The sequence below is a fragment of the Lethenteron reissneri genome, chromosome 8, assembly GCF_015708825.2.
Source record: "Lethenteron reissneri isolate LAM-NWPU_2019-01 chromosome 8, ASM1570882v1, whole genome shotgun sequence".
NCBI classification, from domain to species: domain Eukaryota; kingdom Metazoa; phylum Chordata; class Hyperoartia; order Petromyzontiformes; family Petromyzontidae; genus Lethenteron; species Lethenteron reissneri.
Genome location: NC_083786.1, coordinates 11,237,736 through 11,381,914, shown reverse-complemented (window position 1 = coordinate 11,381,914; position 144,179 = coordinate 11,237,736). Strand labels below are relative to the sequence as shown.

The 144,179-nt window shown below is 47.2% G+C and overlaps 2 protein-coding genes across 4 annotated transcripts; one reads left to right on the top strand and one right to left on the bottom strand.

The window, feature by feature from the left end:
* Positions 1 to 658: 658 nt before the first annotated feature.
* On the bottom strand, positions 659 to 13,109 carry FKBP2 (FKBP prolyl isomerase 2). The gene is made up of 6 exons (XM_061580068.1): positions 12,985 to 13,109; positions 9,384 to 9,570; positions 8,267 to 8,379; positions 4,654 to 4,700; positions 3,891 to 3,926; positions 659 to 1,905 (listed from the first exon to the last, which is right to left on the bottom strand). The coding sequence occupies exons 2-6, from the start codon at positions 9,555 to 9,557 to the stop codon at positions 1,844 to 1,846; spliced, it is 432 nt and encodes a 143-aa protein (XP_061436052.1). The 5' UTR covers positions 9,558 to 9,570; positions 12,985 to 13,109; the 3' UTR covers positions 659 to 1,843.
* A 69,426-nt stretch (positions 13,110 to 82,535) lies between these two features.
* SMOC1 (SPARC related modular calcium binding 1) lies at positions 82,536 to 137,181 on the top strand. 3 transcript variants are annotated; one of them, XM_061580042.1, is made up of 13 exons: positions 82,539 to 83,291; positions 90,264 to 90,429; positions 92,199 to 92,296; positions 93,926 to 94,043; positions 95,687 to 95,731; positions 96,229 to 96,318; positions 98,503 to 98,589; positions 103,608 to 103,800; positions 106,980 to 107,059; positions 124,881 to 124,977; positions 129,495 to 129,742; positions 131,164 to 131,217; positions 136,642 to 137,181. In XM_061580042.1, exons 1-13 carry the CDS (start codon positions 83,175 to 83,177, stop codon positions 136,653 to 136,655), a joined length of 1,407 nt encoding a protein of 468 aa, XP_061436026.1. In that variant the 5' UTR covers positions 82,539 to 83,174; the 3' UTR covers positions 136,656 to 137,181. The 3 variants fall into 3 exon arrangements, with proteins under 3 accessions (XP_061436041.1, XP_061436026.1, XP_061436033.1); XM_061580049.1 differs by having other exon boundaries at positions 82,549 to 83,291; positions 96,262 to 96,318; XM_061580057.1 differs by lacking the exon at positions 131,164 to 131,217 and having other exon boundaries at positions 82,536 to 83,291.
* Positions 137,182 to 144,179: the final 6,998 nt, after the last annotated feature.

The following is a 144,179-nucleotide window of genomic DNA, read 5'->3' as shown; positions in this document are numbered from 1 at the left end:
TTGACACTCAATGGCGAATTCACAGCCAAGCCATGCAAGCCCACCCAAAAAAAAGGAACCCCACTGCAATTATTTCCTAACGATTACGCAGCGCTGATGGGAGCGAAAGGGTTCACGCGGGTTAACCAAACAGTTTGTGTCGGGATTTGGAGCGAATTGTCGAGCTTAGCAGTTGAGTTAACGGGAGCACGGCCACCCCGTTCCCAGCCGAGATGCACCCCACGACAATCGTACAGACCAACCCCCCCCCCCCCCCCCACGTTGTACAACGACCCTAACCAAACACAAGCATGGGTACCCCATTGGGTGCCCACAGGTCCCACCCCATCCCCCACCCCTCCACACACGAGGTCTCCGTGGAAGTCTTGAGACACGGCGGGGAGGCTGCTTAAGCTTGCCCCGACACGGCTGGGTGAGCATGGGAACGCGGCCGGAGATGCTTTGTTGCGACGTGACCCCGTGCCGCCTCATGCAGCGTTCTCTGCAGCGCGCGTACGGAGTGATCAAATATAGCAATATCAAAACCGTTTAGCGTTATTTGTAAACGCACGGCTTGCTTCAGTTTTTGGCGTTTGCACGGAAATATCGGCGAGACCTGTTGGATCCGCGCAGGTAACGCACTGAGAAAATGGGGCCAGGCAGGCAACCACACAAATGGTTGAAATTATAAACATTTATTATGAAATTCTCGTAAAAAAATCACGTTTACTGGGCCCGGAATACTATCGTTGTCATGGGTAATAGTTAACGCGTTTCTTGAATTGAGGAAGGTGAGACAATGAGAGGGAATTATACATCGCAGGACAGCGATATATGGCGATTTGGGGAGGCCTTCATCCAAAAGATTGATCATGGCGATACACACGTGGTTTAAAAAACTAAATCCACAGCCTTTATCCTTTTACTGTACCATCATACACCGGATGTCGAGTCAAATGCTTAAGTGATAGGCTTGCCAATAACCGGCTATGTAAAATACTGCTGCTGCACCTCCAATGCGTAATGCATGGGGGACACACGTTCATCGGAAGCATACGTTCATTTAACGATGCCTTTTTTTTGCACTGTAAAACATACTATCGAAGGGAGTTTTGGGATATGTAATAACGCAATACCCGCTGACCTCGAGGCTTTTGTAAAGGTCACTTTTTAAAAACTACACATCAGGCGCATGATGTGCTCACTCGAGCATCTCGTGGGAGTTGAGTTGACACGGCACACTCAACCATGGGCTAATGTTGCGTAATCTTCCGCTGCAAGAAAGCACGAGGTGCATACGACGGACAAGCCACAAGGTGTTTTCTGTAAATCCTTTTTTTTGTGTTGCCCTTTTAACCAGCGATGCAAATGAAACCGTAAACTCGCTGGCGCTACTGCCCATCAATTGTTCAATTTTCCGTGCAACGCACAGAACTGGGAGCTTTTAGCCGTTAATTTTTTTTGGATTAAATACAAGCGGGGGGATGTTGGCAAGGTAAATAAGATGATGATGTTGTGCTGGCAGGGACATGAAGAAACCATAAAAAGGGTAATTTACAATGTTCACTGGGGCAAAAGACCATTCACGGGCCAAATTGGAGATTAAATTCAATACTCCACATTTGTTTAATATTAGAACATGTGCACGGACAACAAACGAAAATATAGCACGACAGTAAATCTGAATGGGTAGACTTATAAAGTTTTGGAATAAATCAGTATACATTACTGTACTAAACAAAACAGCAATGCGTAAAATTTTCCATGAAAAATGATCAAGGAAGCGGAAACGATTTTTTTTGTAGTAGAATTTATTAATGCATTTGCAATTTGTAGGAATGATTTCTGTTTTGTTCGCGCTGGATTACAGCTCCGCTCGACGCTCCACTTGTAAAAGCTCCACTTCAAACACCAAGGTAGCTCCACCTGAACGAGAAAGAGCATAAAAATACAACGCTCACATTCCCGGCTACCGTCACTTAAAATGCATCGCTACAACAGAAATATAAGCACGACAATACTTTGCATACAACGCGCAGCAGCACTTGTTACGGGCGAGTGGAATAAGTTTCACAAATATAGTAATAATAGCGGCCTAGCCTAGAGTTGTAATGAACATAAACCCCCAAAACATCCATTGATTGTTACTTAATTTGGAAACGCAAGTTTGTTCAAATGTTACTGTTTTCATTTTTCAGTACAGTACACCCTCGGTTTAAAGGACCACCATTCAACGGATCACGGATTTAATGGACAAGATTTTGCTGAATCCGAGTTTTGTCTGAAGATCAAACGACTTTCCGGTAATAAGGAAATCAGTCCCGTCAATATTCGCTTCTTCCCCTTAATGGGTAGACAGTATTTATTACACTACACGTGTTTTTTGTGTTTAAAAGAAGTCAAAATAGAAAAGTGGAAAATTCGTTGTACAGTTAATTTACGGCACTTTGGTCTTTAAAATATTTTACAGTACAGTATTGTATACGTAACATCACGACAAAGGTGAAAAGTGATTGCTTGACGCTTGGACAGTTTTAACAGAACGGGTTGGTATGGTGTTACAGCAGTCTTTACATGTACCCTCCACTCAAATAATGTATGCAAAGTTATAATTTATTTAAGAAGATAAAACACACTGAAATATACAAGTATTATTACACTATTATTATCACTGTAAACATTCATGAAAAACATTACAATACTGTATCAGGAAGTAGTTTGCATGTGGTAGGGTGTGATTTAGTGCTCAAAATACGTAATTTGGCCATTAACGGGCAATCGGATTCTATGGACACCCCTTCCCCCCTATTAGTCCGCGAAACCGAGGGCTAATTCTACTCACAATATACAGGATTGAGATAAATGTACATTTGCTAATACCAACATGCAAATTCTTACAACGTGTAGTTCTTTTGTTCCTACACACGACAGTCGTCGGAATAAAACGATGCTTGCCGTTACAACGTAATACTTCATTGTGTACACGTTCGCTTCACTCGGAACACTGTCAGCCCATACGCAGTGAATGAAACGCACGCACGCTCTGCGTCTGGTACGAGCGGGCCACACGGCAGGGCAAGCGGCGGGCACAGCGTGGCGGATTAATACACCCCCAGTGCACCGGGCAAATCTGTCGCGCAAGCAGGCCCCCCCCACCCGCCCCCCATGTCAACCCTGAAAAAGAGCGAGGATTATACGAGACCCGTGGATAATGAGGCAATGTATAATTGCGTCCCTACTGTACCGTCCGAAAAGGAAATAGGTCTGAAAATGAGCTTCATGCTCTGTAGGTACACTCAGTAGTTAAAAAAACCCAATAACCGACAGCTTCAGACCCAAATGTGCACATGTTTCCGAAGCGAACAATTCAACACGAGGAGAAATATGGTGCGAGCTGGATTTCTTTTGATTCCCCATTGTTCGAAGGATTAAGTCTCTGTGTGGGGGCAGGACCATGTCATGCTGCTGGGTTTTCTGTTGTTGTTAAATGTGGCACCGTGTAGTAATTTCAAATTGGGTTAGCCCTAGGATGATTCAATTGGTACACACAGATACATGAACAAACGTGTTGACTGCACTGAGGTAACGACATGAATCTCACATAATGGAAGTTATACACCGTCAACGACTTTCGCCACCCACATCACCCGGTCAGAAATGTCAGACTTAAAACACCTAAGAGGAGTAATTTTGAAACACCGGGGTTTTAAATGCTACCAATATGTGAATACGGTATCATAAATGAATTGAGAGGAACACCTTAATTGAAAATCTATGCTATTGCTGCATAGTAAACTTATTCGTTCAATATATGAACACAGATACAGGCCAGGGAATTCAAACGACTGTAAATCGAACATTTATTTTCCTTAAGTTTATAAAACATCACAAATGCATAAATCATGACTCACCAGGAATTTTTGGCGGTGCTCCTCGATCCCCGTAGCCTTCGAGAAAAAGAAATCACACGGAATAAACGTTCAAAATTCCACCCGTTTAAAAAAATCCATTTCCATTACATACAATCAGAAAATCTGGACTTCTTAAAACTATAAAAGTGATTTTCCTTGGAACATCAGTGGCTTTAAATTTGAGGGCGCATTAAAAAAGACACGCACAAAGTTAAGAAGAAAGAAAAAAAAACCCCAAACCTGCTATCTTCCTATTGCCGTTTACAAAGCTGGCTGACAAAATTGATAAAGTTCAAAGGGATCTAAAAAAAAGGAAGAAGAAGACGCTATCAGGCCATCTGAAGATTGTGGTAATTTGGAAGCGGAGGTGGGGGGGGCTAGGGGGCCCCGAGCCGTCTAATCATGCCGCAGACAAGACGAGGCCTCTTTGTCCCCCACTGCGAGAGGACATGGTCTGGCGGGCGCCCAGACGCGAACGCGTCCGTCAGTGGGCGGAAACAACGCGAGACAGCGGGCCGTTAGGCACGCAGACGCCGGGGACGCGACAGACGCAAGTCCTCGCAACGCCGGCCAATCGGCGAGTGCCCCCGCTCTTCAGCGGTGCCACATCCGACAAGAGGCCTCTCAAAATCTTGGGTGCTATTACGCTAAATTACGGCCGCTTTTCGATCGTTTCGGGAACCGCTCGTATGTCAGCCCTGTCCATCCTGCGATATGCGGTGAGCTTAAGGGGTTTGGGAGGGGGGGGGTGAAAAAACTTTACCAAGTTCAGGCGGGATGACCAGCTTCCTCTTCTCGCCTTCACACATTCTGCACGATGACAAAAACATTTTTGTGATGAAATAAAGTTCGGTTTAAATCATCAACGTACACAACCAGTGAACTCGTTCATGCCACACAGGCACACTTGTGCCGCATTACAGCTGGAGAGACATCGGTTGGGATTCAGGCGCCAGTTATTTTCTGCTCCAAGAGAGACCGAGCGACGAGAAAGGACTTTCACCGAGCCGAGACTAAACGTTCAAGAGTTTAATTATGTGGAGGCAAAAGCGTGAATCAGTGTCAAGGACTGAAGCCTGAAAAAAAACTTGAGTGATAAGTGGACAGAGCAAACACTACCGTGGGTGTACAGGGCATGTCAATCACGTGTGCCTACCCTTTGTCCAAACCACCTTGCATTCACTGGGTTTGAGCACACACCTCACCACCACATTCATGTTGTAAGTGTCCCCAAAGGTAAATCTTGCGGATGATAATAGGAATGCGTTGCCTGTGCTGTTTGCGTTAACGTAGATTTGACAATACATTGTGGCTTTCCATTGTGAATAAAATTAAAACACATACAAGCTTTACAGGTGGTTCCATAATAGTGCAGCATGTGCCACCAAGAGAGATAAAAAGGTCTTCTAAAAGAGAAACCCGGTCAACAGTAAGTAAACATCTCGATGTTTGTTGTACGTGTGACATATCTCAGGAATGGCAGGTGCAAGTCGAAGAAAAGAGGGTGAAAAAAAACCGCTTGCAAAGTGAAGCTCAAGTAATCACCACCTGCCACGCAGAGGGTTATGAAGAACCATTAGCATTAACTAACAGAGGGGATGGCGGGTTAGGGATTTTGGAAAACAGTTTCAAAATTAAATTTCAGTCAGAAGGAAAAACACGATACAAGAAATACATCTCCGTTTTTATCATTCATTGTGACAATTCACTGGGGACATTCCAACAATTGTACCTGCTACCAAACAGAAGTCATTACTTCAGTGGTGGTGCATTATGATTAGTTACATGAGTGTAGTATTATTTATGCTAACTATAGCTTCGGCAGCAAATTATTGTGTTCTGACAAGCAAATGTTTCCAAAGTACAATTACAATTTGCCAACAAAGGTGCTCTGCAAACAAAAAGGCAAAAAAGAGAGATGAAACAACGAGAGGGACGGTAAGTCGACGTTGCTTGTGAACTGAAATTAGTTTATACTTTTGTGTTTATGTCATTATACAACGATTTGTTATACCTGGCTTTGACCCAAAAATAATGCAGGCAGCTGAATCAACACCTTTCAGACATCGGGGACGTGGCACACTCTCACATCTATAAAACAATGTGCCCGAGCTGCGGCAGGATATGCTACATACCCTGAAGCTAAATACCTGCCCTGTGAACAGACTCACTATTCGCAGACATGTTTCTTTCCAACGCGAAATGACGTGGACATGGCGGCAGCCTGTCTGATGAATGTGTAAGCCGATACGTGGGCAGGGCAGTGTCGAAACGTACCACTCACTATACAAGGCAAGATCGGGCTCATTACGTTTGTGTGCGTGTGTGTGTTTTTCTTCCTGTTAATGCAGCTACTAATTAAAATGGTTATTAAGGAGCACAGTTATCTGTGTGGGCCCACGAAGAAGAAGGGATGAATGTATACCATGAAGACTGATGGGCTTTCATCAGGGGCTGTGTTTGATGGATGTGTGTAAACAACAATGCTGTGTTCTCTAATAACGTGTGCCCTATACACGGAAGCCACGGACAATCCACATCCGAGCTACCCATTGTGCTGCATCAACGGCCACTGCTATAGGCCTCGCTACTGGCTGCTATGGAAACTGTCATGCCGTTTTCTGGAGCAAGATACAATTGGTGGGACTCTATATATGAGCACCACGCCACCATACACACCATAATTACAATGCTTAAAAATTATCTGGATTACATGTTTTTTTTACTTTCATTACAAACCTTTCCTTTATAATTATCAGGTATACTCTTTTAACCACTCCAATGACAAGTCACAACTACTTCCAATACTATTATAAATCAATATATTTTGTTCAGAACTCAATAGCAATCATAATCTGTAATAGTTGAATAATAACATTCCAAAAAAAAAACATAAAATATCATACTAAATAACAAAAATAAGTATAATATATTAATTTTGCTCATAATCATCTCTTTATTTCATCAATTTGGTCCCTGTCCCCCTTCAATAACTCATCTATATACATACTCTCGTGTTATACAGATATGTCCTTCCAACAGTTATTTCTTGGTGTGAATTTGGATTTTTTTTTTGGACAATGAAAAGCAACTTACCAATATTCACTCATTGGAAACGTGGACTCTGACAGAGAACATGCAACCAAAGGTGAAGAATACCGAAATAAACGTGGCGAGGTGCACTTACAAAGACCAAAAGAGGAATGCGTGTATGAGAGAATACACGAGATCTTAGGGCACACCTTGTGATTGTAAAAAACATAATACGTGGGCTTGAGCAGGACACATCATTAAAACTATAACTAATCGACGAGACTGGCGATAGAGTGCCAGCCAGATGGAAGAACAACAAGCGCTATTTGCCACTAAGTGACGGTGACATCAACGCAGCTCTTGTGGTAGGCGATGTGCAATTTAAGGCCACACAAAGTGACGAACGCCCACTGGCACGTCACCAGACAGAACCAGGTGCCATGGGTTGACAAAGATGACTGGCAGATGCACCACCCTTGCCCCATAATCTGCCAACTTGCTGTGCTTTAGCCACCCGGCTGGCTCTCCACTGTTGTTGTCGTTCTCTGAGTGAGCAGCAATCACAAGATCGTCAGCATAGGGAGCCATTCCTCGACCATACCCAGGCATCGATCAGCCTCTCATTATATCTGTACGTAGATGTATTTATGTTCAACCGCTTGTGCACCGTACGTAGCCAAACGTACTAATTGGAGATGCAGTTGGAGATTCCGAAATGAGGGGACGAACCCCATAGGACAACCACCATTGAGCTGGAGTGTGGTGTTGTAGGGCCATAAGGGGTGGTGACGATGTGGGAGGCTTCATCCAGCAGTGGAAAGTGAATGGTTCATGATGACGAAAACATTTCCACGACAGTGTTACTTTTTCACCGACGCTAGAGGTTAAAGCATGCTTACCTTTGCAATTCAACCTGCGGTCTATTCAAGTATGAATCAGAAACGTTATTAAGTGTGCCATTTACTAATTTGCATAGAAATAAAAAAGTCAACAACGGTCACCAAAGGCCAGCAAGTGCTAGCATATTGAAAAAACTTTGGAGAATTACCTCCAAATAATATTCCTCCCCGAAAGTTGACCGAGCTCAGTACGGTGGTCATTGCTGTCAAGTATACAGGCAACGCCACTGCACTGGCGCCCAAAGGCCAGAGGGGCCCAGGCACCGGGCTACAAGGGTAGAAATTAAACAGTGGGCCCCATTCTTCATTCTTTGCACCAGGGCCCATCTTGACCACGCTATGCTACTGTGGTCAGGTTAAAGGCTGTGACAATACCGGTCAAATTAATTAAACAGAAGTGGGATTGTGCCAGTGAAGGGTTGCGAGCAAAGCAAACGTACGTACCCAAGCAGACCCTGGTCCCAGCCTTTGATGACCTGGCCGGTGCCCAGAGTGAAGATGAAGGGCTGGTTGCGTGGGATGCTGCTATCAAACTCCGTCCCATCCTCCAACGTACCCTGCAAGAAGTACAATGCATGTACACATTTTTATCATTCTGTTTTTAACTATAATTGATTGAGAACAATGCCAAATCAATAATTGTACACAGTCAAAAACAAGCAATAATATGGTCAAAACAGTTTATGATTTTTTTTACATGTTAAGGCTAATGGAAGTGAAAAAAAATTATTGGGTCTGCATACTATACATTGTAAGAGACAGAATAACAAATGTTATTTGGCAGGCGTTCTATTTGCTCCCCTATTGCTTCCAGGTCCATGCTTATAACACTTGCATGATTATTTATATGGGTAATGTGTAATTACCAAGCCACCATTTGGCTCAATTAACAAACAGCTTAAATTTAGGATATGCAGCCATTTTTTAGTGTGCTCTGCATGACTGTTTTCCCCATTATGTACATATTCAGTATTTGGTGGAATTGTTTTTTTTAAATATCAACATTCGTCGTTGTTGATATTGGCCCTTATTTTCAATTCGTTTTTTTTGCAGTCCGTGTAATTCATGCCCCAAAGGATCCATAAATTTTTCTTCCATGTCGTTGTTAAAGATGCATTGCAAGCAGCCAACACTTGGGAGCAACACACACCTTGTGGCATGCGTAGATGCCTCGTGACGGACACATGGAAAGCACTTTTCAGACTAAAGTTATGGTACAGTGGAAGTGCGGTGCGTTATCGTAAAAGTTCAAACCAAGACTTTATTGAGATATCTGCCATGTGGACATTTGCCATGTGGACACATTCACAAGTCAGAATGGGAAATAAAATCAGGCGTTAGCAAGGCAATACCATGGAATGTAAGCACATATAAAGGATTTTAATCAATCCACTGCTGAATGAGGGCCACAAATGCATTAAAAAAACAATTATCACCTAAAAAGTAAGCGTTTTGGAAAACAAGATAACATAAAAATCTGGTTTGTCCAGTTGGCAGAATGCAAGCGAATGAAGTTTTTGTTGTTGTTGTCTCAAACCACTTTTCCCCAATGTTCACGCACGGTGTAATGCATGTGGAGGGTGTCGCCCTTGCGTGACTTGATGGGACAGCTGTCTGCGCGTTTCTTCACTCCGATCTGGAGCTTCTTTTTGCCCTCGGTGGCCCATGCGCTGCCCTGGAGGAGGCAGAGCAGGATGCACGCCAGGCCGGCACCCAGCAAGGCTCCCGATCTCATGGTGTCAGCACAGCTGTTCGGCACGCACACAAAGGAACGGTCCAAATGGGCAATGCTATAAGATTAGCACGGTTGGCTATGTACGGTGCGAAAGAAGTTCAACATACGTACATACAGTGTGGGTCTACTGCCCAAACTCTGATGGGAGAATTTGCTATCACCCTCTTTATAAACAAATGTGAGCAGCAACCTATCCGACCATTGGGGAATACACGAGGCTCACATATTCGGAAATGTATCCATTATTAGTAATTCTGGTCACTGCCCAAGAGGTATGTCTCCTCGATATTTCTCTACTTATTCTTTGGTATGGATTCCTGCAGTCACGAAAGCTTCAAATCAAGATTTCTCTACTTGTATATGCAATTTGTCAAAACAATGACAGACGTCTAATAATACTAAGAGTGATTTATCCAGTAAAACAAATACCAAGTGTCAAAGTTTTTTAACCGGGTAACTGGACATTATTTTGCACCCTTGTTCACATTTATTGGGTATTTTTGTGCCCAGATATGGATTTTGAGAGAAACATGAGGTCCGGATTAATAGTATTAATAGTAGGAAGTTTTCTTGAAAGTAAAATAAACTATGAGGTTGGTAGAAATACACAAAACTAGTCCTCAATAAATTATAGCATACTTTCCAATATAGTATTTTAATGTCATTTTTTATTAGTGAAAAACCTATGATATTTTCCTTTAATTTGTCATGTAAAAATATTGATGGTCACCTATATTCCACGAAATTGTACCTGTGTACACACGCACGGATGCATATAAGCGGATGCTTACACATGCATGAATACACACGCACAAAAATACAGAAAAGTGGAATTTTCTTAAATGTTAGTAAAAGTATTTGCACTTTTAAAACATGGAGCTAAATTTTGGACATACAGACCAGGTTACATTTCAACTTACCTTTCAATGCTTTTTAACAAAAATCATTTCTAAAATATTTTGTTTACAATATTCTACTGAAAGCTAAATTAAATACCCTATTTCTATTTTAGAAAAAGTAATATTTTCTCAATGTGACGAATACCTAATTTTGTAACCTTACAAGTGTTAATAGATCCATTCACTGAATCTTACCCGAATGTAAATTTCATGCCAGCCAAAGAATATTGTTTATTACGTTAATTTGACTTGCAGTTAAAGAAGAACAAAATGTACATTATTCAAATTATTAAATGGCAGTAGCATACACAAGTCACTAAACGCCATCATGAAGCCATCTGAGTGTTTTGCAGCCTAAACTAATAAAATATGTTGCATGTAATTATCAATCACACCCATTAAAAAAAGAACAATCTTTCGATCAGCACATAAACCAAGTCAGTCTAAAAATGTAATGAACAACAAAACCCTCAAGGCACAGAGCGAAGGTCTGAGCAAAGGCTGTTAGTGGCTGAACATTTCACGTAATAACGTCCACATGTACATGCACAACCCTGTTGTCAATCGGCTGCTGGATGAAGTCCTACCAACTACACCTTGTGGGGATTATTTGACCATACTTCACCAAGCTGGTCAATGCAGGTTGATCATGACGGCAAGGGGACACTATACAATATATACAGCGTACGTGTATAACTTGGATAATAAAGGTTTTTGGGTAAGATCACGTAAGTATAAATGTGTCGTAACCCTCCACCACCCGACACAGCCAGTAAGGTTTGTCACGTAAACAACGCGCCAATTAGTTACTACCTACGACACATTTATACTGGCGCGATCTAACACAAAAACCTTTATTATTAATAATATCGGTCGCGAAAGCTTACGTGTTAAAATCTATAACTTGGTTGATGAAGACGGCAGGAAGTGATAGCTTTCCTCTATAGATGCTCCTGCCCACCACAATTGCCTCGCAGCAGCCTATAACACCTGTTATAATTAACGCATGTTTAGCCTATATCCAAATAAAATGGAATGTGCCAAATCTCAGCATATCCCAGAGAATAATCAGGTTCAAACCTGGACAGTGCTTGGATGGGAGGGCACCATGCTAAAAAACACGCAGGGGTCACAAGGCACTACCACGGACTCGCCGCACTGACCAGCGTTATAACCCCACGACCCACCCCCACACTCACCCAGTGTTATAACCCCACCACCCCCCCCACACTCACCCAGAGTTATAACCCCACGACCCCCCCCCACACTCACCCAGTGTAATAACCCCCACCCCCCCACACTCACCCAGAGTTATAACCCCCACCCCCCCACACTCACCCAGAGTTATAACCCCACGACCCCCCCCCCCACACTCACCCAGAGTTATAACCCCACGACCCCCCCCCCCACACTCACCCAGTGTAATAACCCCCACCCCCCCACACTCACCCAGCGTAATAACCCCCACGACCCCCCCCCCCACACTCACCCAGAGTTATAACCCCACGACCCCCCCCCCCCCACTAACCCAGTGTAATAACCCCCACGACCCCCCCCCACACTCACCCAGCGTTATAACTCCACCCCCCCACACTCACCCAGTGTTATAACCCCACGACCCCCCCCCCACACTCACCCAGTGTAATAACTCCACCCCCCCACACTCACCCAGTGTAATAACCCCCACGACCCCCCCCCCACACTCACCCAGAGTTATAACCCCCACGACCCCCCCCCCCACACTCACCCAGTGTAATAACTCCCACGACCCCCCCCACACTCACCCAGCGTAATAACCCCCACGACCCCCCCCACACTCACCCAGTGTAATAACCCCACGACCCGCACGGTCGAGGGGGCTGGCAAGGCTGCTGCAGAGTACCACAACAACAACAGCAGCAGCAGCTGTTGTTGTTGTTGTTCTTGTTGTGTCAATGTACAACAACATGACACACAGAGCCGCGTCACTGCCAAAGCTCACGCTGGGCGTTTGCCTATCCGCTTTCGTGGCAATCGTTTAGTAGAGGAAATTCCACATTCCAATGGTAGTAGCAGGTCCATCCACAACGCAACGACCACAACTCTTGACTTCTCAACAAAGTGGTACCTACTTTATCGACCCTGCCAGCGACAGACAGTGGGCTAAATGTAAAACAATGCGATAATCTCTCAACGTCAGTCACGATCCACTGCTGGATGAATGCGTGCCTTAAGCCGTTCGCACCTCTCACGACCTTGCGATGCGACAATCCACAGGGAACCAGGACTCACAAAACAAGTTAATTGTAGCGTTGATACAAGACAGTATTATCTATAATAAATAATATCACTATACCACTCTAGCAGTGTTAACATCATTGCCGCAACGCATCCTTGCTTAGGCCTCCATTCATTTCAACGCAGCGCGGCAACAGCCACCGCTTAGAACTCACACAAGGCACGTCGACGCACACTTGACGACATTTGCACTCACGTTATTATTACATTTTTGTTGTTAAATACGATTTTAATTAGACAAAAGTACACACTTCAGAGACGTGGAAGCCGCCTCGCGAAGGCCTCAGTCGAGTGGACGAGGAATTCCGTGCCGCGCTGGGCGATCGTGATTGGCTCCTGGCGCGGTCACGTGACGCGCCTGCTGGGGGCGTTCGCGAACTCCACGCCGCCGCCGGTGACGGCCACGTGACGGCCACGTGCAACCGGTCCTCCGCTAGATCGACTCGGCCTCGAATTAGTTGTTTACCAATCGCTACGGGGGGATACAAAGGCGGCCGGGCGTGGTGTTGTTTGGCCACCCTGTTGCCTTCGTAGGCGCTGCTACTGGCTAACGGCACTTGCCCCCGGCGGTCTGTCAACAGGAGCAGCAGAAAGCAACGCCTGTCACTCACAGCACTCAACAGCTGCTGCTGCTGGCTCTGTTATATTCCGATGGGTAACTTATTAAAGCGTAGAATTCACATGCCAATTTAAAAATATTTTTTTTATATTCTTCACGATGCATGCTCCAACTCCTATTATCCCCTCTGTCTCCCTGGTTTCTCTATTTCAGTGCTATGAATAAGAGTATTTACCCGAAACGTCGCCTATTTTTTCAATATATTTTCATTTTTAAGGTCACAGTGTTATTGACAAATGTGTTGAAAATGTATGTTATTTGTGCATTTGCACCACTGCCTACGCATTGTGATAAAATCATTTACAATCGCGTGGAGAATTTCCATACAAAACTCGTTACACGCTTCGCAAGCCCGATGATTGCTAAACGCGCGCCACGTAACAAGGACTGCATTTGAATCCTGCTTCATGTATGACACACACGTAAATACAAACCGCACGATTTCTGCCTAGATATGAATCAACTCTACATCATCTAGGGCTATTGTTTACCAATCATCAGGTGCATGCAGCGTGTGACAACAATGTCGTTAGGTAAGTATGCAACGTCTCCTTTACATATCCGTCTCTTCATATTAAAAATAAAATAAGTTCTGACCCAATCCATCGGTCACACGGCCTTATTATTTTTAATATGAAGAGACGGATATGTAAGGAAACGTTGCATACTTACCTAACGATATTGTTGTCACACGCTGCATGCACCTGATGATTGGTAAACAATAACCATATATGATGTAGCCATGACGAGGGTGCTGAACATTGCAAGCAGCAATCGAAAACATCCCTTAAACTGTATATTTATGTTAAACTTATGTTGCACCATACGTAGCCAACCATACTAATCAGAGGTGCGGGGGCAGGACAAGCAATGGCTTTGTTGTGCGGCGTCTTCAAGTGTGCTCCCATTTAGATGCTGTATAAATCCACATTTTTGGATTGCATTTTATATGGGTATTTGCAAATACAGTACTGTACTGTTATCGTTAGCCAAAGGTCATCTCTGTGTCTTGTATTATAGGCTGCAGCTGCAATATAAAGTGAACATTGTCAGGATTCGCAGCTTTGACCCAAAGGGCAAGACTCGTTGGAAAATGTGACAAAAAGGCATTCCGTCCTGACGGGCCGAGATTTATCACAGGACAAAGTTCCTCGTTCGAAAGCTATGATTTATGTTCGCATTTTTTTTTCTCTCTCTTGCAAATCTCCCACAAGTGGAGACTGAAAGCAGCAGAGCACTTTCCTGAGTGAAATCACTGCACTACACAGTCGCAATCAGCTGAGTAATAGAGTTTCCATAAGATATTCGTCCTACATAACGCTCGGTGTGCAGAATGCACGTGGTCTTTGTGCGGCAGCGTATGCACCATATATCACAATGGCAATTATTATGTAAGGCCACTAGCATTGGAGCTGTAATGTGAAGGCACATTATTCCGTGTGACAGATGTCAAAATAAGCCACACACATATTCAGGCCAATGTGCATGATTCACAGAGGGTATTCTCTACTTGATTGTATAATTGTATGTATATATGTAGTCTGAGGCATGCATGCCTATGCGGGATGGAGCGGTGGTGCGATGGTTAGTGCACTGCGCTATATACCCCAGGCACTGGAGTTTGATTTCTGGCTACCGCTGTCAGTGGTAACTGAACTGGTCTCGGGCCAATTCTTCACTATCTGGCACGTACCAGCGTGGTGAAGCACGGTCTCACACCCCTATAACCAATATGGCATGGAGGGGCCTTCATTGCCATGTACCGTACGTCTGTGTTACCAGTGAGTAAATGAAATCTATCTGCGGACCACACTTATTGCTGTATTGCCACATCCTGGCACTTTTCACCTATAGCACCTGCTATGCACTTATAGCCACCCTTCTAACCAATAACCAATCATTACTTTTCTTCGCTACTGAGATTGAATAGGATCGGGTACATTCAGGATATTTGGTCGTAGTTTCAAAGGGCTCTCACTTGCTTTATGAGTAAATAGTATGTCCATCACATGACGTGCGCATGGCATGTGTCCCGATTTATTTTTTATATTTCTTATCGTATTTTGTTTAATTTAGTTTCGTCATTTTCGTGACCCAAGTCACTCTTGCGAAAGATGACGATCCAGGTCATTTGAGTTCTCACCAGGTTAAACGACACGAACTGAATTTCGATTTAAAGCTTTCGTGACTGCAGGGATTCATCTTCTTGGTTCTTTCGGTAAAGTCACGTAGAATGGAAATAATAAAAGAATAAAAATAAACAATAGAATAAAATAATTATTTTATTATGTAAAATAAAACATAATAAAAAAATTATTATTTTGTAATGCTTTATTTGTATTATTTTATTATTTCCCTTTTACGTGACTTTACCGAAAGAACCAAGAAGATGACACGAACTGACTTTAAGCATCAGAATAGATCTATTTTTGCAGACCAGTGACTCACTGCCTATTTACTTTGCTTTTCTCTCCTCAAGAGTCTCCTTTAATCGTTAAAAAAACAAAACTGCACAGACTGCCGCAATTCACTCATCCCTCAATAATGACCTCAGCGGCTGTCAATAATTATTGATGACAAAGGTCGCGTACAATGCTCCATATTGTGTCCCATGCGGTTGAACCTTATACTGGACAGGGCTTGACAGGCATTGCAATGACATTACTAGCACAGCATCAATAAATTAACGGCGAGATTAAATGGCCGAAGGGAATTACCCCGATTAGGTGTTAGTTCAGTACAGAGACGCGAAAGAAGCTGCACGCTACCACAATCGCAGACCATTAACACCGTGGATTCTGGAAATCGGCTAGAGAGATACATAACTTTATCCATGCGTGTGTAACGACATCCCTCGCCCCGCGAGCAATTCAATGAATTGGATTTGTGGCCGTGATTCGATTGGAAAATCCATTTCTTGTTGTTTAATCTGTATGGTCTCATATGTATGGCCTGTTTCCTACATTCTGTTGTTTTTGTGTCTTGTTCGCTCCTTTATCCTAAAGGTAACAGCATATACTGGATTTACATACGATGTGAATAATCTATTCTTACACGCACAATTAAATACGTGGACTAGCAATCGCTTAAACGTTGGTGTGAATCTATGGAGGCTTCCCCATGCTCTTCGGTGATGGTAGTAGTTCTACAATACCCTCGCTCCGCTGGCCAGTGCAGCTTGGTGAATGGGGTGGTGACTGGGAATCGAACTCACGGCGCTAGGTGCGCTAACCACTGCACCACCGCTCCACCACAAATGTTCCATAAGCGTTGTTATACATATAATTTCCTCCGACCCATTTACTGGCAAAAGTAGGACACCTTCATTGCAAACGTGATCATGTCCTTGGAGGCGGCGGGGGGGGGGGGGGGAATCCCTTCACCCAAGGGCTATATGCTGATTACCTACATGATGGGTAATTGTGAATACTTACAGCTATATATTAGGAATGCTTAACGCTTGATTATTAATGGCGCAATCAGCCGCATAGTAGCCCAAAACAGGTACAAGCGAAGTCGTCACCTGTGCCGTGATTGCCATTACAATTTTTGCACTATGGTGGGTCACTCCCTGTTATTTTATGTTTGTGATGTCTCCTCTATTTCATACAATTATGATCAATATCGACATGTGATATCTCAACTTATGACCTATATTAACGTTTTCAAATAGATCTTAATTTTTTTCTTTGTGAACTTTTTTTTTATAGTTTTGTATACAGTTTAGTCTATGCATAAATTGAAAACACCACTGCTTACCTGTGCAGGTTACATCACGCCTATGCAGATATACATTGTTTAAAAATAAGAATTTAATTAAAAACAAACAAATTCTATAACTGGTAGGAAAAGTGAGTGGGCTTGGGTAGGATACATCATGTATGTACGTATGTTGAACTTATTTCGCACCATACTTATCCAACCATGCTAATCAGAGGTGCGGTGGGACAACAAACTAAACACAAAAAGTAGTTCTATAGAAATGGTGTTTCAATCTAGATTGCAAAGTGCATGGCTCCCAGTGGCTTCCAAATATCGGATGGAAGAGCATTCCAGACAGCCACAGAAATGCATCTGAAAGCGTGCGATGCGGTGACCGTCTTTCTTCGATGGCCAGCCCAAAAAAATGACGTGGTCATTCTCAAGGTGGCAAGCTATTCGTGATTGTTAAATGATTTAAAGTGGCTAGGAGATAGCAACAACAGAGTGATGCAATTTTTTAATCTATCTGTCATTCTTGAATCTACCTTCCTGAATATCTCATTGATGTGTGCATTACGGACCCTGTACTCGTTCTCTGGAATGTCGATGTTTTTCGGTATTTTATTTCCGTTCCTAGTTGCTATGCTCACACACCAACAATCTCTGCCGTGTGAAATTGCCGGTGAAAGGTGACCCGTGGGTGAGACTGGTGATGGACTAGCAATTAAGGGAGAAAACTCGCCCACGAGGATGACCACTCCCGAGATGAAGCATTGAGATCAGCTGATGTGCAGGAGTGACGTGGGTTATGGCATCGCAAAGTCACGAGGTCTTCATCCAGGAGTGGCTAGCCAGGAGATAATGATGATGATGATGATGATTATCACGACGAATCGTTAAAAGTGAGGTAATCCAAAACGCTGAACTCTCTAACCTTCATGAACCTTGCTTTGGCTTTGCTTTCATTACCCATGGGGTAATTTCACGTCAAACTCATTGTTTGCTAAAGAAAGGGATTTTCATTTGTGCCCGAGAGCTAAACACCGGGTCGCCTCACACCTCCTCAATCCAAGCACTCCCAACTCACCCCGACCACCCCCATCATCGCCTAATCCCCGGTACCTCCTCTTTGTACTCACCTCCTCACCTCCCCTACTCCTCACCTCCAAATCTCCTGAACCCCCCCCCCCTCCCGCTTATTAATTTGGAATAATGGAGAGCTCTGTAGTTTGACGAGAATGACAAGAGGTCGTTTTACCTTTATTACGGAGATGTTTGTGGTCGCATGCTCCTTGAGGCTAGGTTTACCGTAGCATTTGCAGTAAGTATGCAGTAAACCTTGTCAACCACCCACGTCTCTGTCTCTCTCTCTTCTCTTTTCACTGCCTTTTGCAAAATACCCGAATTTTTTTTTTGGTCAACTTTTGACAACGACTCCTGAAAATGTCAACACATTCACCCTTCGGCTGTTGTGATCCCTTTTGTTGTAGCAGTGATGATTTATTGACCAAATTAATGGCACACGTTGACCAGTGGGTGTAGGGCATACGTTATGTGTGGTACGTTATTGCTGCTTGCAACGGCATACAACTTGCACAGACAGAACATTTTTTTTATGAAGCTTACAAAGTACCAGGGAGTGGGGCGGGTAGCACAGTGGATTGCTCACTCGGTTTATGGGATATTAACCCCATAAACCGAGTTTGATTGCCGACCATAAGTACCATAGGTGTCAGTTCCTCTCACTACTATGAGATCTCTTTTATCGGTGGCAAAATATAGTAGTAGGTTTTTACCCTTTTAAACTGGTACAAAACTGACACCTTTATTCAAGCAAACATGATTCCTCTCACTAGTGTCACGGATAATGCTGTAATGCGATTTCTGGATACATTTCCGTTGTACATAGTTACAGTTTTTATTGGCCATGTTTATGAAAACATAAATGTCGGTGCTGTTATTCCTTGCAACCCCTCGCGAAGTCTCCACCTACCCGCGTAACGTGCTCGCAACCGTCGTATCAGCCGTTTGGGCCGGGTGGCCATCGAAAAAGAACTTCTCAACCCAATGGTCCCCACCAGAAATAAACTGCCTGAACCGACTGACTGACTGAACTTCAGTGTCGAGCGGCGCTTGAACCTGACCCTTGGTGCCCACATTCACCAGCTGACACTGACCAATGTAGAAGAATGTTCCCTTGTTATTCGCGAGGGATACATTCTGGAGATGCTCGTAAATTGAAAATGTCACGGATAATATTGGCCGACGAAAACCTTTCTATTTGCTTTATAAATCACCTTAACTAAATATGTAAATAATCTATCTAATACGTGAAAATTATCATAATAACACATCTATTTATCTCATTACTTTATCTCGCATCACTTTTTTTCTCATCACTTTATCTTATCACTTTTCTCTCTCTATCTCTCGATGCAGTTGTGGAGAGTTACAGATGCGATTCGCGGATAGCCACAATCGCGGATATCAAGTTCGTGAATAACGAGGGAATACTGTCAAGTATGATCACCCCTCCCCCTTCCCCAGAGGACTGGCACGGTGTGCATTGAATCAGAATCTTTATTTAGGCTCAAGGAGGAATCCGATGAGCTATGAAGCTCTTTTTCACATGTCCAGTATCACAGATGTCCAGCAAAGGCCTTCATTCAGCAGTGACTGCGACAAAGGGCAGCTGTAGATTATAATTACACACGCCAAACACGCACATAAGCACCGAACTGTAAATCTTGATGCTTATGCAGATAGAAGTATGCATATTGTGCGTGCTAACTCCACCTGCGCGGAACTTGTATTTGGCTGAAGCTCAATGTTATGTTCCAGAGAATGGGTTATTGTGATTGAAGACAACAGCAGCTGGTGTAACATATGTGATCTACAATTATGACCAACAATTACCCAACAGACTGACCATTGCGGAGATGTTTGTGGAAGCTTAACAAACCATGAGTTATTAGTACACTACGCTCTTGGTCAAAATGTTATCAAAAGCCAAGTCATTTTGAAAAAATTGAAATATACACGGTATATATATACAATGGTATAAAACATTAATTTCAAACAACCCACAGAAGCATGTGAAAGGTTATCGGCCTTTTGCGCATTAAGCAGAAACCATCAGCAGTTCCTGAAGAGGTGCATTGTGGTCTCCTTGTCTTCGGTCACCATGAAAGTAAATTTAAACTAAATATTTTCCTGTTATGATGAGTTTTTCTCAAGATTTACATTAGTGACTACGAACATTCCACGTATGAGTTAAAAGGGATTATCAATTCATGTTTCGGAACACTTGTAACAATTTAAATGACAAACTATTTTCTAGGAATATTTTTTTCCCATCACACACGTCAGTACATTAACGATAACATAAATCTATCAGCATGGCTAAAACTATGTAAATGTCGAGATATGTGGATTAATGGAACTTTTACTGTGTGAGTAACCATGAATTTTAAGACGTACATGGATTATAAAGTAAATATGGATGTCCTTAGTCTACTGCCCATACGTATTTGAGATAACGTGCTTGAAACATCTTGGCTACAAAGTCTATACTCCATCATGTCTAAGGGTTACACACCTGGCAGTTTAATGCATAGCCTAGAGTGCATGTGACAATGATGCATATTTGACTTGACACGGTCTTTAAAAGACTCAAGCCGATACTGATGAAAACCTGAAATGCGTAAAAAAAATATTTGGGAAAATACCAAGGGCAATGGGAAACAAAAAAAAACAGTTAAAACAAAGTTAAATGTTAAACACAACATGTACTATCATGACGAGTGAGTGTGTAAAGCGGTTACTAATTTTCAGTACTTTGTCAATCTCATGCTGTATAAAGGACTCCCGCTATCGTATCGGGCCTGTCACGCCAGTCTGTCTGGGGGTTGTGTGACCATATTTCACCACTCTGGTAGTGCTGGTTCATGAGGGGGGTGGGGGGGGGGGAGCTAAGACCGGTTGAGATAACGGACTGATATTAGTCGAACGCTGTTCTGCCGGATTGAGAGTGTCGTGTGCGAACCACTGCACTGATATACATAAATATGATACATTTGTTAAATGGGAAAACAAGCAGATAGTTGTCACGAATATAGGCCCATTGGGTTGTTGGTGTTGTTTTTAAAAAGGCTGCGGCCTCAACTATTTATGCCCGGAGGGTTTTGATTGTTTTTTCTCATAGGGCAGGGTCAGCCTGAAGTTCTCCACTGCGTGAAGTCTCGTAACGCACTGAGTGCATAAATGATCCCCCATCGTCAAATGATCCCTCATCGTCAGTTCAGAAGTCATTCGTCTCCTCAGGAGGGTTGACATGAAAGCCAGTATGACGAGAAAAAGAGAGAGAAGGGGGGTGGGGGTGAAAGCTCGCTATTGGTTACTACTATGCTCATTGAAACGTTAGAGACACCATACTCTTTGATCTTTCGGTAAAGTCACGTAGGTCGAAAAAAATAATAGATCACGACGTTTCGATCGCAACGCAAGCAATCGTCATCAGGCCTGATGACGATTGCGATCGAAACATCGTGATCGATTTTTGTTTTTCTACCGACGTGACTTTACCGAAAGAACCAAAGGATACGGATTCCTGCAGTCACGAAAGCTTCAAATCAAGATTGTTAGAGACACCAACAAGCACAGGCACTTGGTGAACGTAAATAAATCAACAACTGGTGTGTCTTGAATTGGAAAATGTGCCCACTTTCCTCAAATATGTTACGCGTGGGAAGCAGAACAGAAATGATTCGAGAAATTCCCCGCATACGAGGGGATATGACTAATCCGGCACAAATAAGTATGGAACTTGCATTGTGTGCTATAATTATACAATATATATAGTATGTGGCAACACCTTGTTCATCTTCAGGTGGGTGTCGTGCTGATTTATGGACCTGTGGTACCAAGTCTGGCACAGACGTCTGTGTATGTGTGTGCGTTTTTGAGAGAAACGTCATCTTAATTTACCCTAATCTCGCCCATTGACCTTTTACCTCTTTTTCAGATGCGACCTAGCCACGCGTGATTGCTCATTGAAGTAACGAATATTATCAAACTCTACTTGGGAATGTACAGGATCAGCCAAACAATGTAAACGCACGTTTCTAAATGCGGAGGAGGGCCAAACCGGAGGAAGCCGCAGAAAAGCCCACGTGACTTCCACGGGGAATGGAGAACACGCGGGCGGACTGCGAAATGTACCACAGGCATCGCCAAGGTCCGAGATCGAACTCATCGCGTCCTCCTGAATAGCAGGCGAGCGAGAAAACACCACGTTGTGTAACACACATCGGCACTGAAGAGACAAAGGCGGTCGAGCGTGGGTTTTGACCCAACCACCGCTACCACCACCTCGATCGTGCTCCAAGGGGCCTGACATTGACACGTGCTCGGTATCAGAACGATCGCGTCCCAACAGACTGTGAAGGTTTCACGGGTGGTCGCGAGTGGTCTTTGTCCTATTGTATAGGACAATAGGGTACACTGTATGTAAGTACGCGTGTTGTTTTACTCCGGTCAAGGTGTCCTGTACCAGCTCGCTCTTTTTGCCAGACCCGTAATTTTTAAGGTGACGTTGGCACTTAAACGTGTCAACGCCCCTGAGCAACGCCTAAGGCTTCGGAGTCAGGAGTTTAGGCATCGCGACAGACGACCCTGATTTATAGCGAACTCAAGACACATTGGGGTAAGTTATGAGCCCGCACCGCCCAGCCGAGCTTTGCCAATGCATCGGGTTACTTTGCCCGTGTAGGTCTCAGGTGCATAAATAATAATTATAATGTTCTGGCCTGCCCAAACAGTTTCTTCTTCTCGGCACGGAGACGATGTAAGGTACAGCGGGGTTTTCATTCATGAAGGTATTTCATATCAGAACTCCGCTCTGTTTCCACATGGAGGTAAACATATATGTGTATTTCCATCGGTCTACGATAATGGCTTTCATGACCAATATCCATCCAGCAGCATTTTGTTTGAGCATGCAAGTAATTGTCGTGCCACGGTGGCGAGGTGTTTACTCCCTCGCCAGGTATACAGGAGGTCGTGGGTTCGATCCCGACCCTGACGCCTGTATATGTGGAGTTTGCATATTCTCCCCGTATTCGCGAGGATTTTTGTGCGGGTCCTCCGGGTTTTCCCTCCGCATTTAGAAACATTCGCTCAGAGTATTTGGCTGTTATAAACGTCCACGTGATAAGCCACTTCGTTAAGCTATCATTTGTGGCCAGGTCGCTTCTGAAAACTAACTACAGTATATAGCTCAGTGGGCCTTACCAGGTAGAACAAAAGACTGTGTTTTCACCTTTTGGGTCTCATCGGGAGATCGCGTGAATATAAATGTGTCTTCTCGGTTTTTTCGGTAAAGTCACGTAGAAGGGAAGTAATAAAATAATAAAAATAAAACATAATAAAATAATTCTCACGACGTTTCGGCTACAACGCAAGCAGCCGTCTTCAGGTTTCGGCTACAACGCAAGCCGCCGTCTTCAGGTGAAGACGGCTGCTTGTGTTGTAGCCGAAACGTCGTGAGAATTATTTCATTATGTTTTATTTTTATTATTTTATTACTTCCCTTCTACGTGACTTTACCGAAAAAACCAAGAATATGAATCCCTGCAGTCACGAAAGCTTTAAATCGAAATATAAATGTGTCGTTATATTTACGCGTTCTAAACCCGAAAAAAAACCCCTACATTATGGATGATATTGGGCGCGAAAGCCTATCACGTGTTAAACTCATCGGGAGAGTTCACGCTTGGTAAACACATGTTGCCGAGTTGCAAGTTGTTGTCAACTTGTTGTAAGTTCACGGGACGCCGAACCCCACCCCATCGACGAAATGTTAAACCAATCGAATCTCGGCTTTGATCGAGAGGGGCGGTGTCGTTCGGCCCCTAATTTAAATTGTGTCCTGAACTTCAATTGCATAAACAGTACAGTCCATAGTTAGTGTATGTATTAGGTCAGTAAAACGTTCAGCACCCCCTCAATTCGACGAATTGCTTCTGTATTGGACAGACATTCGATTATTATTATATTACATCGTAGCGCGTTATATCGCCCCTAGCGGTTGCATGAGTCACGCGAGCTAATTTTCTTCGCGATTGTAAGAATCAACTTGAATTGACGATTCGATGCATCGGCACACCTCAAATAAGCAGGTACTGCGCCTGTGTGTGTCTGGTTGTAATTCGACAAACAGGAACAACTCTTGACACGGACTATCACCGGAGAGACGCATGCGGCTGAACCCCAGGCTCCTCCCAGCCCCCTTTCATGAGCCGTGCTCGCCTTTAATAGGCGCTTGCCAACAACGCTTTGCTCTCGGAAATCTATGAGGTCTTAACGATGGGGATCGTTGTCTTCTCCTCGTATTGGGCGTTCGAGTCAATAGGCCACCTTTTGTAAAACCGGGTAAGAGGTCAATGCGATGCAATTGCCCTTTGAGAGAGAGAGACACACACACGGACAAAGATCCCCCGTATAGCCTCAACAGACTCTCGGGGCAAATGCACACACGCATATATATACACACACACGCGCGCACATTATGCACGTACCTTTAATATAATAGATTTGAAAAACATTCCATTCAACGCGCGGATTTAAAGATAGAAACAAAAGGAACGTGTGTGACTTAAGGGGCCAGAGAAACGAGATGCCACCGTGCAGGATCTGGGTTCGATACCGGGTTGAAGACACCACGCAAACGTGATTGAAGCCGGATTGCCAAGTGGAGCGAGCTGATGGTCCCGGTCCAGTCACGGTGAATGAGCGCAATAATAAGCGTATCGTTAAAATGTGGGACTTAACTTAAAACCCAAAATGTGGGTTTGATTTGAAATAAAAAGAGGACCATTTTTTGCTGGAGGTGTAAAGTGATGTGTGACCAGAGTCAATAAAGAGGGCAATTATTAAAGTTATATTATGTCACCTGGCGTCATTCTCTCGTTCCCTGAGATTGCATCGATATAGCTGCAAGGTTCCGATTAGATTTTGTTTATTATTATTAATATTGCCAATGGCACAAGTCGAATGTGCCAAAAATCCAGGATTATCCCAATAGTTGTAACAGACTTTTAGCGTCAGTGCTGTTAGCGAGCAGCATATATATGTCGGCCGGCACGGCCCACGTGGTGTTGGGTGGATAGCACCACGCCCGACCGCCTTTGTCTCCCTAGTGGCGATGTTCACACATCGCACCAGGTACTCATTTGAGGCTGAGTGGACCGAGGGGAGGCCCAGGATCGGTTCAGTTAATCGTCACCGGTGTTGGCTGTGGTCGCGTCGCCTGGTTCGTAGCGCAGCGCGCTAACTGTTGCGCCACTGCTCCCCACATGCGGTATACGTGCCCAAAGACAAAGATTCCCTGTATAGCCTCAACTTTCGTGGGCAAGTGCTCGTAGAGAGTACCTATGAAGGCCGGAACTTGGCTCCGGGAGTGGGGGTGCAAACAACAGCAGACATTTGAAAAAGAGGGATAATGTTCAAATTATCCAGGATAACCATATTTGGTATTAAACAAATCAAGTGGCGATGCTGTTGCGTTGGCAGTGGTGCAAGAGCGCAAACGACAATAACAACAACAACAAAAACAACACAGCCGTTAATAAACACTGTCCTTTTAAAAAGAAAGTGTATCAAACTCGACGTTTCGGACTATGCTATTTCGTCTTAGCACTTACATAGAGGCCAGGGACGTGATGTTCTCGTGTTCGCTATTTTGTATATGTACTGTGACAGCTCTCATATATATGTACAATATCGTGTTACTACAGTTCGCTTGACTACTGCTGGACTATTCATACAAAAAAAACGAAATCCCCCCGTATCGACGTGCAGAGCGTTGGGGTGTAGTTAAGTGCTGCTCGCGAACACCTATAATGGAAGGCCCGCGTGGCGCAACGGGCCACACACAGACAACTTGATAGTGCGCTGTGAGTGACAGGCGCGCGCGCGCGCACACACACACGCACGCGCGCGTACACACATCGGGAAATTTCATTCCACACACACAAAAAAAAACATGTCCCCATTCGTCTGGGACCCAGTGGACCTGAACACCCCTCTCTGGCTGCTTTGGGAAATCAACACTGGGGTTCGCCCTCTGTTCACTGTGGATGCGGAATGCACGCGTGCGCTCCCCACTCTACGCGAGACTGTGTCGCTTATCCCGGGCATCACCGAATGACGATGCAGTAATGCAATCGCTATCGTGAGCCACGATTGATCCACTGCTGGATGAACGCCTCCCAAAGCCTTCGCCACCTCTCGCGATCCTGCGATGCTCAACGATCCACCAAGCACCCGAACGCGAACCGACTCCATCGTTCCATGCAATTGGGCTTCCTCTCGGACGCGTTCCACTCCTTGGCTTCAGCTCCGTACTCACGCTTGACCATTGCGCAATCATCACTCCCCATGGCGACCGTCTCCTGCCCAAGGCCACGCTGACTATTCTTGATGGTGGATGATGCCATTCACCTGCGTGTGCTCTCCGATGCGTGCGCCTTTTTGCCGTCTAACTGTAATTACGCGCGCGCATCTCGCTCTGTGCTTCAGCGCAATAATCGACTTCAATTCGGCAATGAGCTTTGCTCTCAGCTGATTGCAATCAAGCGGCCGAGGCGACAGGCGCACAGTCTGCCTCATAGGCAGTGCCATGGGCACTTTGAGCGTTCAAAATAACCCAATCACACGCACTTGCAGCTGCTGATGATGATGATAATGAGAATGCGCATTTTTACCGGCAATTGGAGTCGATGGCAAGAGGAATATTTTAAAATATATATTTGGGCACTTTGAAAATGTGCAAAAGGGATGGCAGTGATTTATAAATCTGGGTGTTTGATTGATTGCAAAACGTTAGATTTGTGTCGTGCCCAGCGTGCAGGAGTCATCACCTTTATCATCAGCCGTGATCAATCCACTGCTGATGAAGGTCTAGGAGCTGTCTACTGTTGAAGCTAAGCCCTGCTGGTATACACTGTATGTATACAATATACATGTATATCTTGCTTGCAGTGACGGTGAAACTTTAATAACTGTTCGTGGTATATGCAGTACTCGAAAACGTAGCAGCATGCTTTGGATTATTTACAAACTGCGTCTCTGTGTTGCCGACTTCGCTTTATCGTAGAGTAGTGGCGACCATTTAGATGGCTTTGCAATCACACAACTTGCGTCATTGCGAATTAAAATATAATCCAATACCCAAACGAGGATCCGAGTGAACACGGCTTTACGATGTGTGCATGGGGTGCTTAAGTACCCCGCTGCGTGCAACAACAGCCTATACATATACACCGCGCATCGCTTCGCGTCCCAGTATGTATGTATGACGAACTTCTTTCGCACCGCACGTTTTCCAACCGTGCTCATCGGATGTGCGGGTGGAAGGACATCGATCTAAACACAAACAGCAGTTCTAAAGAAGTGCGTTTGCAATCTCGGTTTGAAAGTGCACAGCTCCCACCAGTGGCTTCCTCTAACATCGGCAGACAAGAGCGTTCCAGACGGCCGCAGAAGCGCATCTGAAAGCGCCGCGCGATGCAAGTGACCGCCGCCTTCGTTTCGACGGACAGCCAAAACGCGCCGCTGCCGCTCCTGCTGCTGTTGTGTGCGAGGGTGACGGGAATTAAGCGCCCGAGTCTCCACCAACACCGCGATCCACAACCAGGCTCAGCCACCCTGGAGATGGAGTTGTCAAGCTTCGGAGACGACCGGGCGCTGTGTGTTGCGGGCGACTCGGCCTCGGTGCGAGCGGGCGCTGTGTGTTGCGGGCGACTCGGCCTCAGTGCGAGCGGGCGCTGTGTGTTGCGGGCGACTCGGCCTTGGTGCGACCGGGCGCTGTGTGTTGCGGGCGACTCGGCCTTGGTGCGACCGGGCGCTGTGTGTTGCGGGCGACTCGGCCTTGGTGCGACCGGGCGCTGTGTGTTGTGCCGCAGCGGCGGCGGACAGATGGATGTCAGCGGTGTTGTGTCTTTGTCGCTCCGCGCTCACGGGGCTCTCGGGAACCCAAAGGGCAACACTCGGAGTGTGGTCACCGCGTGCCGACACAGATCGCATGTCGGCCCAGGAATGCTGCAGGAAACGAGTCGGAGGTGGGGGGCGGTGGGGAAGGTGGTGGGTGGGTGGGGGGCGATAGAAGGGATGGAGGGGGTGGTGGGTGGACGATGCCAGCCAGCCAGCCAACCCGAGCTACTGCAAGTAACACAGTTGGGGTCAGCCCAAGGCTACGCACGCACACAGTGCGTAGCGCTATATCGTTATAGGCTGCGGGGCTACAGATATAGGCATTACAACAATGCAAAGCCTGTTAACTCTGCAGATGTATACAAGGCGATGGCTCCCGGGTAATGAGCGACGCACGCGAGGTGTAGATTACGCGACGTGTGCGGCGCGTGCGTCATTCATTAATTCGTTTCTTCTAAGGTAAGAGCCCATAAGGAGGGCCTCATCCATCAGTGGATAGAGCATAGCTGCTGACGATGACGGGCCCGGCGAGATACCTTCATCCAGCACTGCATAATGAGCGATGTCAGTGGGGAGGCCTTCATGCAGCAGTGGACAGATCAAGGCTGCTGGTGCTACTGCTGCTGATGATGATGGCGATGTCCATTTGAGACCAGAAGTCTTTATTTTTATTTATCAAAGGTGACCTGGCTGTGAAAGTAAATACTTTGTGTTAACGGCAAAAGTTCTCGTGTAGAAACATAGAATATTAACCATCGTAACAACAATTGCAGCAGCAAACATTCACTTGTGCGACAAATTCACAGCCAAAATTCAAGAAAACTCTTGATTTGTGTTGATGATAGATATGAGGCTACAGGCTACGTGTAAAATGGAGTCCGCGTGTCGCATATTTTATACCCTGCAGTATATGCCTACAGCATATACAATGTAGGCATATACAGTATATATACTGTCGTTGTGAGAAGAAATCCGTGGTGTGCCGTGGTTCACGCACTGGGCTGTGAACCCGCCGGCGAACAGAGTTCGATTAGCGATCACGGCTAACATCAGTGGCGAGTCAACGAGTTGTTTAAATGAAGAGAAACTCTTCACGCTGAGCAGTGCGTGTTAGTCTGTTCAGTTGACGAGTGGTGTGAATGAGTCTGTTCCGACCCTCCCAATATCTCGACAACTCGCACTGACCAGGGTGGTGAAGTATAGTCAAACAATCACAACAACTCACAAAGCGTGGGGTGGGTGGCCTTCAAACAGCGGTGGCTGATAAATGGACTGCACCATTACATTGTTTAGTTTGAAAATAGATATGAATTAAACTATTGGGCGTATGTATAAACGCGACACGCTGCACTTATATTATACACTGGTTATTTGGTGATACTATATGTTAAGAGTTAGGAGCGTTGCCCGAAACGTTGCCTTTAAACTATTTTTCATTTAAAGGTCGCAGTGTTATTGGCACACGTGTTGAGTTTTTACGGGACAGTACACAATAGACACGTGTAAATAGTTGACATGCATGTGTGTTCCATGCACGTGTGTTCCATGCACGTGTGTTCCATGCACGTGTGCTCCAGGTTTGCAAGTCTGTCCACGAGAACACGAATCTATTACGGAACATGCAATTGTAACGACGGCAATTTCTGCATCAAGTGTCTCCTTTCATATAGACACTTATAACGACGTAGAGCATCGTGTAGACGAAGGGTATATTCTAAACACGCATGCAATCAGACACGCCACGGGGTGGATCGGCAGGGCGGTGGTGCAGGGGTTAACGCGCTGCGCTTTGGACCCTGCTACCTGAGTTCGATTCCCGCCCGCGACTAACATCAGTTGAGAGTTAAATATATGAACCGTTCCTGCCCCCCCCCCCCAACGCTCACCTGCCCCCCCCCCCCACTACACCAGCTTGCACTAAGCAATATGGTGAAGTATGAAAAAAAAAAATTATCCACGGGGAAGATCGACACGATGTGCGGGTGGGATGCCTTCATGCGGCAGTGAACTAAGAGGGCTATACGTGAATAACCGGGCAACAACACGGGATCACGTGTCAGCAATGTGTGGAGGGATGCCTTCATCCAGCAGTGGACCAAGGGTGGGCTGCTATACATCAATAAACGGGCCACAGCACGGGACACACGTCCCAGCAATGTCTGCACTCTGCCCGCACAAAAGACGTCTCGACCGCTCGCACACCGGAGTTTTACAAAAGTGGCGAGTGTAGCGCTCCAGGTTAGATTAAAACACCAAGCGAACTGCCCCGTGTTTATTTGTCTTTGCCCGATCATTAGGCTGCTCGCCGTGCCCCGAGGGGGAACCCGCTCGGATTGTGTTTTCTTTTGCGCTCCGCAATGCCGCCCTGCCCGCAGTGTTACCCCTTTGACCGCCGCCTCGCTGCTTGAACTTCGCGTTGCGCACTCTGCGCCTGCCCAGAGCGCGATGTAACTCATCGCCGTCGTCTCATCATTCGCATCGTCGGCAAAGAGTTTAAAGGGTATGCCCGAGAAAGGCAATAAATACGCCGACAGTCTGCCTCGTTCACGTGTGTCGCATTTGTCCCTGCAGGTAAGTAGCACAAATAATAACAATAAAACAAGTACGTATCTCATCAGCCACAAGGCCTTTCTTTCTGAGACCGCATCATCCCAGTGGCATCGGTTCAACAAACGCGCACGTCGCCTCGCGCGTTATACATTTGACAGCACAAGTTGGGAGTGAGTCTTATAATCCGGTGGGAGTGCGAGACTACGTCTGTAATGCTTTGTAATGCGGGCGCGGGCGACCTCCCGGATGTGACGTCACGGAGAGGTGGAGTTAGGTGACGTGGGAGGAAAGGTTAAGGTTCTTAAGGGAGGAGACCGGAAGAGGAAGGCAGAACGAGTGGGACTGGACCAGAGTAAGGCCACGTGGGCAAAGCCAAGGGGTGGCAGCGGCGGCCAGCGGTGGCCAGCTAAGGGAGCAGCCAGCGGAGCTGCGAGAGAAGACAGCGGTGGGGCGGCTGGAAAGAAGGCGGACGAGGAGCTGCGGGGAACACAGCCGGCGAGGCTGTGTGTGAGGGAGAGGCTACGAGAGCGACGAGAGGAGAGAGAGGCTGAGAGAACGACGAGGGGAGAAACTGCAGGAGAGCAGTATCAGTGTCAGTATAGAGTCTTATAGAAGGACAGCCGTGCGGGTTAAGAGAGAAGAACCGAATAAAGGACACCAAGCCAGACATCGTGGTCGAGTCCTTTATTACATTGGTGTCGGAAGTGCAACGGCATGTCGAAACAAGTGAGAAAGAAAAATGTTCCAGCGCCGGCATCGGCTTCTTCGTCGGAAGACGAAGACTTCCCTCCAAACATGGATCCTGCCAGGGTGGTGGAGGAGAGCCCTGCTGAAACGAGTGCGGGGACGGGAGTGGAAGATGTAGCCACAGTGTCAGGGCCGCCGACACCATCAGACGCTGATCGGCGATGGCTGCAGGTGGCTGAGCAACTGGAGACTCTCAAGGACGCCCTGGGCCAATTGTGTCATCTCGTCACCCCAAGCACGGCGACGGAGAGAGCGGAGAGTGCTCCACAGGCCGCCACGGGTTCTTCACTCCCGGCGCCATGGGCCACGCGGCAGGAGGCCGCCATCTTGCGCGTGCCGCGGCGGGAATCCGCCATCTTGACCACGCCGCGATTCGACGCCATTTTGAATTTGCCTCCGGAGGAACCATCGGCGGAGGGCGGAGTGAAGCGAAGTCGGAGTCGCCATCTCACCACGGTCAAGGAATTCGCCATTGGGGGCGACTGGAGCGCTTTCGCCTGCAGATTTTTAGCGGCGGTCCGTTCTGCGAGATGGACCGATGCTGAGGCCTTGGAAGTGTTGCCGACTCTTCTGGACGACGAATCTGTTCGTTTTTTTCGCTCCATTAAGGCCGAGAAGAAGAGGACATTATATGGAGTTTTTCAAGAAATGGCCGACGCCTACGAGCCACCTGACGACGCGCATCGGCGATTCGCTCAACGACAACGAGCGCCCGAGGAGTCGCCTGTGGCGTACAGGGGTGCAGTGCTTGATTTGGCTATGGCCGCGTATCCAGATACAACACCTGACCTGCTCGAGCCTCTCATCTTGGGCAAGATGCTCGAGCTGTCGCGGGATCTTGGGATTCCCATGCCGGTGTGCGGGCATGAGAAGCTCACCTCCCGGGCGGCGGCGAAATGTCTGGATGCACAATTCAACCTACGACGATGGAAACAGGTCACGGCGTGGACAGGGGGGCCCGACGCGGAGGGTGGCGCTCTGGGTTGGGACCCTACGAAGTCGGTATACGTGCCGGATGAGCGGGGCCCTCAGGAGCTGACGGCCGCCTCGGTGCCATGGTCAGGCCGCGGTGGACCGGCCTCTCGTGCTGCACCGCCGATACGCGGGCGGCGCGATGCAAGGCCTGCGCTTCGGCGCAACGACGCCGATTGCTTCCGCTGCGGACGGAAGGGCCACTACGCGAAGGACTGCTGGGCCCGCATCCCGGGTCCGCCACAACAGGAGGCCTCATTACCGGCCAAGCCGCCCAAGGATCCACCGAAACAGGCAAGTCGGCACGCACCAGACACCCGGCAAGGCTTTACACCTCACCCATCACCTTCGTTGTGCGGTCATAGTGTTGTTGTTAAAGAGGGACCTTCGACGGGGCCTTGTCGCTCTGTGACGCAGTGGCGCAAATTGGCACGGAGGGTTGTTGCGGCCGCTACGGGTTCGTCCACCGTGCCGGGGTCTATACAAGGGGTGGACGTGCGCATTTTGGTCGATTCCGGGGCGTCCGCGACTATTATTTCGGATGTCATTTTTCATCTGTTAGGCATCCCACCCGGGGCCGTGCGTCCGGTTTACGGGTCGTGCGTCGCTGCGAACGGGGGTAGTATGGGCATCGTGGGCCAGGTGGACGCTAAAATATCTATTGGGGATGTGTCGGCCTCGGGCGTTGTGTTGATTTCAAGATCCTTGGCAGTTCCCTGTTTATTGGGCACTGATTTTCTGGCTAAGATGCCTATTTTGATCAAAATTAATGAGAATTGTATTGAACTGCCGGGTGGCCGTCAAATTTCGTTTCTGCCGTCGCCCTGGGGGCGACCTGCTTCGGCCGTACAAGTGCAGGCGCTATCCGTGGCATCTGTTGATATTCCACCTGGTTCACAGATGCTTATTCCCCTGCGGTATCGGAAGCCCCTGCCTGGTCGGCTGGGAGCGGTTGGGATCTTGTTGTCACCTTCAGCCTCGATAACGGCCGGATCGGCGCTGGTCGGAGCGCAGACCATCGTCCGGCCAGATCAATTACCGTTTTTGCAGGTGCTCAATGCGGGTACGGAAAATGTCTGTGTCCCAGCCGGCACGGTTGTGGCACATGCCACCACGGCATTTACGACTCACGATTGTTCGCATAGCCAGGGAGTGGTTGCTGGTGTTTCCGAGCCTGTGGCTTCGGATGACCGCTGGATTGCTAGCTTATGTGACGGAAATTCTTCCCTGTCTGTGGATCAACGGGGTGCGCTTCATAAATTGTTATTGACGTATTCCGATGTGTTCAGCTCCAATGATTTGGATTTGGGACGCACCTCATTGCTTCACCATCACATTGCTACAGGCGACGCTGCCCCTATTCGGTTGAATTCGCACCGAATGAGTCCGGCCGAGCGAGAACACGTTCGGGGGGCAGTGGAGGATATGTTGGCTGCGGATATTATATCGCCGTCGAACAGCCCATGGGGCGCGCCTGTGGTTTTGGTTAAGAAAAAGGATGGCAAATTGCGATTCTGTGTTGACTTTCGAAAATTGAATAAGATATCGGTGGCAGATGCGTATCCCCTGCCGCGTATGGACGACTCCCTCGACGCATTGTCGGGGGCTAAGTATTTCTCTACACTGGACCTCTCTTCGGGATTTTGGCAGCTTCCCCTTGACGAGCCCTCACGGGAGAAGACCGCATTCCGTACGCCGCAGGGGTTGTTTCAATTTAACTGCCTTCCGATGGGGCTGAATGCGGCCCCTGCCACATTTCAAAGGCTCATGGAACTCGTTTTGACGGGGTTGCAGTGGGAGACATGTCTCATATATTTGGACGATATCATCGTCTTCAGCCGCACATTTGATGAACATTTAAGGCGGCTGGAGACGGTGTTCGCGAGGATGCGCTCCGCGAACTTGAAATTTAAACCAAAGAAATGTCACCTACTGCAACGGTCCGTCCGTTATTTGGGGCACATCGTGAGTGCTGAGGGGGTGTCTACGGACCCGGAAAAAACGGCGTGCGTCCGAGATTGGCCGACTCCGGTCACCGTGGGGGATGTACGTCGCTTTCTGGGATTTGCCTCGTATTATCGAAGATTTGTACCGAATTTTGCGACCATCGCGAGGCCCTTGCACCTCCTTACGGGTAAGGGACGTAAGTTTGCGTGGGGACCGCCGGAAGAGGCGGCCTTTCAGAGTCTGCGTAATCTGTTGGCTACCGCCCCAACATTGGATTATCCGGATTTCAATCAACCGTTCATTCTTGATACGGATGCGAGCGACACAGGTATTGGCGCGGTGTTGTCTCAGTCTAAAGGGGGCGTAGAGCGCGTCGTTGCGTATGGTAGCCGGGTCCTGTCGCCCGCGGAAACACGCTACTGTGTCACTCGCAGGGAACTCTTAGCCGTCGTTTTTTTCCTACGTCAGTTTCGACCGTACCTGTACGGCCGTTCCTTTATCGTACGTACGGATCATGCGGCCTTGCAATATGCCCTTAAAATGGATCAACCTTCCGGCCAGCTGTCGCGTTGGTTGGACACGCTGCAAGAATTTTCATTTCAAATTCACCATCGTAAAGGGGTGCGCCATGCGAACGCAGACGCACTTTCTAGGTTGCCGCAGCGCTCCCCTTGCAAATGTGCGTCGGGGACGCAGAGATGTGCGCCCAGCCTACCCCCCCCTCAGCCGGTGGTATTGGCTGTGGAGAAGTCGGATGCTACCGTGGAACCGGGGCCGACTGATGGGGTTTTGAATCTGCCACGGTCTGTTTGGATAAGGGAGCAAATGATGGATGAGTCGTTAGTGTCCTTGCGGAAGCGATCCAAAGTGGAGGTTGGGGGTCCGGTTACGGAGGGTGCGCCGGAAACCGCGGTCCGAGATGGTCTGCTTATGTGGAGGGAAAGTCTCCAGGAACACTGGCGTCTAGTGGTGCCTGCGTCCCTCCGATACGAGTTGATTAGAACTCTCCATTGTGACACGCTATTACATCTGGGTGTGCAGAAGACCTTGTTGACGTTGCAACGTCATTATTTTTGGCACGGCATGTCGACGGATGTCGTGGGGCACGTCCGCGCGTGCCCTGACTGTGCCCGGCGTAAGCCTCCTAAACATCCTTATGTGCCACCCTTACAGTCAATTCGGGTGTCTCGGGTCAATGAATTGGTGGCACTGGACATTTTGGGACCTTTCCCACCTTCGGCGAGGGGTAATAAATATTTGCTGGTCGGGGTTGAGTACCTCTCCCGTTGGCCGATGGCCTGGCCGTTGCCCGATCAATCGGCCGCGGCCATTACCGACGCCTTTTTGTTCGGATATGTTATGGACAAGGGTGCGCCGGAGAGACTCCTTACGGATCAGGGCCGAAATTTTTCTTCGAAATTATTGGCGGAAGTATGCGCGGGCCTAGGGACTAAGAAGGTCCGGACATCCCCATACCATCCGCAAACGGATGGTATGGTTGAGCGGCTAAACCGGACATTGTCTGCCATGCTGTGCCACACGGTGAGTGAGCAACAATCGGATTGGGACCTGCACATCCCGGGGGTGCTTTCGGCGTACAGGATGACTCCTCATGCGGCTACGGGTTATTCGCCATTTTACCTTATGTATGGTCGGGAAAACGTGCCGCCAATGGATGTGCAGATGGGAACCGGTGTGAGGGGACCTTGTAAACCGCTTCCTGACTACATTCGTGACACTGTTCGCCGGGTCTCGGAGGCGCGGGAGAGTGCCCGTGTGGCTACGGCCAAAGCTCAGGCCCGAAATGAGAGGTACGCACGGCGTTCCAAAGGGGAGTGCCCCTGGAAGGTTGGGGACCTGGCCTGGCTCCATTGCCCGCAGGTGCGGCCGGGTACCTCTCCCAAATTTCACAAACCTTGGCGAGGGCCTGTCCGCCTCATTGAGGTTCCTAATCCTCAGTCGGCGCGTGTTCAAATTGGTTCTCGCCGCTGGTTTGTTCACACGTCGCGCTTGAAACCGTATGTTGCTCCCCTACATGATGCATCATCTCCCAATGTTGCCTTGCCGGGGTCTGTTGCTGCCGACTCTCCCCCGCCTGCGTCCATTGATCTTGCTAGAGCGCCTGTCGTACCTGTTCCAGGCAGGCCGGCCTTGACGCCGGAGGGGACGAGGCGCTCTGCTCGGAGGGTGCCTGCCAGATCTGCGGGTCCTTCGAGCCCTGCAGCCCTTCCGACCCCGCTGCAGACGCATCCGCGGGACAAGCCCAAGACTGATCCTTCAAGGACACGGGACGTTGGTGGACTTCCAACAGCGACAGGGGGATTTCACCCTGTCGCTCCTCAAACTCAATCACGTTCCCGTTCCGCGGATGGGCCGCCGACCGTCCGGGACGGGCCGGCGACCCGCACACGCTCTAAATCCCTTGTGTTTCGTTGATTGTTATGTTGTATTGTTCTTACTGTGTATTTATTGCCTGCTTCTGCTACGTTATTGATTGTTGAGTTGTGTTGATTGTTCTTACTGTTATATTGCATGCTTGGTGTCCTTTGGTGTGTTACGCTCGGGTTCGCCCGCATTACTGTTGGTGTTGTTCAGCCGAGGTCGGCTGGGTTTTTCTCCACGGGGGAGGGTGGTGTAATGCGGGCGCGGGCGACCTCCCGGATGTGACGTCACGGAGAGGTGGAGTTAGGTGACGTGGGAGGAAAGGTTAAGGTTCTTAAGGGAGGAGACCGGAAGAGGAAGGCAGAACGAGTGGGACTGGACCAGAGTAAGGCCACGTGGGCAAAGCCAAGGGGTGGCAGCGGCGGCCAGCGGTGGCCAGCTAAGGGAGCAGCCAGCGGAGCTGCGAGAGAAGACAGCGGTGGGGCGGCTGGAGAGAAGGCGGACGAGGAGCTGCGGGGAACACAGCCGGCGAGGCTGTGTGTGAGGGAGAGGCTACGAGAGCGACGAGAGGAGAGAGAGGCTGAGAGAACGACGAGGGGAGAAACTGCAGGAGAGCAGTATCAGTGTCAGTATAGAGTCTTATAGAAGGACAGCCGTGCGGGTTAAGAGAGAAGAACCGAATAAAGGACACCAAGCCAGACATCGTGGTCGAGTCCTTTATTACAGCTTAATGACATCGTGGATGCAGTTTTGGAGTTGCCCATTATTTCCCCCCAGCGGTCTCTTAGTCCGGAGAATGCGGCGATTGTTTCGCGAGCTTGGGCGTGAATGTTTTTTCGTTGCTTTGCGGCCTTGAGCCGCAACTCTGCAGCTCTATGTTCTGCCATTTCGTGCCCGGTTAAACAATCGATGTCACGACGGCTATGTCCGTCAGCCAATGCTCCGTGTGGGGGACCGGTGGCGCAGTGGTTAGCGCGCCATGCCGTGAACACGACCGAGTGATACCTAAACCGACCCGGTGCCCCCTCTTACTCACCTCCTCATCAACTCGCACTGGTCCAGCGTGGTGAAGTATGGTGCAACACCCCCCCCCCCCACCTCCTCATTATCGACACGGCGTGGATCAACAAAGGGTTGCCTATGGTGGTAGTATGCTGCGATAACATCGACCGTAAAATTAATTCTATACTTTAAATATATATTCTTAACAAAAACGTATTGACACTAGTTTCTAATGTTGTATGCAGTATATAAAAATTACTGGCAAATTAAGTTATACTTACACGACTTTGTATACACACAGACAGCATATATGTAATTGTTTTGAATGATGCACATACATGTAACATGTTTAATCGTAAGCATGGGCTTGCTACACACACGTGGCTGTGTGCACCGCATCTCATATATAATGTTGACGTACATGGTCCATACTGGACATATACGCACGATTCGTTAAACGAAGGTTTAACTGCAAATAAATGGCACAAAATATTTTAAATAATTTGCATGCCTTTGTCAATCACCTAACTACACCACGAAATCCTCTCCACGCCTCTGTCGGTCAGTGGGGAGTTGTTTGACCATACTTCACCACGCTGATCAATGCGGAACATATACACTGTAAACACATGACAATGATCATTTTCACGAATACCATGAGACTATGGAACTCTTGATTAAAAAAAATAAGATGATGAAAAAAATTAAAGGCAAGAATGCAAGAGGTAGCAAAATGTCCAAACACCAAAGAGGAGACACCCATAACAAAGCATCAAGTCTGCATGGACCACACATGCGGTAAAACATCCAAACAAAACGTGCTTGAATAACAAATGCGTAGTTCTTGAAACGGATTGACCTACACCATGATACGTGTTACACTCGATGCATATATATTTTTAAAATCAACCGTTGACTGTGTACGTATGACCGATTGGGCAATTGGAAATAATGTGAACATATACTACGACTGTACAAATTTCGATTTAAAGCTTTCGTGACTGCAGGGATTCATCTTCTTGGTTCTTTCGGTAAAGTCACGTAGAAGGGAAATAATAAGAAAAACGTGACTTAAATTTTTATTAAAGTCACGTAGAAGGGAAATAATAAAAAGAAACATTTTCATTATTTTATTATTTCCCTTCTACGTGACTTTATAAATGTATTTTTATTATTTTATTATTTCCCTTCTACGTGACTTTACTGAAAGAACCAAGAAGATACGACTGTACAGTACACGTCTATATGGGCCCGATTCACGCAGCGGTTGAAGAATGTCTCCTCTTCGTCATTTCTCCGGAGGAATACAATGCCACGGCCACGGGGCGATGCTGCGTTATTTGGCCGTGGCGTCAGAGGCGTGTGATTCCGGCCCTGTATACAAACCATCGACGAACACGTGTCTTCTTTTTTAATCCTTTATTAAATCCTTTATATTAAGTTCGCTTGCTTGCTTGCGTGCTTGCTTGCTTGCTTACGACCGTGCAAACCTTTTGGTCGTTTTTTAACCCACTTCCCGTGATCCAATCGAGCTGACATTTTGCACACAGACTCGTTGTGCGAGACAATTAATGTTCGTGAAGAAAAAATAAAAAAAATTTACACTGTTTAGGGAAAACTAATTAAATATTTAATTACCAATTGTTTAATACTGCAGACAATCATCTGACCCATAGATGGCAGCCATCTCAAGCCAGAGGACGAGAGGACTCTAGCCGCCACGCATATAAAGGATTTATAGTGAAAAACTTTGTTTTTACGGGTTAATTTTTTCCGATGCTCAGACCCGGACAGCTTCGACTTGAAATTGAGCCCCTGTGCAACTGTGGTCCAGTCCTTGTTTTACTCCACTGCTGGATGAGTGCGTTGCTAGCCTTACCATGCGCACCGTGTGTATCGTGCGGGGTGGGGGGTGTGTTTAAGTGACCATACTTCACCACCATATACGTCGTCTACAATACCTCCAATATAATATGTAATAGACGGTCCATAACACTGGCTGTGTTGAAAGTACGACATCTCCGTGTGTGAAACAGCAGGTGAAAGACGGACAATCGTATTCACCGGTCTATCAGGGGCAGCCCGTCCCTGTATTTCAAATATAAAGTCGGGGGTGCGTTTAATAATCCGGTACGCGTGTGTGACAAAATATGTGTACATGTTTGTACGTGGAACTTCTTTCGCACCGTACGTAATCAACCGTGATAATCGGAGCTGCGAATATGTATATCGGGTAACGATATGCAGTATGTGCATATGCGATAACTCCTTTGACACCAAGCAAACATTTGCGGCGCGTCTTACTTTCCGGCGCGTCTCGCAATCCAGAGAATACGGTATTAATTGTTATTGGATTGTGCGTTACGTAACCCAATAGTTTAGCCCGAGGTATACAGAAATACGGTAATGCGCCGCATGCTTGAACCTGCCTCTTCGCTGCACACGTGGTTCAGGAAAGCCGACACGTGGCACTTGGCAGTGCTTGTCCTTCCCCCGCACTTCCGATTAGCACGCTTGGCTTGGTAGGGTGCGAAATAAGTTCAACGTACAACACATGGCAGTACATTAAACGAATGTCACTTCGCATTAAATTCAACATTGAACGCCAACCACCCATGCCTCCTCCGCCTCCTGCGATGTATATATGTACACAGCTACGCATGTGGGATGGGCCAAAGATGAGAGAATATTGAAACGTGTACACAATATACTCATTACGCTACATTTACACCGAACCCCTCCTACCCCCCCCCATCCCCCACAATGCAGCCAACAGTTTAATATCTTCACAAGCTTGGGCAGGCCTTCTTCATCCAGTAGTGGATTGATCATGGCTACATGTCAAGACATTATTTGTATTATTATTATTATACGATTTTGTCATCTGAATAATGACTAAAGGCAAATCTGCACTCGATGTAATTAATGTCAATGCATTTTTATACCAAATACAGTTCATTTTTTATTCTGGGACAATTTGTGGAATGAATAAACTCTAACGCGACCATTATGTAAAACAATATACTCTTTTTATTTTAAAAAAAATACCAAAATAATTGTAACTCTATCCATCTGTTCATAAAATTATCATGTACAACAACAATCTCTGAAGAGAATGTCATTTTTCTTTTACAATATTTTCTACAATTATAGATGTCCTCCAACATAGTCAAATGCTACCCATCATGTTGTAGAGCGGTGTACGGAAGTCAAGTCAAAGTGATGTTTGCTCGAATGGTAATTGAGGCAGTCCGAATCGCTCGTTTACAGACCCTGCGTCTTTGGTCATAAATCCTCAATTCCCATCGTAGAGCCGAGCCTCTCTTTAGCGCCACCACGTCGATCTTCCCCAACAAAGCGGTGCCCACTTTACCGACCACCGCGAGGATGATGGGCTGAGTCAACTCCCCACATGGGAGTTTAACTGTTGTGAACTGTCATGTGCTGTTTGATGTTCGTTGTGCGCGGTTGCAATGTCGTGTCTCTCAGTCGGTGTGAGCCCGCCGAGGTCGCGATGGGGTTTTTTGTGAATCCCCGTTTGCTCCATGCCCCGGGACCCGTTCCCGTTCCGTTCAAATGTGCAACGACGCCTGCTTTATTGAGGGCGATTTTGGCACGTAAAATAAAGATTGACTGATTGATACAGTTACCCTTTGTACAAACTAACTCCGGGGAATTGATTCAAGAGGCCAGACGAGCGATCTGATGCCATGGCGTGTGCCTATAATGAAAAGAAAGCGTGGATCGACGGCGAATAATGCAGAGCACATTGCAAAGGATAATCATTATTGTGCATTACACACATTTGCAGTCTAGCTTAGAGCGGTATATCGCAAAGGCTTTACACCATGGGCCTCCCCAAACCTTTGGTTTTAAGAGAAGCCCCGAAACGGTCCGACAACAACAGCGGTCGAACGATACGGGCTGATCCATTTCTAGATGCTCCATTAAATCAACGGCGATAAATTACATGCGGCGAAAATAAATATTTTATTTTTTTATTTCAAAGCCTCTTACTCGTCTCTCGTGATAAACGTTGCAACGCTCTCCTCCGTGAGGCCCGCATGCTGGAGTTGTCGCGTTCACAATGTTGAGGAGAGGGTCAATTGACATCGGTAGGGTATCTATAACTGGATCGCATTCTCTCGATATTGGATGCAACTTTCGTCACCGGGTGACCGTGTTCGAAGCGCACGGCGGCACGTGACAAGATCGATAAACATCCCACACACGGGTCCACGTGACCATTCACTCATTTACCAATAGCGCATGTACCTGCAATACAAAGACACATAACCACCCCCCCCCCATATAGTCTTAACAGACTGTTGGGGCAAGTGCTGTTAGCGAGCACCTATGAAGGCCGGCACAGCACGCGAGGGGGTGGGCGGCCAGCACCACGCCCGGCCGCCTTTGTCTCCCCAGTGGTGATGTTTACACACCGCACCAGTTACTCGTTTGAGGTTCAGATAATCGTCGCTGGTGTTGACCGTGAACGGGAATCAACCTCGGGCCCGCCGGGTTCACAGCGCAGCGCGTTAACCGCTGCAACACCGTTGCCCCACATACAGAGCATTGTACACAATTACGTGCCACACATCACAGTGCAAGAGACGCTGAGTCTACAGCTTCGCGCACGTGCGGGCTATGAACTCGAGAAAGAGAGAGAGAGAGCGAGAGGCGATCTGCTGACCGCTCCAGAAGGAAATGAATTAAGTGCCGCCCTGTGGTCTTGCTAAAAACATATACAAACGTCACTTACCGTGTCTCCGTGACCCCGGGGTTACCTGTGTCCCGAACATGAACCCTGGCTTTTTCACCGCGACGCACGACGTGAAAATGAATTTAATTAAGAATAATCCATCGCGTGCGCGCACGTGTGCGTCTTGACGTGTGCGTCTTCACGTGTGTGTCTTCACGTGTGTGTCTTCACGTGTGTGTCTTCACGTGTGTGTCTTGACGTGTGCGTCTTGACGTGTGTGTCTTCACGTGCGTGTCTTCACGTGTGTGTCTTCACGTGTGTGTCTTGACGTGTGCGTCTTGAAGTGTGCGTCTTCACGTGTGTGTCTTGACGTGTGTGTCTTGACGTGTGTGTCTTCACGTGCGTGTCTTCACGTGTGTGTCTTCACGTGTGTGTCTTGACGTGTGTGTCTTGACGTGTGTGTCTTCACGTGTGTGTCTTCACGTGCGTGTCTTCACGTGTGTGTCTTCACGTGCGTGTCTTCACGTGTGTGTCTTCACGTGTGTGTCTTTACGTGTGCGTCTTCACGTGTGTGTCTTCACGTGTGTGTCTTGACGTGTGTGTCTTCACGTGTGTGTCTTCACGTGTGCGTCTTGACGTGTGTGTCTTGACGTGTGTGTCTTCACGTGCGTGTCTTCACGTGTGTGTCTTCACGTGTGTGTCTTTACGTGTGCGTCTTCACGTGTGTGTCTTCACGTGTGTGTCTTGACGTGTGTGTCTTCACGTGTGTGTCTTCACGTGTGTGTCTTGACGTGTGTCTTGACGTGTGTCTTCACGTGTGTGTCTTCACGTGTGTGTCTTCACGTGTGTGTCTTGACGTGTGTCTTCACGTGTGTCTTCACGTGTGTGTCTTCACGTGTGTGTCTTCACGCGTGTGTCTTGACGTGTGTGTCTTGTCGTGTGCGTCTTCACGTGTGTGTCTTCACGTGTGTGTCTTCACGTGTGTGTCTTCACGTGTGCGTCTTCACGTGTGTGTCTTGTCGTGTGTGTCTTGACGTGTGTGTCTTCACGTGTGCGTCTTCACGTGTGTGTCTTCACGTGTGTGTCTTCACGTGTGTCTTCACGTGTGTGTCTTCACGTGTGTGTCTTCACGTGTGTGTCTTCACGTGTATCTTCACGTGTGTGTCTTCACGTGTGTGTCTTGTCGTGTGTGTCTTGACGTGTGTGTCTTCACGTGTGTGTCTTCACGTGTGTGTCTTCACGTGTGTGTCTTCACGCGTGTGTCGTCACGTGTATCTTCACGTGTGTGTCTTCACGTGTGTCTTCACGTGTGTGTCTTCACGTGTGTGTCTTCACGCGTGTGTCGTCACGTGTATCTTCACGTGTGTGTCTTGACGTGTGCGTCTTGACGTGTGTGTCTTCACGTGTGCGTCTTGACGTGTGTGTCTTCACGTGTGAGTGGTGGTGTAGCGGTTAGCGCGCTGCGCTATGAACTCGGCGACACGGGTTCGATTCCCGCTCACGGCCAATACCAGTGACGATTATCTGAACCGGTCCCGGGCCTCCCCTAGGTCGACTCAGCCTTAAATGAGTACCTCGTGCGATGTGCAAACATCGCGACTAGGGAGAGAAAGGCGGTCGGGCGTGGTGCTGGCCACCCACTCCCTCGTGTACCGTTCTGGCCTTCATAGGTGCTCGCTAACAGCACTTGCCCCTACAGTCTGTTAAGGCTATACGGGGGATCTTTTTGTCTTCACGTGTGTGTCTTCACGTGTGTGTCTTCACGTGTGCGTCTTCACGTGTGCGTCTTCACGTGTGTGTCGGCTGGATTGTGTGAGGAGCTCACAAATCCTTGAAAGATCTGGGCAAAGTCCCATCAGTGAGCTCCTCCGGCAGGCAAGGCTGCGTTGGCTGGGTCATGTAGCCCGCATGCCCAGCCACCGCATGCCTAAACAGCTTTTGTTCGGCCGGATCGAGGGGGCTAGACGGGCGCGGCACGGGCTGGAGAAGAGATGGAGTGATGTGGTACAGGAGGACGTGGAGCTGAGTGGACTTGCCGATGACTGGTACCAGCGGTGTCAAGATCGGCCTCAGTGGAGGAGGCTCGTGAAGGACGCTACTGGGCAGTTGGAGGCAGTCGCCCTCCAACAACAACGGAGGGCGGAGGAGCGACGCTCACAACAACGAGCGGAGCGCCGGGTGGCTAAAGCACAGCAAGTTGGCACAGTAGGGGGCACAGGTGGTGCATCAGCCAGTCATCTCGGTCATCTCGGTCAGTCGACCCGTGGCACCTGGGTCTGCCCCGTGACCTCCTGCCAGCGGGCTTTCGACACTTCACGTGGCCTCAAGGTGCACTTGGCCTGGCACAAGCATCGTGGTGACGTCACCGCCACTTAGTGGCGAATGGCGGTTGTTGTTGTTGTCGTCACGTGTGTCTTCACGTGTGTGTCTTGAAGTGTGTGTCGTCACGTGTGTCGTCACGTGAGGCGTGTGAGCCTGGCCCAAGCCTCTCCTAGGTCCACTCAGCCTTAACTCAGTCAGGAATATATACGGCTGGGTGGACAGAGGCGGCGGCGGATAGGGGGGTGGGCGCATTTAATGAACTCGTCCATTATTTCAGCTGCCGCGCCGAGGGATCGAATCGAATCGGCGACTCCTCTGCCCTTGCAGGTCCAGTGAGCTAGAAGCAGGACCCAATGGCAGCAGCTCCGTCCTCCAATAAGCCGCTCACGTGTCTGCACGCCCCCGCCCGCCACACCACACACATTGCGTGTTGCCGCTAACACAGCATGTATAAGTCAATATACAACCGATCTTGTACTTCTTGTATAACAGCATTAACATCAAAATGGCTCGGCTCTTCGCTATATTTAGGGCACGGCACTGTACAGCGAAAGGAGTTGTGAGGGCAGGCAACGCCGAGTCGGTGAATCTCGGTGGGGAGACGCGCACAATGGGGAGCTACAGGCGGTGGAACAATCATTATCATTAACAATCATTAACAATCATTAACAGAGTTGCACGCAACGCGTTGAAAGTGAGAGAGGGTTGGCAAGGCGAGTCGCTCGGTACACTTCGCTGCACGAGGCCGGAGCAGTCGCGATGTTTTCTGGAAAATTCAAAAGGCAACGTTGAATCGGGGGGGGGGGGGGGGGGGGGGAGAAGCCGAAATCGTCGAGACATCCCATTGGCATTGGCACGTAAGCACGGTACAATATGCAATCGTGACTTCATGGAAATAATAACCAGGGTCTTCTTGGTTCTTTCGGTAAAGTCATGTAGAATGGAAATAATAAAATAATAAAAATTTCAATTAAACATAATAAATTATTTTATAATAAAATATTTTATAATAAAAATAAAACATAAAATATTTTATTATGTTTTATTTGTATTTTTATTATATTATTATTTCCATTCTACGTGACTTTACCGAAAGAACCAAGAAGATGAATCCCTGCAGTCACGAAAGATTTAAATCGAATAATAACCAGAGTGTTCAGCCCTTGATTAGAAAACGACTTCGTGTCCATCGTGGGGGTTTGTTCGACCACAATTGGCCACGCGGTCGCTCGTGGCTTGACCACCGTGCGCTCTCATTGTCACCATGGGGGTCTTCTCGTCATTACACTTTGCGCGCGGAGTGGTAGAGTATTTGGAGGTATATTTCGATTTAAAGCTTTACTATATTATATTATTTTATTTTATTATGTTTTATTTTTATTATTTTATTACTTCCCTTCTACGTGACTTTACCGAAAGAACTAAGAAGATATTTGGAGGTAATTACTCAGTCCGAGTTCGCAGACGAAGCACAATGTTCAACAACAATACGGCACGCGTATTGTACACAACCAGCGAGAGTGGTCAACATCGAAAATCCTCGACTGTGGTTGAGACTGCTCTCGTGTGCGTCCGGTTAACGTGAGCTATTCTGACACTCTCTGATGATTATGTTTTGAACTTAGTTTAAAATTGATAAACAATTGATGCATTTATGATTGTGAGAAAAGTGAGAGGAACACGCGGATTCGGGAACAATGGCAGGTTAAATTCGTCATTCAGAACTGTAAATTAAAGTGAGAATGGGCAGGGCAAGCCAAGGATAAAAGTGATGACGGCCGACGGACGAGACTGGGATGGAATGGCAGCTCGGGTAGGGAACACGCCCAAGACGGTGGCTGCTGCTGAGATGCAGCAATGAGCGGAGTTCTTGTGCAGAAGTGAGTTTGGATGGTGAGCGATGTTGCGGAACGACGTAAGATTGGCATTCACAAGATGGAACGCGTCTGAGAGGACGTCCACCACCACAGGTATTGAGATCATCGGATTGGCGACGCCTTCACTGCTGCTACTCCTGGTGATGATGATGATGACAACAATGTATACAGAGACAAATATTCCCCGTATAGCCTTAACAAACTGTTGGGGCAAGTGCTGTTAGCGGGCACCTTTGAAGGCCGACACGGCACACGAAGCGGTGGGAGGACAGCACCACGCTCGGACGCTTTTTCCAAACCACACCAGGTACTGGATTGAGGCTAAATCGACCTAGCAAAGACCCAGGTCCGGTTCAGATAATCGTTACTGGTGTTGGCCGTTATTGGGGATTCGAACTCGGGTTGCCGGGTTCGTAGCGCAGTGCGCTAACCACTGCACTACCGCTCCCCACTACGACGATGCTGACAACACACATATCCTAACACACACACAAACTCTTCACCTCCACACGGCCCCGCCGTGCCAGGTGCTAGGTGGATTGTTGAATCGCGAGGATGGCAACATCTTGGGGGGTGAGGGGTGGAGAATGCCTTCATCATCCAGCATTGGATTGATCATGGCTGATGATGCGGGGGAGGAGTGGGGGGGGCAATAGCCAAGGCTGAGAAAACAAACACTCAGGGGCAGGGGATTATTTTGCGTGCGCTCCGCGCTCGGCTCTGTGCCGCGTGATTATGTGAGCGACAGAAGCGAGCCTAGGGGGGCGGGGGTGGTTAAAGCACTCACTCGCACACGGCTGGCCTCTCTCTCTCGCTTTTGTTACCCCCCCCACCACCTCTCTCTCGTGCTCTCTGTGCCTTAAGATAAACGAACACATGTAATCAGTTGCAGCTTTCTGCGGTGGCATTATAAGCCACCTGTCTAGTGGATTTTCTTTTTTATTCTACCGGTGAAAAGACGACGTCGGATAATATTAATGGAGTTCATCAAAGAAATTAAATAAAAACTAAACGGTGAAATGTTCACGGTGATATACGTGGAATTCGGCTCGTGGCATTTCAGATGTTTTGCCAGTGTGTTTTTTGAAAGTTACTTATTGAGTGCACGATGTCACCGTTCCCTCCTCCAGGCGGTGTTGTGTTTTTTGTGCCGCAGACTACAACCTTGAAAGGCGATTTAAAGCGAATTGGTTATGCTGCTGCTGTTGCCACGGTGGAAATAATTCTCAAGCACAGTTAACAAACAAAACAACCTCAACACATTATGCAACAATGCTGACTTGAAAGCAGAAACAAAATATAATTAGCCGACGTTTCATTGATGTGCTATGAAGAAGGGTCACTACCCGAAACGTCACCTGTGTAATATATATTTTAATGTTTCAGTGTTATTTACGAATGTGTCGAGTGTTTTTTCGCGTTGTGAACGAAAATCTATTCCATGACGTGGCCGAGTGGCTCAGTGATAAGAACGCAGGGCCGGCACGTCCAGGACCCTGGGTTCGAATCTGGGTTACAGGTTCCCGTGATTGAACGCGGTTCTCAACCCTGTCACCAGTGACTGCACAAAAATACACATCACATACAAACTAGTTATTTGTACCAAACTTGGAAAGTACCGGGACTCCTCTACTTACGAACGAGTTAGGTTCCAGAGGTTTGTTCGTAAGTCCAACTTTACTGCTGTCGATTCCAAACATGTTGTACGGCATGTGCATTAAATACGGGGAATATATTAAAAAGTTGCATAATCTCCTGTAGATGTAGACGCCACTGGTTCTTCGCGTTCTGCAGATGTAGATGCCACTGGTTCTTCACGTTCTACAGATGTAGATGCCACTGGTTCTTCACGTTCTGCAGATGTAGATGCCACTGGTTCTTCACGTTCTGTAGATGTAGATGCCACTGGTTCTTCACGTTCTGCAGATGTAGATGCCACTGGTTCTTCACGTTCTGCAGATGTAGATGCCACTGGTTCTTCACGTTCTGCAGATGTAGATGCCACTGGTTCTTCACGTTCTGTAGATGTAGATGCCACTGGTTCTTCACGTTCTGTAGATGTAGATGCCACTGGTTCTTCACGTTCTGCAGATGTAGATGCCACTGGTTCTTCACGTTCTGTAGATGTAGATGCCACTGGTTCTTCACGTTCTGCAGATGTAGATGCCACTGGTTCTTCACGTTCTACAGATGTAGATGCCACTGGTTCTTCACGTTCTGCAGATGTAGATGCCACTGGTTCTTCACGTTCTACAGATGTAGATGCCACTGGTTCTTCACGTTCTGTAGATGCCACTGGTTCTTCACGTTCTACAGATGTAGATGCCACTGGTTCTTCACGTTCTGTAGATGCCACTGGTTCTTCACGTTCTGTAGATGTAGATGCCACCACCGCCATCTATTGCGCGGCGGTTGAACTTACGACTCTCGGTCCGAACAGGCAATTGGACATACGCACCAGGTTTGTTCGTATCTCTGAAAGCTAGTAAGTCGAATGTTCGTAAGTAGAGCAGTCCCTGTATAGCAACTCTGGGAATGAAATGATGATTATTCTTGGTTCTTTCGGTAAAGTCACGTAGAAGGGATATGAATCCCTCCAGTCACGAAAGCTTTAAATCGAAATGAAATGATTGGTAAGAATGTGCACCCCCTAGACCCCCGCCCCCGTTTCTCCATCTCCAAGTGATCCTCCAACTATCAAATTACATAATTATATATAATAAATAAAAGACACATTGAGATTGGTTGTGTTTTAATTGATGAATCGCGTATTTTTTTGTATGTTAACGTAATAAATAACGCGAATTTATATAGCGTCTAAATACCTATGCACCTCAAGCCACTATACCGGGAAGCGTATACCCTCCTGGTTTCCCTCGCTCTATGCGGATTCGCTTTGGGCGATTTCGCGCACATGCGGCTACCAAATTTTTTAAACCAAAATTAACAATATGCGGGTTTAATTCACTCAAATACGGCTATGCGATCGGACGTGGGACAACATTGCATGTGTACTGTGTGTGAAGTGTGTGTGTACTGTGTGTGTGCTATGTGTGTGTGCTGTGTGTGTACTGTGTGTGTGTGCTGTGTGTGTGTACTGTGTGTGTACTGTGTGTGCACTGTGTGCTGTGTGTGTACTGTGTGTGTGTGTGTGTGTGTGTGTGTACTGTGTGTGTACTGTATGCGCTGCTTGGCAGGCATCTGTCTCTTCGTGTGTTTCGCTTTGCACGTGTGTATGTACCATGTTGAACTTCTTTCGCGCCGTACGTAGCGAACCGTGCAAATAGCGTCTATCGCATTAAGCGAGAGAAACCTGTACACACATATGCATCACACTCTGACCGCATAAATATAAAAAAATAAACATCGACACCAACTACATCAAAGCAAAAAGTCACAGCACCGCGGCTCTGGAATGATCTTCTGAAGACGGCCAGCCGAGGTCTGTAGTTATCGCCAGCCTCGTGCGAAAGCGAGGCACGCGATGAACTACGCAGCACCCTACACGTGTGTTCGATATTCATACGTACACGGTATATAAGTGACAAAAGAGCTAAAATACAGCGTGCAGTATACATTGACACTTACCGTATTCTGTGGATTATAAGACGCATTGTTCCTTGTATCGTGAAGCACAAGTAGCGGGTGTCTCTTGTAACCTGGTTGGTCGGTGTGTGTGTGAGTGAGAGACCAGTTTTATATCACTTTATTAGCACCGGGCAAAGAGTTTGGTCGAGTTCTACTTCACAGGAGAGTCCTATATTGTCGAGCACACGCTAATTAATCATAATGTCGTCTATTTACCGAAGCAAGCCTCAGCAGTGTCAATATTTTTGTTTTTAAGGAGGGTCTTGAAATTGCGATGGTTGGCCAGCTCCAATAACAGCGACTGCCACTGCTGTCTGCTGACTGAATGGCCCCTGGCAAAATAGCTATGAGGCTCAATGGGCTTTACTCGGCAAATCAACTTGTGAACTTCTGAAATTTGGCTTCATGTGGTGAGGAAGCCGGAGAATTCGGAGGAAATCCACCAAGCATACGAGGGGAAAGGCTTCAAATGGCGGTGCAGACTGGCTCGCGAACCTGCTTGCTGTACTGCCATCTCATCGCTACCACATCACCGCCAAAGCTTCCTGCTACGTCGTGTCCCCAAGAAGTCTGCCGTTCAAGGAATTCAGTAAATGAGTAAACAATTATGCTTAGCTTCCTAAGTTACATTTATCATGACAGTTGAGAATAACGTTTGTATTATGATTTAGGCGACAGCATCACATTGTAAATTATCCCAATGAAATGATGCAGCGTCTTTCCTTCTACATTTTTTAACTTTTATGTCTGTAAAAATAATGTTAAATTCAATTAATCAACATGTCATTAGCCTGTATGCATACCAACTACGATGATCATTTGTCCGTCTCGAATTTCCTGGCTGGCTGCGGGCTTTTGCCACCGAACCGAGCTGTGCAGCTGACTAAAATTGATTTTCTGTGTAACAAACAAACAGCGAATTCAATTGAAAGGGCGAAATAATCTGGGAAGACGTAATAACAATAATTATAGTGACAGCGAATAGGTGGGAGCAACGAATACAAAAGACTGACAATGTTCGTTTAAAATAGCTTTAACTTTCTAATGTGTGCTCCAATGTATGTAATTATATCACCAGAACATTGTTTAAATCCTTTTAAAATATGGAAAAGAAACCCCACAATGCACATTATTTTGCCATTTTATTATTACATTGAAAAGTATATTACTTTCAGTGCTTTGAGTACAGGAGGATTGTGAGAATGGCATGAGAATGACAGCCGTCTCTTATTTCCCGTTGCAGAGGAGCGGGCTCGAGTTCTAAACACAGCAATACCCCGGATTACGTCGGGGATGCGTTCCTGAAAGGTGCGGGGACGAATATCGAAACGACATCAATCAGAGTGATGTACAGGGTAGTAGTAGTAGTGGTGTTGGTGGTGTTGGTGGTGTTGGTGTTGGTTGTGGTGGTGGTGGTGTTGGTGGTGGTGTTGGTGGTGGTGTTGGTGTTGTTGTTGGTGGTGGTGTTGGTGGTGTTGTTGGTGGTGGTGGTGTTGATGGTGGTGGTGTTGGTGGTGGTGGTGTTGGTGTTGGTGGTGGTGTTGGTGGTATTGTTGTTGGTGTTGGTGGTGGTGTGGTGGTATTGTTGGTGGTATTGTTGGTGGTGGTGGTGTTGATGGTGGTGGTTTTGGTGGTGGTGTTGGTGGAATTGTTGGTGGTGTTGTTGGTGGTGTTGGTGGTGGTGATGTTGGAGGCGAAGGCTGAGAGGCGACGGATTAGAGAAAGGGCGGACGATGCTGTCAGCGACGTGAGTGTGGGGGGTTGAGGCGACGCACTTCGGGTCGCGGTGTTAATAAAGTGACGACGTATTGGCGAAACGACGTAACATGGGGGAGACGTCAATCGAGGTATAACACGTAGGCTTTCGCGACTAATATAATCGATAATATAGGTTTTTTTGGGGGTTGGATCGCGTAAATATAAATGCGTCGTTAAACCCGCCACCACCCGATGCAGCTAATTAGTAAGATTTGTCGCGTAAACAGAACGTGTCAATTCGTGACTAGTACAGCAACGCCTGGTGTGTTGCAGAGCAAATCCGCAACATTTACAATCTAAAAGTAAAACCTACATCATGAAATCGAGGTATGATTGTCGAACTAAGCACTGCCCCCCGACGCCAGCGAGACGGAGCGATGGGCTCGCGTCCCTGTGCCCCCCCCCCACCAATAAACTTCGCCGATGGAGTGCACCCAGTTCTTGAATAAAAGAGTCAAAACAAGACAAACTGTAGCCAAGTTTCATACGTGACGTGTTCAATAGCACCGAATATACTGCGTTGATTTCTTTTTTCTAACCATCATCGTACTAGACGTCCTCCATCAAAGTGTTCGAGTTTCAACTTTGACAATCGTGCACCGGTGTCGACCCCGTGAATTATATTAACAGTAAAAACGTACCTTGTTAATGACACACAAACGACAAACATCTCCCGTGTAATCAAACAAGAACAAACGTTTGCGGCGAGGGGCGTCAGCGAGCCACCCTATGAACGCGCCGCCTTTCGTCTCCGCGGTGCTAATGCCGGAGCCAACACGTAGCAGAGCATACCCATTTAGGGCTGAGTCGACCTAGGGGCCAGGCTCACGTACGACTTGTCATCGGTTGTTCGCCGTGACCGTGGTATCGAACTCAGGTGGCCGGGGTTAGTAGCGCAATGCGATCACCGCTTCGCCGCACGAACGCGCCAAGACGTCGCCTCCCCGTGCAGCCTCGAACAGGCGACTGGGGACAAATTTCTGTTGGTGGGCCAGGACCACGCTCGGTCGCCTTTGTCTTGCCGCACCAGGTACTGATTTAAGGCTGAGTCGACCTAAGATATAGTTTGTGTGTGTGAACCGACGAACCGGGCAGCGGTGGCGGAGAGGTTAACGCGCTGCGCTACGAACCCGGCGACCCGGGTTCGACTCCCGCTCACGGCCAACAGCGGTAACGATTATCTGAACCGGTTCTGGGCCTTCCCTTAGGTCGACTCAGCCTCAAATGAGTACCCGGTGCGGTGTGCAAACATCGCCACTGGGGAGACAAAGGCGGCCGGGCGTGGTGTTGGCACCCACCCCCTTGCGTGCCGTACCGACCTTCATAGGTACTACTCGATAACAGCACTTGCCCCAACAGTCTGTTTTCGGCTATATGGGGGATCTTTGTCTTTGAGACCACGAACTGCCCAAATCGCATATTTCACAATAGGCCGATGCAGGAGCTATTCTCTTGAATCGGAGCCATCGCCGTGAGCTCAGGAGCTGATTTGGCAAAGACCACCCCCGAGACGAGCAGGCGACGGCGCGCTCATTCGGGTTCACCCCGTGGAAGGAGTTTGCGGGGTGCGTGGCAGCGGCGCCGTTAGCGCTACGCTGCGCTACGAGCCCGGCGACCCGGGTTCGACTCCCGCTCACGGCCAACGCCGCTGACGATTGTCTGAACCGGTCCTGGGCCTTCACCTAGGTCGACTCAGCCTCAAATGAGTACCTGCTGCGGTGTGTAGACATCGCCTCTCGGGAGACAACGACGATCGGACGTGGTGCTGGCCACCCACCCCCTCGTGTGCCGTGCCGGCCTTCATAGGTGCTACTCGCTAACAGCACTTGTCCCAACAGTCCGTTAAGGCTATACGGGGGGCGGGGGGGGATCTTTGTCTTTGTTTGTGCACGCGTGTTAAGTAATTAAAGTTCATTTTTTAAAACCACAGCCCTCCAGCGCTTACCGCAAGTCACGAAAAGACGCGTCATACATCGTATGTGCATGCAAAGTGCATTTTTTAACTACTACTACGACAAAAATCTGGCTGTCGCCTAATGAAGCTAGTTTAAATTACCGGTTAAACGTCGCACTCAGATTATACATGTTGTGGATTTGCTCTCCAACACACGGGTGTGCTGTACTCGTGACGAATTGGCACGTGCTGTTTACGTGACAAATATTACTAATTGGCTGTGTCGGGTGGTGGCGGGTTTAACGACACATTTATATTTACGCGATCCAACCCCCCCCCCCCCCCCCAAAACAAAAATCTATATTAAGGTACTACTACGTTCGTATGCATGCATATATGTGCGACCCTTTGTCAACGATCCACTGCTGGCCGCATCGGTCAGCACACGCCTCTTAAGAGCTGCGAGGTGCTCCAGAAGTGGCGGTGCAGTGATGGGATTTATCTGTGCGGAGCCCTCAGTGCTACCAAGGCCCTCCCACGTGGCAGCCATGAGGGTTATTTGACTGACCACGCTTCAGCACGCTGATCATTGTCGGGGGGTGAGGGGAGAGGGCGGATGAACCGGTTGCGATACCGCTTGCCGCTTACGTTAGTCGTGCAGAGCCGTCCATCGGGTACGGGAGATCTGGGCACCCGACCGCCCCGGGCCCCGCGCTTTTGGGGGGGGGATGCCCACAGAGTGGGATTTGCCCCGAGTCCCGCCCCCCCCATAGACGGCCCTATAGTCGTGCGCTGGAATCTAATTAAATCCATCCGTGTTCACAGCGGAGTGCGCTAACCACTGCGCCCCCGCTCCGTAGTCACGGCTCCGCCTCTGGCTCGGTATCCAACGCGACTCAGCTCGGGATCGAGCCCTTACTCGGTGGCTCTCAGAGATCGCGCGAGTGAGCCGCTCAGCAGCAGCTTGGCTCGAAGCTCGGCTCGTCGGAATCCTGTGCGTGGCCGGGACCATGTACGTACGTACGTACTTGTTGAACTTCTTCTGCATCGTACGTAGCCAACCGTGCCCATCGCTGGTGCCGGGGTGAGGACAACGAACCATTCGATAATTAACTCACGACACTTGAGGCCTTGATCACCATTAGCCACATTAGCCTCAACGTAAAAACAAGTGATTTACTGCTCAAATGAACATTCATATGGTTGTTCATCTCCCGTTTAGTGCCCTGAGTCAGCGGTGGAAATTTCTCATTAACATGGCGGGGGCGAGTATCTCAATTGGACTACCACTGCTGATATATTGTATCGAGCCCGAACTCGCAACCTTCCTGTCACGAGCCGTCCGCTCAAGCACTGAGAATCCACACTGGATAGAGGACATGTAACACGTCGCTCAGAAACGGCTGTGATATCCCTCGATAACGAAACTATTTCATTTCTTCCAGCTAAGGCCCAATTCGCTATATTGCTATTTTTCAGAAGCGACTTGGCTCTCACAAGCGATAGCTCAACGAAGTGGCTTATCGCGTGGACCTTTATAGCAGCCATGCAAAGGAAACTTCAAATATACAGCAGCAGGCGTCAGGGAGGGATCGAACCCACGACCTCCTGTATACCAGGCGAGGCGGTTAACATCTCGCGTCCGTGGTGCCCCTGAACGGGAGTCAAACTCAGTTCGCCGGGTTAATGTTGCGCAGTACATCAGCTGCTGGGCCACGGCTGCTCATTCATACGTACAAAGATCCCCGTTTCGCCATACTGACTGACGGGACAAACGTTGTTAGCGAGTACCTATGAAGGTCACACACATTCACACAAAGATACAGACAAAGAACTCCCATATAGCCGTTGACAGACTGTTGGGACACGTGAAGTGGGTGGCCAGCACCACGCCCGGTCGCATTTGTCTCACCAGTGGTAATCATGTTTAAACACCGCAGCGGGCATTCAGGTAAGGCTGAGTCGACTTAGGGGAGGCACACAGGACTGGTTCAAGATATTCGTCAGCGACGTTAGCCGTGAGCGGGAATGGAACTTGAGTAGCCGGATTCCGTGATCAGTGCGCTTGCCACTACACGGGACCCCTTCCCACACGAAAAATACACACACACATAGGCCACACACACACACATAGGCCACACACACACACAGGCCACACACACACAGGAGCACTTCCGAGAAGAGAGAAAAAAAAACCCAGTTCACGTTGAGTTCATATCTCTCGCAATAATCTCGCGTCATGTATCGACACGTTTTAATCAGACGAGGGTTATGGTTCCACGCGAATGCACAACGTCAAAGGCAGAGCTACCGCGGACAGCAGAGCGAGTGGTTTGACACGTTCAAGTGACGCGTGCCCTCCGTGTCACGTGCCGAGGCGTGCAGGCAACAACCCAGTGTCCCGTGTTATATAATTGCTGCGTCCTCCTGTGAAGTCACCTGTCGAAATAGATTGGCTCAATGGGGCCCGTGTCTATCCACAACATCGTAGCATCAGACCAGTCCCGAGCTCAACATCTCATCCTAATTTACAATTGCAAGGTCGCACTCAATACGGCGCATTAACATGAACATTTCCGGAGCATTACATGTACTCACATTTTAAATACGATTAGGAATTGGAACACTGGATAACTTAGCGAAGGTTCATCTTCTTGGTTCTTTCGGTAAAGTCACGTAGAAGGGAAATAATTAAATAATAAAATAAAACACAACAACATACAATTCTCACGACGTTTCGGCCACAACGCAAGCAGCTGTCATCAGGTGAAGAACAGGTCTGTCGGAAAGACAGCGTCTGAAATTTAGCGAAGGTTGTATGCGGCTTTATTAATGAACACAATTGTTATTGTGTTGGTAACAGCGGTAGCAAGTCGCAGCAGAACTTGTCCTGGTCCTCCCCTAGGTCGCCTTGAACAAGAACCCGTTGCGGTGTGTTGGCCTAAGCACAACACCTCTGTGCAAACCGCCTGCATCGAAGGGACCGGGATTTCAATGACTGTGTGGTTGAGAAGCTGAACAGTTGCCTGAAGAAGCTCCCTGCTGACGCGAAACGTCGGGCAGCGTGCCTTCACAACACGCGGTACTAGTGCCGGATTAAGCTAGTGCAGGGCCTGTAGCATATGTTATAAAAGGGCCCTAAATAAGAAAAATCATAAATGTTAAAACACATTTTTTTACTTGCACAGTAAAGTTATTGCAGTTTTGTATTTGCTATACAGCCAGATAATAAGACAAAATCGCTAACCTTAAACACCCAGTCGTTCATAAAAGTTGAAGGCAGTATAGTACTATAGGCATATAGCAAGTGCAGAATCATTGAACCAGAATTGATAGCTTGAAAGCATTTAGCGCGGGGCCCTAGAAAGTCTGGGGCCCGCGGCATATGTAGCTATGTGTGTAACTACATGTAGCTACTTGTGTAATGACTTGTGCTACCAGGATTATCCGGCAGTTCGTGAGCGCCACGGTCCATTGGCACCCCCTAGAGGAGCTTGTAACGAAATTCATAGCCGATGGTCGTTCCACACGCAGGCGCAACCTCGTTACGTCCCCGCAGGTGAGGGGCGATGGAGGAGGACGCGTGGCGGTGCGGGTGATGTCCGCGCCCTTCTGCGCTGTGATGTATCATCAATCTACGACCAGTGGATTCTCAACCTTTGCTTTGGCTAAAACTGTCACACCCACCTTGCCTCACCCAACAAGGGCATCTGAGAAATACATGTAAGAATGATTAACATCGATATTGTATTCTAGATTTGAAGCTTTCGTGACTGCAAGGATTCATACTCTTAGTTCTTTCGGTAAAGTCACGTAAGAAAAAAATGAAATTAAAATTAATAAAAAATATAAAATAATAAAAATCACGACGTTTCGGAGGCAACACAAGTCTCCGTCATCAGGTGGGACCGTCACAGCCAGATTTGATACAGAAAATCACCTGATGACGGAGACTTGTGTTGCCTCCGAAACGTCGTGATTTTTATTATTTTATTTTTTCTTAATTTTAATTTCATTTTTTACCTAGGTGACTTTACCGAAAGAACTAAGAGTATCGATATTGTAACCCAATTGTCAATTTTGTGAGGTTTATCCTTACTGGCTAAGTATTTTTTACGTGAATAAACACAACATCAAGGGACGCCCTGCGTGCACGACGAGATTTGTTGTCGCTCGCTGGTTACTCTGGGAAACCCACATTGTTTACGACCAATGAGTCCAGAAAGGTCTTTTATATCGTTATACATTAATATGTGGACTAAAATGTAAAAATAGTTATTGTGTGTTGGCAGATTCACACGTGAGTATTCACCAATGACTGTCACGCATGATATAATGTCTCGTTTATAAATCACCTCGCGTACCCCCCTGGGACATGGCCACGTACCCCCAGGGGTCTGCATACCCACCCCGGTGGAGAACCACTGGTGTAGTGTATAGTGTAGTGTATAGTGTAGTGTATAGTGTAGTGTGTAGTGTAGTGTATAGTGTAGTGTACCCCCAGGGGTCAGCATATCCACCCCGGTTGAGAACCACTGGTGTAGTGTATAGTGTAGTGTATAGTGTAGTGTATAGTGTAGTGTATAGTGTAGTGTATAGTGTAGTGGAGTGTGTAGTGTAGTGTATAGTGTAGTGTATAGTGTAGTGTATAGTGTAGTGTGTAGTGTAGTGTAGTGTAGTGTATAGTGTAGTGTATAGTGTAGTGTATAGTGTAGTGTGTAGTGTATATTGTAGTGTATAGTGTAGTGTACCCCAAGGGGTCTGCGTACCCACCCCGGTTGAGAACCACTGGTGTAGTGTTTAGTGTAGTGTATAGTGTAGTGTATAGTGTAATGTGTAGTGTAGTGTGTAGTGTATAGTCTAGTGTATAGTGTAGTGTATAGTGTAGTATGTATGTTGAGAACCACTACCTAACACCATGACCAAGTTACTCAGAATGAGCCCGATCGCGTCGGATCTCGTGAAGCTAAGCAGAACTTGAGCCTGGTTCGAGCGAGGATGGGCGACACACCGTGTGTGTGTGTGCACACCGTGTGTGTGTGTGCACACCGTGTGTGTGTGTGTGCACACCGTGTGTGTGTGTGTGCACACCGTGTGTGTGTGTGTGCACACCGTGTGTGTGTGTGCACACCGTGTGTGTGTGTGTGCGCACCGCGTGTGTGTGCGTGCACACACACGCGTCGCCAGCAGAGGACAGTGCAACAAAGCACACTGTACTATGCGCCGAGCCGCATTGACCATCGCGGTGAAGTATGGTCGAATAAAAACAACGACCCCCACCACAACGTGGAGGAGCGCTCATGCAGCAGTGGATTGACAAAAAATTAACCCGTAAAAACAAAGTTTTTCACTATAAATCCTTTATATGCGTGGCGGCTAAAGTCCTCTCGTCCTCTGGCTTGAGATGGCTGCCACCTATGGGTCAGATGATTGCCTGCCACCATTAAGCAATTGGTAATTAAATATATTTTTTTCCTAAAAAATGTAAAAATTTTGGAAAAAAAATTTCAGGAAAATAAATTGTCACGCACAACGAGTCTGTGTGCAAAATGTCAGCTCGATTGGATCACGGAAAGTGGGTTAAAAAAACGACCGAAAAATTTGCACGGTCGTAAGCTGCGCAAGCAAGCAAGTGAACTTAATATAAAGGATTTAAAAATGTACACTACGTCTGTAAATATATAAAGTGACTCATACGTGTGAGTCTCCATTATATCCTTTACAAAGTACTAGTTGACAACATCACAAATTTACTCCGAATTATTTTGTTCCCTTCAACACTTGAACATCTATCAACCGAGTAAAGTTGGCAGAAAATATTTGGAATGGAAAGGTAGAACTTTAGCTTCGGAACGATTTTTTTCCATTAATCATGAATGCGCAACTTTATTTTCAAATTGGAACTGTCAGCTTGTAAGCCAGGAGCCAGAAACAATAGAAACACAGACTGCCGTCTCAGCAATGCTGAGACAACATGCCTAGAACACAAATGGCATTGCCAAAGGCTGTTTTTTTTTCACAAGATGAAGATACCATAACTGCTACATTTCATGTACACGCATCTCCCCTGTGTCAATGAGCTATCAATCACCCACTTCTTTCGCCACTCCGCATGGGCCAGCATGGTGAATTATGGTTAAAAAACCCGACAAAATACCGTTACAACACGAGGAGGTATTTTCCAAAGTGCTATATATGATATTATTATGACCAGGATATAACCAATTTGTAGCAGGAACCATCATCATGCATCGGCTATCCACTGCTGGGTGAATGAAGATCTCACCATGATAGCGCCAGCCCTCATGCTCCTGCGATCGCTACAATCCATACCCGTGAGCGAACCTGACCTAATCGTATCAATCATAAGTTGACGATTTCAAATTCCAGCGCATGGCTTGGCTCGGCCACGTCATCCCGCTTGAGGTCAATCACACGAGCAACCCCCATAGCGACCAATCGCAATTTAGCGGTCGGGCAACAGCGCTTGTGGTGGTTTGGGGGACATCTCGTCCTCACCATAGGAACGTGGAATTTAATTTGGGCTCCTGGCTCAGGGCCCATCGATTGAGGCCGAGCGCGGTGCGGTGATTGCGTAAATCACGGCGACGTTTAGCCGAACGCCCTGGCCGCAAATGGCGCCTCGTGCGTCCGTGACTCGTGCGGAGTCATCCGCGCGGAGTGAAAGAGACCCCCCCCCCCCCCTCTTGGCGTTGCTCGTCAACACGTCTTGTGCACGGCTCGTAGGCATTTTGGCCCTTTCGCGGATGTGCAGCACAGCTAGAAAACATTGTGCAAATCTCACCCGGGGACAATTTACGGTGAGATCATCATCATCATCGTCATATTTGAACGTATCCGCTCTTTTCGCATAATCGTCTATTATACTTTAGTCTCCGGCGAGTTGGACATGCGGCGTTGTGCCGTATACAGTATCTACGTTGGACTTCTTTCGCACCGCACGTGACAAACCGTGCCAATGGGAGGTGCTGTGCGTGGGCACGTTGGAAACGTTTCTCAGAGAGAGAGAGAGAGAAATGAAGTCGGCTTGCGCGAGACCTTCATCCAGCAGTGGATCGATCAGAGCCGCGATGGGAACCGAAGCATTAGGCGGTTAGGTTGAGAAGATCAGGTGTTCATCTTCTTGGTTCTTTCGGTAAAGTCACGTAGAAGGGAAATAATAAAATTATAAAAATAAAACATAATAAAATAATTCTCACGACGTTTCGGCCACAACGCAAGCAGCCGTCCTCAGGTGAAGAACAGGTCTGTCAAAATGAAGACGGCTGCTTGCGTTGTGGCTGAGACGCCGTGAGAATTATTTTATTATGTTTTATTTTTATTATTTTATTGTTTCCATTCTACGTGACTTTACCGAAAGAACCAAGAAGATGAATCCCTGCAGTCACGAAAGCTTTAAATCGAAAGATCCGGTGTGAGAACACCGATTAGGAAAGCGATGGCATCACCGTCGCGCACGCACACTGCGCTGGATGTGTGCGGGCTGTCCGCGTTGTCACGGCGGATATATGCGACGTTCGGTTACTAGAGGGCGACGTTGTTGAGCCTCGGCTTTGCAGGACGGTAAGTGAACGTTGCAGGGATGAGGCTCGCAACAAGGTCGGTCGAATGAATAACTTCAGCGGTGCGACGACGACATCGCATTCATAAATGAAACTAATTTATTTTGTAGGCAGGTAAAGCGCACTTGAGCAATGGGCTCTTTTTCAAGGGCGACCTGGCCACAGATTATAGCTAATCGAAGTGGCTTATATCATCATATGCGGGAATTTATAGTAACAGCTAAATCATCTAAACGCGTGTTGTTTCCCAATGTGAAGGAGGGCAAAAAACACGGAGGAGCCGGAGAAAAAAAAATCCACGCGACCACCACGGGAAGGAGAGAAACGACGCGGACTCCCAAATACACAAACAGGCATCGTCAGGGTCCGGGATCGAACCCACGAGTTTGTTCCTGCGTACCAGGCGAGGCAGTTGAGATGTCGCCCCGTGAGAAGACGAGCCGGCCCACATGTGTATGAGCTCCCCCCCCCGCTTTCCTCCCTCCACAAACTCGCTACCCACCGTGCATCTTGCCACCCACGTGACGCCGGAGGGACCCACCGCGAATAAAATTGGCCCGACTCCATGATTTCTTTCTCAAGAATGTACGATTAGCGTTGAAATTATGGCAGTTTAATTAACGCATCGCATGCTATATTATTCCCGTTCACTCCTGCCAGCCTAATATTGCTTTGGCAGGCTGCCTTCTTGTCAATAACCCTAAACCTAGCAAGTATTAAAGTTCCGGCTCCCATTCAATGGCCGCCTGATCGAGTGGCCATTACGTCGCAAGAAGTTTTTTTTATGATTATTAATATCTGGTTTCTTGAGCTTTGCATCATTTCTTGGCTAGGCGAGAGGAAAATTCCAACAGTTTGAATATATTGCTGAGAAACTCTAGCAGAATAGAAAGTAATGAGAGTTACTTATTTTCCCAGTGGCTCCTTTTCCAGGATAGTCCTGCATTGGGATGTTTGGTCAACATCGATGACATTGTTTGGTTCTTAGCTTTGGGAGGACAACCGAAGGACTTGGAGGAAACACATGCAGAACGGGGAACATACTTCAGGAATGGAACTCGCGCCCTTTTTGCTGTCCGATGGGGGCAACACCTTGCCTTTAAAAATGATTAACTGCAGTCCTTCGTCAGTCCACTACTGCATGCAGGATTTTAAAAAATATATATTTTCGTGGTGATATCGACAGTAGGTTCTTATCCTAGCGGTGCCTAGGCCAGACATACGCACCAATTGTGAGTACTACAACCGGAGATGAACCTGGGTTGCTGAGATTAAAACTGAAAAGTAAACTACCAGGTAAGGCCTACTGAGATATGCAGCTTTATTTTAGGCACAAATGACAGCTCAACGAAGTGGTTTATAACGTGGAAATGTCGAGCCGCCAAATACTCTGAACCCGACTGTACGCACGTTAACTGTTGTGCTACTGCGGCTCCCGCAAATCAGTTCGGATTTATCTTCTTGGTTCTTTCGGCAAAGTCACGTAGAAGGGAAGTAATAACATAATAAAAATAAACATAATAAGATAATTCTCACGACGTTTCGGCCACAACGCAACGTCGTGATAATTGTATTTTATTATGTTTTATTTTTCTTATTTTATTATTTCCCTTCTTCGTGACTTTACCGAAAGAACCAAGAAGATGAATCCCTGCAGTCACGAAAGCTTTAAATCGAAATTCAGTTCGGATTTCTACACATCCTGAAATCACATCTGTAAACGATAATAAACCCATCTTCATCATAACAGACAAATAGTATTTATGGGATCCTTTTCGTCGGTATCAAAGTAATGAAAAAACAAAAGACTTTACCCTTTCCGGCAATAACACAGGAGGTGTTAAAGATGTTTAGGCTGGAAAACCATAAGCTTCAAACAACATACTCAGACACGTGTATTAAACCACTCATAATGTGTGCATTATACCAAAGCCGTCAGCAACAGTCCCCGAATAGCTGTATTGTGGTGCTAATTTGTTTGTTTGATGGAGACCTAAGATAATAAAACCACAATGCACGTCTTCAGCAACTGCTATTGATTTTTTACATAATACACAAATGTTTGTTTTTATATATCCACTCCTGTATTAGAGTATATCTCCACGCAGTGTAAACAATAACAAAGGCTTGTTTGCACATATTGCTCTCCCCGTGGTCGCGTGGATTTCTCCCCGGGTCCTCCGGTTTTTCCCTCCATATGCGTTCAGACTATTTGGCTGCTATGAAATTCGGCGTTGTGATAAGCCACTTCGCTGAGCTTTCATTCGTGATTGCCAGGCCGCTTCTGAAAAAGAGCTGTATAGCAGCTCAGTGCAGGGGCCTTACCTGGTTAAATAAAAATATAGTTTAGTTAGTGGACATCAGTGGCAAGGCATATCAGAACCGTTTCTGAGCTACGTGTGACACATGTACTCTGGTCCAGTGGGGCGTCTCAGCGATAGTTTATAGTGTTTCGTGTACTTCACTATGTTGGGCAGCGTGGGCTTGGTGCTCGCTCATAGCACTTGCCCCAACAGTCTGCTAAGGCTATAGAGGAGATCTTTGTCTTTGGTGAAGGAAGGTGCTCAAGATGGGTCCAGTAACGACTCGCCAGTGACGACAAAACCGATGCTGCAAATCGAACTCTGGTAGTGGAGTTCATCGTACAGCGCACGCACCACTCACCACCATTGCACCCCGACAGAGAAATGCAGCGACTTCTGTTCAGCACAAGAGAAGTCTAGTAACAGCGTGCACGCTGCTGATGATAGGCTTGTGTGTTTTTTTATTACATGTGCTGTGTTACTGTAATATTTAAGAATACGTGTTGGCGAGGTTGTGAAATAAATGCTCCCGCTGCTTCTGCACAACCTCTTGAGAAGTGGCTGCATGTTAACGCGATGTAATTCCACGCTGCGTTGCATGGGAGACGTGGTGCTACGCTACGCAAGCGAAAACGCACTTGAGTTGTGGACCGTTATTATACATTCTCAGTATTTTTCTCGGTAATTTAATCCCAGTATTTCTGGTCTTGTCATCATCATCATAATAATTAACATCATCATCATAACTCAGCCGTATTTGGATAAGGGCCTCCCCATGTGGTATTCTCGCATCAAAAATTAATAATACAAACCACAACAGTGAACACTTGGAAATTACACCAGCAATGTGAGAAATCAACCTGACACAAGCATTTACACTTTTGAATTGACATGCGGAGCGAAACCAGACGTATTCCAACTTTCAACAAACTGACTTCAGCCAAGTTCATGTGCATTTTGGAAGCATTTCTTAGACAGTGAGTTTAATGTGGTCATGCTGAACCCGGCGACCTGAGTTCGATTCCAGGCCATGATTAACGTTGGTGGCGAGCTATATCTGAGCCAATAATAATGATCAGAGCCCATAACTCCCAGCTATGTTTATCATCTGACACACGGTACAGCAATTCGTTTCTACAACACAACGCGAAACATACGTAGGAACGAGTGGCATTGGTCCCAACATGTGCAGGCGGTGCAACTGCAACAGGAGGGGAGGAAATAGACAAGGGACTGCTATTTCATGTCTGGTACCAGGGTTCATGCTATGCCACTGGTTGGGGAAAAATGACTTCATGGCAAGATGCAAGGTCGTCCGTTGGGGATGCGGGGCTCGGGCAGATCCAGCAGTGGAACTGCTGAACCAGCGAGAGAGCTGTTACAACAAGAGGTTATTTATGTTTTTTTTCCACCTGAGGACGAGCGCTTGTGTTGTGATCGAAACGTCGTCATATGTTATTTTTTGTTTTATTTTATTTATTTTTCTACCTACGTGACTTTACGAAAAAACCAAAGAGTATGGATTCCTGCAGTCACGAAAGCTTCAAATCAAGATTCAATCACCTGTTGCAGGAAAAAGTCAGTGTATTATGAAAAATCAGTGGGCTGTTTATAGATGGATCAACGTGCATTTTGAACTTTCCCTGGCATTCATCTTCTTGGTTCTTTCGGTAAAGTCACGTAGAAGGGAAATAATAAAATAATAAAAATAAAACATAATAAAATAATGCTCACGACGTTTCGGCCACAACGCAAGCAGCCATCATGTTCTTCACCTGAGGACGGCTGCTTGCGTTGTGGCGGAAACGTCGTGAGAATTATTTTATTATGTTTTATTTTTATTATTTTATTATTTCCCTTCTACGTGACTTTACCGAAAGAACCAAGAACATGAATCCCTGCAGTCACGAAAGCTTTAAATCGAAGTTTCCCTGGCATCTTTCACACATCGTTGTTCACTGGGCCGTTATGTTTGTTTAACTTGTTCCAATAAAGATAAAGAAATTGTAACATGCACAGCAAATTGCACGTAATCTTGATGCTTTGACCTCAAAGCATTGCCCTCTCCAGACTTGCCATCTCACGCGGCACAATCTCACTAAGAGCACAACGCCAAATTAGCTGCCTCAATGCAACCGTAATGGCTTGGAGACACTCTGGAATATTAAATACCCGCGTGACTTTTTTGTGGACTTAAACTCTGGGTGAGAGCACATTCGTGTACACATTGACTTGAATTCTAATCCAACACTTTCTCTCGACCAATGAGAAACCCCGTCACAACAGGGAAGTGCGTGCAGGCTGGATGGAAGTACAATGATGCGGCCACACTTTCAGTTCTTGTCTGAGCTGGTGGCCTCGACAAGGCTGAGAGCAAAATCTCCTACGCATTTCACAAGTAGTACTAATCGCATATCTGCATTTCCCATAAATATGCTAAATTCCTCTTGATATGCAAATTATTTTGTCAAGGCGCCCTTCCCCACTCCATCCCAGCTTAAATAGTCGCTCCAAGCCTGGAGTGTGTCATTCAGACTCTGTCTTCTCGACAGACCTGTTCTTCACCTGAGGACGGCTGCTTGCGTTGTGGCCGAAACGTCGTGAGAATTATTTTATTATGTTTTATTTTTATTATTTTATTATTTCCATTCTACGTGACTTTACCGAAAGAACCAAGAAGATGAATCCCTGCAGTCACGAAAGCTTTAAATCGAAATTTAAGGCTGAGAGCATTTGTACGTGCAAAGTGATGGTCATGTGACATCCGTGCAATGTACGATGAGAGTCATACCTCCCTTGCTGTGTCTGTGACCACACTGATTCTGTGCTGTTAAATATTAGCCTGCGAAGCTGTGTGGAGGAAAGTACGCGAGGATCTGACAAAGTCAGGGGTTGATGCCAGGTTTGAGTCTGAGCTCAGGTGCTCGACTTCTTTCGCGCCGTACGTAGCCAACCTTGCTCATCGGAGGTGCGCGGGAAGGACAACGAACTTAACACAAAAAGCAGTTCTAAGGAAATTAGTTTGCACATCTAGATTTACAAGTACACCGTTCCAGTGACTTCCTAATATCGGAAGGAAGAACGTTCCAGACGGCCACAGAAGTGCATCTGAAAGCTCGCGATGCAGTGACCGTCTCTGTTCGATGGTTAGCCAAAAGCCGCTGCTGTGAGAATGACCGGAGGTCACGTGATGGTTTCTGCTCCTTGACGAGATCAGCGAGGTAAAACAGCTGTCCGCTCAGCAGCAATAATGGGTACAGCGCAGTCGATCGGCAGGTAGTGTGTGGTGGGGTAAAGCGTGGGCACTCCCACCCCTCCCAGACGCCTGGCCTGCGTGAAAGAGAAGGCCAAGTTACCTCGAGAAGGGCTCTCTAGAGCTTCCTCGAGTTGAGGCCTTTCTGCCTGCAGTGGTGTGAACAAGACACGTCAGCGCTGCACCTTTGCCTTTTTACAACATAATAAAATATCGACACAGTAGTGGGCTGACATGTTGGGTAATAACCCTTCGGAACAATATTGGAGAGGCAAAAAATATTGACTGTCTCATCGACTCATTGTAGTTGGGAAAAGAGCGAATTTTTAAATGACATTTTCCAAGTGAACAGTTTTGAATGTCAAAAACGGATTTGGTATTACAAGGACGATTATCCCGAGTGCAATTTTTGTTTCTAATTGTTACATTATTGCTCGTTTTGTTAATGCCAATAACAACGGGGTCGAGAGAGTCATAATCCTGGCTGGTGTGAGCAGCTGATGGGACCGCCAGGGACCACTGCTTTGGACAACTTCGAGTTTGTATTTCCCTGGAGTTTCTCTGTTGTGTTTAAGTGTTTACTGTCGTTCTTCCTCGTCCAACATGATAATACTAATAACTATTATTTATATAATACAGTAATAAGTCAGTGCAGGATTGGTGAGATAATCTTACACAGGACGGTTCAGATGTCAACATGCCACTGATGTGAGTCAAACTCACTGGAGTATGATGGAAGATACATACCAGTCAGCTACTTTGGTGAGAGATGTTTTGTATCTTTGTTTCATAGGATGCGTTAAGTGTTGTTCTAATGCCTTGGAGCAACACGCATATTACCAACAGGATAAATTCAACACATTAACAGGCGATCAGTGTTCCACTGCTCCAGATTTTCTAGTAAAGTTTATTGTTTTTGTTTTAATGATACATTTGTCAAAGGATAACGCTAATAAAACGGCCTCACTGAATATGAAGCAATTTTTTTTTTATAAAACACATCCCGACCAGAATACGATATTGTACCAGACATGTATCCCTCGTACTCATTCCACATGCTGTTGTTTTTGGGAAAACATATTTGGCACGCCACGTCACATCCTATGAAGAGTTGTTTTATAATCCTGTTCATAGGGTTATAGGGAATACACAGTACGGTAATATAAGAGTTATTATTATAATTCGGCGTATAACTCTGGTGGGGTTGCACTACGCTGATAATCCAAATACCAAAGCAGCAATAGACACATTCCTGAAAAATATCGAGTGACAATATAATCCTATTTATTACATAACATGCTCCTGTGCATATTCACTGCAATTCCATATTTTGTCCTGATTACATATAAGTCCCATTTTTACTTCACGTTTACGTCCATAAGAACACGATTATTATATAACAGGGTGGGAGAGGTCCTGTCGAAGATAAATAATTTAGATAATTTGTCATCTGTATTTCGCTTCTTCCCTATAGAGAATATTGTTCCAATATTCTTCGAACATTATTAAGGAACAATATAATTTGCCAAGGCAATCATCGGGTCTTTTATCAGGAGGGTTCCTGCATTGAGGTGTTTTTGGCCAATTTCATTCGTGGAGTGTTTTTTGACTTCGTGTAGACGGAAAGCGGTGTCCATGGAGAAAGCCCACGCAATACGAGGGGATGGCACGACACCACTGCCGCCCCGTGGTCTAATTGCGTCTCCACGCCTTCTACCATCTGACATTGTCACCCATTACGAGCACTAACCAGGCTAAGACTCGGACGAATTCGCGGTGATTTGGACCGTAACAACCAATAGGGGAGTCACTGGGACGAAAGCTTTCTTGGGAACGTGGCTTCGAGCCTAAAATCATCGTGGATTATGTATCGCCCCCCTCTCCCTCCAACGCGTGTTTGTCTTCGGATTTATTTAATCAACATTACGGAAACCCACCGGTAACTTTCCGGGCAAAAGGAGTTTGCATATTTACAAATTAAGAAATGCGTAAAATTATATTTTTACGCATTGGATATTGTGACAACGCTTTTTGGCAACAATTTGACGAATGCGCCCGGTTTTCCATCGGGTAAAAGTCCCTAAAAGGGTAAACACAGTTTAGTTTTTTTTCACATTTTGTTAATATTTACGCGAGTTCTAGCGTACGGACAGAGCGAATGTAAATAAATGGCTTCAAACCCCTTAGTTACGGGGGAAGCATTCAAATCGCGGAAATTCGCGTGGAACGCATCTCCACGCACACAATGACCACACCGTGGCGCCCCACTGCCAATAAACCACGACCATACCCTGCACAGACAGACGAACCGCCTCGGCAGCGTCGAGTTGTATGAGACCGTGCGTGGGTATGGTGAGGATCGCTCCTCCTGCCTTCCAAATCTCTCAAAGCTCTCAAACCGCAGGCCGTGTGCTCAGCAGGGCCGGATTAGGGTCCTTTTCGGCCCTAGGCACGTCTGTTTCGTCGGCATTAGGTGATACCGCTCTCCAGTCGGTAGTGAGGCTTCCCCGTGTTTACTACCGCCGCTGTCACTCGCTTGGTTCACGTGGTGCTTCGTCAAGCCGCTGGACAGATGTCGTTACTGATACGTTCATTCTTACATTTATTTGTATCGCAGCCCATTTAGTTTTCGTGGGCGCTAGGCATAGTATATCCCAATAGGCACAGTGCCCACTGGGTAATACGGCCCTGGTGTTCAGTGTTGCCAACGAAACAATGAGTCGCCAACTCTTGGATTATGTATGTGTGAACTTCTTTCGCACCGTACGCAGTCAAACGTGCTAATCGGAAGTGCGACAACAGACTAGACACAGAGAGCGGTTCTAAAAAATGAGTTTTCAAACTCGAATATAAAAAAAATTCATAGCTCCAGTGGATTCGTAAATGTCGGAAGGAAGAGAGCGTTCCAGACGGTCGCAGAAGCGCATCTGAAAGCGCGCGATGCAGTGGACGTCTTCCGTTCTATGGCTGAGCCAAACAGGGCTGCTGCAAGGATGACCGGCGTGAGCTGAGTGTATGGTAGAACCACGTGATTCAGGCGTTCGTCACGGCATACATGTCCAATACAGCCAACACTGTCAGCATTCAATAAATACGCACATACACAACAGCAGGCGTTATTGGCCACGAAATGCTAAAGTGAGATGACGTCAGCACAGCGATTGTGCCACGCTAAGTGCACTTTGGGGCCACGTAAAGTAAAGACAAAGATCCCCGCCCACTCATATAGCCTTCACATACTTGGGGCAAGTGCTGTTAGCGAGCACCGCTGAAGGCCGGCTATGTACACAAGGGTGGCCAACGCAACGTCCGGCCGCTTTTGTCTCCCCAGTGGCGATGTTTATTCACCGCCCCAGGTACTAATTTGAGGCCGAGTCGACCTAGGGGAGGCCCTGGACCGGTTCAAGTAATAGTCGCGGGTGAAACGGGACTGCAACTCCGCTAACCGCTGCGCCACCGCTCCAAACGTGCAACTCACGCAACGTGTGGCCTGTAATTCATCTCAAAGCACACCGCTAAGTGCGCGATCATTAAAGAGTACAACTTAGCATTAAGAATTCATTAAAAATATAATTGCCAGCTCTTTCGCTCCGTGGCATTCCATCGCTGGATGAAAGCCTCCCTGTGGCGTGTCGGTCACGGGGTTTTTTTTTTTAACCATACTTCCCCTTGCTAAGGAACCACACAATTACATGTATATTCCAATTGCATCGCACACGCGTGTAGGCCAATGCTACTTGGGAGACGTGGAGCCACGCGACTAGGAAGGTGAACACGAATGACTGAATCGCCAAAAACAAGTGGGTCGAGATGGTCTACGCGCACAGAGATGTATCATCCTTACAGTCTCTTTGGTTCTTGCGGTAAAGTCACGTCGGACGCTTGTTGTCGCGCTCGAAACGTCGTGATTTATTTTATTTCTAACTACGTGACTTTACCGAAAGAACCAAAGAGATGGGTTCCTGCAGTCACGAAAGCTTCAAATCAAGATGAAATCATCCTTACAGCGTTTTCACAAAGCTCATTAAGCTTGTCAGCATCATTGAGGGGTAGCACAGAGAGAGGAAGAACGGGGCAACATCCACGGCCTGCACCAGCCCACACGAGCCATGCCGTCTCTCTGGTAACTCTGAGCGATGTTCACCCACGTGTTCAGCTCACAGCTGCAGATAAAGACAAAGATCCCCCGTATAGCGTTTGCAGACTGTCGGGGCAAGGGCTGTTAGCAAGCGCCGATGAAGGCCGGCACGGCACACGAAGGGATGGGTGGCCAGTACCACGCACGACCGACTTTGTCTCCCCAGTGGCGATGTTTACACAACGAAATATGTGTTCATTTGAGGCTGAGTCGACTTAGGAAAGGCCCAGGACCGGTTCAGATAATCGTCACGGGTGAGCGGGATTCAAACTCGTGTCGCCGCTAGCTGCACCTATCCTGGCACACACGACTTCATTACCATCCGGGCAACATAAGGCGAGAAAAATGTGGAGTGCCACACTAATTTCAAGAGCCAGGGCTTCGTTCTGTTCCCACTGAAGTCACGAGCACCGCACAATAGACACACACAGACACACGCGGCGCACGTGTGCAGAGGCACGATGCGAAATCAAAGGCAACGAATGAGGCAGCATCAACGCGCGCGGTGCCACGCGGTTTAGACTGTGGGAGCCACTCCTGTGGGACCACGTCACACCACCGTCACCTCAAAGGGGTTTAAAGCGTAACCGGCTCGCACCATGGGGTCTCCCCCACCCCCCCACAGCGGCTGTAATCCGCCGCTGAGAGTCGGTAGCGACGCCATGTGTTGTGTACGTCGTGGTGTGGGTCGACAACGACGCCACGTGTTGTGTACGTCGCGTCGTGGGTCGACAACGACGCCACGTGTTGTGTACATCGTGTCGTGGGTCGACAACGACGCCACGTGTTGTGTACGTTGTGTCGAGCCCCCCCTCCCCTCTGCTCATATGGGCCGCACGGAGAGCGCCGTTTGAACTGCGCCGTGGTCCGATAGCGCCTCTGTGAATGCGGTCGTTTGTTTGAGTTCTCTTGGGTCCAGGCTGGGCCAGCGCTGCGCAAGGGCATAGCACGACCACTTTCCACTCAGCCAACCGGAGAGAAAACAGAGTATTGACGTATCGCTAGCACAACAACAACAGCAACTTACAATGTAAAGCGTACATTACAAATATACGATTAAGTAGGCTTGCAATTTAGATTTGTGATTAAATTAATTGTATTTTATACATACGTGAGTTTACCTAAAGAACCAAAGAATAGGCTTGCAATAATATTGTTTTAAACTTAGAATATTGTCGTGGTCTACTTGTAACCCGGAGCCTACTGAATGACCAAACAACTTGGGTGCATGAGTGGTTGTCCTCCTCGTTCCCAGCGATTCTTAGCAGCAGCAGCACCACCATGCTCCTCCTTCTTTGGTTCACCGTTCATCACCCCAGCCCAGGGGTTCGGCAACCTGCGGCCACGTAGCCACGTGCGACGGCTCTTTGATGACCGCTCCTTGACGTTGTTTATGAAGGACGACCGCCGTCTTGCTATTCACCACGTGCATTGCGGCTCCTCTTGAAATTATTGAGGTTTTTATTTTTTTTAATACAGAATTCGTAATGAAAAAAAATGGATCTTCTTGTTGCTTAGGTTTCCGATCCCCTGCCCCAGCTGGTGCGATGCTTTGGTTGGTGAATCCAGAGCAGGTTGGGACTCGCAGCCGTGGTTTGTGCGTGACAGTCACGAGGGGTTGATTGGCCATACTTCACCACGCTGGTCAGTGCGACTTGAAAGGGTTTTAAGGGAATATTTTTTTAAAGTCATGCTTCTCGCTGACTACCTGCCTGGTATGGGTGCCTTCCAATGATTTACATCCCACTCGATATTTTCCGGAACGCTGTGAGGCTGGCTTGGGGTAAAATGTGTTTTTGGCATAAGGCACTACCACCAGAGTACATTGTACGCCTATCCACAATAACCATGTATTATTTTACCCTGCATTTTCACGCACCATCGCAGCAAAATTTAGCGAGATGGATGTGGCTGGGTGCCAAAAATAAATTCCTGGAACAGCGTTCGGTGGCTGTTACGACTGAAATTAATCACCGCTGCCCGCAATCAATTGATATCCGTCCTCTCTCCATCTCCCATCAAAGAGCAATACTGCATCGCAGGAGATGGGCGACAATACCTTGTTTTTGAATCTGTGAATAAAGCTGTCGAGCGATGTCCCTTTCCAATGACCTCTGTATGGTGTAAACTCAGGAGCCGTATGAAGGCAGCAGTGGGATGGTCAGGAAGGTGATCATAGCCGGCCTGACACTGATCCGTTGGCCCGATAAGGTCTTGCCAAAGCGCCCTGCGGTCTATAGTGTACGTTGCAGACATATGACTACAATCACTACACATCGTGGGTAAAATACGATTGAAAGAATACGTTGAACTGAAGTGTAGGCTCGGGGAGGCCTTCATCCAGCAGTGGGTTGATCATGGCTGATGATGATGATGATAGTGTCTCTATCTACATGACTCTATTGCACAATAATTCTACGTGCTCTCGTGTGGTAGCTCTAATGATTCGTCCAGCTCGCGAAATTCAGGATTGCGATTTGTCTCACGAATCGATTCTATTTTCAATTATTGGTGTGAATATGTAGCGGCCTTTAGTGCATAGATGGTTTCACGTAAGCCAATTTATCTAACGTATACATATCTAAATACAATATTACAGATACGGTTAGATACTTTTCTTTTTGAATGTGACCTTAACATATCAATCAGCGATTCTATGCATCATAACACCACCACGTGTTCTGGTTACCAGCGGTAAGTGACACGTGAAGCGGTCTCAGACTCTCTACCTCCATCAATTGGCACTTACCAGCGCGGCGAAGTCTGATCACACAGCCTCCGTGACAGACATGGCGTGAGTCGACCTCCATCAAAAAGTTGATTGACCGAGGGCTGGAAAATATTATTATAATATTATTATTATTATCAGTAGGCGATTGTTTTGTGGAAAAGTTGAATGATTCGCCTGTCTCTGGTCTACCGTGAGTTTCAGGCGAGTAGAAGACTGACTCTTGGCTCTCCGCTCCGGAGAAAATATTTTTCTTCATCACCGAATCCAGCCGAATTGAACGTGAATCAAATTGTGTTGCATTTTTGGAAGCCAAACTCAGCAACTCGACGCAAGTGTATATTTATTTAGCAAAATGTCATGACGCGTGCCTTAATGTGATCTGCACAAGTGCGTGTGTGCTGTGTTTAGATCTCTGTAAAAGACAAATATAAAGACAAAGATCCCCCGTATAGCCTTAACAGACTGTAGGGGCAAGTGCTGTTGGCGAGCACCTATGAAGGCCAGAACGATACACGAGGGGGTGGGTGGCCAGCATCACGCCCGACCGCCTTTGGCTCCCTAGTGGCGATGTTTACACACCGAACCAGGTACTCATTTGAGGCTGAGTCGACGTAGGGGAGGCCCGGGACCGGTTCAGATAATAGTCACTGGTGTTGGCTGTGAGCGGGTATCTAACCCATATTGCCGGGTTCATAGCGCAGCGCGCTAACCGCTACACTATCGCTCTATATACACATACACACAGACGCACGTACAAAAACAGACAAAGCTGCCCCGTATGGAGGCTCGCGCGCTGTTGTTGGGGCAAGTGCTGCTTGCAACAGCTGTGAAGGAAGTACTGTGATGGCACACAACGGGGTGGTGCGACTAGCACCCACACCCGCCCCGCCCCCCCCAGTGGTAATGTTTACACAACCACACCAGGTACTAATTTATGACTGAGGTTACCTAGGAGGATATCCAGGACCGTTTCAGATAATCACCACTGCAAGTTGGCCATGTGGTAACCAGTATGTGACCGCTCCGCACGTTAGTATATTTATTTAAACACACACACAGCAGAGTAATTCGATTATGGGTGTTAAATTTACTCCCAGGGGAAAACGCAAAAAACACAAAGTGCAATAAATTATTCAACGATTCGGTTGACAAGCCTTCATCAGAAGTCGCCTGCAGTTATTAATGCTAACGCATGCCGGGCCACTGCAGCCTCGCCTCTTCTCATGCGTTTAAACGGAGCCGCGGTTGTTTAAATATATATATAGACTGGATATAAATAAATCATGCACGACCCGAGATATTGACACTGGACGTTGCGGGTAAACGTTGAATAAGTCATGGCCCTTTGATGATCCTCGAGTGTGGGATTGCAGGCGTCGTGGCTTAAAGAGTGCAGAGTGCATTTAAATACCCTCGCAGTCAGCGACTCGGGCAGATGTCGGGGTCTAACGGGCATTCTTGGGCGATCGCTCAAATGTTTGGTGTTCATTTTTTTTATCTGTTGGGGTATGTTTTTTTTTTTTACGGATCAGGATTAATAATTTTGCACCGCGCAACACGTTTTGTAGCAATTGTGCGAGAAGGTATGTGGGGCACCCACCGCTTGAACGATGAGCGAACTCACCGCAGCTCAAACGTCGTGTCCTTATCCGCACAATTTGCGTGGATACACAGGTAATTATTTGAAGCGGCGAAAAATGAATGTTATCATCCGTGGTTATTTGGTGTTTGATCACGCAAGAAAGGATAGATGTGCGCAGAAAAAAAGACCATGTGCATTACATTATTTACTTACATTGCCTCCTGTCGCGTGGATCAGAAACGTACACATTGACAAAGACAGTGTGGAACAAAAGCGGGGAAAGTGTCCAAAGAAGCATGCGAGGAGACGTGCACGCTTTAAACACATTCCTGCGGAGGGAGCTGGTAGGAACGTTGGGTTGCTCGGTCAATGGCCAGGGTCAACGGCGGCGTGGTGTATTCCGCAAATATGGCCGAATGTGAGGACGGGCACAAGCCGGCGTGAGTAGGTTAAACGTTGAGTTTTATAAGGGCACCACGGGGTGACCAGCCTCTCCCCACTCAGCCCCACCCTCCCCCACACAGCCCCTTCCCACCCTCCCCTCCCCACCCAGCCCCTCCCCACCCTCCCCTCCCCACTCAGCCCCTCCACACCCTCCCCTCTCCACCGAGCCCCACCCCTCCCAATTTTGGATGCACGACGGACGGACGGACACAATAATCCCCTGTGGGCTGGTGGAACCAGGTGGTTTCTACCAGTGTTATTATTACTACACCGAGTCGCGCATCGACACACACGTGGATCGGAGAGACAGCTGCAAGTTAGAGGCATCACCGTTGACTGTTTTTTTATATTAAATATTTTTGGCTCAGGTATTTAAGAATGTTCTAAGGTTTATAAATGGACCCCATGGACGTGTTGTATTCGTCTTTCTTGTCTCTGAGCTTATAGCTTATAGCTCAGATGCTCCAGTGCTGAGATTGGGCCCTAATGAATACAACCATTAAGTATGGGAGGGTGGGTTCGTGATCCTTCCACTGTGGTTTTTTTCTGGCTGCTATATTGAAAGTCCGTAACAAAATGTTCCGTTCTCGAGTCAGTCCCACTTCTCTTAGGCCCCACAGGGTAGTTTTTATGCTTATTTTTACAGATGTATTGTTAACATCAATACATACCCCCATTGTATGTTCATAGAAACTCAGCAATAGTCGGACATGACCAGAACACATGTTCGTAATCGGGTGGTGCAGAGATGAGGCTGCACCAAACTTGGCCCTCCTCTGATTGGTCACGTGGGCCCCGTGCAGAAATTTCAATTGGGATACATACTCTTTGGTTCTTTCGGTAACGTAACGTAGGTATAAAATAAAATAAATCACGACGTTTCGGGCGCAACACAAGTGCCCGTTATCAGACGGACGCTTGTGACTTTACCGAAAGAACCAAAGAGTATGGATTCCTGCAGTCACGAAAGCTTCAAATCAAGTTTGAATTGAGATAGTTCTCAGGGGGAGGGATCTGCCCCCTTGGGAGGTGGAATTTCAAATCTGGGTCCATGTCTTGTTGGGGATCGGCCGATTCGCTATTTGATTCCATCGCGCTCGGGTCTGAGTTCGTCCGCCGTTAACTCCCAGAGAGCAGAAGCCGGTGGGCCTTAGTTTGTACATCTCCTTCATCTGATTTGAGCCATTTTATTTCTACAGGATGGGGGGGGGGGCATCAGATCTCTTCCTCTGGCTCTGGTGATCACACCCCGAATCTGGAGGTGTTTCTCAAACGGAGAATAATCACCATCGACCGTTAAGAAGAGCACAGTGGGACTGGGCAGGGCTTGTCTCTCGAATGGAGGAGGAGGGGGATGACCACGTGGTCGAGACTGACGCATGAGAAGCAGCCACGGGAAGGAGTTGGCGCGCCTGAAAAGGCCACCGACTGACGAAATCGTGCAACGAAACCAGCCCTCGTGGCGAAAGCTCGACAGATTGTTGCATCGAGTGACCACGATGTCCTTCATCCAGCAGTGGATAGATCAAGACCGCTGCTGATGATGATGATGACCCGATATTCTATTTCAGTCGAGCAAAATCAAATAGTGATTTGATTTTCTCCACCCCCCCTCTGATTGCGCACACACGGATCTTGTGTTTCAGCGCATGCGTGGCGAGCGTAGTTGGAGGTGTTATGACCCCTATACGAGTGGCATCATTACACGTGCGCGCACACTGGCAGGCATATCGTGTTTGTAAACGGAGGTCTTTGTGCAGCGCTAACGCGTGGCTTCGGTTACATGGGCGAACGTGACTCTGACAAAGGCCGCTTTCAAAATCGGCAACTTTAATTAACCGATCAACGCGTTTTATTGAGAACGCCGATGAAAAGCAGAGAGGGCAGTGCAGTAAGAAAAATGCCGAATTGCTGTGATGTACTTTATATGCTCCCACCGCCACCGCTCCTTGCATTCACCTTTCCTTGACGATACCAGCGTGGTGAAGTATGGTCAAATAACCACGTGCGTGCTATCGGGGTGCAGCCGTGTGGACCAGCGAGTTAACACAACGCTGGCTGCACTATGGACCGGGCCATCCTGAGTTCAACTCCCGAACGCGTCCACAGTCAATGGCGAACGAAATCTCAACCGGTCTGGGTCTAGCTTGCACCAATACCAGACGAACCGGGGTGGTGAAGTATGGTTAGATAACCCTCGCGACTCGCAAAGTGTTGGTAGGCCCTCGCCCGACACGGGATTCATAAGTGGCTGCTCGTGTACGTAAACAAAAACATCCCAACTGTTTTGGAACGGGATGCATAATCCATTTCACATTTTACAAAGTAGCGTAACGACGTGACAGTACAGGCCTCTGTCCATCCACTGCTGGATGAAGGGCTCCCCACGCCGTATCGGCCACGGGGTTTGCTTTAGCCACGCTTCGCCACGCCGTTCCGTGCGCGTTAGGCAAAGGGGAGGGGAGAGTCACGCGGCCGGTTCAGATTTCACTCGTCACTGATGCCAGCTGTGTTCGGGACGTTGAACTCCGCTCGCCGGGTTCATATAGTGCGAGGCGCTAACCACTGCGCCACCGCTACAAGCGATTTCATCAGCCGCAGCGCAATAAATACATACAGCTAAACTAATCTATATATTTAAAATGTAGGAGGAAGACCCACTGAGCTATGTAGCTCTTTATTCAGAAGCGACCTGGTCACAGATGATAGCTCAACGAAGTGGCTTATCACGTGCAAATGTACATCAGCCAAATACTCGGAACCGCGTGTTTCTAACTGCGGAGGAAAACAAACACGGAGGATGGACCCGGAGAAAAGTCCACGCGACGAGGTAGGAGAGAGAGACACAGACGCAGACTCCAAACATACAAAACAGGCGTCAGGGTCGGGATCAAACCCACGACCTTCTGTAAACATCTGGTCACCGTGGCACAAGTAGGTGACGCGTGCAGACGCCCAGCACGGAACGCGTGCTACGCGGAGCGCGATTGTGCACTGCTCTGGGGACGCGTTGGCCGCAATTGACTTTTGAAAACGCATTCGCAAGGAGTCCGCCCCCGTATTCTCGTTTATTTTGATTAACAACAACAACATTGAGGAGCCCTTTACAAAGTGAAAAAAAAATCAAGATGTATGATCTTGTTCCCCCCGAATCCATTAATGCCGCACCTTTAGCACTAATTAATCGATCGTTATTAATCATGGTCTGACACAAAAGACAAAGACAACGATCCCCCGTGTAGCCTTCATAGGTTCTCGCTAAGTGCTTTTAGCCAGAACCTATGAAGGTCGGCACTGCACACGAGGGGGTCGGTTTCCAGCACCACGCCCGGCCGCCTTTGTCTCCCCAGTGGCGATGTTTACACATCGCACTAGGCAACTCATTTGCGGCTGAGTCGAACTATGGAATGCCCAGGACCGGTTCAGATAATCGTCACTGGTGTTGGTGGCCGTGAGCGGGAATCCAACTCAGGTCGCCGGATTCATAGCACAGTGTAGCGCTAACCGCGACACTAGCGGTGTTACACACACACACATACGCACAGCATACAGGCGGACACGCGTTCGCGAGACGTAAGGTCATTCTGTCTCACTGCGCAAGCTCGAGTAAACTCACACCGCTACAACATTACTCGCTGCTCGCAATACGATGCAGCGACGAGGTAAAGGCGCGGCCCTGCAAGTTGCCTGCTCACGCCACTGCTGGCGGTACAACAAAAGGGCCTCAACGAGAGGGGGCGCTAGAATGCCCACCGAGAGGGCACGTTGGCCTCCTCTTCAACGCCGTCTCGAGGTGGGAGTAACCCACCCAGCAACGGTGTTGGCCCAGCGACGCGAGTTGTCGTGGGTCGCCGACGTCGACCTGGTCGCAAATCGAGACGGAGCCATGAAATAAATCGGGCACTTGGCAAAAAAACGAAAAAAAAAACGTTGGGCACGCGAGAAGCCCGTGGGGGAAAGCAGCGCGCGAACACAGTGCAACGTTACATGGAACAAACAAAATAACACAAAGTTTATCGTGTAGCCTACACGGGTTGTTGGGGCAAGTGATGTTTGTGAGTAGCACCTATGAAGGCCGGCACGGCACACGAGGGGGTGGGTGACCAACGCCACGCCCGGCCGCCTTTGTCTGCCCAGTGATCATGTTGACACACCACACCAGGCACTCATTTTGAGGCTGAGTCGACCTAGGGGAGGCCCAAGACTGGTTAAAAAAATCGCCACTGGTGTTGGCCATCAGCGGGAATTCGCCACTAAGTGGCGGTGACGTCACCACGACGCTTGTGCCAGGCCATGTGCACCTTGAAGCCACGTGAAGTGTCGAACGCCCGCTGGCAGGAGGTCACGGGGCAGACCCACACTGACACACACACTGACACACACACACACTGACACACACAGACACACACACACAGACACACACACACTGACACACACACCGACACACACACACACACTGACACACTGACACATACCCAGACACACACACTGACACACACACACACTAACACACACACTTACACACACGCACAATGACACACATACACACACATACACACACACATACAAAGTTGACTGCGGCGTGCCTGTAATACGAGCAAACATCGGGGGGGGGGGCGATGTAAGTTATTAAAAAAAGAGCCGCGTAAAAAAAAAAACCCAGATCGATAAATTCACGTCTGCGAAGCGTAACGAGCCCTGGTCATTTTTTTTTCTTCTTCCCACCCGTGCCCGGGGAGACTGTCTGGCAGTGTGTGTGTGTGCTGTGTGTGTATATATCCAGCTTGTGGCTGGTGTATAAGAGGCCAGTTGTTACAATACGAGTGTGTATATTATCGCGTGTGTGTGTATGTAGCAGGAGCGAGCGCTGCGTGTCTGCTGAGCTCCCAGCCACGCGAGTCGGTTCTGCTCCATCACCTCCTCCTCCTCCCCAAAACGGCACACAAATCCCCATGCACTCGACGTGTGCAGCCAGCCAAGCCAGCCAAGCAAGACGGGGGGGGGGAGGGGGCTTTCAATCCAGCTGTGGATCGAGCAAGGTCTGACACATATGCGTGTCGCTCTCGACGGATTATAAGACGCTCCGGAAAGTAACACGCGCCCCACGCAGCCGCTTTGCCCGGTGTCAATAAAAGTCCAACAGTGTGTGAACAAAGACAAAGGTCTCCCGTATAGCCTAAATAAAATGTTGGGGCAAGTGTTGTTAGCGAGCAACTACGAAGGCCACTGCGGTACACGAGGAAGCGGGTGGCCTTTGTCTCGCTAGTGGCGATGCTTAGACACCAGGTGCTCAATTGAGGCTGAGTCGACCTAGGGGAGGCACATGACAGGTTCAAACATTCGCCACTGTTATTGGTCGTGAGCGGGAATCGAACTCAACTCGTCGCCTTCGTAACGCAGTGCGCTACTCATTGCGCACACCGCTCCCCACAAAACTTCGAATGCCACACACACGCACGCAGCGGATTATAAGACGCGCCACCAAACGTTTCATTTAAAATAGCTAGCGGGTGATAAAATGTGCGTCTGATAATGGTGACAATGCTGTGTGTATATAAATATATTCCCTTCATCCAGAAGTGGGTTGACCAAGGCTGATTGATATGATGATGAGGCTATTGTTTGCCTGCATTTAGCAGTTGACACGGTGGTAGAGTGGTTGCGAGTTGCTGTACTGGGGGCCCGACATCGTCGCGGTTTGATTTCCCTTGGGAACGAGGAGTGATTCCATGAGACTGAATCAGAGAGACGCAAACGTGGCCATTCAAGCTTGAACCCCCAAATTCCTCCTTAAACGGCATGCACACACACACACACACCGCTTAAACCCCTTGCACGGTGGAGTTCTGAGCGGGGCAGTGGTTTAGCATTGTACAACCTGGCGTCCTGAGTTTGGATTGCAGGCCACGGCTACCATCAGTGGCGGGTGATATCCTGGGCACAACCTCGCACCCACCTCCCGCCCCCTTCACGAATCCGCAATGACCAGCGCGGGGAAGTATGGTCAAACAGCCCGTGTAAGAGTAACCTGTATCCAGTGGTGGATTGACAACGGTTTGTACTTAATGTGGATATGACATTGTCAAGAGAGCGAGTACGATCACCAAGTTAGCACTCACACCCTTCACTCTGCAATCGCTACCCGAGTGGAGGGTGTCCAACTCCTCTGTCTAAGTCGTTCGATGTCCTTCTGCGCGTTACAGGAGAGGAGAGAGGGGAGGGCGAGGAGCGAAGGGACACAGGAGGGAGAGTAGAGAGAGGAGAGTTACAGAGCTGAGGAGAGAGAGAGTCAGAGAGGAGAGCAAGGAGGGAGAGTAGACAAGGTGGAGGAAGAAGATCGAGAGCGATCAGGGAGAGTACAGGGAGAGAGATGAGAGAAAGAGAGACAGACTTTTGGCTTTTAAACAACTTTTATTGCCGCCAGCAGCAACAACACTGGAGGCGATTTCAATATGAAATACACAAAGTCACCAGCAAACAAATGAAAATTAACGCTACAAATTGACGCGCTGTGACGCTAAAAGCACCACGCACAGAGATACAGAGAGGAGAGGAGTGAGAGTGCAGAGATTTAGAGTGAGAGGGGAGTGGAGAGAAGAGAAACGGGAGAGTATGAAGAGGAGGGAGGGAGCAGAACGAGGAGAGTGGGGAGAGTAGAGAGAGAGAGAAGGGAGAGCAAAGTCAGCGAAGGGAGAGGAGCAAGACAGAGGAAGAGGTTGAGGGAGAGAGAAGAGAGAGAGAGGAAAACAGAGAAACAAAGGGGGTAGCCCCTGGAGCCAACCAAGGACGGGGGGCGAGGCGAATGCGTAGCTCTGGGGCGACAGCGCCTCTTAAAAGCCGGGCGCCTTTTGCGGTGTTTAGCAAAAGAATCTCTCTCACCCACAGCCTCCCTCCGCTCCTTGCTCAGCGGTGACTGCGTCCACAAGTTACGCGCGCACGCATGCGCACGCACGCGCGCGCGCGGACACACGAGGAGGCGCAACACGCGCACATCGATACGCGCGCGTTGTTGATCACTCCGTACGAAGCCAGAGTCGACTTGCGTAACGCAGCGTGTTCGTTTTTTTGTTTTGTTCGTTTTGTTAATTCGTTCACTTCGTTTTCGAATTAATTCGGGTGGCGCTTTTGACGTCGGGCGTCTCGCACTCGCGTCACGGCAAACAGCGGTTGGATTTTCTCTATCAGCAGTCCGAGCTAGGCCACCTCACCTACCCACCCGAGCGTCACCGGCCGTGTGGTTCCAAGTTTTTTTTTTGTTTCTTGAAAGTTATACACAAGCAGGCAATTGCAGGGCTGCGCCTGAACCTCGTCTTGCACGTGAACAAGGTCCCCCCCCCACCTACCCCACCGCTGATGACGATGGCGACGATGGGCTCTGCAGCTGTGCACCTCCTCCCGCTGCTCCTGATGCTGCTGCTCCTGCTGCTGCCCATTGTGATGTGCAGCGCGCACCGTCAAGTGGGACTCCGGGTAAGAGTTTTGATCTTCACTTTCCGCTGACTCGACATTGCCACGTGCCAGGCTTATAGCCCGATAGCCACATTAATTGTCGTCGTCACCATCAACCTCGGTCAATCCACTGCTGGATCAAGCCCCCACTCCCCCAAGCCACCACGTTGCGATGGTTCACAATACCTGCAGCTAACGCTCTCGCAAGAGCGGATTTTCATCGCTCCATCTCTTTGCGGTGGCCGATCTCTTCGGACGCTTTCTGTCTACCTTGGCTGCCTCTCCGTTATTCGCCTTGGCGGATAGTGCACCATCGCATTTTGGGTTTGAGCGAAGTCTGCCGTACGAGTCCACACCACCTACGGCTGCGCATTTGTCCACAAACGTAGACCCTCTCTGTTACTGTGCCCGATAAGTTTAATTTATAAAACAATGACGAAATGTTAATGAACGTGTCTACTCAGCAGAATCGGGACGATCGTGTGACAGTCCGAGGACAATTCGACCGGTTGGTTGACTTTAGCCCGATGCGATGACGCGTGCGTGTACGAGCGCACGAAGCAAACCACCTTCACGGATGACGCGAAACTTATTTCGCCACTCTGGCGTCCAATCTATTCGTACTTAACCCTGCTGTACTTAGTCGTGATCGCGACTGCGCGGCATTGCAATGTTTGGGGGTAGGCTGTTCCTACAGGACAGCACCATATATTATTATAAAGTGGTGTTTTAGGCCCACGATGGATTGTTTGCATGGTGGGAAAGCGAGCGACGCCGATGGCTTTGAAGGAGGCCCTCATCCAGCAGTGGAATGATCATGGCTGATGAAGATGATCGTGCATGCAATCTGTTTCCCAATAGGTTACGTACGAACCGTCAATGTGACACGTTCATCGCGCTCTAAGCGAGTTCTTTTATTGCCTGTGCGGCTTCACAAAACAAATGAATAAACTCCCAAATGTGAACCCAAGACTGGAGTCATGATCACATAATCGTGGGTGAGTGTTGGCTCCAGCATCAGAAACGCTGAGTCGGTACAGTTGAGAGTTCAAATCCCGGTTTTGTGGGATCCGCGCGCGATTCGGGTTTCCAAGTGTAGCGAGTTGATGATGACTCACACGGTTTTTGTCGCTTACTTTAGCAAAATATCAGCTGCGAGATTTAAAAGATTAAAAACACCCCCCCCCCCATCACATTCGACTCCCATGCGACGACCATTTTCTCGAGCAGAAAACTCGGCAAATTCGCCAATAACACTGTGGCCTTTAAAGGAAGCGTAAATCGGTGATATTTCGTGCGATGGCCCTCCTTCACAGAACATAAATCCATGTGCCATTGCCCAAAAAGTCACTTATTATATTTCCTTTTAAGGACACAGTGCTGGTCATGAATGCGTGCCAATGCAGTATAACCAAATACTAGTTTGTTTTTTTTTTAAGTCAGAGTGTCTTAGAAAGTGTCCTGCTAGTGTGGCTATGCGGTTGTGTGACATCTCTCCAACCTCGGGTAAAGTGCTGCTCCTGGGTGTACTTTCATGTCGTGAAGTAGCCCTCGACATGTAAACGTGACAATTTTTTTTATCTATCAATCAGGAAAAAGGGATGACGACCGCTTGTGTTGCGATCGAAACGTCGTAGTTTTTTGTTCTTTCCTTTGAACCAATCTACGTGACTTTACCGAAAGACCCAAAAGAAAATGTATACAGTACCGTGACGTGGCAAGCCATTTCGAGGGTGCTGATGATGCTGCATATGTACAAAACGTTATATTTAACAGCTAATAAACAGGAATCTCAGCATTTCATTGCATCTCGAGATGACATGAACCCTTCTTGTGCCTACAGTTGTGGTGTACAGGCCTGCAATGTGTACTGTATTCAGGCCATACCGCGTAATGTTTGACATGATATTTAACTTCGCGTGCTGGAAACTTCTTCAAGCACTTACGGAACTGAAGGCTGTGCAAACATTCGCCAGCAAAGCTCTCCCATTTTCGGCGTGTACCGTTTTTTTTTTGATCGGCTCCGCGTGCAAGCAAGAGCTTCTGTAGTTACTGAGCTCCCTGAAGAAGCTCCCAGAGCGAAACGTCGGACGCCGTGCCGAACAATGCGCTGTCCAACCCGAAACCAACATTATATAGAGTTCAGTGATGGAACAGGAGCGCCCAAAGAGTCGAGATTGGGACGTACTTTTTTTCTTCAAACATTTTATTTGGGGGGCTGCGCCGTTCCCTCTCGTGGCTCCCATCGAGGTCGTCGCTGGCGCGTCTCTCTTTTGCTGTCAACGCGTCGCGGAGGGAGACTCGGACGCAGAGGATAGAGCCCCCCCCCACCACCCCACCCGGCTATGAATTGCCCTCCTGCTTGGCTCCTAATCCCTATCGTTGGAAATCCGCCTCTTACGGGGTCATTTCCACCGGAGCGGTTTTTGCGTGCAGCGGAATTATCAGCCCGTTGCATCGAACCACTCTGCCACACTTAGATCTCCTTCCACGCTGTAAGCCGATTAACATGACGCATGCATTACAAAGTCTCTCTCTCTCTCTCGCCGTCTTTTAGCTGTTGTTGCAGTAACGTAAACAACAGTTTATGGCATTGTGGCTCAGAGCAGGCACTCTTGATCAAATTATATCCAAAGTGAACGCTGCCTTGGGTTGCATTTCCCACCGCTTAGATGGTGCTCTATAGGATGTTTCTCTTACAAATTACGGATTTTTTTCAGTGTTGTGCTTTTAGTTGAAAGCATAGATAATGTTACAAATACATAGACTTATTGTTGAAAATGTTCATAATCCCCTTGTATTGGAAGGCATAAACAGTTGGAGTTGAATGTGTGCACCCTATGAATATAGGTGTCATCGCAAACACAAAATGAATATGATGTTGATCAATTACTTAATTTCGCTTTGAGACTTTCATTCATCAGTGTCGATATAATCCAGTGAGTGGTCGTTCTTCATCCAGGGCAATGTCGTTTGGATTTACATACCACCTTAATGCAATTGCTTCTCAGTGGGCCATGCATTAACGGGAAAATACGTGAATAAATCAAAGATTTACACCATCATTTCTGGATGATAAGACGTCCCTTCTGTGTCTGTGTGTGACCAGGTTTGCATGCCATAATTGAAACCGGGCTCAAGTATGGATTGCGTCTTACTTTTCAGAGCATCTTGTACTCTGGATAATATGGTATACACTATACTCTTTGGCTCTTTCGGATAAATTCACGTAGGTGAAAAAAAAAATACGAATACAAATAAAAAATAGAAATAACTAAATTAAATCACGACGTTTCGGAAGCAACACCACCTGACGAAGGAAGCTTGTGTTGCTTCCGAAACGTCGTGATTTAATGTAGTTATTTCTATATTTTATCTGTATTCTTATTTGTATTCCTTCACCTACGTGACTTTACCGAAAGAACCAAAGAGTATGGATCCATGCAGTCACGAAAACTTCAAATCTAGAATGGTATACACTGTATATATATTAGTGAAGACCAGTTTTGACACGTTGCATCTCACCAGCAGGTGTGGCTTGGTAAACATAGAGTGAGTGATAGGTTGCAGATGTTAATGGTAAGACCACGTTCAGCACACCAAAGGCAGTGTTGCATATAAAAAAAACACAGGCTTGATGATAGTCGTGGTGGCAGTGATTATGATGTAATGGTATTTATTATACGATGTGCTGAGACGGACTTACATCTGCAACCCGTTTGGAAGTAGACCACAGGCGTCCTAATGTATTTGAATCGTAAATTGATCCGAGCTTACGTTACGGAGCAACTCGATGGTTATTCTTTTATTTGCGTTAATGGTACGCAAAAGCGTGCCCACCGGCGATTCGCACAAGGTCGTGGGGGCCCAAGCATAGGCACGGAAAACGACAAAAAAAACCCTTTTGATCACCTGAGAGAGATTTCACTGGTCACCCAGAGAGCCATGCTGGACCTAACATCTTTTCGTCTTCGACCACATCACAAGCAATGCTCTACATGTGCATTTGCTCAAATTACATATAATTTCCAATATACCCCCATTTGCAACGTCCTTTTCGTTGTTTCATAACATAGACCGAAGATTGCCCTCGTATGGGCGACGCCGACGTAAGCCACGCATGACGCCCGCGCTGAAATGCGGAGTCACGTGGTAGCATGACCCACAGAGTCAATGCCATGAATTCTTTGGCAAACTTTCACTTGGGAAAGTTTAGTGGGTCGTGTTCGGATGTAGAACGGCTCACACAAAGGCCGCGTTCTGTTCCGTGCATCTCGCGCGAGGCACACACCGCTCCCCGCGAGTGGCGTAGCGATCGAGTGTGCAGGCGGTGAGACTGCACCGGGGCACACAGGCTGGAGGGGGACCAGGCCCCGAGCTAGAAAGAAGGGAGGGGCGAGGGGGGGGGGGGATTGGTCAGGCGGCACCCAGCTCCTTATCAACCGTGCTATGCCATGGAGGTCTTAATGTGAGGATGAATATATGTATGTTGAACTTCTTTTGCACCGTACGTAGCCAACCGTGCTAATCGGAGATGCGGTGGGGGGAGGACAACAATCTGAACACAAAAAGCAGTTCTAAAGAAATTAGTTTTTAATCTAGATTTCAAAGTACATGGCTCCCAGTGTCTTCCTAATATCGGACGGCAGAGCGTTCCAGACGGCCACAGAAGCGCATCTGAAAGCGTGCGATGCGGTAACCGTCTTTGTTCGATGGCCAGCCCAAAAAAATCACGCGGTCCTTCTCAAGGTGGCAAGCTATTCGTGATTGTTAAAGAAAAAAATGGATGTCTTCTTGAATCTATCTGTAATCATTGAATCTACCTTCTTGATTTCTCAATGATGTGTGTCTTACGGACCCTGTACGCGTTCTCTGGAATTTCGTTGTTTTTTATATTTTGTTTCCGTTTTTGCTGCTGCTGTGCTCACACACCGCAGATCTCTACCGCGTAACATTGTCGGGATTTGGCTTAACGGGTCTATCATCCGTGTAACAAATCAAATAAACTCGACACTCAAACTGTGCACACAGAACTTCGAGTGGTACTCCTGTTGCAAATGAGGATTTTTTTCCCCTTCTGGGCACTCTGTTTTCCTCCCACGTGCCAAACACTCAGCGATGAAATGGGATCAACATCCAAAATACAGAATCCTGCTGATACTAGACTTCTGAACGCCCGAAAGTTTTTCTTGAAAATTAGAATAATTATATCATTCCCAGCCCTTTGTCACATACCCTGCTGGATTAAGGACATCCGCACGGACTTTAGGTGACGGGAGCTGTCTGACCATACTTCACCGCGCTGGTTAGCGAAGGCTGTTGCAAGGACCAGGAGCCCAGCGTAGACTCAGAAATTACTTGGCACTCGTGTTAGCCATGGCCAGGAATCGAGCTCAGGTTATCAAGTTCATAATGCGGCGCAATAACCACTATGGCCACCACTCATGGAAAAATGCAGGACATGATAGTTTTATTATTATGCCGTTTAAATTATGCTATGTCGTAAATCTGGATCATAGAAACGCGTTTCATGACTTGACACAGCGTGTACTTTATAAGTTCAGCACTGCGTATCCATTGCAAAACATTGCTTTGCACATGAGTCATTTCCAAATTAATGTTAAAGGCTTTGGCTTAGCCACTTCATGCTTTTAGGTTTCAAATCTATCCCATATCAGCTATATCATTGCCAAGAAATGTAATATATTGCAACGAAGGAATGCGTTTAAGAGCGCAGACTGTCACACACTTGAAAATGCAGTGAATGATTAAACATGTTAAACATATTTGACATCTGCCAGAAAATTATGTTTAGTTACAGACCTTGGCAAAGATATGAAAGGCATACACGTGTATGTCTGGCATTCATTGCTTGTGCCTTTGCAATCCGTTCAACTTTGGCATTTTCTAACATACACCTGGTGTGCATTGTGTGCATGTGTATATATAAACTGTTGGATTATCAAATATAAGGTTTTACTAAGTCTCCGTAGAGTCCTGGCAAGCAGCGAGTGAGAGCATTGGGCGTTTTTGTTTCTGTCCCCCATGCCAATGTCATGTATTTACACACCCGTGTGTCCAATGGGGGAGTGGTGGCGCAGTAGTTAGCGCGCCACACAAGGAACTGGGCGACTAGAGTTCGATTCCCGCTCACGGCCAACACCGGCGACGATTATCTGAACCGGTCATGGGCCTCCCACTCGGTCAACCCAGTCCCTGGTGTGGTGTGTAAACATGTTGGCCACCCACCCACTTGCCCCAACAGTCTGTTAAAGGCTATACGGGGGATCTTTGTCTTTGTTTTGACCAATGTAGCAGTAGCTTTTGAACTATGGTGCCAGGGACCAGAATTTTGTGTCGCGCATGGACATCAAGAAGAACCAAAACGGAAGTGTAGCACTCCAAAGAGATTGGGGAAGAAGCTCGGCCACATCATCATAGAACGAGAGAAACTCAAGTATATTGGACACACAGCTGCAGGTGTGATGGGGGAAAGCTTGGTGAAGCTGTCAATGTTTGGTTAAGTGCAAGGAAACTGAATTAGCGGCACACAGCTTCCACGGCCGTCTGGAACGCTTTTCCTTCCGATATTAGGAAGCCAATGGAGCTATGCACTTTTAAATCTAGATTGAAAAGTCATTTCTTTAAAACGGGTTTTTTGTGTTTAGTTTGTTGTCCTTCCCCCCACACCTCCGATTATCATGACTAGCTACGTACGGTGCGAAAGAAGTTCAACATACACACACATACAGCGCCCAAGTCGGAAGCCGAGGCAGTAACCGGATTGAGGGCATCGCAATGTGATATCAAAGCACAACATCGTAGAGGGCGAAAGCAGCGAAACCATCATCACCATCATCATTGGTGTCGCCACGAATACTCAGCAACAGAACGATACAGGGGGACATGCTGGCACCTCCTCACCATCACCGCCGCCTGTAACATCCCCCGCCGCGCCTCGCCCCCTCCCCTCTGCCCCCCCCCCCCTCCTAGTTCCTGATCGACGACCGCGAGAGCAAGTGCAGTGCGCCGTGCGTGGGAGCGCTGCCCAAGCCGCTGTGCGCCTCCAACGGGCGCACGTACGAGTCGCGCTGCGAGTTCCAGAGGGCCAAGTGCAAGGAGCCGCAGCTGGAGGTGACGAGAAGGGGTCGCTGCCCCGGTGAGCAGAGGGGATGGGTGGGCGGGTGGACGTCGTTAATCCTCGGGGTGGAATTTCGAAACGCGGCTACGCGTACGCGTATGGGTGGATAACGTGTGCAAAAAGTTTCGATTTGGAGCTTTCGTGACTGCAGGGATTCATCTTCTTGGTTCTTTCGGTAAAGTCACGTAGAAGGGAAATATTAAAATAATAAAAAAATATACATAATTAAATAATTCTCACGACGTTTCGGCCACAACGCAAGCAGCCGTCCTCAGTTGAAGAACACGTCTGTCGAGAAGACAGACCTGTTTTTTTGTCTTCTCGACAGACCTGTTCTACACCTGAGGCCGGCTGCTTGCGTTGTGGCCGAAACGTCGTGAGAATTATTTTATTATGTTTAATTTTTTATTATTTTATTATTTCCATTCTACGTGACTTTACCGAAAGAACCAAGGTGTACAAAAAGGTTTAAAGGTACTGCCCGGCAGTTGGCGTCTCACGCCGCTGGTGGTAGAAGGCCTTGCACGAGAGGGAGCTTGCCGAGGTCTGCTCTTCTAGGATGGCCAAACGCCTTGGAGAAAGGTGGGGAAGTCCCCCAGGGTGAACAGATTGTCGAACCCAGCAAGCTGAGTTGATTCTTGGCCACGGTTCATGTCAGTGGTAAGCGATAGCTGAACTCATCCTGGAGTAGTCTCCTTCACCAATCTGCACCGACCAGCCGTGGTGGAGTTATGGTCAGGCAACCCACATGGGCCAACACCTTCCAGCAGTAGACTAACAAGGGACAGTCAGTCTATTGTGATATCTTGATTTGAAGCTTTCGTAACTGCAGGAATCCATACTCTTTGGTTCTTTATTTTATACCTACGTGACTTTACCGAAAGAACCAAAGAGTATCTATTGTGATAATTGTGAAAATGAAATATGCAACACTGATTTTTACATGTAAATGACCAACAAAATGTCTTTACTGTATTTCCACATCGAAGAAACACATTTTAGTCCATTGGTGCATAGGCTAAGAAAGTTCTGCTGGACAGCATTGTCCCAGAAGACCCATAAATGAAGGGAGGGGAACAATCATGATATTTTTAACGTGGTGAGATTCACTTTTAATTTGTTAATCATTTATTTGTTACACACAATACTGCACGACAGCTCACATGGACTTTACACGTTTACATGCAATGTACATCAGTACGCTGAATCTAGCCCAGCTATTAATCTGGCCCACCTATGAATCTAACCCATCGATTAATCTAACCTATCGATTGATCTAACCCACCTATGAACCTAGCCCACCGATGAATCTAGCATAACTATGAATTTAGCCAACCTATGAAGCTCGCCCACCGTATGAATTTAGCCCACCTATGAATCCAGCTCACCTAAAGCCAGCTACACATCACGGCTATTCACAGCATTGTTGGAGGTTGTAGCGCGTGCTGCACTCGGCACAACATCTGACGTTTCGCTCCACGTGCTGAGAGCTTCGTTGGGTTCCAGAGCAAAAGGTCAGACACCGCACTGAATGGCACGCGGCACAACCCCGAAAGAGAGCAATACAGCACATACGCGAAAGCCTCCACCGCTGTACGAATCGCTGATATCGAAACAACAGCGGTAGTTGTGCTAAAAATTGTGCTTGTGGCAACACGTACGAGGGAGGGAGGCAGGGGCATTCCTTCTATTCCTCACCCCCACTAAGCCTCTCAAGGGATGGCTGTACGGATGATTTTAATTCCTCGTGTCGACCCTCATGCGCACGTTCTCCCTTTGCTGAATAGAAATGTCCAGTTGCCAGCAAGATCGTGCCAGGGCGCAGGAACGGCAAGACAAGAACAGTTTCATCCCGGAATGCAAGGAAGACGGAACATACGCAGAGGTTAGCGGTGCCGAGTTGCGGCCACTGATGTTGCCGTCGCGTTTGGCAGCGCGAGCTCTTGTCACCACGTTATCCACTCCCAGCCGCGTAGTGGCCGGGCAGCTCGGGGATTTGCTGTGATGTGGCCGTGTTTGCGAGTGCAGCGAGGTGATGGTCTCACTTGGCCTGGCCACCAACGACCGCAGCGAAATTAAATACTCACATTCGGTTTTCGCTCAACTTGGTTAAATTCTAGTTTTCCGACCGGAGATTTTGGTTAGATTGACATGTGACTAATTGTCAGGGCATCTGGAAGTGTGGGTGAAGAGGCCCTGTTGATTTGAGGAGCAAGTCTGCGACACTGTCTCACTCGGGGTGGTGCACTGATAGTCTGCGGCGTTCCAAATGCATTCATCTGTTGACTGAACACGGATAAGACACTTGCAATACAATTGGTAAAATATAGTTAATTCCAGTTTGTTTATACTGTACCACTTACAAACACCGGCATATCGCACTCTTCCAAAGCGATGGTGCTTTGTTAATCGTGACTGTTGTTAACTCACACGATAAATACATTGTTGTGAGGCTCTTTCACTTCACATGAGAAAAATTCATTCTATTTTTATTAGCCAAGGGAGGGGAACGATTAGATCAGCCGTGGTGCAGGAGCTACGTAGATTGCTGCTTCACAGGACCCTGAGAGATGGTCGCGGTTGAGAGAGGCCTTCATTCAGCAATGGAGTGATTAAGACTTATGACCGTATCCCTTCAGGACCAAGGTTTTCAAGTTGCATTTTGTTTCATCACGCAGAGTATTGACCATTTTTTTTTTGTTTTTTTACTTGGATTGCCTTACCTATGGCCATATCACCCGAAAGGCTTCTGATCTCATCAGATATCGCAAGCTAAGCAGGCCTGAGACTGGCTCGGGCTCCGATGGGTGCCCACCATGGGCTATGCGGTGGACAGGAAAGCGGTGTGCAGCAAAATCCAATGTTGTACTGTTATCTATATGCGTCCAAGTCTATGTTCCCTACCTTCACTTTACCACACTGACCAGTTTGGTGAGGTAGAGTCAAGTAACCCGTACCACGTGCATAGTGTAAGTGGAGGCCATCATCCAGCAGCGGATTGACTTTATACATGTCCATGCATGTACTTGCCTTACTCACCCCCAGAATGTCGCTGGTGTCAACTAGACGAGTACCACTTTGTGGGGAAGTCAAGGGTAGTTGTACTATGGAGCCCTGCCAAAGCAATGTTTGTATACTGAACTTCTCTCGCACCGTACGTAGCCAACTGCGCTAATGGGAGGTGCGCGGGAACGACAACAAACTTGACACAAAGAGCAGTTCTAAAGAAATACGTTTTCAATCTTGATTATGTAAACGTGCGTAGCTCCAGTGGCATCCTAATATCGGAAGGAAGAGCGTTCCAGACGTCCGCGGATGCGCATCTGCAAGCGCCGTGCGATGCGGCGGCCGTCTTTGTTCGAATGTAGAACATCAAACAGTGGGCTCAGGGCCACCAGTGGACATGAAGTCCCACCTCACTGTCCACAAGATCGTGGAGGCGCGACCATCGGCTCCGACGTTGACTCTCCTGCCTGCGTCGACGTTTGTCTGGCCCTTGCCGCGCGGCGCGCAGGTGCAGTGTCACAGCTCGACGGGCTACTGCTGGTGCGTCACGTCCGAGGGGAGGCCCATCAGTGGCACCTCTGTGCGCAACACCCTCCCGAAGTGCACAGGTGTTGAGCGGAATCGGGGTGAGTGGTTTTGCGCCCGTCGGGAATCACCGAGCGTACACATCGGGCAAGACATTGGCGCTGTCCTCTTGGCACGGTGGGGGTTTTTACGCGGTACAGCGCCTCGTGTCCAGCAACGAAGTTAGAGCCATGGCGGCAGGGGTTACGGATATTCTGGAGAGGGCAAGGGAGTGGAGACTTTGGTCACGTGTAGAGAAGAGGCAAAGAGGTTGTAATGAGAAAGGGCCGTGGGGAAGCCACCTGTGCAGGGCGGAAGGAGCAGAGGGAGACCGACGTTGATCTTGGACGATGTGAGGACCGTGGAAGGGATGTGACGAGAGAAGAGGCACAGGGTAGAAGGACTGTGGAGGGAGAAAATTCGAGCAGCACATTGAGTAATGAGACTTCCATCTTAGAATAAGACGAAAGTCTATGGGGTCTGTATATGTAAGCCTATTGATCGTGTAAGTGTATACGAGTCTGGGTCTGAAATGTAAGCCTATGGATTTGTGTGTAAGGACAGCAGATGTCAAATTAAATCGGCACAGAGTAGAAGTGCAAACGAGAAAAGAAATCCGAGGAGTAGGCCCCAATGAAAAGAGACAAATTCCTTCAGAGTCCGGTACCCGGCAAGTAGGAGTCGTGGATCGTGCTGAAGTCATGGTGTGTGGGATTCTCACCACCTGTAGGGCTTTGAGGGGTGGGGGGAGGGAGGTCAGCAGAAGGAAGGAAACCAATCTGACCTCCGACCTATCCGTGCCAATTTGATTGTAAACCAGAACAGGCTCGTCGAGTCTCAGGACTCTTATTCAGGACGGTCCCGCATTTGGGATGTTTGGCCAATTTCATTCCCGGTCACTGGAGAAACACAACCACGTGGTTCGAAGGGGGCGAGATAAACCACTGCCATGATCAAGGTCGCAGTCCGCACTCCTCAACCACCTGTTGTAGCCCCTCGAATGTGCAGGATTTCTCTGGGCAATGGCAGTTCGCTTGTACACTGAAACATTCCTCAATCGGCAAATTGGACCAAAATCTACACCCCCCCCCCACCGCCTAACATCAAAAAAACAGACCCGCGTAAAAAAATAGAAAATCATTAAGTCAAAGATTGCTGTTGTTCCGTTTTGACGGGTCACACAAAATCACGAACACAAAAACCTCAGTGCAATTATAATCCCAGCCGCAGCCACGCATGCTGTTTGTTGCGCTCAGTATATCATGACGTGAGTGTCTGCGCTCGGAGATAATTGACTGCCATGGGAACGTGGCTGTCTGGTTCGTGGCGTCGTGAAAATGTTTCTCGCGCGTCGAATTAACGCGCCCCACGTGGCCGAGAAAGCCATAATGTGCTTTGTGATAAAAGTCACACCGGCCTCGTTTGACAAAGCAGCCGTGAGGGTTTATGCTTTATTTTGAATAATGTGTACACTTTAAAGGTGATATATTCCGTTGGAAAGTGCACACAAAAAAATCACTACGGGGACATTTTGTACGAATTCCCAAGCAGCTATTTATTTTTAAATGGTGACTCAAGACACTTGCCTTTTCCGTGGAAACATTTATTTTTAAAGGTGAATCATAGCTAATTAAATGCAAAGCACAACGAGAAAAAAAATGTTTTTTCGGCTAACGGAGTGGAGTTCAAATCCCTTTCCCCGCAGGCTCTCAGGCTCGATCAACCGCTCATGAAAAACCTGGCAAAGAAGGTGAGAAATTATTACATTTTCTTTTAACCATTATCATCATCATCATCATTCTGTTTATCATTTATAAACCAATGTGGGTTGCTGGCTATTCACTTTCAAAAAATCGAAATTGATACATTACATTGAAATATGCTCGCCTGTGCTTTAAGCTCGTGCACGGGGCAGACTGCAAATGCGTGATATACAATATCCTTTGCCTTTGGCAGAAAAGATAATTGATCAATTATAGTCGTAATTTATTACCTAAATAAGCAACATCTTGGTGCAGCTTTGCTGCGTGCATGCGGCGGATGCTTTACGCGCACACACGCAGTCGCACACACGCGCGCACACACGCACTCGCACGCACGCAGTCGCACGCACGCGCACAACACTTGAATTTTGCTTATTTATCAGCGGTGATTTGGCAGCTGTGTTCAAACACACTCATGCAAAGCGTAACGTTTAGATCTGTCCTCTGTTCTAAGGGTAGACACCGTTTACCCCTATAATGGCAGATTCTTTTCGCTTCTTTGTCCTTCTCCACCCAGAAGACGGATCAAGGCCGACTCCGACCTCTGAGTCCCAGCTACCCTTAGAGGAAGAAGGTAGGCCCATCGGCACGACGATCCTATTCGCGCACACCTCGTTCGAACCGGGGCCCCCTTTTGTCCATGCTTTTCAATGGTTGATATTCGCATGTGCGCGGTGTGTGTCTGTTCGGGTGGTTCAGCCACATGGACAACTGGGAGGTTGCAAGTTCAAATCTTGGGTGGGGTGTTGAGATTGCGTCATAATCCCTGCACGGTCGATGAAATGATTGGTTGACCTATGGGTAGACTCGCCAAAGCCATAGGAATGTGGAATTTCCACGGCTGGCTCAGGCCAATCATCACGAGGTAACACGGCCTCCATGCTTATTGAGCAGGAAATCACTTTGACTTTTCTTTTTTATAGAGAAGCGTGGAGTGGCAGCGTAGTGGTTCGCTTATTGTGCCAGGAACCTCTTATATTATACCCATGTGTGCAATGATGCGCGCATGAATGTAAGTATGGATACGTAAGGGGGGAGTGGAAGTGCAGCGGTGAGCACACTCTCCCATGAACCCGGTGACCTGAGTTTGATTCCAGGCCACGGTTCACATCAGTGGTGAGTGATATCTGAACTGGTCCCGGCCCTCACCCTTCAACAACCCACACTGACCGGCGTGGTGAAGTATGTTCCAAATATGTTCCAACAATGAAACAAAATAACGCACTAGAATCTGGATATGAGCACATCCCTGGAGAGCGAGGCCAGCTGTGCTTATAACAGCAGCAGGGTGCTTGTATCAGAAGTTGTTCTTTGCGTTCCCCCCCCCGTCCCTCTGCACCAGGATAGCGTAAGCATATGTTGCTTATATCAGAACTGTGCTTCCGTGCGGTTTGCTACCGTCGCCAAGCTTCTGCTGGAGCTGTGGTCAACGTGATCACAGTGGGAGCGAAGGCAGCCGAGCTTGGTGCTGTGATAGCCTCAGTAGGCTCTCATCACAGCACCAGTCCCCAACAGTGCCATGCACGGCTAATGGGGGAGCTTTGTCTTTGTCATTTTGTATTGTTTTTGTAATGTAAACCAATGCGGGTTTTTTTTTGTGTGTAAACCATTGTTTTTTACAGCCTTGAGCGGTAAGAAGTATGAACTGAAAGAAATGTGCCAACGCTTATCTGGACCCAGCTTGCGTGCTTCTTAAACAAAAAATAGCGCTTTTGTTCCTTGAAGGCTTTTATGGCATTTTATTGTCATAGCGTTTTTAGCCAATTGCTGAACCCTTTCCCGTTCCGAGGCGTCTGCGAATTGCAGAGGGGGGGGGAGTGGGGGTCCCGTTCACCGCTCAATCTCGAAACGTGCGAGCAAGCGGTCCAGTGGTAATTTTATTTGGAGAGGCGCAGAGCCTTTTTAAACCAATTGTTGCTCACCGCAGAGAAGTGTGGCGACACGACCACCGCACTCCATGGTAGCTGGCGCCAAACTGTGTCACACGCCCTCCTGCATGGCCTTTGATCCAACGTGATGGAATGGGAAAGGGTTAATGTTGTAATGTTGTTAATTGTTCTTCTTTAAGCACTATTTTTGCCCACACCTCTGACGCGTTCTATTCCGCTGTTTCCCGTTCTGCCGCACGGATCGCTTCAGCGTTGTTGTTTTGCTCTGTGCTGATGGCACCACAGATCTCCACTGCAAGCTAGCTGGGTAACTGGCTGAATGATAATTTCCGTGTAACAAGTAAACATAAATTGATCGATTGATGAAATTACTTCGTTATGTTATTGAATACATATATTTTTTTATATACTGATCAAGAGCAAAATTGATGAAATTAAACATAACTTCATTCAACGAGGGTTTCAAATGTAGGTTTGGCTGCCACTCGTGATCTGCGCGTGGTCTTCCGGGTTCAGCCGCACGTTGAGCATTTCTTCTGTCGAGCCTTCTCGCCACGCACGACCGCGGGCGTCTTGAGTTACGAAAGCTTGAGCGGGGACATTCTGAACGTGAACGGGAGAGCACACTTCACTTCAAACGGCGTTACGTGCTAAGCAATCCTCGTTCCAAGAAGTGCACTGCATGGAAGTTGACATTTTCCAAGGCAATGCAAGTGAAGTTGACTCTGAATATGAAAGATTTAAATTGCAGTTATTCGTTAAGAAAATACGAATCCATCTCATGCGACACTGCTCTCTAATTAATTGCGTGCGTTTTCTTTTCCCCGAATGACTGTGTTGCCTTTGGACGCGACCTGCCGGGCAATCAGAGACCATTAGCGGTCCCACCATTTGGCGAAATCATCTCCAGAGAGGACGGGAAATGAAGCCGAACGGCACAGCGCACAGGAGCCCAGGTATGACCTTCTTTGAACTTCTTTCGCACTGCACATAGCCAACCGGTGCTAATCGGATGTGCGTGGGATGGACAACAAACTAAACACAAAAGTATGTTTTTTTGTTTAGGCGGAGGTTGGTTCCGGCTAACGGGAATTTCTCACTTGTCAAACCTATGCAGCAGCAGCTTCCGTTAATATCTTATATATAGAGGATCGCAGAACTCGGGCAATTGTTGGTGTGCGGCTTACCGCCTGGCTGCTGCCCTGGCCGCTTGTCTGTGGTTCCTCGCGCCTCTGATGTTGTTTTCTCTCTCGTTGAGAGTGAGTGAACACCGCGCACATTTTTACAAGTTGAAATTATTATTATAAGTATCCAAACACATGCCGATGTAGTTAAACCTCTCATAGCTGGACTCGACTTCGACAGCCTTGGTCTTACATGTATTTAGATCACTCTTTCCCAACCTGTGGTACGTGAAACTGTTGCAGAGAGAGAACTCACATTTTTGTAACTTTTTACTAAGCACAATTTTTTTAACTGCCCATTGCACAAACATAACTTGTATATTTTTGGGGGCTTTTGAAATAACATTTAAAAATGCTTTCAGAGCAATTTTAGTTCCGTAAAATATGCTTTTGGTGTATGGCTGTCCACACACTTTTTTTCCTCGTAAAGTTTGACAGTGGTCATCAGGTTGTGAAAAGCAGTGAACCTCTGGGATTGAGACAATTCACGTCCAAACACGAGCGAGAGAGAGAGGTCAGCACGAGAAGGAGAGCGTGAAACTGACGCAACGGGGTGAACGCGTGCTGTTGGGAAGCATCCGGTCCATGTGCTCTGCTTGTTGCAACCTGCTGACCCTCTCACCTTTGTGAACATTCATTTGTCTGAAAAGAAACAGAAATATTTCATTTATATATTATGAAAAGAATAGCGTTTCATTTAAATAAATACAGCGTGCTTCAAATAAGTGGGACTATCGGTTTTTATTGGAAAAAGAACTGATAATACACTGTAACATGATAACAAATGTATGTTAATAGCTTAAAAAAGTCAAATAGTCTCTCCACTTGTTCGCCATCATTTTCAACACACTCCTGGAATCTTCTCTACGTGGCCTACAAAGCCCCGAGGCACATTTCGCGTGGTATTGTTGCAAATTCTCAGAAGTGTTGACATCTTTTTCGAAGCACCCTGTATATTTGACTCTTCTAAACAAACAATTTTGGCGGCCCAAACGAGATATTTTTTAACTCTCCGCCTGTGCATGCAATTTACGGACCGTTGTCAGAGGGAAGTTGATGCACCCTGCCTGCGTGTGAGTTTCATCGTTGAAACGTGTGCACTCTGTACCGCAGCACGTGCCTTTAAAATTCAGAGCAACTCCATTAAACCCATAGCCACTGTGAACGTGTTTATGGCGAACGTATCCCTTCATATTCACCCACCACCTGAACTAGTCACACCACACACAGCTGAATTCTGCCACTGTGACAATTAGCCGCTTTAAAATGTTTAATTAGTTGCCATGTCGAGAGTGTTTAATAACTGCAACAGTAATACTATATGTACATACGTATGTTGAGCTTCTTTCGCACCGTACGTAGCCATGTGTGCCAAGCCTCTGGTGGACGAGGGTCTCCCCAACACCGCGTTAGTGACGGGGGTTCTGTGACCATACTTCACCATGCTGGTCAGTGCTGATCGGTGAAGGAGGGGCCTCTTTAAATATCGCTGGCCACCGATGTTGGCCATGGCCAGGGATTGAGCTCAGGTCCACCGGGTTAGGCAGCAGCAGTGCACAAACAGCTGCACCACCGCTACCCCGGTATTGATTCAGGTTAAAAACAGGTGTGATAAATCACTCACTTGGAATGATCAAAGATATTATTTTGACCTCAAATACAGACGCGGCGTTTCTTTGGAAGTAGATTGGGCTAAATGCAGTCTTGGCAAACTGAGAGGTTCATTCCATAGCCTGCGTGCACTTGTGATGGTTTGTTTAACTCATGCACGCTTCGAAGTAGTTTTTTTTATGCGTGCAGGTAATTTAGAAGGGCTGCCTGTGTGTGTGTGGCATCTGACATCGTGATATTTCCTACGAATCTAAACGATTCGCCGCTTATGTGTTTTTTTTTCTTCACCCGAATTACTTTCTTGAATTGTCCTACGTATACACATTCTTTTGAAGACATCAAACTGCTTGGCTGACTCTGTCGAATTTGGTGCGACCCACATAAAGCGAGAAAGTATTCGCTCCGTGGCAAGGCAGCCTCATATATATATTTATTTTCCCCCTTCTTCAAGAATAAAAATCAAGCTCAAGCACAAAAGGATAAAATAAACCGAGACGGGGCAAAACTGCACGGCTTTTCCTCGCTGGAGGATAGGAGGCAGACATAAATACCCTCAAGACTTTCCACCGTTTAAGAGGGATCAAAGCTAAAGGGGAATTTATCAAGTGCCTTTCCATTCACGAGGGATTGGACACTGATTTAGAACAAAGGAAGAATGCTCAGCTTGTTATTTTTTCGTAAACAAAAACACAATTGGAGTGCGTCCGTGAGTTAGTTATGCCTAGAGGAGAAGCACCACCACCACCACCTCCTCCCTCCAAGCGGTGCTCTCTCCAAAAGGGTTCATGACTCGTCGCGGAACCGATCGTCGCCAAGTGAAGAGCTCAATTTGAACGGGTCGGAAATAAGAAAAATGCATCTCTCGCGAAGAGGTTCCATTGTTTTAGATTTGAAGCTTTCGTGACTGCAAGGGTTCATACTCTTAGGTTTTTTCGGTAAAGTCACGTCGGTAAAAATAATAATAATGAAAAAATAAAATAATAATAAATGAAAATAACTAAATTAAATCACGACGTTTCGGAAGCAACACAAGCCTCCATCATCAGGTGTAACTGCGGCTTCCATTGTGCGCTGTGAGCCACGGATTTGCCGTCACACCGCTCGCATGTCACACGCACGTATCAATACAAATAAAAACTCGCCGTTACATTCGCACATATCAACATCTATTTCTGTGCGGCTTTCACTTTCTCCACGTTTGCAGAAAAAAACCCCATAAAAACTCCCCTCTTACATCTCGTAATAGAAATAACAATTTGAAAATGACCGTGCTGAAGATAATTTCATTTTTCCCAGCACTGAAATGGTTCTTTTTAAGCCCGTGAAAGTGCCTGTAAAGTCGCCCCCCCCCCTCCTTCCTCCCCTGCTGTTACGGTTATTGCGAGCATAATGGGCAGTGATCCATACTCTGGTATAAACGATTAATCTTTATCAGACCCACCAAGCGAGGACCTTGCTCTCTCCCGAGGTCAACCTGGCCCAAAATAGAGACCACGCTCCGACCGTTGAGGGGTCAACTTAAGCCGAGTGTGTGGGGGTGAGCGAGCGTACCCAGCACACCACATCCAGTACACCCCTCTCTCACAGGCCCAAACAGCAGCATTGAAGTTTCAACACGTATCTTGAATAGAGTGAGGTTATTGTTATTAATATTATGAGAGCTTGGGAAATGAAGTGATGGAAGGGAATTTGATGCTTTCACAAATTAACCACAATAGCTCGCAGATCTCGCCAAAGAACATAAACCATCATCCTCGCAACAGCCGCTTTTGGCTGGCCATCGAACAAGACGGTCACCGACCACATCGCGCACTTTCAGATGCGCTTCTGCGGCCGTCTGGAACGCTCTTCCTTCTGATATTCGGAAGCCACTGGAGCTATGAACTCTTAAATAACCTCAATTGAAAACTGATTTCTTTGGAACTGCTTTGTGTGTGTAGTTTGTTGTCCTTCCTATGTACATCCGATTAGCGTGGCTGGCTACGTACGGTGCGAAATAAGTTCAACATGCAGACACACATACATGTTGAGCAGTGTGACTTGCGGGAGGGCGGTCAACGCAGCATAGATGGGACGACACATTCAGTGTCGTAAGCCTACGGTAGTTATATGGCTGTGGCTACGTGTCACGTGCTGTCTACTCCAATCGAGCAGCGACTCAGAAAATATTCACTTCAAGATTATGCTCCTGAATACTGTTGCTGTTGTTGCTGTTAAATATCGAGGCAAGGAAATAGTTGGCATCGTCATAGATGCGAGTCAGCCCAAATAACTTATCGATGGTAGATAGGACTCAAGAACGGTGATTGAGCCCCCAATCTTGACGTGACCACGGGAAATCCGAGCGATTTGCATTCGCACCGCGCGTGCGTTCGCCACCTGCTACGAAGGTTTGCGGTCCAAGACCCCAGAGCAGCCCTGGTTATTACTGTGGAAGTGTTAGCTATCGTCACACACCGCCTGTACCACAGTGGACACTAAATACCCAATAGCATTTGACGAATCACGAGTAGGCTGTGTGTGTGCCGCAGCCGTCATCAAAATTCGCCAAATTTTAAAAATTACGAAAAGATTTGCTTGATTGGAACAAATCACAGAGCAGCACCGCCCTCCTAATGGCAGACTAATGCTCACTTGCAGGCCGGTGACGCACCACTTAGGGCCACACAGGGACAGCTGTGAGCAGAAGGAAGGGTTCCCTAGGCTCAAACAAATGTTAAGCAAAACTACGATGAGATGTACTCCTGTGAGGTGTTCTGAGATGCTGGAGCATTTAACCCTTTCCTGTTCTGAGACGTCTGCAAGTTGCAGGGTGGGCTTCTATGTTCACCGCTGAATCTCAGGAACGTGCAAGCGTCTCAGCGTTAATTTTGTATTTTAGAGAGGTGTAGCACCGTTGTTTTTAAAGACATTGTACTCACCACAGAGAACCGTGGCGACACGACCACATTCTATGATAGCTGACGCCAAAATATGCCACGCACGCTCCCTGCATGGCCTTGCGGTAGCCTCGGTACCGATGAAGTTATTTTATTTTAGTTTTTCTTCCGGTTTCGTTTTGAAGATGTACACGTACGTCATCGGAACGGGAAAAGGTTAAGCAAGCGCCCTTATACATGCAGACGCGAACAACCCTTATCAGGTGACAAACGCTCTCGGCTGCCCCTTTGCGCACGCAGACAAGAACCCGTCGTGCGATCAGGAGAGGCAGATCGCCACGGAGGAGGTGCGCAAGAACCCGCGGGAGGGCATCTTCGTGCCCGAGTGTGCGGCCGGCGGAGTCTACAGGGCCGTGCAGTGCCACCAGTCGACGGGCTACTGCTGGTGCGTGTACGTGGACACGGGGAGGCCCATTCCCGGAACGTCCGCACGGTGAGAATTACCATGGCCACGCCATCAACTCCGTTGTGGTGACCGTCACCGTCGTCGTGACCGGTATCTTGCGTTGGATTTGAATGGCTGGCACATTGCCCTGCGGAACCCGAGGTCGCGGTGGTTTCCAAATGGGGATTCATTCGATCCGCGAGTGAATCGGTGATGACGCAAGTGAGACCGTTCGACGGCGAATAGCTTCGCTAAACTCTGAACAGACGTTGTTGAATTCGTGAGCTCTTGCATAAAGTGGAGCTGCGGCACATAGCGCGACAAACTCAGTGACCCCGCGGTTCGGATCCTAACCATGGCTCACGTGAGTGGCGAGGAATGAACTGGAGCAGTCCTTGGGCACAACCCTAAAGCAATTACCACTCAGCAGAGTGGTGAAGTACGGTCAAACAGCCCACATGTTCAACATGTAGCCTTCATACAGCGGTGGATTGGTGGAGTACTGGGAAATGTAATGTTTTTACTTTCATATTACCATCAACAGCAGTATCACTGCCATTGCCATTCGCATTACAATAATTGTCTTTACCATTATTATTACCATCATCATCAATAACCTTAACACACAACCGGATTTGTATCGTACATGCAATAAAGGCCTACGCATACAATTTAGAAGCTGTATAGTACACAGTCCAACCAACACAGTTAAGCCCATTGTTACATTTTTTTTAAACAAAAACTCGCGTGACGACAGACTTGTTTGCTAAAGTGTCCTTAGAAGCATGTACTGTACAGTGGCATGCTGCATAGCTATTGATATTTTACACAAATGACTTTTTTTGAAAGTTAACCAAAACCTTTTGTGTGGTAAGAACTGGCACTCGTTCACCGTGTCCCCTATTTATCTGTGAACCCATTCGGACTCTTCCTTTAGACTGGAGGAGTCCAATGAGCTACGCAGCTATTACATGAGCGTGCTGTGATCCGCATGCCGTAATTGATCCATGCAAACATGTGTTATCCGTAAGTCAGTGACGATACTTGTTTTGGCCGATGCGCGGATAAGAGAAGTGGTCCATTAATGACAAAAGATCAACCTTGGTATAGAGCCTTGACTTAGCTGAGTCAACCATTTAATGATTTCCCGAAAGCACGAATTTCATCCTGTTATCTGAACCCGCATATGGTTAAGAGGAGTGACCTGGAGGTGAAACAAAACTCATCCTATTATCTGTATTTATCGCTGCATTGTCATGCAAAATGTATTATTTGGTCGAGATAAACACTTATATATTAACAATAACAAAAACGGATTACTTATTTCCTGCCTTTGACATGTGGCTCAGAAGCATGGACAGTGGACAGAGAAAACGGAACACAATCAGAAAAATGTGTTTGGCAGGACACGTGACGAGACGGGACGATGATCTGTGGATGAGATGAACCATGGCCAAAGTAGGGAACACGCCGGAGAGAACATCAAACCACAGAGAAGGAATCTGCTCGTGTAGATGGAATTGACATTGCAAGACCATGAGAGATGGCACCGGCTTGGAGCTATACCTTCATCCAGCAGTGGATAAATCATGTAGATGATGATGATGAAATATGGATATTAGTATCTGCACAAATGAAATGACAGCAGTTTCGCCTAACATTTGAATAACTTAAGGTTAGTAAACAGAACAGAGGAAGAAAAGACACCACAGCCACTTGGAAAAAAAAAGAGAATTAATTCCCAATTTCGACATCAATTCCTCAAATTAAGCCTGAAGAATATTACACATTAACATTTATATTGAAATGTGGAGTATCTCCGTCAATCCAAATGTGCCAACCAGCTGGTACTTTTAATGATCCCAAACATGTTTACTGCCCTAAAGATAACCGGGCCATGCACTTACAATTACCAGTGAAGTGTCAACACAGCTGCTTCGAAAAATTACACGGATGCCCCAAATAATATTGCAAAGAATTAGATAGACTATTAAAGAGTTCCAGTGTTTTAAGATGTGCAATCTATGATGTTTTATTATCTCTCATTCTTTCAGAACTGTTATGTGGAATAATAAATATATCTGCAATTGACAATTTTGGAATGCAATGTGGGCAAACCTATGACTCATGGATTATTTAAAATAATGTGCAAGCCCTTTTGTAATAAGAGTTGTTGTGACCAAGCTTATCATTGTGGGTTGGTGGACAGCAGAAGACCCAGGACCAGACTACTGGATATCTGTGAAGAAGAGCTTTACAGCTCATCGGATTCCTCCAGTATAAATACATATTCTGATTCTGAGTTTAGACGTCACTCGCCGCCGATGTTAGCCATGAACTGGGAATTGGACTCTTCATAACACAACGCACTCACCACGGCACCACCGTTCTACTCATTTGCATTGTCTAATTCATCAATACTTAATTATAAATTTACTTCGAGAATCGTCACTCAACGATCATAGTTGTGCATCAGGTTTATGATGTTCGATTTTCAAGAGATTGTTTACGTATTTAGTGTATCACTTTGTGCCCCAGATGTCCCTGGATCATATACGAAAAAATTACTTTTGGTCTCAATGTGGTTCCTTGCCTCGTTAACAAAAAGAGATGCACGCATGTCTGTCTGTCTGTGTGTTGTGCATTAGGGGGCCGCCGATTATTGGAAATTTTGATTTAATGAGAGAATAAAAATATAATAATGGTTGTTTACAAGTGTTATGCCAAAACCCAAGCGCAACATATCCTTGCAAAATATGAAGCCATAGAGATTAATTTACAAAGGCTGCAAAAAAAACGCACAAAGAGCGATTAACCCTTGAGAAGTATGATTCGTCCACCTTCGCTCACAACTGTTACGTGAGCATGTGTTGCTTATATCAGAACTGCGCTTAAACAATGTGCGCTTATAACCAGCAATGCACGTGCATAGCGTGGAGAGCTGCGGTTAGCGCACTGCGCTATGAACGCAGCAACCCGAGTTTGATTCCCGGCCACGGCTAACATCAGTGGCAAGTGGTATATCTGAACAGGGTCCACGGCAGTCTCAATTTCATCGAGAGGCAATGACCAGCGTGGTGAAGTATGGTCACGCACCACGACACGGGGGAAGACCGTTGACCACCGGCGGCTCGACGCAGAGACTCGCGAATCGTCGCCGTGGGTCTGTAAACCAATGCACCAACGCACGGATTTTAAACGCTCGGTTTCGCTTTCTCGACCGGCAGCTACAAGCTGCCCGAGTGCGATGGGAACGCGAGGGCACGCAGCAAGCTCGAAGACCCCTTCCGAGATCGAGAACTCGAAGGTGAGAGGCGTGGACCGCGTTGCACCGAGCACGGGAGGACAGCGCTGTCTCGTTCGTCGTCGCAATGTTCGCAGGTTGTAACTGCTTGGGGTAACTTCAGAATCAGAATGTGTGTTCACGCTCGAGGAATCCGATGAGCGACAAAGATGTTTTTTCACAGATGTTTCTGTAGCTGATGGCAGATTACTGATTTGGTGCGGCCCGAATTATTGAGCACACTTAGCTTTGCTGGAGAGGTAATGTTACACTTGCACGAAAGGACCTCGGATTAGCACCGTTGGCTCCGTACGGTGCAAAATAAGTTCAACATACATACAAAGCATGCCTTCTTGTCTGTCTCCTCTACGAATGTGTATTTTACTGCTCTGCGCAAATACACGGGCAATCATTAGCGTAGTTTGTTGTCGGTGCGATTAATTCCAATTTTACATGGTATTTTCTTATTTCAAAATATAGTTTTATTTAGCCTCTGAATTATGTGAGAGCATGGGTGATTGTGTCAATTTCCACTGAGTCATATGCCTCTTTAGAGTTTGCAAAGGCTAGGCACAACGATTATAGAATATTATAATATTTTTTTCCAGAATCGGATTCATTGTGTGTGTGGTCGATGATAGAGAAATCCTTCCACAACCCATCTTGGGCACGCGGTGGGTAGATAGATCCAGCAGTGGATAGGGCATAACGCTGAACGTTTCCGCTGGCGGTGGAGCCTGGAGTCAGGCAAGCGAGCAATGCGTTTCCGGCGTCTTCACGGCAGAAACGTTCTCTTGGGAGCAGCGAGCGTGACGGCGCCCGCATTGACAGCGGTGGGTCTCAGCTGCGGAGGAGTAACGGTGCATTGATTAGTCAATCAATATCGATCGTTCAGCTCATGATACGTGCACGGAATCGCGTGGGTTCGAAATCGATGTGTCATCGATTCATATATGCCGTGTGTATGAGATTCAAGTTGCGTTGGCAGCATCCTCGCCGTTGCTCCATGCATCACCACAGTGCTAATTATGATTGGGTCACGGATTGAACCACAACGCTTAATGGAGTTAATTAATTGACTCCCGGTGGAGTGGAGGGAAAGTCATTATTACACCTGTTCTCGGCAGTGAAAGTAAAGGTGTCAGGCATCTCACCTAATGAGGCAACCTCACCGTCAAGAAATTGCAATCGTCCTAGTAAGAGATATGGGGTATGATCCTAACACGATACATGGTGTATACATTGGAAGGTAGTTATCTATAGGTATATAAACTATGGCTTATTTATGGAATAAGTCAATGTAACGCATAGCCTTTCGCAACCCATATTATTCAAACATTAATAACCCATGATGATCTCCAAGAGTGGATGACACAGTCAGCCGTGAGTATGTCCAACGCCGCGGTAATCTGTGAAGTAGAAAGGGGGACACATGCTGGATATCTGAATGGTGGGCGAGTAACTACACCCAAGTAAAGAGGCCATATGGAACGTGCAATACCGAACTGTTAGTTCAGTGAATCTCTCTGCACTCCACCGCTTTCCCTCTGCTCTAAGGAAGGGCCATTGCCCGAAACATTGGCCTTCCGTATATGTCCCTGTTACAAACCACCACGAATGGAAAGGGGGGAACCAAGGCCCGCTTTCTCCGCGTGATCCTTGCGCATAATGGTAACGCTCTAGGAGGGAGGGACCACGGAGATGGGAAGAGGGAGAGAAGAGTGGCTCGAAGAGAGAAAGAGGAGCAGGGAAAGGATGGCGAGATGACGATGGGGGGCTGGCAACGTGGGACGAGACTCGTTTTTGCTCCTCGTGATAGCTTGTGGTCGCAGCAGCTCGCTGCTCCGCGAAGGCCTCGCTGGTTAAAAAAAATAAATATACCACCGTTTGCATTCCCTACTTCTTAAGCCTCTACCTCCAGGAAGCCGTAAGCCTGCATGCGGCAAACAGTCGACACTAGAGACTCGGCATGGACCCTTGGTCACACGCGGGCAGACAGACGCACACAGATCGAGCGCGCGCACGCACGCACTGACTCACACCCAATTCGCAGGTGCCCAATGCAAACACGTGGTGTTTGGAAATCTGAACCCCTTCGGCAAAGGTTTGGACAAGACTGGGAATTTGCAGACAAAAAAAAACCCACCCTCCTCCCACCCCCCAAAAAGAGAGGCAAACAATTAAATAAATAACGAAGTAAATCAAACAAACTGCAGCTGTTTTGTCTGTGAGGCTTGTGGGTGTGAACTGTGCGCGCCTCCTCCTCGCGTGTTTGTGCATCTGTGCGTGCGCGTGTGCTCGCGTGGGGAGCTCTCTCGCAGCACTTGCCCCCGACAGTCCTTGCAGGCTACACGGGGGACCTTTGTCTATGGGGCGCTAGTGCGACGGTGTAGCGCGACGCGCTGCGAACCCGTGCGCGCCGAGTTCGATTCCCGGTCCTGGGCCTCCCATAGGTCGACTCAGCCTCAAATGAGTACCTGGTGCGGTGCGTAGTAAACATCGCCACAAGGGAGACAAAGGCGAACGGGCGTGATGGTGGCCACCTACCCTCTCGTGTGCCGTGCCGGTCTTCATAGGTGCTACTCGCTAACAGTACTTGCCCCAACAATCTGTTAAGGCTATACGGGGTGGGGATCTTTGATCTGTGTGCGTGTGTGTGTGTTTGCGTGGCAGTTGTCCAGCTACGTGAGCTGTCGGGATTCTCAATGCATCTGACAGTTTATGTCTTTGCTGCTCGGGGACAGGTGCAGAGGGGCGGCCTGGTATGTCACGCCGAGTGCAGGTGTGCTTGTTTAACAGGGGGGTGGTGAATCTGGGATGAGGGCAAGCTGCGGCTGAAGTCAGGAGTGCGACACGTTTTCTCCGGAGCTCAAAGTCACGCTTTTTGGTTTTAAAAATAAAAAAAATCATCCGTGGCAGTGTGTCGACCCGCTGCTGGGTGAAGAAGGCGGTCGGGTGCGTGTTTAGTGAAGGGGCCACTCGGCATCGGCTCGGAGTAGCCCATGGCCCCTGGCCGAGGGAGTCAAACCTCGTCCGGTCGGGTCACGAGTGCGATGCGCTCGCAGCCACGTGCTCCTGCCTGGCTTCATGGCAGGATGTTTAAATTTCGATTTTAAGCTTTCGTGACTGCAAGGGAATCATCTTCTTGGTTCTTTCGGTAAAGTCACGTAGAAGGGAAGTAATAAAATAATAAAAATAAAACATAATACAATAATTCTCACGACGTTTCGGTCACAACGCAAGCAGCCGTCACCTGAGGACGGCTGCTTGCGTTGTGGCCGAAACGTCGTGAGAATTATTTTATTATGTTTTATTTTTATTATTTTATGATTTTTTTATGACTTTACCGAAAGAACCAACAAGGCAGGATGTTTGTTTGTTTTTTTAGTTTCCGCGAGCTCAACGTGGAGTTGATGTTTAGAGCCCGTTTCGTTCATAAGCCGGTGTGACACTTTGCTCGCACGGTCGATGTATAAACGAGGCCGAAAGTGCCCGGCCTCATCAGATCTTGGGCGCTAAGCACGTTTAGAGTCAGGATAGTTGTTTGGATGGGGGGGGGGGGCTGCCAAGCATATTGTTGTGGCCCAACTTTGCACGTTTACCGGGCTGTCGTCCTTTCTCACCCAGAGTCTCAACTGTGATGGATGCTGGTCCGGCCGCATAGTGTTTCAGAGCTAATCTCGGCAAAACGTATTTGTTTTACACGTCGCAGTATAGCAAAGCTCGAGTGCAAACCCTTTCTCTCTCTCTCTCCCCCCTGTACTGCACGATGCCCAGGATGCAGTTTTTTACATTTGTCTGCAAGGTTTTCGACAATTGACGTTTCATAAAGTTCCCTTCGTCAAGTGTTTCCTTCATCAAGTTTTGTGTCCGTAACCAAACAAAACAAATTCACTTTCCCAATAAAATAAAATTTCGGCTCTTGGTTAACTGTGGGTGGATTATCCTATCCGCGTTCTGGGCTAAGCATGTCGTTGCGATTAATAATATAGACTAGCCTTTAGCCCGTCCAAGGACGGGTGCATTGCAGTACATCTGAAACTTTCAAGCGAAGAGCAGACCGTGACGTGATATCCATTGCATCAATTTGTGTGCAGTTTATAAGGGCGCGGTGACACAGACTTATTTCATTTTAAGGTTATAATCCCTTGTTCATCGTGACGTCCTTTTTACTTCCATGTCTCAACAGCGTTACGGAGATCGAGTGACGTGAGGGTTGTGCCTTTGTAGTGAGGGTTGTGAGTTGACGCTGAGGAGGGGGGAGGAGGCGCCTCGCTCCCCCATGTGGATTGACGTCACCTGCTCATGATTCTTAATGAGGGTGTGTCCATTTGGAGGACGTCACCTGCTCATGAATATTAATTAGGGGGGCTGGTAGATGTGGAGTGACGTCACGAGCGTTAAGGACATTCCTGGGTGTTTTTATATGAACGCATGCACTCTTTTAATTGTTAGCAGCTTCTCGCTCAAGAGGGTCATTGACTCAGCATCCACTACTCTAAGGAGGGAAACAGAGAGTTGGTGCACATTATGCATCTCATTCACCCGCATTCGACATCGATGCACAATGAAAATGCGTTTCATTTACACGTGGCTTGCTTTCCCTAACCCGGTCCACTACCCCTCCCTGACATTACTCCGGTTGATCGAGAGTTGACCGTCCATGCGAGCGAGCTAGGAGAACCGTTAGCACGTAAACATGAAGCGCAGATTATAGACACAACAACAACAACCAGTCCCTCCACGCTGCCAGTTTGTACATTTTTCACGGCACAAATGTTTCGGGAAAACCGTTCACAGCCGTCGATCTCTCATCGAGGGAGCTTCTTGTTCAAGTGAACAAAAGTTGCCGATGAGGGTTGGCTACTTTGGATCGGGAGGGGAGGGGGGGCAGCGTGGGATGATTTTGCAAGTAAAGAAACGGCGCTTATTTTTGGGTCAGCTGTCAACCGGCAATTTGCTCTCTTGCTGTAGAGTTGACCTTCCTTGGGGCCTAGGAAACTTAGAAGTACGACAGCTGGGTTTAGGCGCATGTCAAACTGGGGAAAGGGGTGGGGGGGGGGCTTGAACAGTGAAAGCCCCCAGAGATGTAAAACTTGACACTTTGGCACAAAAAAAGTGAAGGATTTTTTTTCAGTGCTTAACCCAGGTGACCCTTTCTTGAAGGGCAGAAGGACGTTGAGTATACGGGCTTGTAGTCGATTTCTTTGTTGTAAATTTGTAACTTTTGATGTTATTTTTTTGCCGCTCACGGCACGGCTATAAAGTACCGAGATATATTATGCGGCTGGTTCAAAAATCCACGGCGCGTAAATTACTTCCCATGCACCGTTAAATTATATTTTTTGTGTTCACACTCGTAACTCGCGATTTGATATAATCTTTGACGTGTGTGATACTTTACATTGCAATGCATGGTGGTGGGGTCCATGGAGTTTCAGTGAATCACTGTAATTGCTGGATTCTGACAAATATTCCGAGATTGTTGCTCATTATTTCTCCTACCCCCCCCCACCCTAAAAAAAATAATTATCAGCATTTAGTTATTTTTAATAGCCTTCGCACAAAGACACGGATAACCTAAGTACAACAAGTTTCAGTAACCTGGGTAACAACACGATATACTCACCCAAGTCCAGTTCACTATTGTAAATTAGACATTCCTGGTCTCTCCAGCTCTCACCTAAGTTCAACAAATATTAACGTTACTTTAACTTTTGCACTAGAAGGTATTCATCACAGACTAAATCTAAGGTTCAGGGTGGTGGCGCTGTGTGGTTGGCATGGTTGGGCTCCTGGTGCCAGGTATGGAATTGGGCCCTCTGTCCCGTCACCTCCCTCTTTACAAACCTGCGGGACCCGGTCCCGTTGCACCGGCTGTACAATTCGATATCTGTGCCAATGGTTCAGAGAGCAAGCCGCAGCCACCGCCACGTGACAGAGCACCAACTCCGATTGTCAGATGAGCACACAACTTTCATTGCGCTATATCTCGCTTGTCTTTCACCACAACGATGTCGTGCCAGCAGTGTCAGTGGGTACCCTGTTCTGTCGGATCGCCACACGCTAAATAAATAATGGTAACTTGATCTTGCCGATGGGCTGTTGGGTACAGTTTCCTCAAGAGGCTTCCAGCACGTGGCGTGAAACATCGGACATCGTGCAATCCGAAGGTAGTTAGTAGAGCTACACACTGCAGCACAAGTGTGGAGACCTCCAAGGGAATAGTTTAGCTTTCGTTTCTGTGTTGCGAGCACTTTTTTTTACATTCCTGCAAACGATTATGCTCTGGTAACAATTTATGAAGTTTCTAATGACAGTCCAAAATTCATTTCTTATGATTGTAAATAATAGAGCCGGTTAAATGAAACTAACAGCTTTCTTTTAAACTGTGTCTCTGCCTACTGATTGTCTGCTTCCTTTAGTCTTAGTGATAATACAACTGAAAGTAATATTGTTATTATTTTAAATTAGCCTGATATTTAATGCGTACATTTCTGAATAATGCAAATAATTACTGTAATTGGTTGAACAACATGCGCACAGCTTACACAAGTGTACATAACTGTTTTCTATGCTCATTTTAAATTGTTCTCCGTCAGTATCCTTTGAAGGACAGTGTAAACATGTCAATGAAATATCTTTGGATAATCTAGTATACATATACAGTGCGGTATGTTTTAGCAAATATGCAGAGTATTAGCCTGGCAGAGTAGTCGTCTCACTTCTGCCATGAGAATGTAGAATTTCCGCAAAATGCCTAAGCACTGTGAAGAGAAAATGAGCATCACCCCACACGTGTTTGAGTGGGAAATCACTGAGACTAGACCTCGACTCCACACACTGAGACGAGAGACCACGCTCCCAGACACTTCTCGCTAAAAACCAATGCACCGGAGATTTGGAGACAAAACTCCCTTCGTCTTCACACGGCTCAACAACTTCCCCAAAAGATGGTCTCAGCGAGGCGGGTTGTGACATCGCAGCTCCCGTAGCGTCGGGAGACGTCCGGAAACATTTGCACCGACATTGAACATTTGTTTACTTTAATAGAAACCGTTGCAACGTGAGCGTATTTGCGCGTTGCATATTTGCGAACGTCTTCCAAGTGGTCGTGTCTCAGGCCAGGTGTTTGTCGTGCAACTCAGCCCGCCGCTGTTTAAAGCTTTAACACAGGAGAGAGAGAGAGGGGGGGGGGGGTAAAAACAAACCTGCCATGGGAAATAAATATTAAAGTAGCATGATACGCGCGTCACCCGCCCCGTGCGTGTGTGTGTGTGTTGGCACAGGTGGGAGCGGTAGTGGAGCGGTTAGCGCGCTGCGCTACGAACCTATGACCCGGGTTCGATTCCCGTTCACGGCCAATATCAGTGACGATTATCTGCACCGTTCCTGGGCCTCTTTCCCGAGGTCGACTCAGCCTCAAATGAGTACCCGGTGCGATGTGTAAACATCGCCACTAGGGAGACAAAGGCGTCCGGGCGTGGTGTTGGCCACCCTCCCCCTCGTGTGCCGTGCCGGCCTTCTTAGGTGCTCGCTAACAGCACTTGCCCCAACAGTCTGTTAAGGCTACACGGGACATCTTTGTCTTTATTGGTACAGGTGTTGTACCCAACCACCACACGGATACGCTTTACTCTCTCAACCGGTGTTTTAAGGGTGTTCGTGCCACGCTTCCTCGGAGATCTGGAGCGAGATGTCACAATGCGCTCGCCACGTTGTCAGCGCCAAGTCCCTCGCCTTGGCCCGGTGCCAGGGCGCTGTCCGCAGCTCCGCCAGGCAAAGCAGCGAGACTTTGACGGGGTGAGCGGTCGGGGTGAGGTGATCGGGGTGAGCGGTCGGGGTGAGCGGTCCGGGGTGAGCGGTCGGGGTGAGCGGTCCGGGGTGAGCGGTCGGGGTGAGCGGTCGGGGCGAGCCGGTCGGGGTGAGCGGTCGGGGTGAGCGCGCCTACTACCCCCCCCCAACCCCCCCCCCCAGGTGGCTGAGAAGCCACCCCAAGAAGCTGCGGTGACCCCTAGGGGCCACGGGGTCCGTCCGCGTTTCGAGCTGGCAGCTGACTGCTGACTAACTCTCCCAACTTTCCTTCCCCGGCGGCCGTGAGACCAAAGCCGCCCGCTCCCCCACCCCGCTCCGGCCCCCCCGGCTTTGCGAGCGGCTTTCCACTTAGCGCGCGTGCGTAACGCGCGACTCGAGAGGCGGCGATGATGCCGGAGATGCTGGGGAAGACGCGGACGCCTGTAAGTCGAGGTGCACCGCGTGCTGCCAAGGCGGTGTATGGAGATAGGAGCCGGGGCGCAACTGGACGTCCGGGTTTGAGTCCCGGTTTAAGCCACCGCCTTGTGATGAAACCAGATTCTCAAGTGGACAACAAAACAATCGTTTTAAATTAGAGTTCTCACTTAACGGAGATGGTTTCAGCTCTGGTGATTATTCATTGACTTGTGGCAAGCGCTCTCCACAGGGCATGTGCACGCTGTGCCCCAAGCGTCGGTTAAAAAGCGAATTCAGCAGCAGTTCTGTAGTGTCGTTTTCCTGGGGCATTCTCGAACACAGAAAGGAGGGGCAATGCTCACTGCAACAGTGGCACGCAACAATGCCCTTTTCTCTCTCACGCCATGACGCCGATAGCACAATTGATAACTTTGTGAAAGTCTGGCATCGCCATTTCCAAGCGAGCTCTCTTCCATTTATGGAGCAACAAAAGTGGAATTTGAGACCAAACGATGCCGTAATGTTCCCATGAATGCAACTCATTACCTAAGCACAGAGCAGCGCTCCACATCTTTGCGGTTCACTGAGGTCTATTACTGACACATGTTGTAACGCGCATCAGAAAGCGGCGCGGGACTCCGTCCATACACACACACACAAATTAAATCATGTCGGTATGTACGCATCAAAATCAGATGCCACATGTGATTTGCAATGCGGTGACCTTTCCCCCTCGCCTCCATTCCCGCTATCCATACAGAGATGGAAGTGGGGCGCGCGCGTGCGTGTGTGTGTGTGGTGGTTGGGAGGTGCTCGCTAACAGCACTTGTCCCAACAGTGTGTTAAGGCTATACGGGGGATCTCTGTCTTCATGGTGGGTGGGAGCAGTAGCGTAGCGGTTAGCGCGCTGCGCTACGGAGCTAGCGAGCCGAGTTCGATTCCTGTTCACGGCCAACACCGGTGATGATTATCTGAACTGGTCCCGGGCCCCTCACCTAGGTCGACTCAGCCTCAAATGAGTACCTGGTGCGATGTATAATCATCGTGACTCGGGAGACATAAGGCGGCCGGGCTTGGTGCTGGCCAACCACCCCCTCGTGCGCCGTGCCGACCTTTATAGGTGCTCCCTAACAGCACTTGCCCCAACAGTCTGTTCAGGCGACACGAGGCGGACGGGGGGTTTCGTTGCCGATGCGGTGGTTGAGTTGATGGGACCCTGGGGGTGGAGGAGTTGAGCGTGCGTGTGCGTGTGAGGGTGCATGAGGTTGGGGGGTTGAAAATCGTGGGGTGGGTGTGGGGGGAGCCGGCGGGTGGCAGGGTCAAACTTCAGGGGAGCCGAGGAACAAAGCGTACAACAAGTGTGTGGCGGAGACATTTTCTCCCAGCCGTTCAGCCTGTCCTCAAAGGACCCCGTAGGTCATGGGTCAGAGGGTGACCGTAAATCCGCCTGCCATCCCCAGGCGGGGACTGCATGCGTGAGTGTTGTTACAGCTGTGCTGGGGATCCCAAGGGTTAACAGCTGTCATCAGGAGCCCTAACCTAACCTTATTGCCTGCCCAGATGTGGAATGCCATCTATTTATCTGTCTATCTATGATTGTGCACGTTCCCTCCGTACATATCAAATATCGGGCTTGTTAATAATTGCGACAATTGATTACCGGACAGGGGATCGGTGCTCAACGTGGGGTTTTAGTTGCTGAGACGCCGTGCGCACACACCAGCTTCGTGTGTTCTGTTTCAACTCGAAGACAGCAATTTCGTTTCCAGAAAAAAAAAATGAATTTTTTTTAATGTTTTGCGTAAATATTTAAAATCGGAAGGCGAAATTTTTTTATCTGGATTCACGTTTCGCCTTGCTTGGAATGCCTCTTGATAAGCGTCATTGAGGAGAAACCTTTTTTTTGTTATTTTTATACACGCCGTTTGTATTTTAATTATTTCAGCAAAAACACACAGTTCATGCGGGCTTTGAAGTATTCCAAACTATAAATCAGATACCACACATGGCATGACATTTTTACAAGGTTTCAATTAGCTCTTGCGTATGCCAAATGTTAACCTTTCATAGAGTTTTGCAGCGAAGAATCCCTTCTCAGTGCAAATTTAATAAACAAAAAAACGATATTATGATAATTTACTGCCCTTTGTCAATCCACTGCTGGATGAAAGCCTCCCTGTGCGCATTGGTCTTGTGGATAGTATGGCTACGCTGTGCCACGCAGAGTCAGTGCGTGTTGGTGATTTGGAGAGGCCAGGATCATATCAGATATGACTCTCCGCCGATGTTACCCGTGGCTGGGAGTCAAACACAGGTCACCGCGTTCATTGCACGGCGCGCTAACTGCTGTGTCTGCAGCTCCCCCGTGAATTAAATACCAAAACTAGAGAAAAACTAGAGCTAACGAAAGCGAATTCTTGTATTGTTGGCTAACTGACTGCGGTTTGGCGGTGGAGCAGCGGCGTAGTTGCCAGCAGTGCGCTGTGCTGTGGACCCGGCGACCTGAGTTCAATTCCCTCTCAGTCATGGTGAGCGTCAGCGGCGAGTGGTGCAGGATTATGTTCGGGTTCACCCCCCCCTGCCCTTCACCAAGCCAAACTAATCAGTGCGGTAAACTCCGAGCAAACAAGACCCCATCACAGTCATTGCATGGGGAAGACCTTCATTCAGCAGTGGATTGATAAAAGGCTGCAAATATTCGTTTTAAGTTATGGTTTGTCAAAAAGAAAAAATGGTTGAATTTTCACACAAAACTAGCGGGTTAAGCAGTTGTCAAATAATCAACGTCCATTGGAAGCAATGACTGAAACCGTTTCACCTGAATAGTTAGACAAGAATAAATTAGGCTACGGGAAACAATGAGAAACCGCGTCTCACAGAGCAGGTTGTCACATGTGTTGATGCGCAGGCCCACTGTGGTAATTGGCTCTGAACCAGCAGCTCTTTCACCATTCTTCATGGGCGGCTGACTCAATTCAAGCAGAAGATTCATCTCGACTCGGAGACGATAAAAAGTGACTCAGGCCGCACTCGCACGTGTGCTCCCTGTCGCTCCCGTGTCCTGGGTTGAGCCTAAAAAGGATCCTAGATTTGAAGCTTTCGTGACTGCAAGGATTCATATTCTTGGGTTTTTCGGTAAAGTCACGTAGGTAAAAACATTAAAATTAATAAAAGTAAAATAAAATAAAAATCACGACGTTTCGGAGGCAACACAAGCTTCCGCCTTCAGGTGGAACCGTCACAGCCACGACAGCTGTATCAAGTAAGTAAATATAGCTGTCGTGGCTGTGACGGTTCCACCTGAAGACGGAAGCTTGTGTTGCCTCTGAAACGTCGTGATTTTTATTTTATTTTACTTTTATTAATTTTAATGTTTTTACCTACGTGACTTTACCGAAAAAACCTAAGAATATGAATACTTAAAAAGGATCGGCTCGCACAGAAGCGCGCTTCACTCGCGACTTCCAGCGAGCCACGCTTGAAAGCCCAACTCCGCCAGAGCCAACGACTTGTTCGCAACGTAAACGTTCACTTCGTGCAGCTTGCGCGGGTAACGAACTGTTTTTATTTTCATCATATCACGAACAATAAAATCGTGACAGAATGTATGCAAATAGCGAGTCCCATAATGCATTGGTAAACATTGAAATCGGGTCTTGCAAACGTTTCCCCAAGAAAGAGGTTTTTTTTCCCTTAGACCGCTTAAAACTAAAACAACGCGCGAATTTTAAAACTCAAATCCGTGCCGTTTGACGAGTCGCGCCGCAGTGTAAACTGGACGCTTGCGGGATCGCCGCTTTGGCCAGAATGCAACAACGGGGATGGCACGGCAAGTGTGGCACCTCAGCGCAGGTCTTGTTCGCAACAGTCGTCAATCGCACCCTGCTGTGAGCGTTTACGGTGCGGCGTGGCAGAACATCTGCCCGTTTTCTACTCCCAGAGGTTATCTGACTCAACCCTGAGAGGAGACGCACTCTAAAGCTGTGTGTTAGGGCTCCATAAATAATTGACCTCACAATTCTGATCTTTTTCTCTCTCTCTCTCTCTCTCCACTTTACCGGGTCTCTGTTTTATTTTATTGTGTTTGTCCTGCCTGCTATGCCAGCTGAATTATTGCAAGAGGGTTATAGTCCACTTGGGGTCTCTGTCTTCTGCTCATGCGCAGCTGCCATGAGCCGAACGTTCTAATTTTGTTCAGCAGTAAACAGTGAGAGGCCCTAATTGCAGGCTCGTTGTAATAGTTCATCAGCTGTGCACACTCCGTCCTTTCTCGATAGAGAATAAAGGCGGTCTTGGACTAGCACCTCCTGCAAAAAAAACGTAACCGAATAAACAACTGAAAACCGCTGTAGATTTAAACATTACAAGCTAGTTTGCAAGAAGAAGAAAAAACAATATTTTAGTAACGCTGTAAAACATTTGCAATTGCAGTGTTTAAAATAAAAATAAAACCGTGCTCAAACAAACAAGTCTATTTCTTCCACCGCATTCGTTCTCTCGCGAGCACATCGAATGACGAGGGAGACGAGTTAAGTAATAATCTTCTCGAATTAGCGATGGTCATGCGCAACATATTGGAATATAGAAGAACTAATGCAATTTGTACCAAGTGTCAACGCGGCTGGGATGGATAGAGATGATGTAAAATGGCCTACACGCTAGGATTCCATTTAACAGCGAAACCATGACAAATTGCTTTTGGTTTGCCCAGCTGTGCAAGAGATTAGTGGCGTGAGCCGTGTGTGAGTGAGGGTAAACGAATGGGTGTGAGTGTGTGTGCGTCCGAGCTGCCCATTGTGCTTGTGCTCATGCGAGCTCGTGCGTCCACGGGCGTGTGAGTGTGCGTTGCGTGTTATATTCACACAGCGTCGCCTTCACTTTGCTACCGTGGTGGTGAATGCGGTAGTGTAGCGGTTAGCGCTACGCTGCGCTACGAACCTGGCGACCCGGGTTCGATTCCCGCTCCCGCTCACGGCCACCAACAGTTACGATTATCTGAACCGGTTCTGGGCCTCCCCTAGGTCGACTCAGCCTCAAATCGGCACCTGGTGCGATGTGTAAACATCGCCACTAGGGAGACAAAGGCAGCCCGGGCGTGGTGTTGGCCATACACCCCCTCGTGTGTCGTGCCGGCCTTTATAGGTGCTCGCTAACAGCGCTTGCCCCCACTTCACACAAAAGTCTGTTACGGCTCCACGGGGAATCGTTGTCTCTGTGTCTTGTGTGTAAAAGTGTGGACCGCACGAATGTGTACCCCCGGCTGATCTCTCGCGAAAGGCTTCTCATTGTGCAGGCAGGGAGGGCGCATGATGTTTCAATTAAAGCTCAAGTTGAGACGTGTTTAGTTTATGTGTGCGCGCGCGTGTGTGTGTTGGAGTACGAGTGGGTTTGGCGAGTGCGTAACTTCTCGGGGGGGGGGGGGGGGTCTGGGGAGAAAGAAGTCGAGAGCAACATTTTTTGTCGTTGTGTCAACCGAAATGTGTTGGCCGACGTTTTTTTGCGCGGCCAGACGAAGCGTTGAGTCACAGAAACGACATTGAGAGCGGTGGCTGCTTAAACGATCGTTTAAATGCGCGCCGCCTCGATGCGATTTAAGCGTTTCGCCGGCTGTGTTTGCACGCAGATGTCAGTCGAGTCTTCCTACAAGCAGCGGTTTTGTTTTTTTAAACAATTTTCGCTGCGATAACAGATACACAACGATGTGACGAGGCCTTTCATCCGCTGGCCGATTGAGAATATCCGTTGAGGTTGTTGTTTTTTACGACAAGATAAAAACGCCACTGTCCAAAACCCTGTTACTTCACGAAATAACAACAACAATAACATCAACAACAACGTGAACCCGTGGGAAATTCAAATTTGTGATGTGTATTGCGCAGAGCCTTCGTCGATCCACTGCTGGATGAAGGAATCCTCATGTTTTGCCGTCACAAGGATTGCTTCAGCAGTGCGGGCTGGTGAAGGCGGGGTGGGTGGGTGGGGAGGGAGTTCTGTTCAGATGTCACTCGCCACTGATGTTAGCCGGGACACGGACTCGAACTCGAGCGTCGGTGGGTTTGGTTTGGTGCAATTTGCGCGAAACCAAAAGCTTCATTTCGGCGAACCAAACGATCGAGGCCTCCACGTAAAGAGGGGGCGGCTTACGCAACTCCATGTGCACTCGTCGCGACACGGAGTGACCGCTCGTCGAATTCGAGCAAATTGCGCGCGAGAATCGCCACGTGTACCTGCGCTCGTTTAATTTGGGCCCCGTTGTAAATCCACAAGAAAGCCCGTGCGCGTTTGACGCGAGCGTCTTCGTTCGAGAACGGATGCTGACACGTGGGGCAATTATCAGGCGCGAGCGATGGCAGCAATGCAATTATACCGGGCGCTTTTTTTGTGTGCGCGCACACGCACACACACGCGCGCACACACACACGCGCGCGCACACGTACACACATACACACGCACACACACACACATGAGCACACACACACACACGCGCACACACACGCACACACTCACACACACACGCACGCGCGCACACACACACATGCGCGCACACACACACATACGCGCACACACACACACGAGCACACACACACACCGCAAAAAAACTATTAGCACACACATGCGCGAGCGCGCTCATCAGCGTACACACGCATATGCAAATGTGATTGCGGTAACCGTCCACTAATTAAGTTGCTGAAAGTGGTCTGTGTGTGTGAAAGGTGTGTGTGTCAGTGTCTTGTGTTGGGGTAGTGTAGCGGTGAGCGAGCAATGCTACGAACCCGGCGACCAGAGTTCGATTTTCTGCTCAAGGTCAACACGAGTGACGATTATATGAACCGTTCCTGGACCTCCTCTCGGGTCGACTCAGCCTCAAATGAGTACCTGGTGCGCGAAATTTGCGCGAAACCAAAAGCTTCATTTCGGCGAACCAAACGATCGAGGCCTCCACGTAAAGAGGGGGCGGCTTACGCAACTCCATGTGCACTCGTCGCGACACGGAGTGACCGCTCGTCGAATTCGAGCAAATTGCGCGCGAGAATCGCCACGTGTACCTGCGCTCGTTTAATTTGGGCCCCGTTGTAAATCCACAAGAAAGCCCGTGCGCGTTTGACGCGAGCGTCTTCGTTCGAGAACGGATGCTGACACGTGGGGCAATTATCAGGCGCGAGCGATGGCAGCAATGCAATTATACCGGGCGCTTTTTTTGTGTGCGCGCACACGCACACACACGCGCGCACACACACACGCGCGCGCACACGTACACACATACACACGCACACACACACACACATGAGCACACACACACACACGCGCACACACACGCACACACTCACACACACACGCACGCGCGCACACACACACATGCGCGCACACACACACATACGCGCACACACACACACGAGCACACACACACACCGCAAAAAAACTATTAGCACACACATGCGCGAGCGCGCTCATCAGCGTACACACGCATATGCAAATGTGATTGCGGTAACCGTCCACTAATTAAGTTGCTGAAAGTGGTCTGTGTGTGTGAAAGGTGTGTGTGTCAGTGTCTTGTGTTGGGGTAGTGTAGCGGTGAGCGAGCAATGCTACGAACCCGGCGACCAGAGTTCGATTTTCTGCTCAAGGTCAACACGAGTGACGATTATATGAACCGTTCCTGGACCTCCTCTCGGGTCGACTCAGCCTCAAATGAGTACCTGGTGCGGTGTGTAAACATCGCCACTGCAGAGACAAAGGCGGTCTGGCGTGGTGCTGACCACCCACCCCGTCGTATGCCGTGCCGACCTTCATAGGCGCTCGCTAACAGCACTTGTGCAGCAGTATTTTGAGGCTATACGGGGGATCTTTGTCGTTGTGTGCTCCACCACATTCCTTGTGCCCGGCCAGTTACATTCATAAGTGTTTATACGCTCATAGACCAAGAATTCGCTTGCTCAAAATAATCTCCTGGCAAGTCGAGTGCGGTGGGGTAAATTGTGGGTACTTCCACCACTTCCAAGGTGTCTGGCCAGTGTGGAAGAGTAGGCCAAATATCCTTTAAAGCTGCTCTTTAAAACTCCCTTCCGACAGCAGTGGCGCGAAAATGCAATTGCATTGCCGCACCTTTATCTTTTGAACGCTATTGCAAACAATTTAATATATGTGCGTTATATTATTTAATAATGTCATACTTTGGTTTTTTCCCAAGTCTGAAATGTAACACTTTGGAGAGGTTAAGCGCGCTGGCCTGCCGTAATTTTAGTAACAATCTTGACGCGCCACTGCATATGGTCATGGTAGACTTGTCCAGCCTTAACAGAGCGTGAACATGAAGGAATGGAGGCTCCAAGCATTTGTATAAATGGTCCAAATGATTTGTTTCACTCCTGGGATGCTCGTGCGCCATGACTGAGTTGCCTGCGCTTTGTTAGACGATTTGTAAAGCAGCAGACCCAACCCGAGTGTTTGAATAAAGCCTTGGGACCTACACAAGCATTGCTAATAGGATGGGACATAAAAGCTGGATACAATGCTTAAGGTGAATGGATATAGTGGGCGAACAATGCATTTCGTCACCAAAGTGGGCCTTGTGGGAGGATATGAATTTAATAACCGTTCACGTCCACTTAATCAAAATGCACTTGATATTTGCGAGCCGTAAAACCGGTGCAGTGTTCGCCTATCCTAAACAAATATCGCCGGTAAACGCTGAATAGAAGGCCCATTTGTTGCTGCATTTCTTTAAAAATTAACCATTACACGAGTTTATTTGATTCGGTAACGTTTCGCAGTGCAATTTGAGTAAATTGCAACTGTGGGTGGGATATCCTGTACGTGCATTATTTTGCTTTCAAAAATTGCCATCAGGTGGCAGACATATGTAATCAAGATGGCGGCGTCCTTGCATGACTGCACATTGGAAAAGCAAAGAGCGGTTTCTTCACATGTTTAATCTTCTGACATTGACAAATGATTGAAGAACGAAACTGTTTTGTGGTAACAGCTAAATTAATTATGGCATTGGTTTTTGATGGATGTAAATGGTAAATTAAGAAAAAGGTTGATGACCTTCATATCAGAATATGGTCAGTAAGGCACAATAACCAGACATTGTGTTGGCTTTGTGGTCTCCTGTTAACATATTAGGCACCCCATGGGCATGTGTTTTTTTTATTCCACTTGTCATGGTTTATTGAATGAACTCTCCCAACACCTATACCTATGTCCGCTTATGTGTGCTTCATTCCTACTCATTTATCATTTAAAATCAGCCTCTTAATATGATAAATGTTGGTTGGATTTGAAGCATTAACTGGCCTACAACCAATTCTCACGTCCCTATTGCAGACGTTTAACCTATTTGTAAAAATCTCCACGATTTATAGCTATTACCACAGTGCATCTTTATTCTTTAGTAAAAAAAAAACCCTCAAACTGCTCGCCCTCCTTCCTCGTGCGCACCCATGCAAAGGCACCGCCATTTCCGATCAGAATACATCCGTTATCTGGCAGCAAATTACGGGTAAAGCTCATTGAACGGATATCTAGGTGATGTAATTGTTAAACATGTTTGTTTTTAAGTGTTGAAACAATCTCGCACCTTCGCCATTGTAACAATTACGCTGACGCATTGTCATGCTGACCACGATTGCAGGATGCCCAGGAGTAAAGAAGAATGAGTTCGTGACCAGTCTCTTGGATGCTCTCACCACGGACATGGTTAATGCCATCAACTCGAAAACAGCGGGCAGGTAAGGACGTTAGTGCTTGCTTAGAGAATGCAATAAAATATATAAACTGCGAAGGCTACTTTACGACTGCTATTACAAACCCACTGGTTTCATTTTCATTGCTAGAGTGCATAAAGTAAAATTAATTATCCTTGGCTTATACTTTCGGGAATATAACCAAATCACCTGGCATGTGCATAGCCTCGTCAGATCTCAGAAGAGAAGCAGATTCGAGTCTGCAAAATGCTTGCATGGGTGACCATCATGCATGCCTGGTTGTTATAGGCTGCTGCAGGCCTGTGCTATGTGGTGGGCAGTCCAGCAAAATCCCTTGTTGTACTATACTTCCGCGTTCCCTCATCTAAGCTTGCCACCTTCAACAGCACCGTCCTAGCCAGCATGTTAATGCGTTGGTACAAAGACGACCCTCCTCATTCCACCGGCAAAATGGGGAGGCCCTCTTACAGTAGTGGATTGAGAAAAGGGCTGTGTACGTGTACCTGACTTTCAGAGCGAATAAGATCTCCTAAATTTCAGAGTTAGTACAAAGCCCGACCCTTGGAAATATTCTGTGAAGAAGATGCGGCAACAAAAGAAAACTGCACGGCCACGTTTCTAACCCCAACAGACTGGCGGCTCGTTATGCAGTAAACCAATGTAGGGGAGAGAGAGAAATTTAAAAAAAATGTGGCAATTAATCTTGGGCTTAATGTTAGAGGCAAACCCATGCTAAGTACCACCTGGGTGCGAGGGAATTTGTATGGTTGTTACACGCTTTAATGGCCCCATTTTACACTGAACGACATTGATAAATAGGTACAATTATTTTAAATAATACAAATTCGTGCATTAAATGCCTTTGTTTCCAAAGCGAGGTTTGTTTATTCGGGAATTCAATGTGATTAATTTAAAATGTACATTTCATTTCTCCTTATAAACTGGCTAAATGAATTATGCAGGAATGTAAATGCAGCTGACGACAATTGTGGAGAGCTCAGGTTTGGCAGTTACAGACGTTTGGCAAATGTACAGCAGAGAAAATGTTACGTGGAAGGTTTAGCCAAAAGTAAAACGCACTTTCCATTTGGTGTTATATCACGTAAAAATGTGAGAGTATATATGGACAATGTGATTAGGGCAATGCACAACAGACCCAGGGATCTGAGTTTGAATTCCAGCCATGGTTAACATCAGTGGCAAGTCATATCCAAACCGGTCTTAGGCCACCCATCACCCTTTATAAGTATGATCAAACAACCCCCCATGGCCGATACAGTGTGGGGAGACCATCATCCAGCAGCAGATAACAATTCCTATCGTTTGAATATATATACATTTTCTACTTGAAAAACAGGATAATAGATAATAATGCACATATTAAGTTTAATATTAAATGGTCGGAAGCACATAAATCCTGTATTCACTTACACAAGCACCTCCAATTAGCGCAGTTGACTACGTGCACTGCGAAAGAAGATCAGCATACGTACATATAAGCGAAATGATAGTGGATGCAGATTCAACGTAACATTTACACAATAAAACGGTACATGGATAAATTGGCCTTTATATTTGAAAAGTTGGGAGTGGTCTTTGAAATGGTGCAGCAAAGGGAATGACATTCTGGTCTAAATAGCAGCACAAGTATGAATACACGGTGGACTTGGACAATTAAATACGGAGTTTAGCAATCACCACGCGTTCTCACCGGAAATCAGACGAGAGGCTGCTCGAGGTTCGATGCCATCTTGACAACAGCACTGTGTGGGAGTCCATCGCTGAGGGATTTCCACTTCATGATATCCCACTCTCCCAGCATAAGCTAGGAGGTGCAGGTATTTTATTGAATGATACTGAGCCTCAAGCACACACAATGTATTTTGTTTAACCAGCTGTGATCTCAAGAGACCAGGATAGCCTAATTTTGCACGAGTGACCTGGGAACGTTAGTATGTCAGTGAGAGGGGGGTGGGGTGATTGCCACTGAGTATCATCCCAATTGAGTAATTTTTGCGGTGCAACTTTCTAATTTGGAAAATATGGACGATGACATCGGAACAAAATGGCCTACTCTTGGGAAATGAGTCAGGGGATCTTTAACGTCCACTGTGAAGCAGGTGGTGCATCGTGTGATTATCATGGAACACTGTGGTGCCGAGATGTTAACTACCTTGCCTGATATACAGGAGGTCGTGGGTTCGATCCCAACATTGACAGCTGTAGTTTAATTTAAGCTTTCGTGACTTTTTCCGAAAGAACCAAAGAGTATTAAAGTATTTGGCTGCAATACATTTCCACGTGCTAAGCCACTTTATTGGGCTATCATTTGTGGCGAGGTCGCTTCTAAAAAAAGAGCTATATAGCTCAGTGGGCCTTACCTGGTAAAATAAAAATGGTTTAGTTTAGTTTACATGCTGACCTAGGCCACCATGCCATTTCTCCGTTCATTTTTTATTATGGTTGAGACATTTTTTGTAAGTATCAACGGTATGAAAAACAAAAATAGGTTTCACCGTTTCTGGCAATAAAACATGTGTTAACATGTTCAAACACCAAAAAGCTACCTTTGACGAGGAATCAAGTCTGCTCTGATATGACAATGCATATAACATAGGAGCATGTTTGTTTGCATGTTCACCACAAGTACGTGTGGTTAATGCAGACTTGATTCATTGCAAAAGGTATTGATTTGGAGTTTGGACATCGTAACACCAAAAAGGGTAAAACCTATTCATACTTTTCATACTTTATCATGGTTGTTGCACACCGCAGTATTAATCGGGGCAGCCGCTTGATTCGAGCCGCGAACCTCTACAGCAAACGGCGCTGGCGCTGTCCCCAGGCTGTGCCGCTGCCCTCGCGTTTTGTCAGCAGGTCTCAAGAAGTGACCGTACGAAGCTCCTAATAAGTATAACCCGTAAAAACAAAGTTTTTCACTATAAATTCTTTATATGCGTGGCGGCTAGAGTCCTCTCGTCCTCTGGCTTGAGATGGCTGCCACCTATGGGTCAGATGATTGTCTGCCAGTATTAAGCAATTGGTAATTAAATATTTAATTTGTTTTTCCTAAACAGTGTAAAATTTTGGAAAAAATTTTACACGAACATTAATGGTCTCGCACAACGAGTCTGTGTGCAAAATGTCAGCTCGATTGGATCACGGGAAGTGGGTTAAAAAACGACCGAAAGATTTGCACGGTCATAAGCAAGCAAGCAAGCACGCAAGCACGCGAGCAAGCAAGCAAGCGAACTTAATATAAAGGATTTAAAAATAAAAACACGGGATGCAAATATTACGGCGCTCTACGTGACGTTTTTTTTTAAAGAGGTCACCCGTAACGCATAGATCCGACTTGCTTCTAGTAATAGAATTACTGGGTCATTGTGCACTACGTTGCAATTAAATTAACTTAATGTTTTTTTATATTTAGCTTGGAACATCCACTCGAGATTGAACATCTCACTTGCAAAGGTGGTCAGGGTAAAAAACACACAAATAGTCAATTAATTATAAAGTTACATCCTTGGAAATAAATCATTTTATAAATAACCTTGAAGCAGGCTAGCCTGTTTGCACTCTGAAATTTGTATATAAGGACACAGACATGATGTACGTGAGTATTTGTTTAAAAAAAAAATACACGGCTGACCCAAAAATACTACATTACCTTTAAATGCTACACAAATACTAGAGAGTTTAATGTCAAGAGCGAATTCCACGGAACAAGAACATTTGAACATCACATGTACAAATATACGTGAGTTCATCTCGACGCATGAAGGAGAGCGATTGAATGTCAATGATGTACAATAGAGGTGAGATACACGCTTGATCTGTGTGTAAGTAAACAAAGAAGCTGCCTCGTGACTAGCTGGAGCAAGGTCTTTTTAGATGCTAGGAATGGCAAAGCAGAAGGGGCGACCTCTCATAGGTAAAGAGAGATTGATGGATAGCCATTATAGCGACGAATTAAAACCATAATTATAATAATAATCATGCAATGTATTTAACCAGGAAAGCTTTACTGAGCCTCACTACTCTATTTCAGGCAAGTGCTGCATTTCAATGTTTGGCCAATTACAAGAATAAGTGTTTTACTCTGCGTTGGAGACAATCAGAGTACCCAAACAAACAGACATACGGTGTGGACAACATTCTAATTTCCACACAGATGGATTCAATAATCCATTGCTGTAACGTGATCTCCGGAAGCAGCGCCACGCAGGAAGAGCAGCGTACATATGCGGACACAAGCGCATTGGCTGTCATGAAATGTGCAACAAACGGAATGGGGCCTCACCCTGCCATTATTCCCCAACTCTTCGTAGCGTGGCGCCCCTCTGGGCCCATGGGTCCCGGCGCAGTTCCACCACCTGCACTCTCACCTTACGGCTACGGTGCCACGGATTTGTCGCCGTGACTTTCTGACCCTGCTGAAAACGAAAACAAAAAGAGCTCCGTGGCTCACCGGATTCCTCCGGCATTAAAATAAAGACGCCGACGATTTTGTTTTTTTGCGCACGCACGCACGCCCGCAGGTTCTCGGAGCCCAACCCGAGCCACACGCTGGAAGAGCGTGTGGTGCACTGGTACTTCGGCACGCTGGACCTGGACGAGGACGAGCGCGTGGACCGTCGCGAGAACAAGCCGCTCAAGCGCCTGGCCAAGCGCAAGGGCAAGCCGCGGCGGTGTTCGCGCAAGCTGGTGGAGCACTGCGACCTCAACAGCGACAAGGTCATCTCGCTCGCCGAGATGAAGGGCTGTCTGGGCGTGCGCAGGGACGAAGGTGAGGGGCGCCCGGCCAGCGTGTGCGTGCGCGTGTGGTCGGAGGTGCGGAGGTTCACACCGTTTAGTGCTGCGTGGGTGAGATGGTCAGCACACTGGACTTTCGATATCCCAATGCAACAGTTGAAACTTTTTTGTTCTATCTATTCTTGTATGTTACCGAGTAAGGCCCCACTGAGCTACGTAGCTCTTTTTCAGAAGCGACTTGGCCGCAAATGATAGCTCAACAACATGGCTTATCCCGTGGAAATTTATGGCAGCCAGATACTCAAAATGCTTGTTGATTCTAAAAATGTAGACGTAAAAGCCTGGAGGACCCAGAGAAAAATCCACGCGACACGGGGAGAACACGCAAACTCCAAATACAAAGGCGTCAGGGTCTGGATCGAACCGACGACCTCCTGTGTACCAGGCGAGGTAGTTAACATCTCGCCAACGTGGCGCACATGGCGTAAGCGTCCTAAATTACCCAGCCGTGTCAAAGGGTACGGCACAGTCGGCAGTTCGCGTGCGGTGGGGTGAAGTGTATTGGTCTGCGGTAAAGCATGGGAACTCACGTCTTCTAAGATTCTAGATTTGAAGCTTTCGTGACTGCAAGGATTTATACTCTTAGGTTTTTTCGGTAAAGTCACGTAGGTAAAAATAAATAAATAAATAGTAAAAAAATTATAATAGAAATAATAATAGAAATAAAATTATAAATCACGACGTTTCGGAGGCAACACAAGTCTCTGTCATCAGGTGGGACCGTCACAGCTAGATTTACTGTTTCAATGCAATACATTATTTCTATTATTTAATGTTTATTATGTAAATATATGCATATTTATTTATTTATTTATACCTACGTAACTTTATCGAAAAAACCTAAGAGTATGTCTTCTAAGATGTCTGGCCCGGGTGGAAGATTAGGCCAAATACCCTCTTGAGCTTCCCTTATTGGAGGCCCTTGTGGCAGCAGTGGCTCAAGCAAAGTTATTTCAGGACTGCAACTTTTTATTTACTTTACAGTTTCCGATATAACGTTTATGTTTTCACTGATAATTTACTGGGACAAAAACACATCTGCCCTTTTATCAACCACAATGCTGGATGAAAGCAATCCCATGCCATGTCGGGCATGGGAGTTTTATTACCATACTTTACCACGCTGGTCAGCGCAGGTTTGGTGAAGGGGAGAGAAGGCAGGACCGGTTCTGATATCACCTCCCACTCAAGTTGAGCTACGAGCGGGAATGAAACTCGGGTCGCCGGTTTCACAGGACCGCACCATAACTGCTTTGCCACCGTTTGCTAAAATAGCACACGTGACGCTGAAAAGCCCTAATTGACCAAGTACAGCACACAGCGTGAGCAGATAAAGATGAAATGTCAACACGATGAACCCTAAATTATCTCTCTCTTTGTTTTTTATAAACACAGGCTATTCCAGCCATGCGCGCTTGGCTGACAGAAGATTTGGTTCAAATTCTTTCTGTAAGTATTTTGTTTTATCTCCTAGCACGCTGACTCCCCTTCATGCCACAAACCGACCCATTTTCTCATAGCCTGTCCAGCACAAGCAAAATTAAATATTAAGTTAATGCTAATTATCCATCATGCAATGGATATGTATTGTTATTTATTTGCAAATTTCTCAGAATCATTATGTTCGGTTTTACCCGATGTCGCAATGTGGCTTGGGCCAGTAGAGGAATGGTGGGCCACGTCAACGATCGCCTTTCGCAGTTCTAAACAAGAGTCCAAAATCACTCATTCCTAGGAGATGGGACAAGTCACCCCTTGGCACACACCTCCCTCGAACCCATCCACCACCGATTTGATGGACGGTGCTTTGTCGCGATTCAGGGTCGTGATTCGATCCAAGTTGTAGGTTCTTGGCTCGATGGATTTTTTTCAGAAGCCCTTCGAGAAATTTTTTGATTTCTGAGCCGCAACACAGGGATCGGCGTTATTTCCCATCGCAGTTCTTCCGTTTCGTGACATGATGCCGACAGCGCATTTGGAAGAACAAATTGTGGGAAGACGTTAACAAAAACTGTTTCACAAAATGTAAGAATAGATTTTTTATTTTTAAATCATTGTGGTACATTTTAGCAGCCCGAGGTGCCTACAGGGGGTCGCTTGTCATTAAATAGAACATATGTACGAATGGGAAAACGCATCACCTATTGCACACACTATTAAATGCCTGTAATGCGAGCATCAGGATTGATATTAATTCTTGAAGCAAAGCATTGTTCCACCCCTCCATTTCATCAGTTATTTCATGTGTCTACATTTTGGCTACTCATGCTGACGAGGAAACTAAGCCAGTTTTTCAGCCCCTCGCATTCAATCATTTATTGGTTTCTCGTCGATACACGGAAACGGTTACTTTGCGGCTACGTGAGTAGGATCCACAAAGCGAACTCCGTTTCTTATTCTTTACACCGAATATCACAATCCGAAGGGTTTCCATGCAGCGAAGTTGCCGTGCAACCGAAATACATTTGTTCTCTGTGTTTAGTTCGCTTTTTGTGCTTTTTGGGTGTCGAGTTTGTTGTCTGTCCCCACCCCCGCGCCTCCGATTGGCACGGTTGGCTACATGGGAAAGAAGTGCGTGCATTTAAAATGTCCGGGTGCTTATAAAACGCGTATAAAAGAACGCTGGGCCAGGCAGCACGCGGCTGAGCCTGGCCCGTGGCAAACGCGACAGGTTTCATTCTTGACAGAGAGCGATGCTGTAAAGTGAGAAGAAAAGCAACACACTTTGTACATTAAAGTTCGGGCCCCAAAATAACAGGAAGGCCCGCATTGCTTTATCTGCGCCGCGTCTGCTGATATTTTGATAAAACAAAACAAAAAATGTAAATAAGAAAAGGGAAGGACAAAAGATCCTGTTTATTGCCTGCGACCAATCGCGACGCGAGTTCGAGACCATGGCCCAAAGTGTCGACGCTGGCGTGTCGTGCGATTAAATAAAATAACAAAAACAACACCGATCGGTATCATGTTTTCGTTAGCCCGCTGTCAGTGCCCGACTATATACGTGCAAGACGCAGCGAGAGTTGCCATTCGAATAAATGTAGTGGGTACATGTCTTCTGTTCAAAAGCCAAAGTGGCTTTCCTGTTACAAACGAGAGTCGAGGGAGGGCTCGTGTCCCGCTCGCAGCCCTGAGCGAGTGTTTGAAGTTCCACTGTTTCTACTACCGGTGGGGGCGAGTCCATCGATAGGATAACCACCATAGACTTCTTCACAACGAGGTACAAAATTTATCGACCCTGGAAGACCGATAGGCTGAGTCAACCCAACCCCAGATTTGCACTCACAACCTTCAGATTGCGAGCCTCTAGCTCTGCCCCTGAGCCACCTGTCTTCTGTAGCAACTAGGAATAATAATACTGTGTATCTTTCCAAGCACCTGCATATGCATTTGGCCACTACACATTCCTGGGAACCATATTTAATGTGCCTATTGACAGACAGGCTCAGCTCACTGTCAGTGTTTCGGAGGAACCCACACAGGCCCCTAATGCTTTTTTTCCCCCCCACCACCAAAACAAAGGTCTCACCCAGCGAGCCCCTGCAGCTGCGCTGGCTCCTTTCGGGCCGAAGCCCCTATCCTGCGAGGGCGACGTTCACAGCGAGGTTATCTCGCCGGCAGCGACGTTTAATTGTGCGCATAGTTTCCGAACAGCCAACGGCATTCGAGAGAGTGGGTTTTTCGGAGTGATTTTTCTGCGAAGCCGAACGTTATCGTGAAAAGTAACGTGCCCAATGCTCCTAGAGAAGAGACGGTATTTTTTTGTTTTGTTTTTCTAAATAGAGCGTACTACTTTTCCAGGATACATGGATGAGAAACGTCATTGGCAAAGAAATGAAATGACTGAAAGTAGGAATTAGAGAAGCACGGAGAGATCCACGCTTTGAGTTTCACTGAGAGACAGAAAGAGCAGCACATGCATTCGAAACGTTAAAGGCAACACATTCAAACTGTTAAAAGCAAGTGGGCTTGAACATCCATGATCTATCCACTGCTGCATGAAGGCATCCCCTAGATGCGACGGTCACATGTATGTACGTTGGACTTATTTTGCACCGTACGTAGCCAACATGACCCCATGCCAGCTACTAGAAGCCGCGACATTCACTGCAATATTTATATTTAGAAGAAAATAATTGGTGCGTAAATTTGAGGCCCTGAATTCCGACTGTTTATTGAATCACGGGGAGGCGGGCAGCAAGCCATTGCACCCTAATAAGTTCAACATACAAACACACATAATGCTAAGCCAAGCAATTTAACTGTCCTATCACCTGACTATCAGTCAAAGTATACATGTATCCTTACCCAACATTCGCTCAGTTCTGCAGGACTAATGGTTTGAAATCAGACACACATAACTGCGAACGTATATACAATGTACAGACAGTATAAACTGCTGAAGTGTGGGTTGTGGAGTGGGGGGGGGGGGTAACTGGTTTCTTGCGGGGGGGTCCAGAGGCCTTAGAAAGAATTCTAATATTCGTCTATAAAGCTGTTCCCAATGGGGTGAGGTGCAGCAGCGCAGCAGCGCAGCACAATCTCCCCATTCTCTTCATCATCATCATTTTTTTTAACCATGAGAGTTTTGAGACGTAAAGAAAAAAATATCACCTGACACGAGGCGGCCAGGTGGCCGAGAGGTCAGAGACGCTGAGTCGGCTCCGCTGAGAACCTGTGGTCGATTATCTGGGGCAGCCGCCTGTAATTAAATCGGTTTGTCAAGCATAGCAGGTTGACGTTCTCAGCCCGGTCACCAATAATAACTGCAAAAAAACTATCTCCCCCCCCCCACTCTCCCACCCCAAAAAGGTATATGACAAATACGTTTTGAACTTAATTTGACTATATTTTAGCTCTAAGAATTAAACTGTTGCTTGTACTCCAACCTACTACGTTTTAAGTTAACCAATATATGGGTTCATCTTCTTGGTTCTTTCGGTAAAGTCACGTAGAATGGAAATAATACACAAAGTGAGAATTATTTTATTTTGTTTTATTTTTATTATTTTATTATTTCCATTCTATGTGACTTTACCGAAAGAACCAAGAAGATGAATCCCTGCAGTCACGAAAGCTTTAAATCGAAATTCAATATATGGGTGTGTACATAAAAAAAACCCCACACACTTGGGAGTTTTTTTTCAGAAGCTGTTTGGTGAACATCTCTTGCGCAGTCATTCAGGGACTCATGGGATTGGGCAGCTTCGTGAGATTTCCAAATGGATTCTTTGTTTCTGGTCATGATGCCGGAGAGAACGTTCCATGGGAATAACGTTTGGCAGAAGACCGACGATTATTATTATTATTGCCGCGTGAGTTTTCGTGGCCGCGCCACAAGGCTCTCCCAATTGCGTTTGCCGGTTGTGCCGCGCCGTCTGTCGTTCAAACACGACGTCCGACGTTTCGCTCCACGTTCCCGGGAAGCTCCTTCACTGACTGAACGACCGGAACGCTGAACACCCAGCAGCACAACGCAAAACCGGGCCAGAGAGCTCGGACCTTGTGTGTAGTATTCGTAAAATACCCGACAAACAGGCATTATTAGAGTCGTGTTCAAACCATTTGGCACGGCAGATGTGTGCTGAAATGTTCGGTACGAAGTGCAGCCTTGGGGATTGTGGGAAACCCGATACCTCGAGCCAACCACCTTTTTTTTTCTTCTTGCCACAGCTTAGTGACATCTATGCAAAATCGTCGGGAATTAAGCAACATAATTGGTTAGCCGCACCATATCAATCTTATTACTCGAGTGTGATCTAATGAGTTATGCTAATGGTTTTGTCCCAAGGTGACTGTGTTATGCAGTTAAGTTTTTTTTTATTAAACTAATTGGACTGCCCGAGACATATTTACTGCTGCTAAACAAACACGCGACACTCAAATGTGTCTTGGGCAAGAGTATGAAATATCGCGTTGTCACATTGTCATTACTGTCGCATTACTGTTACTTCTACGATGCATTTCTCACACATGTAGACCAGTGAATCGCCACCATAATAATGCCCACGTGTACGTGCATTCTAGATGTGAAGCTTTTGTGACTGCAAGGATTCATACTCTTAGCTTGTTTCGGTAAAGTCACGTAGGCAAAACAAAAATAATAAAAGTAAAAATAATAGAAATAATATTATAAATAAAATTATAAATCACGACGTTTCGGAGGCAAAACAAGTCTCCGTCATCAGGTGGGACCGTCACAGCTAGATTTACCGTATCAAGTGCGTCGTGATTTCTAATTTTATTTATATTATTATTTCAATTATTATTTATTTTATTATTTATTTTTACCTACGTGACTTTACCGAAAAAACCTAAGAGTATGTACGTGCATTGATTTTAACGTACAGGTTGATCCGTGAAATATACCAAAATAATCTTCTATTGTAGGGGGGGAGGGGGGGGATTTACACAGAAATAATTTCACTTGCAAAGCCTCGACTACATGTCTTCCCAACCAACCTCAATGCGTTTATTTAAACTTCGTAACACATTTTAGATACGGGGAGGGGGGGGCATTTCCTTCACAGTACAAGACTGAATTTAATCAAGTCAACCCAGGTCCACAACTTGAGCAATCGGTCACGCAACCCGTTGCAGTGCAACTGCATCATTGCTTTCAAGCAACCGGTTGCGAGAGGTTGCGCATGCGGGGACGGACTGTACTTTCGGGTGTTGATCAGCTCGAGTGACCCCTCTCACCTCCGATGAGTACGGTTGGCGACGTATGGTGCGAGAGAAGTTCAACATATGTACCATACATGCATTTTAAACCTGAGTGGGGAATCTGTGGGTGTGGATCAGCATGCATTCAACTGAAAACAATTATTTTTGACGGCTAACGTTTTGTCTGTTTGTTTTCTGTCTCCACAGTGAGCATGGCATGAACATCTACGAAGAAAAATGGAGTTATAACATCACTATGAAAACAAAAAAACTAACAAAAAAAAGTCTTCTCTTTGTCATGATAAATTTACAACTTCCAAAGAAATTATTTGCACTTTTGTAATGCGTAGTTTTGGTTCCTAAAACCCTTGCCAGACCCCTAAGAATGTCCCTGTTATGCTGCCAAATCTAGTTTTCTAAGTTAAATTCAGCCAAGAGTGTAGACTACTGCGGCCTACCGTACTGCCATACGTCTGTGATACGTTATGTTTTCCGTCATTATTTTTGTTATTGTTTTTTTTGTACTTTTTTGTATCGTATCTTTATTGCCGGTTTTTATTTTTATTTTACATTCACATACAATGTATGTGATGGCCTTGAAACTTTTCTTCTGAGTTCTGTTCTTTTTTGGAGTGTATACACTAGTTGTTTTTCACAAGTTGTGTTTGTGTTTGAAGGATCTAAGCTGTGTAAATCTTCTTGGTTCATAAAGGGGCTTTTTTATCAATTAACATAAAAACTAATAAAAACCTACTTTGTCGTACTTTTCATTTATTTTTTTGGCCAATCTTTTTCCTTTTTTTTTTCTTCTTGCCGAAATGTTGAATAGTTTACACAAGTGTCGAGGTACGGAGTTGCCCTGGTGTAACGGTTATTGCGCGGGGCCCTGCAAGCCAGAGGTGGTCAGTTCAATTTGCTTCGATGCCACATCCTGGCGATGCAGTTGAAACAACGGGGTTGAGGTTTCTAAAATCTCCCGCGCTGCTTACCACCCAGCAGAATAAATGGGTTCACCAGAGTTCGCCGATCAGCACGTCGTGTGTGCGGTGAGTCAAAGTGTGGGTACTCTTCTTCCGAGTCCTCTCTGGCCGGTGTGGAAGAGTAGACCAAATACCCTCCCGTGGAGAGGCCATTCTTCCAGCGAGTGGGGTGAGCAAACAATTGCAGGGTCGTGCATGTAATTTTTTAAAATTTTTACCCCGACACACTACCACTGGATTTTACAAGTATGTAATGCAATTCTCTCCCAGCGTTTGCTTAAATGTTCAACGGCTCGCACAAGCTCTGGGATAAGCATTTTAAAATAAAAAAGAGCGACCTTAAAACGCATTTCATTTCTTACATGCAGTGGGGGTTCCGTGTTTATTTTTTGAGTTCACCAGAACCGGGCAATGCAAGTCGTGAAATATGGCCCAGGCTACTTAATACACTTTCCAGCAAGCGTCAAGTGTAAGTGTTTCATATGCTTGGTCGTCCGTAAACTGGGGGCTGTTAGTTATGGTCGAGAAGGGCCGAATAAATCAAATGATACGCTACCCTTGCCTCGTGGCTAATAGAATCAAACCCATTCATGGCCTGGGTATTGACACCCTTGCTTCAAGGCTATATTGGAACACAGCAGGCATTTCAGCTAAAAAAGAAAGTATTTAAAAAAAAGAAATGTTTCTGAAAATTCACCGTACCCAAAAACATTTAAATCCTGAAACAAACTTTTCTTCCAAACTTATTTGTAATTTTATTCTGAAAATCAGAGTAAAAATTTGTCATAAGTTATTTATTTCTCAAAATCACCATTGAGGTCGTACTCATCTGTTTCTAGCCCTGAGCTTGTAGTGGAAATCCCACATTCCTCTGCTGGATATTATACATTCTCTTCATAAGACAACGACTTTAACATTTCCCACTCCGCGGTTCTTATTTGTTCGAACACGGTGGGATAATTGGCTGTAAACCCATGATGTACCATGATGTATACACTTATTTTAGAAGTTGCAGCCCACTGCTGGCCGGATGATGGCATCCCCACATCTTGGTGGTCGAGGGGGTTGTTTGTCCATACTTCCCCATGATGGTCAGTGCGGGTCGGGTGAAGGTGGGCGTGCAGGACCATTTCAGACATCACTTGCAACTGATGTTAGTCACGGTCAGGAGTCAAACTCAGGTCGCCGGGGTCACATCGCAGTGCCACCACCTCTCCACCCCCCCCCCCTTATTTTATTATCCATTAAATTAAAAAAGGATTCTTTTAATAGAAAAGTGGGTCACTTGCGATGAAATGTGTGGTCATTTTTGGCGGCTCATTATTTCATGCACAAGGCTTGGCCCTGTGAGATGTTTGCTGGTGATTGCAACATCACGACAATCCAGCTATGAGTCAGCTACATCTGCTATAATCTTTGGAGCGCTGCAAGCACGGCAAAGGCATGCACGGGCTGCCCATTAACTAACTCCTCGACGCATGAACACAAAAAGAGAACTTTAGACGAAACCTTTGGGCAAGAGGAAGGGGGCGAAGTAAAATATGTTGCACGCCGCATATTTGCAAGCAATTCTTTGCACCAATCCCGACATCTGTTAATTGTGTTTTTAAGGAATACAGGCATGCAGCATTTATATGGGCAATGTCGTACGAATGACCCTGTGCAATTGAGAGAGCATATTCCCCACTGTTTTATAAAATTACACCAACTTTCCAAACTCGCCAAGTCAAACACAAATTTGAATCCATAGGTTCTTTAACTCGTGGGGTTATTCTGCGTAAATTTTGGTTCATTTTCCACGCTTGTCCCCACAGAAAAATTTTAAAGGCTGGAAATAATGAACGAAACAATGATTCAAAGAAACACCACGGCTAATCACTGATTAAATCGTTTACAAACTACTCCGTTAGTCTTAATGTGATTTTTAATTGTGCATCCATCGCACAAACGATCCGCTATGATTCACAAATAAAGTAACAACATTGGTAAATAGAACAATTGCTCCGGATCTCGGACAAGAATGTAGTCGGGTGGTGTACACCTCTAATCCAGCACTGCGAAGGCAGCGAGGGTTGGCGGATCGCACCAGCGCTGTGAAACTCCCTTCCCGTGGGCATCGAGATGCCACATGTCCTGGCTCGCCAAGAGAAGGTGGTGCAGCAAGTGTAGCCTCGCAACTTGGGATTGAATGTTTGCACCCATTGCACGCACAAGTTTACTCAGGGCGCTACAGTTTCCTCCCACACGTGAACACCCATGACGTGATGAAACATCTTGATATATGGAGGACCGCAGAGCTCAAGCAATTACGGCGCCAGGTCACAACCCTGGCTGGCTATCTTCATTCCGCTGTGGTCCCTCTTCGCCCCACTGAGTCGTTCACTCTCTTTGCGAGTCAGCAAAAACTGTACACGTTATAATATTATATTGTTATTATTATTGCTATTATTGTACGTGTGTGTTTGTGCGCATGTATGGAAGAGGTAAGGTCCTTGCAAACAATTTGAATTTTAAAGTTTCATGAAACTGAAAATTATTTGCTTGGAGAAACAGCAACAATAATAAAAAAAATTAAAGCATGAAATAAAAATACCAAGGTTGTGAAATTTAAATAAAAACTGGTTTTCCAAAATAATCCAAAAGGGATTTTCTTTGGCAAAACAGACTTAAAGAAAAAAAACGTCAAGAATTTTGTTTAAATGTCCTCTATCTATTTAGCAAAAAGAAGAAGAAAAAAGGTCACTGGAGCCAAGCCCAAGTGGAGAAAAATGTAAAGTTTAAGTTGTTTTGTTAATTACAATCACTTTGAGATATGTTGAGGCGTACATTTCAATTTACACTGGCGTAATTGGTGTGATTAAAGAGGAGGTGTGGTAAAACGAATAAAAAAATTAATTTTGTTTTTAGATTTAAAAAAATTCCACTTAAAATATCTTGGCATCATTTAAACAGACACATTCGAAACTGACGAAAATAACTTTGAGATTGTAACATTACGTAAACATTACAAATGCAAGCACGGTTGCCAAAACACTTTGTGTCATTGTCTTGTGTGCCAAGTATGAGTGTGCGTGCAAATTGTGTGTTTATAGTTTGTGCGTGTGTAGGGGAGACGTGACATAATTGCTCGTGCTACAATCCCAGCCACACGGGTTTTGATTCCAAGCCATGCACAACACCAGTGGCAAATGGAATCTGAACCTATGCCTGGGCATCCCCCCAGGTCATCTCAGCCTTAAATTGAGCGACTGGGTTACAGCGTGCCAACATCAGGGCTAGAGAGACAAAGGTGGCTAGGTCGTAGTCCTGTTTACAGCACAGTACCCTCTGTAGTGCCACGCCAGCTATCCCGTGGCTAAATATCCTCGATTTAGATTTACAATCGTTGCTGTTCAAACAGAACCATACAAAAGAAGAAATAGAGAAGATGTGCCGTGCTGGCCTTAATAGGTGATCGCAAACAGCACTTTTTTCCAACAGTCTGCTTGGATAACCATTGGATATTTCCCATTCGCGTGCATGAACGCCTACACGCGTGCATGTGCATTAGCAATATATTGACATTAGTGTGGTGAACATTGTGCAAAATTTCCCCGAAAAAAAACTCATTATAGAATTACCAGTGAGCAGCAGTAACACCAATTAAAAGTATCATTTACATGGAGAATTAAAGAGCAACGCTGAAACATTCGCCACTCCGCACGCGGCTGGCGCTAATAACTTCATAAACGAAGGGGGGCAGCAATCAATCCAATTACCGCCGCCAACTAAAAGGGGGAGTTGAATTTTTTTTCTTCTAGAAGCGGTGAAATGTAAACACGAAAAAAAGTGTAATTATTGTCAAGCTTGGTCATTTTAACCCCACAGCCAGAGCTGCGCTAACAAGCATTTATTTTAAATATTAGCAAATCTCCCCCCTTCCACCTTCCTCACTACTCCATCACCACTGCCACCCCTCCCCCCACTTCTCTACCACCCGCCCCCCAATAAAAATAACAGAAAAACCTCCCTTTAAACATGCCCCAGAGAGGTGGTGTTGGCAGGAGTCCCAGTTAAATATCACCGTGCTCAGAAGCGGGCCCTGCTCAGTTCGAAACAAATGCAGACTGTTCCAAGAGACTGCTTGGGTCTCAAATTAGCTGCATTAGTTTGATGTCAGAATGAGGTAAATATTTTTCCAAAAGCCCAAACGGTCATTTTGGCATGTGAGGGTTTTGGTTTTTTTAACGGAGACTTTGGCTTTGACTGAGTTTGCTTAAGCAACCGCACCGTCAACAAGCAAAACAAGCCCCACAAACTCAACCCTGTCGGTGTTTGATAGCGTGTGATGATTATTGCATCCTTGTCGTTAGCCGTGGTCAATCCGAGCCGTCACCATCTCTCACGATCCTCCGGTGTAACAATTCACCTAGCACCCCCAGCACAAGCTGCTTTAATCGCTCCATCTCCTCGGGGGATGTCCATCTCCTCGGTTTGGACGGAAGTAATTTTAAGGGACCTCAGAGGTAGCTCTACAACATACACTTCCGTGGGCTGTTCTCTAATACGAAGGGTTGCACTGCACGGGGAGAGATAAAGATACATTATTATCTCAAAACTTAATGCATATAGCACTATTGGGATGAAGTTGGAGAATAAGATACAAAAAACATCAACGTACATGCTTAAAATGTTTTCGTTTCTAAACAATTTTTACTAGATTTGTTCATGACGAGCAGTAACGGTGATACTTTTGAAGCCATCCTTGAGGGAAACGTAGATGACACACGCTCATGGCTCTGAATGTGCAGATATTTGGACAATGGGTGTAAGCAATAATCTCAATGATTACCCAAATATGAACTATGAACCACCCCCACCCCCCCGAGGGATATTTTCCACCCATAAGGGCATCTGGTGAGGAAAAAGGGCAGCAGCATTCAATAAAAGTTCAAGGCAGTCTCTGAATGTAAACCTTTTTGTTCGATTGTGGTGGCTCCGAGTGCGGCAGTGAGGAGATGCGATGCCCCTCGCCTAGGGCGCTCTCAAATGCGCTTCCGCGGCCGTCTGGAACGTTCTTCCTTCAGATTTTAGGGAAGCCACTGGAGCGACGCACTTTAAATCATCTAGATTGACAAAATAGTTGAGTTAGAACTGTTTTCCGTGTGTGTTTGTTGGTTTGTTGTCCTTCCCCGGCACCTCGGATTAGCACGGTTGGCTACGTGCCGTGCGAAAAAAGTTCGACATACATACACACGTACATGCTGAGCAGTGTGAGGGAAGAAGCAGAGAGAGAGAGAGAAGCGTTGTGACCTGCGGTCGGCGCAGTATGCAGGAGACAAAGCATCAGTGTCGTAAGCCTACAGCAGTTCTGTCGCCATGGCTACGTGCCACGTGTTCCCTACTCCAGTCTAGCAGCGACCCAGAAATGAAATTCCATCAAGATTACACCGCTGCCTAGCGTTATATCGAGGCACATTTGATTAGCACGGTTCAAACAGCGGTACATATTCACATCGTGCAAATGATCCTTATACTCTTTGGTTTTTCGGTAAAGTCACGTACTTAAAATAAATAAAGAATTTCGCTTGAGACAGTAAATCTAGCTGTGACGGTCCCACCTGATGACGGAGACTTGTGTTGCCTCCGAAACGTCTTGATTTTTTATTTTATTTCTATTATTATTTCAATTATATTTTTATAATTTTTTACCTACATCACTTTACCGAAAAACATAAGAGTATGAATCCTTGCAGTCACGAAAAGCTTCAAATCTAGAATGATCCTTATATTTTGTTTCTGGGACACTATTTTTTCCAGGGGTGTACTCAACTCCGCGACTGGGGTACCAATCAATCCGAAATCAGTGCCACTCCGCGATGTCGAAACGCAGCGAGGACGATTGCGCTGAAACCCTGAACGCTCGCACGCACAAGTCGATCGGGTGGGATCTTGGTGATCGGGAATCCGGGCCATGATCTGCCTTTCTCGGCGCTCTCGATGAGATCGAGGACTTCAAAAAGACTTTCGAATCCAACTTCATCGCGGCTAGCTGGGAGAAGCACATCCTCGCCAAACATTAGCATACACAAATCCGTTATCGAAAAATTCAACTTTGAATAATGCATCGTGTACAGCTCGTCGAGATGAGTCGATTGCCGCATCGCCGACCATCAATAGACGTAAAATGACTGCATCACGGACATTATGCGAGAGCCGGTGTACTATGGAACCCCTAAGGTTCAGCCATAAGGTTCAAATGTCTGTTAAGCCAAATTTAGTTGATTGGAGCAGCCCTGCAATATCCGACTCACGCCACTGCTGGCGGAAGAGCCTCGACTCGGGGAAGCTCCAGATAGCCCCTCTCGTGGCCACGTCTAAAGGCAATGTCCAAACAACGAGTATTCGAATGCGCGTTCTGCAACACAAATCACACACGGACAAAAACAACAATCCGATCATATTGCCGTTATCAAAGTGGTGAAGAATGGTCAATCAAACTCTCTGATTGACATGGCGTGGGGAAGCCTGCATAGAGCAGTGGATTGACAGAGGGTTGTAAATAAATTAACTGCCAGTTTTTAAATGTACATTGTATCATGGAAATTATTCACACGCACAGAATTACGATAAGAACGTAACGTTCATGTTCTGAATACATTTAATTTAACTAATCTTTGGGAGTAAATTATTAATAAATCTGCATCTTTGCGGCACGTAAATGTTCATCTTTAACACGCGCAACTTTGTGGAACTCCGAAATCCCCAACAACAACAACATTGGCC

What these genes read in the sequence shown, in the direction of transcription:
- SMOC1 (XM_061580042.1), top strand. Translation starts at nt 83,175, where the DNA reads ATGACGATGGCGACGATGGGCTCTGCAGCTGTGCACCTCCTCCCGCTG. An exon ending in GAGAAGGGGTCGCTGCCCCG is followed by an intron (nt 90,430 to 92,198) that starts GTGAGCAGAGGG and finishes TTTGCTGAATAG; the next exon opens with AAATGTCCAGTTGCCAGCAA. An exon ending in AAGACGGAACATACGCAGAG is followed by an intron (nt 92,297 to 93,925) that starts GTTAGCGGTGCC and finishes CGCGGCGCGCAG; the next exon opens with GTGCAGTGTCACAGCTCGAC.
- FKBP2 (XM_061580068.1), bottom strand. Translation starts at nt 9,557, where the DNA reads ATGAGATCGGGAGCCTTGCTGGGTGCCGGCCTGGCGTGCATCCTGCTC. An exon ending in CCCTCCACATGCATTACACC is followed by an intron (nt 8,380 to 9,383) that starts GTGCGTGAACAT and finishes TACTTCTTGCAG; the next exon opens with GGTACGTTGGAGGATGGGAC. An exon ending in AGCACCGCCAAAAATTCCTG is followed by an intron (nt 1,906 to 3,890) that starts GTGAGTCATGAT and finishes TTTCTCGTTCAG; the next exon opens with GTGGAGCTACCTTGGTGTTT.